Source organism: Haliotis rubra, unplaced genomic scaffold, assembly GCF_003918875.1.
Source record: "Haliotis rubra isolate DU_JTF1 unplaced genomic scaffold, ASM391887v1 Scf412, whole genome shotgun sequence".
NCBI lineage: Eukaryota > Metazoa > Mollusca > Gastropoda > Lepetellida > Haliotidae > Haliotis > Haliotis rubra.
Genome location: NW_025767094.1, coordinates 893,120 through 998,131, shown reverse-complemented (window position 1 = coordinate 998,131; position 105,012 = coordinate 893,120). Strand labels below are relative to the sequence as shown.

Genomic DNA, 105,012 nt, shown 5'->3' with positions numbered 1-105,012 from the left:
TACATCCACAGTTGTATCTTGACTTGAATACAGACAAGAGAGGAAGAATGAATTTGGATCATGAGACGTGCTACTTGATTCCTTGCATGTGCCTGGTGCTTGTTGGACAAAGATGACTAGCACTAGCATATGCTGGGGGTTACACGGCAACACTCCTCCTATTTCCTCTGAAGACAGCAAGAAGACCTTTGGAATTCTCAACAAGGAAATGGGCCTGTATGCATCCCGCATCTGTTTTGTGCATGCTTGGATTAAAGGCTAGCACTAACACATGCTGGAGGTTTATAGGGTCACTTTTCAAGTCAACCTTTCTGAGCATTCCAGTAAAAGAAGATCGAATCCATGACTGCTTGACTTCCCCTTGCGTCTGTTCTGTGCTGGTATATAAAGCACAACTAGCACTAGCACATGCTGGGGGGAAGTTAGCAGGCAATTCAACTCTGTCAAGCTCCATCGTGCTTCAATACATTTGTTAGAAACCGAGGTCAAGTCACTGGTATTTGACAAGTGCTTGCAAAAGTTGTGGCTAGCACTATCAAATGCTGGGGATTTTCCACCGTACTTTCTTCAAAGGGGTTTGTGCGTAGTTTATCATTTGAAATATTGAAGAAGGTGTCCATTCCTCCTGGTATCTGCTTAGTGTTGGCCGATGGAGAAGCTAGCACTAGCAAATGCTAGAAGGAATGATCACCCCGAAGCAGCCTTTGTTTTCCAGATGTCGTCATCCACTGAACACGACTTGAATCAAGTCATCTACCCGAAGAAGAGAAAATAGTATGTTTTGCAGACTGCTGTGACCAAAACCACTATGGATTGAATGTGTGCTTAGTATTTCATTGTTGACTCCACTGGACACTAATCCTTCGCCATCATGCTAAGATAATAGATCAATCAAGAGCTTTTGTCAGGCGATCATCTTGTTGTCGGACACCACTCAATGTGCAGTGACATGTGCAGCTTATTGCCGTGTCAGCGTCTCCTCTCTGTCATGAGAGTGTGCTATATTATGAGAATGTATTTGCTACATCCACAGTTGTATCTTGACTTGAATACAGACAAGAGAGGAAGAATGAATTTGGATCATGAGACGTGCTACTTGATTCCTTGCATGTGCCTGGTGCTTGTTGGACAAAGATGACTAGCACTAGCATATGCTTGGGGTTACACGGCAACACTCCTCCTATTTCCTCTGAAGACAGCAAGAAGACCTTTGGAATTCTCAGCAAGGAAAATGGGCCTGTATGCATCCCGCATCTGTTTTGTGCATGCTTGGATTAAAGGCTAGCACTAGCACATGCTGGAGGTTTATAGGGTCACTTTTCAAGTCAACCTTTCTGAGCATTCCAGTAAAAGAAGATCGAATCCATGACTGCTTGACTTCCCCTTGCGTCTGTTCTGTGCTGGTATATAAACCACAACTAGCACTAGCACATGCTGGGGGAAGTTAGCAGGCAATTCAACTCTGTCAAGCTCCATCGTGCTTCAATACATTTGTTAGAAACCGAGGTCAAGTCACTGGTATTTGACAAGTGCTTGCAAAAGTTGTGGCTAGCACTATCAAATGCTGGGGATTTTCCACCGTACTTTCTTCAAAGGGGTTTGTGCGTAGTTTATCATTTGAAATATTGAAGAAGGTGTCCATTCCGCCTGGTATCTGCTTAGTGTTGGCCGATGGAGAAGCTAGCACTAACAAATGCTAGAAGGAATGATCACCCCGAAGCAGCCTATGTTGTCATCCACTGAACACGACTTGAATAAGTCATCTACCCGGAAGAGAAAATTGTATGTTTTGCAGACTGCTGTGACCAAAAACCACCATGGATTGAATGTGTGCTTAGTATTTCATTGTTGACTCCACTGGACACTAATCCTTCGCCATCATGCTAAGATAATAGATCAATCAAGAGCTTTTGTCAGGCGATCATCTTGTTGTCGGACACCACTCAATGTGCAGTGACATGTGCAGCTTATTGCCGTGTCAGCGTCTCCTCTCTGTCATGAGAGTGTGCTATATTATGAGAATGTATTTGCTACATCCACAGTTGTATCTTGACTTGAATACAGACAAGAGAGGAAGAATGAATTTGGATCATGAGACGTGCTACTTGATTCCTTGCATGTGCCTGGTGCTTGTTGGACAAAGATGACTAGCACTAGCATATGCTGGGGGTTACACGGCAACACTCCTCCTATTTCCTCTGAAGACAGCAAGAAGACCTTTGGAATTCTCAGCAAGGAAATGGGCCTGTATGCATCCCGCATCTGTTTTGTGCATGCTTGGATTAAAGGCTAGCACTAGCACATGCTGGAGGTTTATAGGGTCACTTTTCAAGTCAACCTTTCTGAGCATTCCAGTAAAAGAAGATCGAATCCATGACTGCTTGACTTCCCCTTGCGTCTGTTCTGTGCTGGTATATAAAGCACAACTAGCACTAGCACATGCTGGGGGAAGTTAGCAGGCAATTCAACTCTGTCAAGCTCCATCGTGCTTCAATACATTTGTTAGAAACCGAGGTCAAGTCACTGGTATTTGACAAGTGCTTGCAAAAGTTGTGGCTAGCACTATCAAATGCTGGGGATTTTCCACCGTACTTTCTTCAAAGGGGTTTGTGCGTAGTTTATCATTTGAAATATTGAAGAAGGTGTCCATTCCTCCTGGTATCTGCTTAGTGTTGGCCGATGGAGAAGCTAGCACTAGCAAATGCTAGAAGGAATGATCACCCCGAAGCAGCTTTGTTTTCCAGATGTCGTCATCCACTGAACACGACTTGAATCAAATATCTACCCCGAAGAGAAAATAGTATGTTTTGCAGACTGCTGTGACCAAAAACCACTATGGATTGAATGTGTGCTTAGTATTTCATTATTGAATCCAGTCGACACTAATCCTTCGCTATCTTGCTAAGATAACAAATCCAATCAAGAGCTTTTGTCAGGCGATCATCTTGTTGTCGGACATCACTCAATGTGCAGTGACACGTGCAGCTTATTGCTGTGTCAGCGTCTCCTCTCTGTCATGAGAGCGTGCTATATTATGAGAATGTATTTGCTACATCCACAGTTGTATCTTGACTTGAATACAGACAAGAGAGGAAGAATGAATTTCGATCAGGAGACGTGCTACTTGATTCCTTGCATGTGCCTGGTGCTTGTTGGAAAAAATATGACTAGCACTAACATATGCTAGGGGTTACTCGGCAACACTCCTCCTATTTCCTCTGAAGACAGCAAGAAGACCTTTGGAATTCTCAGCAAGGAAATGGGCCTGTATGCATCCCGCATCTGTTTTGTGCATGCTTGGATTAAAGGCTAGCACTAGCACATGCTGGAGGTTTATAGGGTCACTTTTCAAGTCAACCTTTCTGAGCATTCCAGTAAAAGAAGATCGAATCCATGACTGCTTGACTTCCCCTTGCGTCTGTTCTGTGCTGGTATATAAACCACAACTAGCACTAGCACATGCTGGGGGAAGTTAGCAGGCAATTCAACTCTGTCAAGCTCCATCGTGCTTCAATACATTTGTTAGAAACCGAGGTCAAGTCACTGGTATTTGACAAGTGCTTGCAAAAGTTGTGGCTAGCACTATCAAATGCTGGGGATTTTCAACCCTACTTTCTTCAAAGGGGTTTGTGCGTAGTTTATCATTTGAAATATTGAAGAAGGTGTCCATTCCTCCTGGTATCTGCTTAGTGTTGGCCGATGGAGAAGCTAGCACTAGCAAATGCTAGAAGGAATGATCACCCCGAAGCAGCCTTTGTTTTCCAGATGTCGTCATCCACTGAACACGACTTGAATCAAGTCATCTACCCCGAAGAGAAAATAGTATGTTTTGCAGACTGCTGTGACCAAAAAGCCACTATGGATTGAATGTGTGCTTAGTATTTCATTATTGAATCCAGTCGACACTAATCCTTCGCTATCTTGCTAAGATAACAAATCCAATCAAGAGCTTTTGTCAGGCGATCATCTTGTTGTCGGACACCACTCAATGTGCAGTGACACGTGCAGCTTATTGCTGTGTCAGCGTCTCCTCTCTGTCATGAGAGCGTGCTATATTATGAGAATGTATTTGCTACATCCACAGTTGTATCTTGACTTGAATACAGACAAGAGAGGAAGAATGAATTTCGATCAGGAGACGTGCTACTTGATTCCTTGCATGTGCCTGGTGCTTGTTGGACAACGATCACTAGCACTAGCATATGCTAGGGGTTACTCGGCAACACTCCTCCTATTTCCTCTGAAGACAGCAAGAAGACCTTTGGAATTCTCAGCAAGGAAATGGGCCTGTATGCATTCCGCATCTGTTTTGTGCATGCTTGGATTAAAGGCTAGCACTAGCACATGCTGGAGGTTTATAGGGTCACTTTTCAAGTCAACCTTTCTGAGCATTCCAGTAAAAGAAGATCGAATCCATGACTGCTTGACTTCCCCTTGCGTCTGTTCTGTGCTGGTATATAAACCACAACTAGCACTAGCACATGCTGGGGGAAGTTAGCAGGCAATTCAACTCTGTCAAGCTCCATCGTGCTTCAATACATTTGTTAGAAACCGAGGTCAAGTCACTGGTATTTGACAAGTGCTTGCAAAAAGTTGTGGCTAGCACTATCAAATGCTGGGGATTTTCCACCCTACTTTCTTCAAAGGGGTTTGTGAGTAGTTTATCATTTGAAATAGTGAAGGTGTCCATTCCTCCTGGTATCTGCTTAGTGTTGGCCGATGGAGAAGCTAGCACTAACAAATGCTAGAAGGAATCATTACCCCGAAGCAGCCTTTGTTTTCCAGATGTCGTCATCCACTGAACACGACTTGAATCAAGTCATCTACCCCGAAGAGAAAATAGTATGTTTTGCAGACTGCTGTGACCAAAAACCACTATGGATTGAATGTGTGCTTAGTATTTCATTGTTGACTCCACTGGACAGTAATCCTTCGCCATCATGCTAAGATATTAGATCCAATCAAGAGCTTTTGTCAGGCGATCATCTTGTTGTCGGACACCACTCAATGTGCAGTGACATGTGCAGCTTATTGCTGTGTCAGCGTCTCCTCTCTGTCATGAGAGTGTGCTATATTATGAGAATGTATTTGCTACATCCACAGTTGTATCTTGACTTGAATACAGACAAGAGAGGAAGAATGAATTTCGATCAGGAGACGTGCTACTTGATTCCTTGCATGTGCCTGGTGCTCGTTGGACAAAGATGACTAGCACTAGCATATGCTGGGGGTTACTCGGCAACACTCCTCCTATTTCCTCTGAAGACAGCAAGAAGACCTTTGGAATTCTCAGCAAGGAAATGGGCCTGTATGCATTCCGCATCTGTTTTGTGCATGCTTGGATTAAAGGCTAGCACTAGCACATGCTGGAGGTTTATAGGGTCACTTTTCAAGTCAACCTTTCTGAGCATTCCAGTAAAAGAAGATCGAATCCATGACTGCTTGACTTCCCCTTGCGTCTGTTCTGTGCTGGTATATAAACCACAACTAGCACTAGCACATGCTGGGGGAAGTTAGCAGGCAATTCAACTCTGTCAAGCTCCATCGTGCTTCAATACATTTGTTAGAAACCGAGGTCAAGTCACTGGTATTTGACAAGTGCTTGCAAAAGTTGGGGCTAGCACTAGCAAATGCTGGGGATTTTCAACCCTACTTTCTTCAAAGGGGTTTGTGCGTAGTTTATCATTTGAAATATTGAAGAAGGTGTCCATTCCTCCTGGTATCTGCTTAGTGTTGGCCGATGGAGAAGCTAGCACTAGCAAATGCTAGAAGGAATCATTACCCCGAAGCAGCCTTTGTTTTCCAGATGTCGTCATCCACTGAACACGACTTGAATCAAGTCATCTACCCCGAAGAGAAAACAGTATGTTTTGCAGACTGCTGTGACCAAAAACCACTATGGATTGAATGTGTGCTTAGTATTTCATTATTGAATCCAGTCGACACTAATCCTTCGCCATCTTGCTAAGATAACAAATCCAATCAAGAGCTTTTGTCAGGCGATCATCTTGTTGTCGGACACCACTCAATGTGCAGTGACACGTGCAGCTTATTGCTGTGTCAGTGTCTCCTCTCTGTCATGAGAGCGTGCTATATTATGAGAATGTATTTGCTACATCCACAGTTGTATCTTGACTTGAATACAGACAAGAGAGGAAGAATGAATTTCGATCAGGAGACGTGCTACTTGATTCCTTGCATGTGCCTGGTGCTTGTTGGAAAAAATATGACTAGCACTAACATATGCTAGGGGTTACTCGGCAACACTCCTCCTATTTCCTCTGAAGACAGCAAGAAGACCTTTGGAATTCTCAGCAAGGAAATGGGCCTGTATGCATTCCGCATCTGTTTTGTGCATGCTTGGATTAAAGGCTAGCACTAGCACATGCTGGAGGTTTATAGGGTCACTTTTCAAGTCAACCTTTCTGAGCATTCCAGTAAAAGAAGATCGAATCCATGACTGCTTGACTTCCCCTTGCGTCTGTTCTGTGCTGGTATATAAACCACAACTAGCACTAGCACATGCTGGGGGAAGTTAGCAGGCAATTCAACTCTGTCAAGCTCCATCGTGCTTCAATACATTTGTTAGAAACCGAGGTCAAGTCACTGGTATTTGACAAGTGCTTGCAAAAGTTGGGGCTAGCACTATCAAATGCTGGGGATTTTCAACCCTACTTTCTTCAAAGGGGTTTGTGCGTAGTTTATCATTTGAAATATTGAAGAAGGTGTCCATTCCTCCTGGTATCTGCTTAGTGTTGGCCGATGGAGAAGCTAGCACTAGCAAATGCTAGAAGGAATGATCACCCCGAAGCAGCCTTTGTTTTCCAGATGTCGTCATCCACTGAACACGACTTGAATCAAGTCATCTACCCCGAAGAGAAAATAGTATGTTTTGCAGACTGCTGTGACCAAAACCACTATGGATTGAATGTGTGCTTAGTATTTCATTATTGAATCCAGTCGACACTAATCCTTCGCTATCTTGCTAAGATAACAAATCCAATCAAGAGCTTTTGTCAGGCGATCATCTTGTTGTCGGACACCACTCAATGTGCAGTGACACGTGCAGCTTATTGCTGTGTCAGCGTCTCCTCTCTGTCATGAGAGCGTGCTATATTATGAGAATGTATTTGCTACATCCACAGTTGTATCTTGACTTGAATACAGACAAGAGAGGAAGAATGATGTTCGATCATGAGACGTGCTTCTTGATTCCTTGCATGTGCCTGGAGCTTGTTGGATAAAGATGACTAGCACTAGCATATGCTGGGGGTTACTCGGCAACATTCCTCCAATTTCATCTGACGGAGTCAGATCAATGAAGTAAAGGAACAATAAGGACAACATCGCCTTTACCGTTAAACATTTAATACACAACATTGTACCAAACCCACAATACGCGGAATACATGCTCTGAAATGTCAAGGGCAACTGAAAGTGGAATTTCAGGCGCAAACATAAAGGAGCGGAACTCCAGGTCAGGCTGTGGGCATTTCCTGACCGGCACTACAAATCCACCTTAGAATAACAGACTGACTAACGGTATAGGTGTAAACATACAATAGTTGTTGCGTGTTGATTGCCAGGCTGAATTGAAAGGGTTAACCTGGTATCAGTTCGTAAAACTAGGCGTGAGACCAACAAAAAAGAAATGTACTTTTATTAACACATTATTCTAAAATCGACACAGTTCAGCAATCAATACACATCACTACAAAGGTGCCACTATGGTAGAACAAAACAGAGTGGCAGAACACATTCAAAGGTAGTATAATGACCCGACGAAGAGACTCGGGGGACACACAATGTCATAAATGTCATAATATGAATTGTAGTCACTATGTACAGATATCTCGCTATTGCAATACCATGAGTGGTTGAAAGGTTCTGAACCCAACTATGATGCATTGCGTCGATGTATATGGTTGTTAATTTTCTTTCACTTATTTCCCTCCGATGTTCGAAAGCGTCTGGGGCGTTGGGGTCGCCTAACGGTTAAAGCGGTCGTTCGTGACTGTGGTCCAGGTGACGCTGATGTTCTATAGGTTGTCCCGTTATAGTTGCAATAGGATTAAATAAATTATTGCGGTTTAACAAGCATTCTCTGGGTCTTCGCTAGTTCATCTTAGTCAAACTGTTGTACGATAAGTCGTGCAAAAGAAAGTATACACATGAAAATTTTAATGACCAACAACATTGCAAACGTTATCGGCTGAAATGTTAACGTGATAGGCTGGAAACAGTCGCCGAAACACAGCTAAGGTAAGGCCCATAACACAACCCTGATACACGTTTGAAATACGAATATATATCGAATATACATTTCTCGTTTTTATTCATTTTTCCTCGGGGCGGTTGGGTAGCCTAGTGATTAAAGCGTTCGCTGAAGACCCGGGTTCGAATTCCCACATTGGTACAAAATGTGAAGCCCATTTGTGGTGTTCCCCGTCGTGATATTGCTGGAATATTGCTAAAAGCAGCGTACAACCATACCCACTCACTCACTCACTCGAAAGCGTCTTCCAAATATGCTCGAGTATCTGGAAACTACTGGCGCAGAAAACTTCTTGTTGATGTAAAACGCCTTTCTTGCCAGACAGTACTTTCTTCCAGTTAAGAAAGTGAAATTTCGACGGTGCAAAATCTGGTAAAGACTAGCTTTCAAGGAATGTGAAGCACTGTATGCCATGGTGGCAGGTTTGTGATCGGTGCTCTGTCCTGAAGAATAACACTCATTCAGTGGGTTTTACAAACAGTCCAGCGTGCACTATGCATGCCTCTTAGTCTGGCTCCCACGATTCAGCCACACCTTGTATTGCCTTTGATGGATCGGGTTGTTGCTGCATAAATCCCAACTCAATATTGGGTTCTCTTGAGCACTCACTATGATTGAGATCTGAAATCGACACATACATCGTTAAACTAAACGAAATCAATGGTGTTTTTCAGTAGCATCCATCATGCCTTATTCAAAGATTTGATAAAAACATCAATTAAATTGAGTGAAATATATTACAATCCGTCATAAAAAGTATGTGACACTTAGTTTTCTACAAATATATCGCAATTGAAAAATGTACAATGTTGCCCCAATTCAAATACTATATTCTCTTCGCTGTTCTCCTGTGACAAATGAAATCCACGGTCACATGCAATTATTTACGGGATGATGTGTAAGGTGATGAAATATGCTACAAGTCAGTTGTTCCGCATACAGCTTTGATCTCTTCTTTCTCCTCTGTATAAGATAGTTACATTGTCTGACATGGATAATGGTTATGTCTATTTGTCTCCTGGCACTTGAACCGATATCCATGTTATTAGCCGCTCCTGTGCCTACTTCAGAGTCAAACATTCAGATTGTCTGGATGCAGGTGTTATATTGTTCATTACTGTTAAACAACGCTGATCCTCCCGCTCATATTCACACCTGTATAAGGCTTCACTTTTACATGCTTTTCGCAAAAATGGTTGCGCAGTGTCCGGTCACAACGTTTGACGATTTATCATGGCTTCGCGTTTTAGCAAATCGGCAAACATCGCAACGAAATTTCGCATGTTTCTTCTTAGTTATTAGCTATTTTTGGTGCTTTGATATTCACTAAGCTGTCGTGACTTTATGCGAGTGCGAACTCATTTTTGGCCACTGACTGTACTAACCTGTTTCACCAAGAGAATACCTCCGAACAAACAAACCTAAGCATAGTTTCCGTTATCTTTAACATTTACGGTATATAAACTGAAAACCATAACCATATGATTCTATGTGACACACCTGTATTAATGAGAGGGACAGGTGTGGGAACACATCTTGGGTGGTTCTTCATCACTTTTCTCAACTTAAGGAACACCAAAGCTGCTACGCTTGCTGCTGACAAGACCGCAATCAACACTGCCACCGCCATTACTGTGTTGGCAGCATGGTTGGTTGGATCTAAAGAGAACGTTTTTCACTTTCAGATGCCTAATCAGGATATACATCTCCATTTCATTTGGAATACCAAGAACACTTTCTACATGAATAAGCTGTGTTTTCGATATAGAGCACTAACTTTCCAACTGCACCCACGTTAGATTTCAAATAATACAATTTGTTGCTATCACAGATGTTGAGTGAAGTGGCAGGCTTGATTCCCATTGACTGAGGAGGTCTCAGATAAAGGTTTGCTGAGTGCAGCGTAAAACTGAACTCACTCACTCAGATAAAGGCATTGAATATAGTTTGCTACTGGATGTGCCCAAAACTTGTATTTTATGTCTTACATCAAACCTGACTCCCGTGAACACACGTAGAGTGTGAAGCGCTGCTACTTATCAAGCACCTATGAAGTGGGCACCTCTACATCATTAAGCAGGCGCCGCTCAGTCAGACATGACGTGACAGTAGCTTATAAAATCGCCGAATGTCAAGTTCTCTGCGGCGCCTAAAACATGATATACACTTTCTTTCTTAGTCTGTCTTGTGTTCTCCCCAAAACATACTGTCACAACAATGAACATATTGGTAACCGCAAAATATGATTTTTACATCCTGTATTTGAACATTCTGGAAATCAGTCAGAATGGAGTGATTTCCATAATTGTTGTAAAATATGTTTTTAAGTAGGTAATTCGTCAGAGGCGATGTTCATGATGTCAGTCACTGGTATAGTATGCACTTCCTTATTGCACCTCCTGTCGAATCTCTTGTTTATGGTGACGGTGGAGTAGCCTGGTGGATAAAGCGTTGGTTCGTCACGTCGAAGACCCGGGTTCGATTCCCCAGATGGGTACAATGTGTGAAGGTCATTTTTGGTGTTCACCACCGTGATATTGCTTGAATATTGCTCAAAGCGGCGTAAAACCAAACTCACTCACTCATGTTTATGAAACCATCTATTATAGAGTTGGGCTTTGGAGACTGTTGACAACGCGAAGTCTAATCCTAAAGGGAATGAATTTATTAAGATGAAAATATACTTACGTTCAGTTGTTCCGTCATCTGTAATGGCTGTCGTCGGAACGACTCGGGGACTGTGTGTTGTAGTCTTCCTCGGTGTGGTTTCAACTAAAATATAGAGCAAAACTTTAGAAACCGCAATGTTTACTGCCATGTGTTTTAATGCTAGAAACAAACCAATGCGTGTGTCTAAACTTATGTATGTGTGCGCTTGTGTGCGTGCGTGTGTGCGTGTCTGTGTGTGTGTGTGTGTAGTGGGTCGCATGCACCTTGGACAAGTGTTCACTGTTAAATTGCTGTGATGCATGCTTCCGTGTTTGCCTTATCATCCAGGGACTAGATTTTCGAAGCTCTCTTTGCTTTAATAGTCCAAAGTTAATGTATGACAATTACGACTATCTTAACGCAAAGAGAGCTTCGAAAATCTAGGCCCTGGGGAATTAACATGGCAGAATGGGTACCTGGGCATAGATCCATACATTTCTTCAGCGTCCCATGCACTTCCGCCTGATGACAGAGCTCTGCACAACTTCGACATCCGCCCCATTCAACGTCGTAGTAGTAATCAGTATGGCAGGCTGAGGGATCAGAAGTGACAACTGATAAGAGTTGTGATTAGCCTTGTGTAGCGCGAAGGGTGATAAATCATCAGCGAGTGATGGTCTACTATGGGAAATATACAAACTCTATTGTGAATAACAGCAATGTACATATTTATCATCCAAAACTGTGTTCCACAGGAGATATCGCTTGTGTGAGATCAAACGATATCTCCTAGGAGATATCGTTTTGACAGTAGATTTTGTACAATGCCCTGACAATGCTATGACGTCATGTACTTGATGACGTCACAATGCTATGAAATCGCTGCACTGCAAGTCTAATGCAGTACCATGTTCAGATGTACATTTTTCATTGAAAATTAATGAAGAGTGATTTTGGATGAAGAATAGAATCTTAACCTCGTGTCTTCTGATATCAAATATATACTCATGCCAATAATGTTGTCACCCCCTTCAATTTTTTTAATTGGTGAGGGGTGGGAATGCTGGTGTGAGGTGTGTGTGGGGTTGGGGTGGGGAGGGGAGGGGTGACAACCATTCTTGGCATGAGTTTATCAACACTCGTTGATAAAAGTAAAAATATCCTCGGCAAGCCTCGGATATTTGTAACTTTATCAACTCGTGTTGATATAATTGATATCAGAAGACACTTGGGTGAGATTCTCTATATATCCAGTAAACTATATATTCCATACAGAATTAGTTGCCAGTGTACACCAAAACAGGAGGTAGCTTGACTGTCGACAAAGGGTGATAACCCTTAGTGTTTTTTTAAGTGATCACGTTATTGAATCTCGATGACAAACTTTTTGCTAAAGCTCTTCAAAATCGTATCAGGCTTGCAACAGATTATCTAGACTACCCGAAGAAGGCAGACTGTTTTGTTTAAAACATTATTACTCATAAAAATATAAGATTTTTAATGGATTTCATTCAAATTTATGATGAAAGAGCATACGTTAAGTTTTGTTTTTTTTATTTTGAAAAGGCATTCGATTCGGAAGGACATCAGTTTATCCATTTTGCTTTTGAATCAGTTTGGATTTCAAGATTACTTCATCAACCTTTTACTTGTATGCCTCAAAGAGACGACTTTATGTGTAAGAGACGATAAGCCAGCTATCCATTATTGTCATAATTAGTGAGCGAAGCAATGGCGCCCATTGTGTCCACAAATATTTATATTATGTTTCGAGTTAATAAACACTAGGTTTCGTAGCTTAGGTGAGATAGAAGATATCGTATTGCAAATAACAAAGAAACCAAAGGTGTCTATTGCCCTGACGATTCTGCACCGATTCTTAAAACAGCACAACATGCTTTTAAAACAATTGCATATTTGTCACTAAATCGGTTAACATTAACTTGAATGATAATAACTCAACACATGATGTTCAGGGGTTTAACGAAGGTTTGTTAAACAAACATGATATTATTGAGTATGGCAGTAACATTAACTCAAAAGTAGACATTTTGTCGAAATATTAGATAACTGGAGACTTCGGAAAGAAATATGTATAAACGAAGAGGATCACATTTATTCCAGTCAAAGAAAGTGCATCATTAATCCTCAGTGGCAAGATTCAAGTATAATTAGTGTAAGCTAACTTCTCAACATCGAGAAAATATTTTGTCAAAAACGAACTAGATGCAAAATAAAATGTAGAGAGTACAAAAGGGAACTACGTACCATGGTGTAATTAATGCCTTTAGATATAAATTATTCATTCATATTTGCCTAAGTTGAAAGACTTTCCTAAGATAAATGGTCCTCCTGTTAATGAAATTCAAGTAAATCGAGGTTTTCATTTAACTTGTTTTTGTTTAATTTGATGCAAATCAGTGTTGTAAAGTCTTTTCCAGAAGTTCTTAAATCTAAATGGTACCGGTTATGAAGTTGCCATTTGACAATAAGTTCCAGCAATTGCATTTCAAGATAATTCGTAACATAATGCCTCGTAAATGAACATTTGTTCAAAATCAACAGTAAAGATTACACTTATTATGATAAATGTAATACATTTAAAATCCTGTCCTAAAGTACTACCTTTCTAGTAAAACTGTTACAATGGCATCAAAACGCTTTTACTGTTCATTTACGCCAGAGTTACAGAGAAATGAGGCTACTTGGAACTCATATTACACTTTATAACAGTGCTTAGGAAATGAGTCTCAACTTTGTCTTCACTATTGATAAATACTATGTTTATAATGTATTTAAGTTTAACTAAATTGATAATCAGTTCAAAGTATTTGAAAATAGAAACTTGAAAAGCGGAAATGTGATATTTAGCACTATAGAAAGTGCTTAATGTACAGCACAGAGCGGCTCCCTATTCTGAAGGGGCAATGTGGACAGACAGGTACAGTCGTGGTTAACGGAATGTATGTGTATGATGGATGACAGCGAATGGAAGGTACTAGTGTCACGGTTTTAAAGAAAACAGATCCTTCGTCCACGTGGAAGACACCTTTCTCTCTATATCTGTGTGTCTGTAGGAACTATATCCATTTGGGGTCGCAACTTTACAAGACAAAATCACGAAAATGATTATAATATTATACACAGAGATGAAACTATTTTCTACGTTGACGATAGTATCATAAATGAAAAAGTAACTTCGCAAGTTCACAAGACAAAATCACGAGTATGATTAATAATAGTATACACAGAGATGAAAGTATCCTCTACGTTGACGATAGTATCATCAATGAAGAAGTAAAGTTGATATAGTTTGGTTGTTGTTTACAGCCGCATCCGGCAATATTCCAGCTAAATGCCAGGGGTCTAAAAATAATCGAGTCTGGACCAGACAATCCAGTGAGCATCGTTCTACGCATTTGGGATACGATTGCATGTGTCAATCAAGTCAGCGAGCCTGACCACCCGATCCCGTTAGTCGCCTCTTATGTCAAGCATAGGTTGAAGAAGCAAGTATCATCTGCGTAGATGCTATTGAATACGACTATGGCACCAATACGCTTCCATACAGTTCAGCTACAGATGCTCATAGAAATTATACTTGACAAAATGTATAACGACACTTCTGGTGGAACATTATTCAGTCCCATTTCGATTTTTTAATACTATGTTTAATACTATTATTATGTATTATAATCATTCTGAATTGAAGAATTACAAGGCTGGCCTTATAATAATCATTGTCAAAGAAGGACTAAATTGCTTTAACATATCCTAAAACATTCCGTTTGAGCTATAGATCCATTGCTATTCCTGTCCCTACTGATACATCTGTACGTGCTGTTGTACTGGCTAACTGCATAAGATACGTCGTTGGGAAAGCATCATCGCTTGTAGTTAAAAGAAGCAAAACCTTCACGATCCTTTTGTCAGAATTGGGTTTACCCTGGCCGGTTGGACACACAGCTAGGGTGCTGCAACATAGCCTTCTCTCACTGCAAGCTCCAAATCCTCGTTCCGCTTCAATCAGGCTGTTTGCTTCTTAACACAGCGCGAGATCCGTTTGACCTACATTTTTGTGACATCATATGTAGCAAACAATATCCATTCGTCACCACTCGCCCCTTTCCGTAAATCGCTATTCGGCTTGTCACGGAATAACACGAGTTGGTCACGAATGAAACAAGATCATGTCAAAGTCAGGTCAAAGCATCGATCAGACACACATGATGTTTAATGCACAAACAACTTGATCGGACAACACAAATACGGTGCACATTTACAGTATGTTCGCCACTAACTCAAACCTCAATCCTCTTTGATATGCAGAACTAATTATACCAACATAATTCAAAATGGCGGGCGGAAATCTAAGCATGATTACCGCTTCAGATAATTAATTGAAGATATAAGCCTCTATTGTCCAAAGTTGACGAGTAAATTGGGTCCTGAAACGTGTACACAGCTAAAACCCTACAATAAATGGCAAATACATTAAGGTTGTACCAAAAAGGAAAAATAACAAAAAGAAAATTCACAAAACAGGATTTGCAGTGACAAAACACCTCATGCACGCAGCATAGGCGGTTCATTACAACCAATCAATCATCGAAAATATTTGGTTAGCGTCATTATTCAAATTTTCCTGGATATGTTTGTTAATGCACAAAAAATAGGGTAGAAAACGTTTAGTTCTTATACATTTTTTAACTAATTGCACAAAATGCATTTGCAAATGTCACATCTTAAAAGGATGACTTGTATGTTAGGAACATAAATTTTCTTGAGTTTTTAAAATAAATTCAGTCATGACTTGGAACGAGCTGGAAGTGCTTATGAAATGTAACAGACAAAACCAACCTTGTAAAAAATATTGTTAATGCAAACAAATGTTCCAAAATTGTTAGTGTTTGATTATGAGAAAACATCGATTGCTTGGTCGTTTAGTCATTGCGACCAATATTCGATTATTTCAATTAATCGGACCACCACTATTTTTTACTTAATTTTATTCTTCCAGCTCTAAATACTAAGCTTTACTCTCAGTCTTACCTACAGTAATAATAACACTGCATGCTCACAACACTCTTTGCTCCAGCCCCCGGCCATTTCAATTTGTACACTGATAGGCTAAGCTGGCCACAGTTTAACTACAATGTTAAAGATTTTAACTCAGTTGCTCTCTCTTACTTCAGAAGGAAATATTAATAGCCATAGGATTTCTTTTCTTATTTTCATATGTTTCATGTTTGCAAATTTACATAGGAATGTCAACATAACCAACCACACAGATTGTGATTTGTTATATGTTATAGGCACCTACAAGGGATTACTTTTGGGAGACTCAGGATATCCATGCAAGTCCTACTTGATAACACCTTTCCTAACCACATCATCCCATTCTGAAGAGAAATATAACAGAAGTCACAGTAGAACCAGAGTTTTGATTGAGCAGAGTTTTGGAATTTTGAAAAGGAGATTTTCTTGTTTACATAGTGGATTAAGGACAACACCTCAAAATGCCTGCAAAATAGTAACTGCTTGCGTAATTCTACATAATATTGGCATTGACAGAAAAGATATAATAGATGTTGAACAGGTTGATATTGAGACAAATGAAAATGTCAGTGTCCATATAGCTGATGACTGGACTGGTAACAATGTTCGAAAACACTTGTGTCAGCAGTGTTTTAGTTAGATATTCCATTACAGCTTAAACAATATATCTCATGAGAACATTCTGTGTTTAACTTATTTGGTCAAGTAATGAATAGAAATGTACATTATCAGAAAAAAACTTAAAGGTCACATGCAACGTAAAACACAACTTTGCAGATTTTGATACCTTTCGGTATGGACTTACCGAAACAAATCGTCAAAAATGCAAATTCAACTTATAAAGTTGAAAAATAACGCGATGAAAAAAAACGCGCGAAATCGGAGTTCAAACGTTTCACTAATTTTCCCCAGACTTTTCTGGGGAAAACGGGTTTCAACAGCTGGGCTGCGCTCATAGCACGTGCGCAGTGAAATAGGTTCGCGCAACTGGGAAGCGGGTTGTCCGGTGAATACTCGGTGAAGGCTTTGGTGTGAGCTATTTTTCTAATGTTTTGTTGATATCTCACAGGCGCGAGCTTTTTATATGTTATGACAGTAAATAAACTGTTTATATAATTTCACCACACGTTCTTCTTACCGAGTCACTTTCTCAGTTCGATACTTAAAAGCAATGTCATTATTTAGCGTTGACAGAATTTCTAACTGTGATATAGATATGTCGTTGTCACAGACAAAACTCAATGTCTTGTTTTATTGACATCTGTGTGTCTGCCTGCCTGTCTGCTAATGACAATATTCAATACACAGCTGCTATCACTGACCACATGCAATTTGAACTTAACACCAATCAGGCTATACACCATAAACATAATGCATTGATTTATGGCCCGAGTTCGGTCTCTGTCACATTATGTAATTACACAGACAGGCAGGTGTGATAGTTGAACACATGACATGTTATGATGTCTGTTGATTGCAAAATGTTATACACAAAAAATGAGCATGTATTTACAAAACCCAACATCTCTACATATACACACACAATAAGCCGTGAGGGCATATGCAAATGAACCAGCCGTTACATTTGAGTGCACACCCACCCGCTCTGACTGGGTTCGCTATCCCGGCTGCTTCGTTTCTTGGGAAGTAAACCGAAGTACACAATATTGCACTTTTGATTTGCGATTCTACGCTTATAATTTTGTTTATATGTTTTTTCATAACCAGCAATGTATATTATATGTCACGAATAAGTGATAATTGTGTTTTAATTATGTTTGATTTTTAGGTTGCATGTGACCTTTAAGACAGATTATCTCCCTTGATTAACAATTACGTGTCTGAATATTAGTCATTTTTAGCAAGATGACTACATTAAAACATCATTCTATGCAGTAAAGAGAAAATTTCATCCATAAAGTTGTATGTTTCATTTTTGGCACCCATAACAATTATTCTTCACTAATACGGTTCTGTTTTCTTAGTATTTCCATTTCTAATTTCAGCTTTTCCTGTTCTAATTTAATCAATGCTACCTTTGCCTTGAAAAATTCTGCTTCTTCTTTTAATTTAACAATTTCACATTTAAATTTGGATTCCTCTGCCTGTAAGGTTAGTATTTCCTGGTTGCAGCTTTAGCTTCTTTTTTGGAGGAACATTGGAATTGTAAGTGGCATTTGATGTTGCAGTTGTAGCTGTAGATGCAGTTGCAGTTGCAGTTGCAGTAGGAGTAGCAGTAGTAGTAGTGGTAACAGTGGTTGATTTTGGAGTTCCAGCAGTGATAGTTGGGATCTGCAGTATTCCGTCCTCCATGACAAGGAAATTTATTGCACTTTGAAGAACTGTAATATAAATAATTGTCAACAGTTATTATTGTAAAGAATTGCTATAGAATAGCATATCAGTTATGCCAGATTATAATCATATAAATCACAATATAAATTTAGAAATGAGACAATAAGTCAAATATAATTTTTTTTTATGTAAATAGTCATCTGTTTGTCAGATAATACAGTAGTTATTGGGAGATGAATAGTCCAATTTTCTTATTATTGCAATGTCTGATTGGTCAGTATGTCATGGTTAAAGAGACAATTATCTTTCAGTACATTAACATGTAATGGTACTATAAAAATGTGTCCCACATTTGACAGTATATTTTAATGGATAAAGTATAAGAATGGTATATAAGTGTGGACAAACCATGCTCATTAGTATCAGTGAAGTCCATGGACACACTTGGTTCTTCCTCCGAAACACAAGGAATTACATCAAAATCTGAAAATACATTCATGAGGAAAGTGAAACAGTATTTTTGAATGCACTTATCTGGGGTAGAGGTGTGCTGTGCTATTCATTGCCAGCGTTATGAGCATACCTTACGTGGAGTTTGGAGCTACATATAAATGCACATATGTGCAATTAGTTAAAAAATGTATAAGAACTACACGTTTTCTACCCTATTTTTTGTGCATTAACAAACATATCCAGGAAAATTTGAATAATGACGCTAACCAAATATTTTCGATGATTGATTGGTTGTAATGAACCAATCATCAGTTAAGAGATTCTAACCAATTCCCAACACTATTAGGAAACATAACTAAGCTTCTACCATTTTATCATATAAAACATACCAAGAGTCTAACAGGTGTTCTTTTTGTTAAATATAGTAAGTAAATGGAAACGATGTCTTACATGATACATAAGTTTCATGAATCGATATGTAACCTGATACCCATGTCATGATGCATCGATGTATCAATGTGTCCTGGCATCCCAAGTCATACACCTTACTACTTCATATGATATACCTAATATTGTACCTCATCTTCAGTAAAGAGCTATGTTCATATATAAAACCACAATTAATATTTTGTTTGAAAAAAACTCTTCAAGAGTTTTTAAATAAACTGTATTCTTCAAACAGTGTCATTTGGTATTTTGTTTGTTTATACAGTGGAAGTTATGTTATTACAGTTGCTCTATGAAGTTATACCATTTTCAAACGCAATGCTGATTCTGCTGTCTCTGAAGATGCGACTGTCATGGACACTCCCTGGCCACTTTGCAACACAGTTGATGAATTTGTATCTCGCATCACATATCATCTGAAAAGTGATTGAAATACTATGTCAGCGTAATATAACAATTATTATTTGAAATCAATAGGTCATTGGTCTTGACAGTTTTGGATTTACATTTGAGCATAAAAGTGACGGAGTTTAGTTTTATGCCAGCGCTTTTTAGCAATATTCCAGCAATATCATGGCAGGGGACAACAGAATTGGGCTTCACACATTGTACCCATGTGGTGAGGAATAGGGCAAAATTCAAATGTGACTTAAGAAGAATTGATATGGTGATAATCTACATTTTGGTGGTAACAGCGTAGGTAATGAAATATGTTTTTTTTAATGCTGAAAGTAATTTCATGCATTGTACGTGAGAAAGTGGTGATTAGTAAACATAAACATATTACCTGAACATTGTGTGAATGAAAGCCTTTCCTGTTCAAATAGTCTGCTTCATTCACCGATGGTGCCATTAAACGGATGAATGTTCCATCCACACATCCCAGAACATTGGGGAATCCTGAAAAGTACATTTTCCATAATTCACATTTTTTTGGTAGATTCATATATTATACAATTATTATATAGACATTATTGTATCATTAAGTTTTGGGTGTGTGTTTTTTTAAAAAGTACATCAAGGAATATTTCTGGTTCTTTTAAAGTTTATAAAAAATATATTTTTATCATATCGTATGGGATATGTCTCTAAAGTTTAATTTTTTCCCCATTTGCAATATCGTTATGTCAGTGGGTCTTACGGGGATTTTTCATACGAGTCTCTTCATTTATGCATGATTACATCTCGGTTCATTAGAACTAGAATTGACAAGATTGAGAGTAGCCCCCCTTTATTTGACCTCGAATGAGCTTTGCTACGAAAGGAAGGTAAAAGCAATCAAATACACTCACCTGCAATTTGAAAGAACTGTTTCTTGGTCATGTCGGCATCTTGTCCGCTTGGCATACGTACGAAATGCCGGAGATGTTCAATGAGACAAGAGCATACATCCCTGACTGACCGAAACACAGATGAGGTGGAGATGGTCGCATACGTATCGGCGATTAATGAATAAAAAGACCCAGTGGCCAAGAAACGCAGAGTGACTAGAATTTGCGTTAAGACAGGTAGTGGGTTGCTTCGGTTTGAGCACCGTTTGAGTTTCCCGCAAACAAGTGAAACAATAAATAAAATACTCTCAGCACGGAAACGGAACCGCAGAAAGAGCTCATCTTGTGACATAACCTCGAGAGGGTTCTGTCTGTCAACTAATGATCTACTCAAAGTGGATTTACGTTTCGCTCTACGGCGTCTACGTCTATTTATCAGCGCCATTTTGTGATCAACAAAAAAACTTAAGTCACCTCCCTACCAAACTCAAACTGTCAACTCAGACTTAAGTTTGTTTCGAGAAATCGGGGCCAGGTGTGTACGCTGGAAGTTGAACGTACAACTCACAACTCACTTTCGCTTTTTAAATTATCTAACCGATTAAACTTGGCAACACAATAATATATCGTTGCAGAGGTACTCTGAAAGAGGTAGAAGGAGTTCTTGCATATATTTTTGAAGGTTTCAGACCTGTCAATTTGTCTGTATGTTTTCCCTCCAAATCTGAGTCGCACTGCGAACAAACTTTCGCGGCTTTCTTTGTTGACACTGGCAAGCTCGGTTGTATCACAGGTCCTCGTGTCTTTGCGAGGATTAAAGATGTTAAACACGCATAAAACATTTGAGATGACCCCCGACTCGAAATGCTTCACAGTACAATACATTATGACATAATGTATTGTGCTGTCTAGCATTTCGAGTCAGGGGTCATCTCAAAACAATATTTTTTTTTAAATCTTTAATCTTCGCAAAGACACGAGGGCCTGTGTATCTGATTGGCTACTATGAGAATGCGGAGCCAGCAAAGGGAGGTAATTAAAATCATGGGCCGTAGATGCATCCAGGGTATATTGGAGATTTATCGGAACGTATACCCTGGAGATTATCGAGGAATGGTCACCGGAGTGTTCACGAACATAGGCGGCACTCGCGGGTAAACGGTGGCAGCTCCAAGTGGGACGCCTATATGGTGTATCCAGCTGAGCTTCGAGGGTACACTTTGGCAGCCCCAAACGGTGATACGCTAGTCACTCACCGGTGGCAACCAAAAACGACGATAAGCAAGCCACTACACCATAAACCCATTGGTACCCTGGGTAGACTATATTGTCAGTGGCGGGAAATTCCCATGACGAGTTGCGGTTTGTGTCATTGCTTTGTACGATCGGCGACAAGTTCAGGACCTCCTTTCACAAAACACTAAGGTGATCATAAGTCTCTAAGGTAACCTATAAGTGCAATGTTAAAGATTGGGAGTTAGGTTAACCTCAGTAAAGGACAATATCGAAGGCACTTTAGTGGCAATTAAGTTAGTGGTTTTTCACAAGTTATATGTCTAAAACTAAAACCGTCTTGTCAATATTAATTAAATAACAACAGCTAATTATTGATTATGATGGCCATCAGTACTGTCAGCACGCTCCGGCACAGCGATGACTTACATAACATCACTGCCACAGGCTAATTTGCATATCACGTGACCCGACTTTTCTCTTGTTTGTAATCAAACGCGCATATTCATAATAAGAAGAGACTGGACTCACGAAAGCTTTTCGGTGCTCTCTTCATAATGTTTTACATTGTTACATATATATTCTTCCACAACTACGACAGTTAGGTCTATGACAGTACATATTTAGATATCAAACTGGCTGCATCGTTTGCTCTCCGTCGGCTTCGATGACAGCACGTGGAGCCGTACAACCTACGTAAACAAAGGATCGCTACGCAAATCGAAATAGTGAAACTAAACCATTCTATTAAAGATGTTTAGTTAGGTGTGTAGACTCGTCAAAAATAAGAGAGTGAAAGAAATCTGTACATTATATTGAATGGACATTGCAAGATGTGACGAATCGTCACATTTTTCTGGCCTGTGGCAGAGATACTATGCTGGCTTGACGCATGGAGCTCTGGGTAGGAGAGTGTACTGTCAGTTGCAGGTTAGCTGCGTGTAATTAGACACCCAACAGCTAATGAAGCAGAGAAAGATGTTCCCGATGTCATTTTTGAGCTGATATCGTAGTTGTTAAGATTAATCGTTTCTAAAATCTAGGCTCTGGGAGATAGACTTCGTCGGGTCATGAATGTAGGCTATATTTATACAGTGATGGTATGGTGTCTGCTAACCTTGTGGCCTACAGCCGAGACAGTCGCCTCCGCGTGTGCACGGTTCGGAGCAAGGTTGACAACTCTGTGTACTGCTGTCAAAGTATTCACTGGGGCTGCACGAATCACTGCCATGGCCCGCGCACACATACAAGCAGAAACACAATCCAGAATAACTTAAATCCCTGACGCAACGACACATTATATACTGCGCAGTTTGTTTGTAAACATGACCTACTATTCGTGTGGTTACGGAAAGGGGCGAGCGGTGACGAATGGACCGAATGTGGTTGGTGCTACTAGTCATACGACGATCTCGAACATTCATTTTTTTGACTGGTTGGTTCATCATCACCGCCCCTGGCCATAAATTATGAACGGTCCCTTATTGTTTAACGCTGCACTCAGCAATATTCCAACCATATGGCGGCGTTCTGTAAATAATCGAATCTGGACCAGGCATTCAGTCGAACATTGAGACTCAATCGAGAAACAGCGGCCTGAAGTTAGCAGTGGGTTTGTTATTCGTTATTCGTTTTTCAAATAACGAATAACGTGCTAGCAGCAGGTTCGTTATTCGTTATTCGTTTTCGAAAAACGAATAACGTGCTAACTGTTACAGCGGGTTCGTTATTCAAAGGCTATACATGAAACATCTACAGTGGTGTTGTCATATACACTGATCAATACCCATGTAATGAAATACAGCAGGTTCATTTTACAGGTGTACTACTTGTGCAAGAGCTGTTCAGTTATTCAGCACTCATGAATAACGAAAAGCTAACCAGCACCGGTTTCGTTATTCAGTTTATGCCCATCACATGTCTATCAAATACACAGTACAACCAGAAATTATTGAGAATTTAAAGATTGTAATTTTTTTATATTTTTTCACGCATTACTCACGTAGTAAATGTGAATATTTGTGAACATAACAGGTGAACAGTTAGTATTTTGACAAGTCACCATGGGCAGCAATGCAGGCTTCAATGCGGCGGGGCATACTACTGATCAAAGAAGTTAGAAAATCGTGGTCCATGCTGTCCCAATATCGGACCGCCTCTTCTTTCATTTCAGCAATATTTGTCAGATTTTTCTTATTGACACTTTCCTTCATAAGTCCCCAAACATTTTCTATTGGATTTAGGTCAGGGCTATAGCTTAGCCAATCTAATAATGTCCTATTTTGGGTCCGAAACCAGGTCTGTGAATGCTTTGAACGATGTTTTTGGTCGTTGTCATGCTGGACAATCCAAATATTTCCATAGAACACGTGAGCAGATGGAAGTAAATGTCCCTCGAGAATATATGTGTACCGCTCACTGTTCATATGCCCTTCAAATACACAGAGGGGCGTTGCCCCTGACACAGATATGCCACCCCACACGTTAAATTTCGGACTGTATTATGCTTTGGGCGCTGATACAAAGGTTTTTCAGTTTGTTTGGTCCAGAATTTCAGTGTATTAGGAAACAGCCACACAGATCTTTCATCTGAGAAAATCACATTGTCCCAGTTAAAATTTCTATGCTGTATGCACCAGTTCTACCTTCGCTCCTTTTGTTCAGGTTTCATGATCGGTGATGGAATTCATCGACTTTTCTGCCAACCCATTGCATGCAGCTCAGTTCTAATTGTCTCCTTACAGACAGCCACAGTTCCTCTATCAATCATATCCAGCCTTAAGTTTTCTAAACTCCTTCGTTTGTTTTTAGAAACATGAATACCAAGCCGCCTCCTGTCACCGACAGTCAATATTCTGGGCTTACCTGCGCCTCCCTGGTGCTCAATGGTATATCCATTTGCAATATTTTTCAAAACACGATAAACAGTGGACAAAGGGATGCCTGTTCTACTTGAAATCACTTTAGCTGATCTGATGTCCTTGTTTATAATACTCTAAAATCAACTTGCTCATCTCTAAATCATCCATACTGAGCATCTCTGAAAATGTCGTCTGCTAGCAAGTTAACAAAGGGGGATAACTCTTCACAAACTAATGAAAATGGATTAACGGAGTTGTTCTCTCTTGAATGAAACCATGCACTTGATAGCTGGTCAAGGTTGTTTATACTAGAAATCCAATTAAATATATTCCTAAAATTCTCAATAATTTCTGGTCATACTATATACACTGGCCCAAAAAGGAAACGCATAGGTGAAAATCCAGTGTTATCAGTGATGCTTTAATAACTTAAATTACACAAAAAGTAATGATAATAGAGCAATAAATATTCACACATGTGGGACATGTGTATCCAAAGACATACAGTCATTCACAGTGGTATTGAGAGTTACTGTTTTTGATGGCACGGTCACAAAGTCAGTATCTGGTGTGACCACCACGAGCCTCAATCACTGCTCTGCAACGCCTGGGCATAGACTGTATAAGACGTCAGATCCGCCGTTGTGGGATTCTTCTCCACTCATCCTGCAACGCATCGACAAGCTGTTGACGTGTCTGTGGTTGCGGCTGTCGGCGTCGTACACGTTGATCCAAGTGGTCCCACAAATGTTCAATTGGGTTAAGATCCGGAGATTTTGAAGGCCATGGAAGAACTGTAATGTTGTTGATGGCAAGGAAATCTGTTGTAATGCGTGCTGTATGCGATCTTGCGTTGTCATGCTGGAAAATTTCTCTTCTAGCGTCAATTACGGGAATAACATGACGTACCAGGATTTCATCACGATAGCGCACAGCATTCAAATTCCCTTGGACATGCACCAGCTCTGTTCTGTCATTCACAGATATGTTTGCCCACATCATTACACCTACGCCGCCGTGTCTGTCGACCTCACGAACACACTGTCGAGCATATCTTTCATTTCGACGTCTGTAAATCCGCATCCTGCCATCATGTCGATACAGCATAAACCGCGACTCGTCGCTGAACCAGATCCTCCACCAGTTCCAGAGGGTCCATGGCCGAACGTTCCAGCTCCATTGAAGACGTGCACGACGATGGTGGTGTCGCAGAACAGGTCCTGTATGTGGTCGCATCGGTCGGATTCCATGCTCTCTTAGGCGATTCCTGATGGTTTGTGAAGAGACTCGACACAGCCCAGGAACATTGTCGGCGGTGTACGCTGCAGTGACGGTCCGATTTCGCAGATGAAACACCCGGATGAAGCGGTCTTGCGCTGGAGTTGTCACCCGTGGTCTCCCACTCCTAGGACGATCTCTGGTCGAGTTGTGCTGCGTGTAGCGCTGCCAGAGACGGGAAATCGCAACTGATGACTTGTTTTCTCCAGCTTCCAAGTGTCCAATGGCTCTGTTTCTGCTTTCTTCGTTTAGTCGTGGCATCTTGAGGGTCGCATATACAGAATTTCGGAGAATGAATCGCAACAGGACTGCTGGCTTTTTATACCCATCAGTATCAAGATTCAGATCCCGTATTTGCACGCGCATCATGCTTTCAGATTTTTCTACATGCAGATTATACGGGGATTTTTTCAAGGTGCTGTGTTTTGGCGAATAATCACCAAAGGTTGTGTTTGCGTGTGTTGGATAATTGTATGGGCTATATTCACACTTAATATTAACATTGACAGTCATTCCATGCCATATTTTTCGAACAATCTACTTTGAAGATCAGAATTCAGCTATGCGTTTCTTTTTTGGGCCAGTGTATTACAAATATAACATACCGTAATTCCAGCAGGTCCGTGTTTCGTTATTCAAAACCGAATAACGAACCCGCTGCTAGCAAGTTATTCGCTATTCAACATTAGTCCGAGTCTGAATAACGAACCCGCTGCTTGTTAGTGTCGTTGTTGTTGAATGAATGTTGGTGCTGAATAACTAAACAGTAGCTGGGATATAGACTATCTTATATTAGATAGATCTGATGGACATATAGTGAATAACGAACCTGCTGCTGGCACGTTATTCGTTATTCGCTGCTAACTTCAGGTTGCCTCGAGAAACACACCTTTGAATATTGCGAAAATTGTATATTCAACATGTTTGAACTTTTATTTATCCGCTCATTGCCTTAACTGTGATCTGTAGTAATTTTTTCTTTGCATATACAGCTTAATGAGAAAACCAAACGTAACTGTGTGAATTATAAGGTTTGGTTATTATTGTTTTATTGTGTGTTTGTTTGTGCGTTCGTTCGTTCGTTTGTGGGTATGAAAAGCAATCACCATTGTCCATTCCCTGGCATCCACTACATAATACAACACTCTTTGATCGTGCAAGTAAACCTGCTGCATTGCGCGTTGTCATTGATGTAATTGTTTGATGGGCATTTTAGAAGTGGTTAGTCAATAATAATGCATATGACTTTATGGACAACACTTTGCTTGAAAACGGTGTAAGGTCTACACCAAACGTCGGTACACCTACAGAATACCGGATACCTACCAGCAATATTGTTTAGTGTTACGTCACAAAACCCACACGTTAACCCTAACCCAAAACCTAAACCTAACCCTAAACCTTACCCAAACCCTAACCCTAACCAAAAGTAAACTCGGAAGGTATCCGGTATTCTGTAATCTTACCCATACGTCACTCTATGAAATAAACAAGAAGCTGTAACCCATAGAGTCGTTTGCTTTATTATTGTATGCTTTATACCTGTTCGTCCGTCTGTTAACTTTGCATTTCTTTCTTGAACCGGATGAATGGATGACCAAATAGCACTTAACAGTTGAATATCAACATTTGTGACTAATGTGATCCGACCGTGCTTGGCCTATATCACGTATTATTAGATCTTTGATGAAAGGCTTCTAAAATCCCAATCACATAGTGTCTTTCTTAATTGAATTCCTCCTTCGAAATGATTCTCCTGCCAAGGTTTGAGAAAGTCATCAACCCTAAACAGTGATTTTGTGATGCCCTGAGCGTGCATGGCCTGCCATCTTCAGCACATGTGATTGTATGTGTTGGGGTGTATTCCGTAGCGAAGTACATATAGCTGTATCACGATAAGTGTTATCATATGATATGACATTTAATCCTGTCCGTGTAGTATATCCAACCAACACCGTCATCAGTAGAACTTTGATCGTATCGTCACTGATAAAACCACTCTCGTGGACAACGTAAATATACAATACACCAGTTGTCTTCGCAAGCTCTCCATCACAGAAAAAAACCAAAGGACCAAAGGCAAACATTCCTCTGCGACATAATGTGAAAAAGTGGTTACATTGTGATGGAACTGCGTGGACAAGTACTATCGATATTCCTGCTGCTGGTGTACCTATTCGCCAAGCAGACTGAAGCTATAACCCGCCCTACAGCTATAAAGCTGGAGAACAATGGATATACCAAGGTTTTGTTTGCTATACACCAAGACGTCACAGAGAGTCAACAGCTGCTGGACGCTATCAAGGTGATGTCATGAATAATGTCACTGTTTTATGACCTAACATGGATAGTATTACCCTTCCGATTAGTTCAGTGTTGTTTACCGAACTGTTTCGTATATTTTTCATATACAGTTGCATTAGACAAGGATGTGTTCCATGGATATATTATACCTGAGCTAGTAATTTAATGTATTGATGCGAAGGTCATAAGTCAGTATTTTAAGGTTACCATGCTCCTTACAGTTTTCATCCTGTCTTAAGGTAGAGGTGGGGTAGCCTAGTGGTTAAACAGTTGGCTCGTCACGCCAAAGACCCGGGTTTGATTCCCCTACATGGGTACAATGTGTGAAACCCATTTATCCCCCGTCGTGATATTGCTGGAATATTGCGTAAAACCAAACTCACTCACTACAAAGAATAACTATGGTCTGTTTCAGTCATTGTATCGCATTGCTTATTCAGAATACGGAACATGAACAATAATCACCGGTGACAAGTGGTTATGAGTGACTGTGGCTCAGTATAGTCCCTTTACAACAATGTTTAACGAACTTGCTCGGTCTCAAAAGTGAACGCGTTTTGTTAGCATGTATTAAATCTTAAAACTTAAACATATTGGGATGGTACAGCATATGGTTCTCTAATTATTGTCTAGGTTCTCTTGAATAATCATGTTAGTTACATCTGAATTGAGCTAATGTGTCATCCGACAACTATTTGTCTGTTTAGACATGAAGCTGTCGTTATAGATAAAGTTACGTTTATCTGATAGCGATAAACATAAAAGTGACAACGCATATCTTTCATAGTTTGTGTTAAGTAAAGATACCCTGTGTGAAAGTCATTACGGTATAAATTATCCGTATACAATACTATTTGAGTTTCACGACTTAACTCCAGAGCACTGTTTACCTGCGAACTTATGAACTTGTTAACCAGCATGATACTCATTTAATCTCTGCACCTCTAATCCATATTTGAGAATAGGGTGTATTTTTGCATCCGAAAAAAATAATAAAAACGTCACTTTGTAAGAAACACGGTCGACCGTCTTCAAAACCGACAAGAACTCTCCTGGCTGGTGTTGCGGATCAACTGATATGTTGAGAAAAATCTCAATTTAATCTTTAACTGAACGGGATTATAAGATATGTATTTAAGCCATTACTTATCAATGTTCTATTTGGTATATACATATTCATTCCTTGATTCCTTTTTCCCCGGATTTTTATACAGTTAACCGGGAAATTTTAGTTGGATTGGGATTAACCGTTAGTTCCGATGTTAAAGTTCAACTGATTTTGCATCATTGCCTATTAAAATATCATCTGCCAAGGGACGAAGAAATAACTTAATGGTTGACCATATACTCAATGTTCCTGCATCTTTTATCCGAACAATATGTTTGTTATAAAGAAAGAGAAAAGACATGGATTTCAAATGCATCCTTGACGAACACAAATATTACAAATCTGTCAGACAGAAAATCCAGGTTACAGTGACTACCATTTTCATAAATACCACGTAACATTCTCCTCGCCTTTCTCACCCTCGCCTTTTGGTATTGAAACTCTCACAGCACATCAGTTAAATTCAGTAAACACATCAGTAAAGTCAATACGCGTAAGGTAGAATGTCCCAACCTTTGTGTGAATATACTTAGCTGTTTTTGAATGCAGTATGAATATGTCATCCACCGTCGAATACATTCGATTTCCTCAAAAACATTTCTGGACACAGATACCAGAGTTATGTAATGGAGAAGTCATGAAAATCTGTTGGTTACGGAAAAGAATCTACTACCGGAATCAGTAAATTGGGTTTTTTTTCTCTTAAACATGTTCTTGCATATATACAATATATCTGTTGTTTTGCATAATGGTCTACTGTGGCGTCCGCCCTATTTGTATTAAAGGAATGTACAGAATGACAAGTGAATTCCAAGTTCAGAATCAGCAAGCCTATTTAGCTTGTCGTCATCTTACTGCTTTAACACACGGTAATCATTTGGATCATTTGCTGCACTGATTTAAAAATCAATCATTATTCCGATCGACAGTCTTCTGGAGACTATCAATGTTCAAACACACAAATGAAAAGTACTTCTTGATATGGAATCAGCATGTTGGCGAACTTCAGACGTAAGAAGATATGTTACGGATGACCTATGCGATGTCAGATCTATATTACAATTTAAAAACAATTTAAAACAATTCTTAATAGAGAGTCAAGGATAAATGCTAGGCTGAAGCACTGTCGGTTTGTTTCTGTGGGCTTTGGTTGCTCGCCACTAACATTTCAGCAATACTGTCCGCACCAGCACTTACGCAGTACTGTCTTCACTATCACTTAAGCAATACTGTCACCACAAGCACTTCATCAATACTGTCACCACCAGCACTTCATCACTACTGTCACTACCAGCACTTCAGCAATACTGTCAGCACTAGCACTTCATCCATACAGTCAGCACTAGCACTTCAGCAATACTGTCTTCAATTGCACTTCAGCAATGCTGGCACCATTAGCACTTCTTTAATACTGTCACCACAGAACTTCAGCAATACTGTCAGCACCTCAGCAATACTGTCTTCACTAGCACTTCAGCAATGCTGCCACCACCAGCGCTTCAGCAATACTGTAAGCTATAGCTATTCAGCAATACTGTCAGTATCAGCACTTCAGCAATACTGTAACCACCAGCACTTTATCAATACTGTCACTACCAGCAATTCAGCAATACTGTCAGTACCAGGACTTCATCCATACTGTCACTACCATCACTTCATCAATACTGTCAGCACTAGCACTTCAGCAAACTGTCTTCACTAGCACTTCAGCAATACTAGCACCATTAGCACTTCTTTAATACTGTCACCACAGAACTTCAGCAATACTGTCAGCACCAGCACTTCATCAATAATGTCACCACCAGCACTTCATCAATAATGTCACCACCATCATTTCAGCAATACTGTCTTCACTAGCACTTCAGCAATACTGTCACCAACAGCACTTCATCATTACTGTCACCAACAGCACTTAATCAATGCCGTCAGCACTGCTGTAAGTATTTGTCTTTGCTTGCCAACACTAGTGGGTGTCAGCAGAGATTTGTAACATTCTCCCCAACCAAGGGACACGCAGTGAAATACTATTCAAAGCGGTGTCATGCCAAACTCACTCACCCCACCAGTAAGTCATGCACTGACTTTGATCACCCCAGTGCTTCAACACAGTCACATCAATAATTCACGTTTGGTTTCTGTCATATAGTGATGTACTGATATATTTCTTACCTACATGCCATTGACGTTTTATTATTTTGGTAGGACATGATAACGAAGTCATCAGCCTTCATGTACACGGCAACACGAAAACGCGCGTACTTCAAAGAGGTTACCATCCTTGTGCCGTCGACATGGACGGGAAGCTACAGCGACGCCACATCCGAAGTGTACACAAACGCCGACGTTGTTGTCGAGAAGGCCAACAGTCGGTACGGCAGCGACCCCTACAGCCGGACGTACAGTGGGTGTGGCAGGGCCGGCATCAGGGTATACTTAACGGAGTCATTCATGACGAGCTCGTCAGCAATCAGACAATATGGACCAAGAGGTGAGTGAGTACTATTTTACGCCGCTTCTAGCAATATTCCCGCACTATCACGGTGGGGGGACAACTGAAATGGGCTTCACTCGTTCTACTTATGTGGGAAATAGATCCCGGGTCTTAGGTATGACGAGTGAAAGCATTAACCACTACTCTTTCGCTGCTTTCAACACTATTCCAGCAATATCAAACAACAAATATCGATTTTGAACATTTTACCCGGGAAAAACAAGCCATTAATACCGGTTATATAGGTATATATAACATGAAGAAATATGCCTTTTGCTATATGAATCCTCTCGTTTTACTGGGGTTAACAAACCTATAACCAAATACGTATTTCGTGATTTAAGAGCACATAGAGGATTAATAATTCTCTGCCGATGTCTATATGTTTTATGGCATTACTCGTGCACTATTAGGTCGGGGACAACAAGAATATTTTTATACAAAGCACCCAAGTTGCGAATCGAATTCTGGATGGGTCGAGCGTCAACACTTAACGTCATGGCGACCCAGCCATTTATGCAGGAAGTCACTCTTGACTGACTGACTGAGTTTGGTTTTACGCCGTTTTTAGCAATATTCCAGCAACATCACGGCGGGGACACCAGAAATGGGCTTCACACATTGTACCCATGTGGGGATTCGAACCCGGGTCTTCGGCGTGACGAGCCAACGCTTTAACCATTAGGCTACCCCACCGCCCCAGTCACTCTTGAACACTCGATTGGATTAAAGTTCAATACCCATCATTTCCACAGACTTTTGTATTTCATTAGGGTTTTTTTTCTTCACATTACCATCCACCATTTCATTTCCATGGTTACAGAAAAGGTTCTCACTCACGAATGGGCGCACTTCCGGTGGGGTGTGTTTGACGAGTATCCACAGCTAGGAGAGCAGAAGTTCTATTTCTCCCCGTCGACTGGTCAGATGGAGGCGGTGCGTTGCAACATCGAGATCTACGGTCAGATATATATACGATATCCCAATGGCACACTTTTCTTCTGTCGCGACCTTGACCCTCACACTGGGCGATTCCCCGATGACTGCGCTTACAGACCGGATTATCACAGAACTAAAAGTGTGTCCTCAATCATGGATAGAGTGTTCATCCGTTCGGTAAGAGTTTGTAGTTATCTTGAATCACGGGCTGTTTATTATTATTATTTCCACATTATGATGTGGAAAGAAAGCAAAACGTGTTAAGAGTTGTAAAGTATGAACGTCAATTGTATAAGCTCATACAAAATATATGTTTTCTTCACCTTCTTCACTTCGCGTTCAATGCATGAGGTCAATATAAACTAGTATGACACGGGCTGTTTTAATCTAACTGTAAATTACATTATTGAAGCTTCTGCATTGAGGTTACCGTGACCTGAGTATCACTCCGCGCAAGGGACGTATCACTCACATGTATATGTGAGTTTGCATTCATCAATCAATTAAGTGCCAGGGTAAGATCACGAAAGCAGGATAGAGTAATATTTGACACAAAAGTACTTCCATTCAATAAATATAATTATCATATATCTATGAATAATATGGACCATTTTGCACATACAATACAGGGCCCCGTTTCACAAAGCTCTCGTAGGCCTTAGATCTCGTAACACCTACGATATATCTTACGATACCACGCTAAGGGCGTTTCACGAAGGTATCGTAAGTCTACGAGAGTTTCGTGAAACGCCCATAAAATCGTAAGATTGTGCTACGAGAAAAGTTACGAGATCTTAGGCCTACGAGAGCTTTGTGAAACGGGGCCCTTGCTGTCGACACATGTCGACATTGACCACCCGGGCTGAATATGCATATCAGCCGTTTTGCCGTACTAAACTGGTACGGAATGAATACACGCAAGCGCTCGAAACTTCAACAGACGGAGCCTAGTTTATTTTAGAGTTACGTCCCTTGATGTGGTATATGATAACAAGGTTATGAGGGCCCTCGGGCTGATAAGGTAGTCTCGGGCTGATATGACTGGCGAAGGGAAAACTGTCATGTAATAACCTCATAGTATGTCCTTGAATCATTTTGTGAAGAATAAGTATGTGCCTTAGAGGTCTCTTACCCGATATGACACAATGATATGACAAGGAAGGATAACAATATATGGATGAACAATTTCTTTATTGCTGTGAGGTTGTTCATCCATATATTGTTATCCTTCCTTACTGTCCCTACTTCTAAATGCCTCTCAAAGAAGATATGACACAACGTGACACAAATGTTCGGACTGATTTTTAAAGATTCGCCATCTTGCAGTCAATGTTAGTACCACCACTTACACAGCGGCCATGTCTTGCGATTAACATTGAAAGAGTGGGTGAATGACTTCGAGTATACGAGTAGGGCTGGGACGGGTACTCCGGTACTCGAATCCGGGTCGGGTACAGCTGGAATCGAGTCCTATTTCTAGGAAGCTAGTACCCGGAAAAGGAGAGAACTCTGTGATGGCAAGGGCAGACAATAACTTGTCTTTTTCATTATTGACGTAACACACATTTGCATCAATGGCATTGTCCGATTAATGGAGGTTTTTATTAACGACTGTAATATATCTGAGCATGAGCAGTGAGAAGTCAAGTTACAGTAACAGCGACAATGGTGTTACTCTCTATATTGGTTAAACCAGGGATAATCTACAACACATATAGTCCCCCTGGTTAAACCAGGGATAATCTACAACACATATAGTCTCCCTGGTTAAACCAGGGATAATCTACAACACATATAGTCCCCCTGGTTAAACCAGGGATAATCTACAACACATATAGTCTCCCTGGTTAGACAGACGTAAAATAAATAGCCTATGTTCAGTTTCAGTGTCTTATTGACATCATTTCAAGTTTTTCTATAAAAATCTCTGTTAACTCGTGATTGGATATTCAGAAAGTGGACAGAAGCGCTTTATTCCTTACATTTACGGGTACTCGATTCCGATTCGGGTAAGTACATGCGGGTACTCGATTCCATTTTTTCCTACCCGTCCCAGCCCTATATAGGAGGTTTCGAAATATGTCTTACATGTTACGTGTGGTTTTCCCCTGAGGAATACAACTGAATGTGAATCTGTTAAACAAGTAGAAAAGTCTCCTTTGAGTACAAAAATATGGCTTTATACTTCCCAAGTAGCTGTGAATTTTAATCGAGTACACACTGTACCATTGACAGTGGTGACCAAGGTTACGCTTTTTGAGCGTTCGCGAGCATTGATATAAAAATCAACATTATTGCAATGTATTATTGATTTCGAACAAATGATCAATGCCATTTAACTCTTGAGTAACCAAGCAAACAGCTAATCTCCGAGGATGATATGTCCCTGATGACTACCCAACTGTTATAAATGCAGATCGTGGACTTCTGTGACGATGACCAAAGTAACACAGCCAAGGTCCACAACAGAGAGGCCCCCAACAAACACAACCGGATGTGTGGTCAACGCAGCACGTGGGCGGTCATCTCGGAGACAGAAGATTTCAAGGGGGGTAAAAATTCCCCTAGAGACGGGATAGATACCACGCCCACCATTACGATTGTTAAAGCAACCACAAAGAGACGTGTGGCGCTTGTGTTGGACACGTCAGGGAGCATGCTGGTAATGTCTCAAACTACACTACCGTGCAAAAGAAAGTATACACCTATGTTTGATGGTGGTTAAAAATGAGTGAGTTTAGTTTTACGCCGCTTTTAACAATATTCCAGCAATATCACGGCGGCGGACACCAGAAATGGACTGCAGACTTTGTACTTATTAATATGGGAATCGAACCCGGGTCTTTGGCGTGACAAGCGAACGCTTTAACCACAAGACTTCCCCATCGCCCCTTTCGGTCGAAGCAAAATGGATGTCGTTTAGGTTTGATCGAGAGTTCGTAAAATGTACACATATATACTATCCATTGTTATATATGGACTATCCGTGTTGCCGGAAAATATGTATGTAATTGGGTGAGAAGTTTCCATTCACGGGCCAATCACCAGGCTAACCCAACGTCCCGTTAAATGTGAATAGAAACGTGAAAGGTATATTCGATAGAGATGTATTTCAAGGGCGTATCATAGTTGTTTTAGTCTTTAACTTAACTGTGTTTACAGCCTATCACGTTAACATTTCAGCCGATAATGTTTGCAATATTAGGGGTCATTCCAATTTTCATGTGTATACTTTCTTTTGCCCAACTTATCGTACTATATTTTGACTAAGACGTACTAGTAAAGAGCCAGAGAATGCTTGTTAAACCGAAATTGAACCATATTGCAACTATATCGTGACGGCCTATGGAACATCATAGCCAAACGAACCAGTGATTGACAGCATGAACAACATCAGCGCCCTCTGCACACGATGACATGCACCCAAAACAGCAACCGAGACTGACCACCCGAATTTCTGTAATAGGCTTTTACTAATTCAACATCTGAATCACTTCATGTGTATATTGAGTCTTAAACAAGTGTGGCTGCGTTAGATAAGCTTAACCCAAAGATCCGGGTTAGAATTGGTCCTCAGTAACCTCTGCCTGTCGTAAGAGGCAACTAACGGGATCGGGTGGTCAGGCTCGGTGACTTGGTTGACACTGGTCATCGTATCCCAGTTGTGTAGATTGATGCTCATGACGTTGATCACTGGATTGTCTGGTCCAGACTCGGTTATGTACAGACCACTGTCATATGGCAGGAATATTGCTGAGTGCGGCGTAAACCTAAAAATTCACTCACTCACCTAGATAAGCTTACACCTATCGGCCTAAAACAAAATAGTTACATAAGCTACGTTAATATTAATAACGTGCTAAATATACAGTCTCACTTTGACGTGATGTGAATGCTTATAGCTATCCGCCGATTGCTTACACTGTAACAAGGTGGATGCTGCAACACGCTATCAACAGCACGTGCTACTGTATTCATGTCATGTCTAATATGGAAGACACCAAGGAGTGTCATGATGTTGTTTATATAGAATGGCTATGACTGTAGTTCTCAACTTCGCCTGTAGTTCTTAACGTTTGGGAGACTGGACAAACGGGGCGTGTACCCTGTGTGAGGAAAACTCGTCCGTCCTACTAACGTATATGTGTGAGATTGCTAGGCATTTTCATCCTCACACAGAGAGATATCCGTTTCGCCGTACGTCAAGAAGGAGACGTTGATATGTCGTATAAATATAAGCTGATATATGAGTCATTACAAGGTAGCAAGCTCTACCAAGATTTGTATTGGAAAAAGAGATTGGTTAGTTGGTTGGTTGTTATGCCGCACCCAGCAATATTCCAGCTATATGGCGGCGGTCTGTAAACAATCCAGTCTGGACCAGACAATACAGTGATCAACAGCATGAGCATCGATCTACGCAATTGGGATACGATGACGTGTCACCCGACCACCCTGACCACCCGATCCCGTTAGTCGCCTCTTCCGACAAGCAATGATTCCTGGAGACCAATTCTGACCCTGATCTTCACAGGTTTAGACATATTGGACATCACGGGTTTGAAAATCAGAGTGAATTCAACGTTGCTTGGAGCAGTATTTCATTATCATCACAACGTGTCAGCGTGACCTGCATAACAAACTGTCTTATTTGCGCTATAGGGTCTCTTTGTCTGGGTAACGTTACATCCGAGGGTAGTATGACAGCTCTGTGAGCATACATATATATATGTGTGATTATAGCTCCATAAACACAATTTACACAATTGTGCTAATAAACCAAGAATCATAATTAGGTCAAATTTGTGATTACTGGTATGAGACACTGGTACACAACATAATTGATACACAGCTGCCAACTGCGGCGCTTCAGGCGTCTGAAGCTGGACATGTGTTTTCTATACTAAATGATTGATAGATTTGTTAATGAAATCTACTGAGAGAAACAAATAAAGGAACACAAGAAAAGTCAAGCGTTCCTTTAATATTGTGCAGTTTTCATCACCAGCTTTAAATAGCGCTGTGGAAGGAAATCTGAGAATAAATAAGGAACACTGCCATGAAGTGGTGTTCCCTTATTTGTTGCCCTCAGTATACGTTTGTACTTTTTTCAAATTATATATTTTGTTCTCAAAGAATGAGGACAAGATTACCCGACTACGGCAGACGGCCTCCAATTTCATCATGAACGGCGTTGACAGTGACGCTGACGTCGGCATAGTCTCCTTCAGCAGCAGAGCTGACATCATCAGCCCCATGACGCCGATACTGAACAGCACCGCAAGACAAGACCTGAAACGTTCCCTACCACGGTCTGCCCTTGGGGGCACCAGCATCGGTATGGGGGTCAGGACAGCGCTTGAGGTAAGCTATGTTGTGTTGTCATTTACAATAGTTAATCCATTTCTCAGAATGTTCTTTTTTAGTATTATTAACACATATTATATATATAATGTTTGTATTTCCTATTTCAAGCAGAAAACAGTTGGCATAATTTTGTCTCAATCACTAAACACATCCACTTGGGGATGAATGTTCTTTCAGTTTAAATATGCATATCGTATTTCCAATGTACTATCATAAATTCGGTACAGTATGTGAGTCCCGTTCTCCGTATTGTAATGTAGTGGTTGGATGGGTGGATAAATGGGCTGGTAGAATCAGTTGTAAATAAACTGTGTTTTCTTTCAATGCATCTAAAGATATGTTGAAGATGATAAAAACATCAGGTTCAATTTCAAAGTTCATTGCCTGGTTTGCTGTAAATTACAACGATAGAGCAAAGTTGAGGAAGGACCGTTTGCTAGGGACATCAATATGTTGTGACTGTAATAGAATATAGACTGTAGTCGCGTTGAACAGTTTCCCAGATACCACCATAAATCGATTTCAAGTCAATCTCAGCCGTTGAGGTATCTCCTTTGTTCATCAGCTACAAATACCTGGTAAAGTATACTGTTACTCTTATGTTGTGTAAGTTCAAAATACGTAGATTCCTTTAGCTTGCTGTCTGTCCATTTTGTGAACTGTACCCCTGTTAGATGCTGAAGGAAAACGGCGAGAACGCCAGTGGGTCTGCTATAGTGGTGTTGACTGACGGTGTTGAGACGGTGCCCCCCTTCCTGAAGGACGTCCTACCGGAAGTCAAGCAGGCGGGTGCAATTGTCAGTATCATGGCATTCAGCTCCAACCCCGATGACAACTTCGCCAGCTCTGCAACAGACACAGGTAATAGTTTTAGTGATATGAACTTGATTTTGCCAAAGGCATGAACGGTTTAGTCTCACTGGACTGATTATTCAAGAACACGTCCATATGTTTGAGAAACCATAATGGGGAGTTCTAGCTGAGCGTTATGTCCGCAGGGGGCCTGTTCTACTATGACAGCAACCAGGCTGGTTCCACTTCTCTCGGCGACGCCCTGTTTGACATCTACACCATCTTCAGGCATGACAGAAGGGACAACGCGGTCCAGGTAACATTTTCGTTTTGAGTTGAAGGGATGTATTTTAAACTCAACCCGAACATAAAAGGAAATATTAATAATTTGGAAATGTTTAACTACAGGTATGTTCTGGAGCTAGTGATAATTGGCTCAATCAGTCTAAGAATAACCTCACATCGATGTGTAGTGAACATAGTACATATACAGTTTCAACCATTTACAGTTGCTGAGCAAGGCCGCAGGTTTGAAAAAAGGCGGTAATATGTCTGGTGAGGTTAATGTTGACGTTGACATCGGCAGAGACACACATTTCTTAATGACGTACTTACAAAGTGAACCTGACGTCACCATTACGTCACCAACTGGGAGGATATACAACAAACTATATCCCGAGTACTCGTGTGATCAAGAATTCAAGACTATAAAAGTAGCCATTCCTGAAATTGCAGAGGTAAGCTAAATGACAATAATGCTTGTTTATTATCATTAAATTATCAGTAGCTGTTATCGCTGACTCATTTATCTCGAATCTCAACTCCCGCTTCTGTTAACATCTTCGCTCTCGTTAGTCAACTGTTCTCATCTTGGATCTAAGTTCGAGATACCCAGCAAAGATACAACTTACATGGATGATTTAGGTTAAACTATGAACTCCGGAGGGAGGTGAGAATAATAACGTCTGTTGGGAAACGCGTACGGCTATGGACAAGTGAATATATCCATATTTTACTGCCTCGTAATGCTGCCATGTGGATTTGACCAGTAAAGGTAAGACAACGTAGGCAATCACAATTAGTGAAAGAATCGAGTCATCTGTACTTTTAATACCCAAGTCATTGCTTAATACTGGTTGTTTCATGAAAATATTGGAAGGATAATGTTGATAAAGGTTTTGGTAGTTTCGGGCTTCTCGATGAATGTCTAAGTCAATGTCTGACAGTCTACCTGGCCCACGTTTGATCACGGACGTGCTGTAATGACAGCCCTGCTATTGCTCCTAAAGCCAGGCCTCTGATTGTCGACGCCATTGAGTTGCCTAGTGGTCTCGTGTCAAAGCACATCTTCACAGCAATTCATTTCAAATCCTGAACAAAGTCTTCAAAGTGTACCTAATGGCCATACTAAACCAACATCTTTGAAGCGTGAATCTGATGCTTGAACCGATTTAGGTAATTTTGTTTAATTCTGAATTCGGTCTAGTGTAAACTTGTATCAGTTTCCCAACTGTTGATTGCGTACCAGCAAAAGTACATAAGGAGTCGAATTTGAATTGTGATGGCGTCACACCCGTTCATCCATTCACATCCTTTTTAGTGTTGGGAATTGGTTAAAATCTCATAATTGATGATGGGTTCATTACAACCGATCAATCATCGAAAATAATTGGTTAGCGTCATTTATGAAATTTTCCTGTTAGCACAAAAACATTGGGAATTGTTTTGTAGTTCTTTGGTTGTTTTTTCCGCAAATTTCACATCTTCAAAGGATTACTAGTATGTTAGGAATATAAATTTCTTGGGCTCTTTAAGATAAATTCAATCATGACTTGGACCGAGTTTGTAGTACTCATGGAATGTAACAGACAAAACCAACCTTGTGAAAAAAATTGTTAATGCAAAAGGTGTTCCAGAATTGTTTGTATTCGATTATGAGAAAACATGATCGATTGCTTGGTCGTTTAGTCACTGCGACCAATCTTCGATTATTTCAATTAATCGGACCACCACTAATCCTTTTCCCAGAGTGGTCGGTGGAAGTACTCGATTATCAGCAGAGACTCCGACTATCAGAAGGTTTCCATCATGGTGGTGTCCAGACCAGTCGACCCCAAGAGGACCCCCATCAGAGTGGACACGTCCATTATGTCCAGCAACACCAGCTGGCCAACACAGGTTATCTTGTACGCTGACGTGAAGAAATCTGTACATCCTGTAACTGGACTGAGAGTACAGGCAGTTGTTAATAGGCCTTTCGCAAAGCCTTACGTTGTGCAGCTTCTTGACAATGGCGCAGGTAGAGGTTATATTTTGTTTTATTAAATTAGGCATTTGATATAGTTATTCACTGTAATCGGATTATCTGCTATGAAATCGTACTAGTATGAAATCGAATACGTCTAGTTTACCTTACCCGCGACACCGTGGGGATTCCGAGTTGAAACAGATCCCCGGGAAACTTTGATGATGCAAAATACTGATTTTAGTGGTCAGGTGACATGGTTCACAGAGTGTCATGGTATGCTGAATGTGTAGGCGGTGGCTCACAATATCACTTCTCTATATCCTTATAGCGAAAACTAAATTACGTTATGAATAAATACATATCAATATTTATGTCACCCCCTTGCATTCCAGGTGCTGATATCACCAAAGACGATGGAGTATATTCACGATATTTTACCAAGTTTTCCGGAAACGGTCGATACAGTGTTCGTATAGAAGTAAGCGGAAAGGGCACCGTCAAAACATACCAGCATCCTTCCAACACAGATGGCCATGGCTTTCTCCTGGAGGATGACATTCACCCAGGCTAGTACACTACTACATAACATGCTGAATGGCATCAGATAAGATATGCTAGGGGGGAAATGGTGTTCACTTGCAAAATGCATTATCAGCCATTACAAGAAACATAAGTAAATCTGAAGATATAGGCCATATGAATTGTCCTCATTCAACAAACAACTCCAGCTGAAGGAGGACCCTTTCTTGTCTTTTGTGTACATTTGATATTCACAATGTTTTTTTTCACTTTCAAAACTTGTACAGTAAGATAATCAGATATTGTGCCTTAGCATGAGTACAGAACAACATATCTAAAGCAGAATATCGTAAATCGTGCCCTGTTCTTGCTAGTATGGCGATAGACGATGTTTTGTATTCTTCAGAACCCATCGTTCGGAGGTCAGTGTTCTTGTACCCTATGCCCTCGCACGTAAATCGGGTAACACCTGGAGGAGCATTTGTTATCAGCCATCCCAACCTAACCAAATCCTTTATGCCATTCGACGCTGCAATGCTGAAGCGTGATGACCTTGCTCCCGTCAGGATCACTGACCTCAAGGTCATGAAGACGTCACACCGAGAAGGCACTGTTGTGTTGTCGTGGACGGCGCCGGGAGATGACATCGACTACTATACAGGTATGTGTGATCGAGAATGTAAGTGCCATTTGTTCACTGTAAACAAATGTTGAAATGCGTTTCTTGTTTGTGGTTAGGACTAAAGAGATATTCCGGTATAAGCTATACTAGTATTGCTACTTCAGCGAGGAGATAAGTTAATGTATTATTATTCTAGAACAACTTGATTAAAACTTGTTGACACAGTCATCGCTCCCGATATTAGATCGTCTGCGAACATGCTTTTTTTACGTAGAATTGAGGTCATAATGAATATTAGAATTAATGTATTAGATTCAATACACGGCACTTTTCACAATGGGGCAATTACACTTGACTGGGCAGACACACAATGCGATTATAAATATTTTTGACAGATATATGACACTGTTACTGGACATTCATTCAGAGTTACTGACATCACTCTTGACCCTTCAGGTCTGACGAGCCCAGCTAAACAGAATTACATATGCTGAATTCAGTTACTCATTTTTTGCATCTTCGTGTAATTTTTGTAGAGGAACCTATAATGTGAATCATTCTTAGGATGTGTTTTTATATTGTCGAACTGTTTTCTATTTAATTTCAGCCCAGCGTTACCAGATCTTTTTTGCTCCAAATGCTGACGACATGATCAACAACCATGCGACCGTCAGTTTAGTCTCCCAAAAGGAAGTTCTGTTTGGAGATCTAGGAAACCCCAAACCTGCTGGTTCCCCTGAAGTGTTCAAACTCAAAATGGACGTGCCGCCTCTGACTAATGTGACCTTTGTGTTCTCCATCAGGGCAATTGATGACGTTGGAAATTTTGGGGATAATTCTAACTATGCCACAACTGCTTTTGGGTTTGTACCAGACTACACAGATCCAGACTACGTACCTCCAGACATGGTCAAATCGAATCCGACTGGGCCCTCCAGCAGCCAAAAACTGGTTATTTCAGGCCTTGTTGGGTGTTTTGCAGCGCTCTTATTGTTGGTAATAATAGTGTCGCTGGTGTTGTTCAAGTGTGGACGAAAACAGAACTATGCTGATGAGAAAAGACTGAAAGGTGGATTGGTATAGAATTCCTCATTTAAAAATCGGTCATCTTTTGTGACTTGTCAATCCCCATTATAGTGAATGAAAATGTTGGGGATCGTGAATGTTTGGAGGAGGGAGATATTTTTTTGCTGCGAACGATCATGAGCAAACAATATTTTTGAAAAAGACTATGATCAAATAATTCATGATATCTGACTTTCTATATTCAGTATATTATTGCAGCAGCATTCCCAAACTAATGATTATAAATGAAAATTCGATTGTTCACAACCCCTTTGGACACACACACGCACGCACGTACTCGCACACAAACATACGCGCGCACATCGAGGTGGCCGAGATGAAGGGTCCCATCTATTTTAATGCTACCGACAGAGCACCTGGTGTCAGAGATCCATAATTTACATAATGTTCATTAATATTCTGCCTTCAACACCGAATGGAATCTGTTTAAGCCGATAATTGTTTAGGTTATGTATGTATATATCACATCAGACGTCGCAGGGGTTAACTGAATTGATTAAGTTTCATTGTTACCAACAGCGTGGGCTAATTTGTCTTTTTACGCCAGTGTGGACAGTATCGCAACTATAACATGCCTGCATGTGGACAGTGCTCGTTTTCAGAAAAATAAACTGTTATCATCTGTTGCCTAAACGTTGATGTGTTTATCAATAGTTGCTCCATTGATCCAAATTTTGTTTGAAGGTCGAAAATAATGCTAGTGGCTTATCAGCCATATAACTGACGGCCAGGGATGTTTCCGGTCCCAGAATCTCAATAGGGTACATAGTAGTTAATTATGAGTGGGTACCTGCTCATGTTTTAGGTTTTTTAACTGTTTGTTTTTTGGCATTACAACCGCATGATACCCATATATGAGAGTGAGGTGAAATTGGGTTTAACGTCGTACTTGAGAATATTTCGCTCATATGACGACGTGCATGCGTGTGTACGTGTATGTGCGGCTGCTTGTACTAGCCCAGACTGAAGCTGGTTTTATAGTGCTAGCCCACTGAGATACCACGCCGCAGTGAAGCATGAATACCCCACTCAGACACATTATACTGACTCCGAGCCGACCAGTCCTTGTTGTACCCATTAATGCCGAGCGCCAGGCGGGGACTAACAAGTACCATATTTTAACGTCTTTTGGTATGACACGGTCGGGGATTGAACCCGCGACCTTCCGCTCTAACCACTACACCACGGAGGCGGTCCTATATATGAAGCCTTTACTTGATGAAGTAAGTGTTTTTACGCCACATTCAGCAATATTCCAGCAATTGGCTTCATACATCGAACCTGGGTCTTCGGCATGAGGAACAAACGCTTTAACAGCTTGGCTTGGCCAACACTGTTTATTATTCAAGTGGGGCGGTGGTGTAGCCTAGTAGTTAAAGAACCAATAAACTTTGTTTTTTTGTTACTCATTTAACCATTACATATGAAAGATTTGTGGTTAGTCTTATGCGGAACACCAAATTTATTCTTTAAAAACTTGTGGTTAATTAATACCGAGCGATTAAAAGTGGCCAAAAAGTCGCCTGCTTCCCTCTCGCCCGCCAACGAAACCACAGACAGGTTACGTAACTCTGTCGCCAGAGCACTGCAGTGACGTCATATGAGGAACGATTTTCAGTTAGTTGTATAGAAAATGTGTAGCACGCTCATCATTTTGATGATTTCTCGACATCAACGACGACATGCCGAATCGTTGCTTTGTCGTCAATTGCTCCTAGGGGTCGGGCGATTGTGTCCCCATGCACAGATTTCCACAGGATCCCGCAGTTCGTGCTAAATGGGTTATGTTTGTGAGTGCGAAGCGAGCGTTGTGGAAGCCTGAAACGATATCTTACTTGTGTTCAGATCGCTTCATGGAAGTTAAAGAATCAAAACTACTTACTAGTTGTAGTAAAATATGCATATGATTGATGACCATAAAGATTTTCTATGACACAACTTGTAACATAACGATTTCTTCCTCGGAAGTGAGGTTGTGGTCGAAGTAACAATAATATTGTAAGTAGTATTATATGACATTCCACCTCGCTGCCACGAGAGAAATTGTTATGATATACGCTATGTCATGCAAAATCCTATTGGCCATCAATAAAATACATATTTTACTACCAGTAGAAAGTAGTTTTGATTTTGTAACTCGGTGAAAACAAACCTAAATACCATATATCCTCAGACTGGCGGATGTTCCCGACAGGGCGCCGCCATTTTTAAAAATAAAAAAATCTGTTATAATTAATGAGATTATAGTTTGTTTTCATCAAGTTAGAAAATCAAGACTACTTTCTACTCGTAGTTAAATATGTATTGGAATCATAACCAAACGGATTTTGCATGACACAACTTATAACATAACGATTTCTTCCACGGAAGCGAGGTGGGGGTCGAAGTCACAATACTGCGCGATAAATTTCTTGCTACATTCCCATGGTTAACGTCCACTCACCAGTATGTAGATACTAGTCAATGTGCGTCTTTATATTAGGTCTTATAATCCTAATTAGTTTATTATCACACTTGTATGCATTTTGAAACTAAATAAAAAGCAGACGATCTGCTGATACTTATAGTGAATTTATAACAGAACTGTAATATCTAGACATTTTATAGTTTAAACAGATTAAAGTTATAGGAACAATATCAGGCCATTACCTTGTTCGAGGAATGTATCCATCAATATCCACAAAACTGTTCCAAATGATGTGTCTTTTAACAGTTTAATATACGAAAAAGTGATAATCTTTTCAGGTATTGGTGTATAGTCTCATTGGTCACCCAAGATAGCACACCTGGCAACTAATTGCATAATGTCCGCCTTTCTTTAAAAACAGTAATTTAGTTAGCCAATAATGGGCAATCAATCAATGTATTGCCGGTTAATCCTTTGAAAGAAGGACGTTGTTTTTACGCAGACACCGACACGACAGTGTATTCAGTATAGATTAGTAAATCTACATACATAAACACTACCTTTTGACAATTCCGCTGTGTAAGATAAAAGTAATTAATCAATCAGCGTGTTATCGGTTAATCCTTTGATCGATGTTTATAATGTTGAATATTTACTCCAGACACAAGAAATGCCAAATGGGAACCTTTGTCGGAGGTAATCTAAGTGTGTTACCACTAATTATACCTGTTATAAATTCATTAACTGACCATCAAGTGAATGATGACAAATAACATGTAGGTTTATACCACCTAACACGGGTTACAACAAGGGAGTATTAATTGCTGTATTGCATGTGAAAACTTATGGGCCGACACTGTTTTGAGAATACAAACAGATTTTTACATGACATGATTAAATATCGAGGTAAAAAACACAGAAATGGGATCAATTTGGATCAGTCATTATACAAATAGGGCCTAACGACACCAATCGATTTTGACAGAATCGTCTATGAAAACAAGTTGTAACTCGGAAACTAGGTAAAGCAGGAGACAAAATTAAATGACAGTAGATTGTGAGAACATATAGCTTTCATTTTCCACAACAATTGTCACGATTTCAGGTTTATACAAGCCTGTAAACAAGATAATTTAACCCCTAAAATGTAGATGAATTCTGCATCGGCCCTCAAAGCTATTCCTCATATGACGTCACAGAGGCGCGCCGCTCTGATTGGTTGAAATTTCGTTCGCGGGTGAGAATTGTGCGCTGTTGTCAAAAAGGTCGATTTAAGTCAATTAAAGGTCGAAATGAGTAGTTTTAATGACGGGGTTTCATTTATAACGATGCCAGTTAGTGATTTATGTATTTATACCCCCTAGGGTTTATGTGACCTTTAAAAAGCGTCCACTATCCACGCAGAAGACCCGTGTTCGATTCCCCACAAGGGCACATTGTGTGAAGCCCATTTCTGATGTCCCCCGCCGTGGTATTGCTGGAATATCGCTAAAAGCGGCGTAAAACCATACTCACTCACTTATGGTTCAGCCACCTAATCATTCCTGTCTTATTGTATGTGTATGGCCAGCGGGGTAATGGTCGAGAGAGACATTTGCACTTACATAGCGATGTCCATGTACAGTACTAGCCCACATTGTAGCATGATGCCATTGGCGGGTGTGTGTGTGTGTGTGTGTGTGTCCCCCCCCCCTTCTTTTTTTCAAAATGACTTTGATCACATTGAAGTTCGAACCCCCTGAACCCCCTCCTTTCAAAATTCCTGGATCCGCCCATGGATGCAAGTTAAACGGTAGCATGTATAATGACTAGCCGACTAGTACCATATCGACGTAATCCATAGACTAGGGAGATGATAGTATGGATTCTACACGATTAGGTACACATCTGGACGGTTGACCTCTCAGCTGTCACCTGGTTGGTTAAACATCATGTGTCACGATAGCTGGAAACAGGGACCCATGAACATAGTGCATATCGACAAGATAACGTTACTCATGGGATATACAGTTACGAACAGTAAAACTCTTCAAAAGAATACATAACCTGGTATTCACATTACATGTGGTGAATCGTTCGTCCTATCACGAACGCTTAATAATAAGATATTTCATACATTCGTGGTCAAATGCCCCTTCAACTCAAAAATTCAAATGAAGCATATCCAACAGGAACAATATAGAGGATGGCCTTCCACTAAATTTCATCTGCTTTTTAACATTGGTCTCAGTGCTTACTCCCGAATCACAACTACTAAAGCAAATCTAAATATCGTGAGAAAATGGAGGGATTAGAAGAGAAATTACTGAAAGAATATCGGCATTAATAAATTGTATACCGAATTTACGTACACCATTTTACCTTTCAAGGGACCGTTCATAATTTATTGCTTGGGGTGGGGGTTTGATGATGATATTAAGGGGTCACCCATTTTGTTCTGGGAGCTGGGGGTGTCATCAATTTTGTACACATGTACTAGGGGGTCAGCACATTTTGTACATAAAATATGTTTAAAATTATGCTTAGAATTTATGGGAAGGGGGCGTCATTGATTTTGTACATGACATGCAGGGGGTGTCACTTATTTTGTACATATATTTAGGGGTGGGGGGTCATTCACATTGTACATGCTTCTCCATAAAAATAATCATCAGCCCCTAGCCATAAGTTATGAACGGTCCCTAAACGTTGAATCGGATACCAAATACAATTTTAATTGCGTTTCGCATACCATAATGCTTAGTCCCGAAAACTTTTCAAAATTCAAAAGCGGTTCGCACCCAATGGACCTACTGTAGTAATGCAGTGCACTGAATTGATAACAAGCAGTTTAAGTCCGTGATAACATCCCGATAATACGATCTTAAATCTTGCACACAATACATCAAGCCCATCATAAAACAATTACGATCGGGGCAGAAAGTTGTAACGAAGGCGCCCACACTCTGTATTCCGTTGTGTGGAAGCGTATTCACCAGCTGTGATACTGGTGGGTAGACAGACTAACCAGTAATGCTGATACGTGACAGCTGCCTACCTACTGCATATATCATGGCAACATGTGGTCAGACAGCTCTAGGTCACACAGCCTTGAATCATCACCACCACTTCTACTAGCAGGTAGAGCCATTTATTACTGGCAGGACTTCAGTCGCGTTTATGCTCCCCACCACTTCATCCAATACACTTTGATTTTAATTAATGTCTTTACATACAACAGGGAGTCTTTACATACAACAGGGAGTCTATATATACAACAGGGAGTCTTTACATACAACAGGGAGTCTTTACATACAACAGGGAGTCCTTACATACAACAGGGAGTCCTTACATACAACAGGGAGTCTTTACATACAACAGGGAGTCTTTACATACAACAGGGAGTCTATATATACAACAGGGAGTCTTTACATACAACAGGGAGTCCTTACATACAACAGGGAGTCCTTACATACAACAGGGAGTCTTTACATACAACAGGGAGTCTTTACATACAACAGGGAGTCTTTACATACAACAGGGCGTCTTTACATACAACAGGGAGTCTTTACATACAACAGGGAGTCCTTACATACAACAGGGAGACTATATATACAACAGGGAGTCCTTACATACAACAGGGAGACTATATATATAACAGGGAGTCTTTACATACAACAGGGAGTCCTTACATACATCAGGGAGACCATATATATAACAGGGAGTCTTTACATACAACAGGGAGTCCTTACATACATCAGGGAGACTATATATAGAACAGGGAGTCTTTACATACAACAGGGAGTCTTTACATACAACAGGGAGTCCTTACATACATCAGGGAGTCCTTACATACAACAGGGAGACTATATATATAACAGGGAGTCTTTACATACAACAGGGAGTCCTTACATACATCAGGGAGACTATATATATATAACAGGGAGTCTTTACATACAACAGGGAGTCCTTACATACATCAGGGAGACTATATATATAACAGGGAGTCTTTACATACAACAGGGAGTCTTTACATACAACAGGGAGTCCTTACATACATCAGGGAGTCCTTACATACAACAGGGAGACTATATATATAACAGGGAGTCTTTACATACAACAGGGAGTCCTTACATACAACAGGGAGTCTTTACATACAACAGGGAGTCCTTACATACAACAGGGAGTCTTTACATACAACAGGGAGTCTTTACATACAACAGGGAGACCTATATATACAACAGGGAGTCCTTACATACAACAGGGAGTCTATATATACAACAGGGAGTCTATATATACAACCTTTACAGTCTTCACATTTAACTTTCCCCAGAGGTGACGTAGTTTAATGCTTGCACTGTTTGATGTACAACTGTTAACAGTCACTATGCATATTTTCAGAACATAACACTATAACTAGCTTCACAGAGTCTTGTAATTAATCAAACACAGTGACCTCTTTAGGTTTACATTTCACATATTTTACACATGCATTATTGCATCATAAATTGAATAAAGGAATATGATACACAAACAGTCATCTGAATATATAGTTGTTCACTACATGAAAATAGCATCTTGAGTATGTAGCTGCAAACATGAGTGAGTGATTCATGTTTTATGCCCCTCTAATCTAACAATATGATAGCCCGGGACAACAATAATAGGTTTCAACTATCTTCTGCATGAACAGTGAATGCTGTAACCGCTAGGCTACCCCAGCAACTCAATAACAACTAGGGGTGTCACGAATACACCAATCTCACGATACGATACGTATCACGATTCTAAGGTCACGATACGATACGTATCGCGATACATAATTTTCGCGCCTTTTCATAGCATTACCTTACCGGCAACGTAGACGCGCTCGCTGATTGGTCCATCAAAATAGTCTAGCCAATCACAAAAGCTGTTAGTTTCCAACCTATTTTTTAAGTAAAGCTAGCTACATCTATTTATCAGAGCGGTCTCGTATAATTTTACTATCAAGACTTTGAAGGAGACGGATATAGCATAAAAAATTGAATCGATAAAGTTTTAAAATAGGAATCGATACAAGCAAGCATGTATCGCGTATCGTATCGTCAGTAAAAATGTATCGATGCATCGATACAACGATATCAATGAGGTCAAACTTCATGATGTCAATCACTGGATTGTCTGGTATGGAACTGATTATTTAGAGACTAAATATTTCATTATCTTTTTAAGTTCCTCTTTAGAAACATGCACTGATCGTGACCACTGTCTCAGATGACAATTGTTAAATGACATAAAAAATCTTCAGAAATGAAATTGTTCTGGAGTGATGTCATTCTGATCTTAGGTCAAAATAAGATTCAAATGAAATCATCCATGCACTTCAGTTGATGTAAAAACATATTCATGCATATACAATTTCTATGAACATGGTTATTTCTAAACCATGGGTTGGTTCCTGCCACATGAAATAGTGTGTGTACATCTCAAAACTGGGTCAGCTATTCTTTAAATACTACTTGTCAATTGTTTTTCAGGACTATTTCTTAAAAAGTGCATTCTCCAAATTTGTCAGTGCTGTAAGTAATATTCCTTATCACCAGGATAGCTTTTTTGACCTTCATTAGCATTTAAACACATGCAGTTATTTCCTTTAATAAATAATCACAATACTTTTTTCTTCTATTTCAAGTTGTCAGGACTGTAATGATGTCACAATATTGTCCACCCATAGAGAAAAATAACATACTTCAAATAACGTTTAATAGCTTTATTTTTCTTATTTGGAAATATTAATTCATTTAATCTTTCATTAAACTATCAGAACATAATGAATATATTTCATAACATGTTCAAAGAAAAACAGAACAAATGTAAAAGTTATTGCTATCAGCAGTAACACAAAGGCCCCTTCACACTTGAGCAAGAATAAGCATCCAATTATGCACAAAAGTCACACCTCCTTTCAGTTATATCACCATGTGGACTATGGAATGTCAGTTTCTTCCTTGTTATCATCACCTAAACTGTCTGCAAAAAAAAAGTATACACCTGAAAATTGCAGCAGACATAAAAATCACTTGTTATCAAAATTTTGATAGGCTGCAAACAGTCATAATAACACTGAAAATGGTGTATATTTTTTTTTTCCCTGTAGTTTATCCTCTCACTGAACACATTTTTGGATTTTGGTTTTGGAACTGTCGTACAGATGGAAATATAAAATGGTATCTGCACATTCAGTATATACTGTATTTCCTCTAATATACGCCTGGACATCAACGTTACGTCAACTTTAGGAACCATTCCTTAATAGATAGATTTAGGATCAAGGGAGAATACATTTTTAATAAAACGTACTCGGCGCTTATTAGAGACTCGGCACTCTTTAGAGGCCAAGGGCTTATTTCTTAAACCGCTGCTTTATCCCCGGCCCTTATTATAGACCGGGCGCTTATTAGAGGAAATATGGTACACATGTCATTGTAATGCTTATTATAATTACACATGAAAATACTGTAACAATTGAAAATCATACAACATGTACTTCAAAGACACTTTATTAGTTTGTATCATATACTAAAGTATTTAAACATTGTGTGCCTCTGTGTGTGTTTGTGTGCATGTGCCTGCATGTCAAAGTGTGTCTGAATGCATTCCTTCGCACCACACATAAAAAGCAAAGGCAGGTATCTTTGTCATGGAGTGCTTGCTAAAGAAATACTCTTTCAGAGCAACAAAACAAGTTAACAAGAACATATCCCAAAACAAAAGACAACATACTACCAGAGATTTGCAAGGCATATATACATGTAAGTAAATACTGTATATGGACATATATATATATATCTACCTGGCAAGAGATACAAAACAAATAGAATGTGTTAATATCAACATCTTGTATATTGGATTTCATCTGAACAAATATGGAACTATGGTATACAAAAGAAACAAGAAAAGTAAATACTTCATGATCTGACAATAATTTACACTACGGGCTACAGTAAATCAAAGTAAATGGAGTAAACTAGACACTAATATTTAAGATACACACATAAACTCGATAAAGGTATCCCTAAATGATTGTCAAGTAAAGTATGAGGAACTTAAGCAAGTAATGAAACATATACAGACTTATGCATAAGGAACAGGGTGAAGACTTCCCAATACTGTAATATAAAGCCTTTCATAAATGTGAGGAATTGGATAAATGTCACTGATGTTGTAGGACATAAACATCAAGAACTGGATAAGTTATATAACTTACTAAGCCTGACTTAACACAACGAACTTAATAAGTTATGTCACTTATTAAGCATGACTGAAACAAAAGGAACTTGATCAGTAAACTATACAAGCTTCTAAAAATTTGCACTGCTCACTACATACTAACATGACATCTCATATTTAATGACAAGTAGGAAAGTAGTATTTTCTGACTTGCTGATATTAGGTAGAATATAAGGCACTTGCCTCCAGCAATCTGTATAATGTTACCATATATATTTTGTTAAGGCATGTGTGTGCAATGGGAATGTTTTTCACCAACATATCGTCATTTGTGGGTTACTCCTTGCGAGGAATTCCTCCATAACAAGCTATACAACATTATATTATTTCATCTTTACAAGAACATAATGTTATACTCAGCTAAATGTCATTTATTCTAAATCATTGTTATTGTCCACAAGTTTTTAAACTGAGATATAAGTGATAAAGAAATATGGGACACCATCAGCTCTGGCTATGTCAAAATAGCACGAAGCTCAATATAACTGTTACGTTGAGAAACTCGAACAACACATACTGTAATAAAAGATTATTTACAACTTTGCTAGCTGAAAATACTTCCCACAACCTCTTACATACACAACAATGGAGCTGAAATATTTTGATACACATAATCTTAAGTAATCATAACATAAAATATCACAAATCATATATAATTGCACGTAAAATAACACAACTAAATGTCATGTGATACAAGTAGCCAGTAAACAGAAAAGGTAAATACCATCAATTAATACTGACCATACAAATCTGAAAGTAACATTTCTCCTGTATAATGTACATACAAAACATCTTTCACCCACTTAGAGTTTTGATAGGAACTGATCAGAAACACCAGTAAAAAGAATAAATAGATATGTGAGATTCCAAACAAGTTATAAAGAATTAAAAGAAATGTATTTTCTAGATAAACAGTGTGTACTAGCTGATGTTTTATATATGTTTCAAAAGTGACGAAAGAATGCATACATTATCCACCTACTTCCAATGAATTATTGACCAAAAGCAAATAACTCTGACAAATGGCAATTATACAATATATTTCTTTACCCATAATATTACAAAAGTAAGACCAAAACAACCTGATGCAAAAGTTGTTTCATCAGAAAAAAATATGTTTCGGATTATATGAAAATACTGTTTGCTTTAAGCTGCAGTTAATTAATTTTTATTCATATCAGTAATATTTGATGAGAATGTAAATATACTGAGAGAAATAAATAAAGGATCACAGGAATATGCAAGCATTCCTTTATTATTTTCCAGTTTTCATCGCCACAGCGCCATTCAAAGCTGGTGATGAAAACTGGAATATAATAAAGGAAAGCTTGGATATTCCTGTGATCCTTTATTTGTTTCTCTCAGTATATATAACTGTTTGTCAGCACCAAAACACATACATATATAGTTGGGTAGTATGAGAACAGAACATTATATTTCTGCACCAAAATATAGATATTGTATGTAAAAAGTAAATAATTGAGCTGTCACAAACTGCACTGTGGTACATGGCATCAACACAACCATCATTCTCCATGACATAAAAATCATACTCTAACCAATCATTAAAATGATTTTCAGGCAGCCCCAGTCCCATACAACCAATAACATGTATAACAAAATTATCTTTATTACTCACCCGTTGAAGATATCACTGTTTAATAATTTTACAATGTTATTACACATTGTGTCACCTCTGTCACAATAGTATTAGACCTTGCTTGACTCGCAGAAAGCTGAGGGTCATCAATCTTGTTGAATTCTTAGAAAGAAGTACTTTGCTCGATATTATTTTGCAAATGTTGTGTGAGTAATAAATAAAATACTAAACTATGTCCCGTGTAATACCGTATTTATGAAACTCATGAATGGTACTGGTATCTAACTCACTTTCGCTCGTTAGATACCAAACCATTCACTCATTTCATAAATATGGTATTACACGGGACATCGTTTAGTATGCTCTATGTTGGACATAGGTTTGACAATAAACACATGCCCAGGAACAGATCCCATTCTGATCCACAGTGAGGCTGTGGATAATGCTCCATGTTAATACAGATGTAGGAAAGCATTGCTCTATGATGAAAGTTGTAGTTGCATACAGTTTAACATTAATATGCACATCCAAAACATGTAGCAACCTTTTCAATAACCATGTTCATAAGAATTCATTATTCATATAAAAATACATATGATGGATCAGTCTGTAAATATTTTTATACAATATAACATAATAATGATGCCTCTTTTGTTATCAACATGTTGTTTTGAAAAGAAATAAAACGAACTTGAAATGATTACCTTTCGATTGTCAACCAAAGCACTATAATGCATCATGTTGTGTTTAATGTGTCTAGTAAACTACGGTAACCATGAACTTTGTTTACTAATGAGACAGAGAGCACAGATGAGAGAAAATGGCAATCACAAACTGAAATTAGTATTGTTGAAATTCTGACCTCCTCAATTTCCTTAACATTCACATGAGACAATGATCTGATGCCATCACTGCAAGATTCATATACACAGAGAACACAAGTGTAATACATTAAAGTCAATAGTCACAGTGTAATGTGACACCTATCAATAATTCTTACAAATATTAACACCTCCAGGTCCTGATGTTGTGCTACTGCCTGGGACCATCATGAAAACTAACAGATGGAGAGAGAATACAGTGAGCAACATCAGCATTATGAGTTTGTCACAACCAGTTCACTTAACTTATTTCACAAACTATGATGCCTCGAGGAGAAGTGCAGTAGTGATAATGCATGTAATGACCTTAAAACATGTGATGCCACATAATGCTGCATAAAGTTTCTGTAACATGACAGCCTTGTTTCAAGGTTTCAACTTCAAGGTTATTCTGTTACCATGGTTACATTGGCATGATTAGTTTTAGGACTGCCATCAGTGCGAGTCATGTACAGGAAACTAGTTCCAATGCTGGCATGGAGAATGCAAATCATAAAGGTCATAATAGTAGACCTACACACTTAATGAGCTTCAAACACACCCTGTACCAGTTTCTCTCAAGCTGATCATAATGTAACTATCATTAACATGGCACACATTCAAGACAGCTCCCTCCCCTTCTCCAGTGGCTGCTCAAAAACAATTAAGGGTGAAGTTCTGTCCAGTGGTGAATGATTATATCATGTATATACTGGCAAACAACACATTGGTCATGTCAGATGGAAGTGATTGTATTCTACTAAATAAGAACTGAAATCCTGACCAATGGTGAATGATTATATCATGTAACATATACATACTCATTACTGGCAAACCACACAAGGTCATGTCAGCAGGAAGTGACTGTATTCTACTAAACAAGAACTGAAATCCTGACCAATGGTAAATGATCGTGTACTGTTGGCATGGGCCGTGCATGGAATGATGTTTAAGTGTCATGGAGATATCAAAACACATAAAACAATTCGCTACATTAAAGTAGCAAAGACACATACAGCATGATAATACATTACAGAGGAAGGCCACTTTCATTATATAACACATAAAATATTCATGTAAAAATATCTGATTTACAACCAGCATTTGATATGGAGTGGTTGACATGTGGTTTCAACTTCCAAGTCAATGAAACATGGACATGGAGACTTTTGAAATATTACATTGAGACTTTTGAAAACTCTTCTATGAAACTGGTTATGGTTCACAATCTAAAACATTTGGTAGTTTCTCATGATGGGGTTCATGAGGAAAGAACCAGTACAGCTTGGATACAATCAAGTTGGAAGTACTAAAAATAAGAACCGTAGTCATCATGGTCATGGTAGTGATGTGAACAATATCAAACAATGCTAGTCAGAAAGGTCTGTGTACTTTTGTACTGTGTACTATTCAGAGCTCAAAGCTCATGAATATTGAAGCTTTACTCATGCGAAAATGGGATGTATGTCTATTTCTGAATGCCTTTGGTTGGAATGTCTCTTTTTCATGGATAACGCATAACATACTACATACATAGTGTTTTTCATGCATCATGCTCTGTGAACACGCTCTCTCACTGAAACCACTGCGTTCATTTCCACATTGGACTTCAACTAATTGAAAATTGTGAGCTCCCCAAACCACTTAAGATCAAGTCAGGCTTCAGGCATACGATCTGACTAAACACAAACACAAACAAGAGCATGCAGCATATTCAACCTAACGAGTGCCCAGGGACAGTAAATATTGGACTGTTGGGAAGCAGGTTCAGACAACAGCATACCCTTAGGGTCTCATGAATGCTGAAGTTTGACACCTGTTCACCCCAAGGAGAACATAATGTACTTTCTCTCAAATTGTCTGGCGATTTACAATAAATACAACGGTAAGAGGATAAATACAGAACTTAAAACCACACCATCAGCAAATGCCCTACCACATGTCATTTATGCTACCGGGGTAGGTATTGTTCCACTTTAGATTAAATAATATTCAAGCAATATCATGGTGGACCAAAAAATAGGCTTTGTTTTGCCCATGTGAGGATGATGGTCACAGGACTAAGTCTGTATTTTGGAACTGATCCAAGAGCACTAACTACGATGAATATGGTGAATCCGATTCCTAACATGATTAATACATCTAACACTGTCTATGTTTAACTTTCAATAAACACACATCTATTATTCTATGCCTGACAAGTTTCCATATTACGTACACACAATGACTACCTGTTGATTCCAAACCACCACACATCCTCAAATATCATGGACATTCCTTTCAAACAAGACACTCACCATGTACAAGCCCTTGCCCTCAATCAATCAAATAGGTCCATGCCCTTCGCAATGTACTAGAGGAACAACAACATATATGAGATATATAATTCCTCACCAAAACATGGCATCACCACCAAGCAACATTAACATAAATACCCACCAAGATTACTGACACACTACTGGCAATAACATTATTTCTAAGACAAATTTACAAATAAATAGCCTTGTTTGAAACTGGAATTCCAATCACTTTCAGTCATATTTCCTTTCCATACAAATAACAGAGATTCAATATATTTTAGCTGGTTTTTGGAAAGATATAACATGTATAGTACTTAACAAACACATGTATAAGCATACAAATCCAACCAATAAAATAGGCTATTCCAGTCTTGAAACATGTTATATATGTTCCAGTTGTCTCTCAAACATCAGTATTTTGTCATGTTGCATTAGTCTGCATGAGTTCACCTGTCAAACGTAAGTCACAAGCCCTTGGTACCAATTGACAGGATGATCTTACCTTTCACATCAAAGACTATCTCAACATGTTCAAAAAGAATTATGGCACATGGGTTTAAATGATATTAATGAACCATGCTTTCATTTTCAGTTTAACAGTATGATGCAATATATCTTGCAAATTCTCTCTTTCAAAATGAACTGACACGACTCCAACTATATACATCCATGAAATAGTTACGATGACTACAATCAAAATCAAATACATAAATACATACATAAAATACAAAACAACTGCTAAATGATCGTGATAATAATACCAGATCTTTTACTGGTCCTTGAGAGCCATTTCGAGCCAGTCATCAGCATCTCCATCAGAATCATCCATATCATCTGATCGGAGAAGACGCACATACTTGATTTTCTCCTTCTTTGGAAGACACAGAGAGATGACCAGGTACACCAATGCCCAAATCCCAGTAAGGACACTTCCTGTCCAATACAGCACAGACGTACCAAACAAATCATACAATATGCCTGAAAACACACTTCCAGCAGAAAAGCCAACACCAAAGTATACGGACGATAGGATGGATCGGATACTTCTGTCAACAGCAGGACCAACATTGAAATCTTCATAGCTGAGAATAGCGTACCACATAGCAGTATGAGTGAATGCATGCAATAGTTCAGCTGGGAGTACTGCCCAAGGCACCATCAAAAAGGAATAATATAGTGTACGGACAGTCATTGCCAGGAGGGAAAGTGTCACAACTCCAGCATTTCCTATTTTATTCACCAACTTGCTGCTGAACATGAGCATTGGGATTTCAACAAAGGCACCAATGGTGACACAGAGTCCCATGTTCACCTCCTTTCCTCCACGGTCCTGGATGAGCCAAAACAGGTAGTTGTGAACTGAGGCATAGGTAGCTCCCATGATGAGCAGAGTGACCACATAAAGGAAACCACGGCAGTCACAGCAGATTATTTGCAGTCCTCTCACAACCTTACTCTTGGTTCTCTTCTTTTCAGGAGGTGGCACCGGGTAGAAAAAGGCGATCAAGAATGTCAGTCCCATGAAGACACCAAACACATAAAAATGGATGAGAAAATGATGGAGCTTGTATGGAAGCAAACAATCAGAGTAATCCACAGCTAAGGTCACAATGAGCGGGAAAAGTGTGAATGCAATTGAGCCTGATAATCTCTGTTTCCCATACTTCTCCAGATCATCAACTCTGTCCAGGAAATCAAACCAAGAATCATCAGCCACTTTTTCGATAGGAGAACACATGAACTCACCTAGCATCACAACCACAAGGACAATGAGGAACATCTCCATCTTCCTCTCCTCGATCTCAGTAACTAGATTCGTCATCTTGCCCTTGAAAGAGTTCCATGTGTCATGGATGTCTCTTGTGTGCCTGTTTCCTCCTCTGTGGCTGGTCCTTCCTTCAGAATTCATCAATTTTGGCCAAAGATCATCAAACACAGCCTGAGATAACCCTGTGTCAGGGTACTGTGTGGTAATCAATAAGAACACCTCCTTAGACGTGAGTTTATTGTCCTTAATGTCCTTGATAGTGTATCCTATCTGTTGCAACAGTTGTTTTATAAGGCCAATGATGTCTGCATCTGTATCGTTAACTGGCTTGTGCAGGTTAGATGCAGATGAAACAGTAGTTGATGGCTCTTTCACTTTGACAGTGGTAGATGGTGAAGAAGTTGTCGATGAGATTTTTGTTGTTGTGGTCTGTTTTGTTGTAGAAGCTGTTTCAGTTGTAGTTCTAATAGTTGTAGCTACACTGGTTCCTCCTTCACCCAAAACAGATGCAGTAGTTAGTTTATCAGCTAATGACTGATCCTTCACAGCATTTTGAAGATGCTTACTAACTGGTGGCTGTGTTGTCAAGGTGGTATTGAGATATGACTTACTAGTGTTTCCAACATGTCCATCCCTGGGTGTCTGACATATAGCTTCTGCATTTTTCAGATGACTGAACACAAATGAAAGTGAGAGATATGTTGCTGCCATAATGAACAACGAGAACATGAGAACAGTTCTCCTTTTGTTGTAAGCTATTGCACACTTGGACCATAACGGTGCCCACACAAACCCAGTTGCAGTCTTAGCAGCCATTATGATGCCTGTTTCTGTAGCAGACAGGCCGATGAGACGGCAAAAGATTGTCAGAAAGGGTATGAGCGATGCCTTTGCAGCTGCAAAACAGAAGTGGAACATGTTGCACACCAGAACAGATCTTGTCAAGTTGACAGTCTCCATCTTTGTTTTTGATTAGACACTTCCGAAGTGTGAGGTATTCGTGGTTTAGGTACGTCTGGTTTCGAAAATGAAGAATATTACCTGAAAGTAAAAAAGAAACTGATATTTAGAAACAAATGTTATGTATTAATGTTACATGTTTGTGATACACCACCCCTAGTTTGATTCACTCATTTTCAACAACTTCAATAACTTCTGAATCTGCAAACGTTTTACTCTTAAAATGAAGATCAAGGATCAACAGTCACCTCATAGTTTTGATGAAAACCAAACATCTGAACAGGAAAGAAGAAACTGGCCACTACCAACTATCACACAGACACTAAAATGCTTGGTTCATAATTCATAACCATATCTCGTTGCGAATAATTATTCCAGTTCTATTCGATGACTCATCCTCAGTATGTAGTTAAACAGCTATTCTACAATATATGCAAGAAAAGCTTACAGAGAAGGAAAGGAATGCAAATACGGAGGCATTTTGTTTGGTCAGAAATCATAGACTAGTGACTATGGTGGGACAAGCAGTAGATCTGCTTGGTAAAATTCTGTCTATGATCTTATACTTCAAAATGCCTGTTATCAGTCACTAACGCCAACAAAAACGTTTCAATGCGCAAACCGAAACAACAGTCGTACTACCAAATAAAAACACCCAAACAACACCAGAGGGAGGTACGGAAGGATTGTCCGATAAAATGGCAACAGAATTTGCCAAGTAAATGTGTACAAACCGAATATTTCAAGTCTACTTCTGTACCGCTACCTGTTGATTCGCAAGTTAACAGATGTGGAAATGTCGTAAAAGGATTAAATACATTTTAGAAAATAACGTCGAACGAAATTCAATTACTTGTACCTGTTTCAATCATAACATTACTTACTTATCGCTCTGTGACACATATAGAGACCACATATGGGAAATATCCGTTTACGACTGTTGTGTTTACAACATTTCTGAACGGTTTACGATCACCTACAACCAAGCTCCAACACAGTGTTTTTCAATGCTACCACGTTGCACTCTCCTTATGAAACAACCCCCGTCGCAGGAAACGACGCATCTCTGTTAGGAGCTTGTGTGCCAGCGTGTAATAACTTGCAATGGCCGATTCGTCATCTGCAACTGAGAATTCCAAGGTACAACAGGCACCTGACAGCAAGTCGACTGACGTGCCAACCATGGAAAGAAGTGCAGAGGTCCCCGAAAAAGCAAAATCGAAAGGTTTCCTCGACCGACTTGATGAAAGTTCACGATATGCTGAAAGGAAATTTCAAGGCGTAAGGGTCCATTTATTTTCTTCTGCTTATGTGATCGGTTTCAATGTTTGGGTATCTTGTTGCCATATCTACAGGTGTTGCATTTCTCTGTTCTTCTTCATGTTATGTATCTTAAAGAGCTAGGAATCCATCTCATTTGTAGTTTACATTATCTCGCCCGGTGTATATGATGTGTTGATGCACCAGGAAATGGTCAATAGATTATTTGAGCTGGTCATTGAGGACATCCCCACAATGTGTTGCGATTGTCGACGTTTTGCGGTTCAGGATCTTTGAACTTTTATTATTTTCTTCATTTTTATTTTATTAACTTTAGTCCAACATTGAATTGTAATTATTATGTAATGTGTGATCTGGGTGACTTGAAACATTCAGCTTCAAACAGGTAAGAAGTCATAGCCAGATCAAGGATGTACGGCATGAATAGCAAACACATTAACCATGAGATCACACCAGCAGCAGAATTAGCTTCAAATCAAATTCCAAATTGATGGGATGAATAATCTTACACATAATTTTCTAAGTATGTTCAAACATAAATCAGATTACCAAATATAAATTAACAGATGTTCCTCCAAAAGCATGATAATTTAGTAGTTATTCATGATTAACAGTAATTAAGTCAGATGTTTCTTTAACATGTTTTAGTTTCAAATGTATGACTATTCATTAGGTATTTAATTAGTGACAGGTTAAAACATACTGACCAGATAAGGGATCATTGACTGGACATACACCATGCACACTGTGTGAGTAACAACATGGACAGATAACACCAGACATAAACATTAATACTACAATCAAAATGATAACTTTAAATCATAGTCATAGTCATCTGTTAATGACATGCCACAAATATATGACATTTTCAGCAGTGATCCGTCTGTACCAAAATCAACCACTGCCATGGTGTAGTGGTTAGAGCATCTGTCCCGGAGAGAAGGTTGCGGGTTCAATCAATGGTAATTGTTGGTCCCTGTCTGGCGCTCAGCATTAATTGGTACACCAAGGACTGGTTGGCTCGGAGTCAGTATAAATTATAATGTGTCTGAGTGGGGTATTCATGCTTAACTGTGGCATGATATCTCCATGAGCTAGCACTATAAAACCAGCTTAAGTCTGGGGTAGCACAAGCAGCCACACATACACACGCAAGTATTTAGTCATATGAGCGAAATATTCTTAAGTGCAACATTCACATGATTAACATGATTAAACCCTATTTCATCTCACCTCACCTGTACCAAAATCATATATTTAAGTCCTCTGGCATTTGAAATTGATTTAATTAATAATTGATTCATTCTTTTTTCATTGTAATAATTCATTTTCATAATGAAAAAACTCAATACCCTTGGTATATATTTATAATCATTATAAGGAATCCAAACTCTCTTTACATGCTAAAGGTTTCAACCATGGTGCTGTTCAACATTTTTGAGCATGTGTTTTAAAAATGTCATTGAAAAGATTTGCTATTTTATTGATGAAGAATTACAACATGCAAAAGAAAGATACAGAGAAAACATGCTCCAGATATGTGATAGTCATATTCTCACATGGATAGATGTTGAAGTTGCTACACTGTCGCATATTGCTACTCTTCAGGGCTTCATGTCCCCCATGCTGGCAGAACTAGAGAGGAATGTGGCCAAAAGTAATGAAGTCCTGGATAGAATCAGCCAGTAAGTATACCATGATTTGAGGCTTTATGTCCTGAGTGGCAGAATGTTATTTTGTGTACTGGGCAGTCAGAGGGCTTGTTGTGTTGATTTTACTCAGACATTTAGTGTTACAGTATATTGAAATCTTAGTGATTTTTTAACACCAAATATCGGCATATGAGCAGGTCCAGATATGAAAATGAAATGCAATGTAATTCATATGAGAGAATCTTCCAGTTCATATTCCCTCCCAATGTACACTTATCAGAAGGGTACACATAGTCTGTGGTCTAGACTACTAGTTGTCCAACTTCCATTTTTGAAGAGTGAGTGAGTTAAGATTTTAAGTCACATCGGCAATATTTCAGCCATATCGTGACCATTTTTGAAGAAGCCACAGTGGCTGAGTGGGTTAGGCAGCTGACTTTGAGTGTTGATGAATAAGTGCCTGACTGAGTGTGTGAGTTCGAATCTTGGATGGGACTCAATCGAACAATAGTACTAGAATACTTTTACTGAGAAAGTGTAATCCCAAAATAACGTGTTAATTTGACCCCTTCCTAAATGGCATTGTGTATTAAAAACTTAAAAGTTCATGAATGTTTTATTCTAGTGATCACAAATAATGAATTAAATTCATGAAGGGATGTGGTTCGATTGAATACGAGAGTAAATTGTAACAGCCTTAGTCAAGTACTGACACTAGTTACCATGCAGACAAAATGTCAGTGTACACAATGAAGTTTCTGTGAACATCTTGAATGAGCAGTGAAAAGGGGGATTATTATAAATAATAAACTCAAATCAAATCTTTTAGCCACTTATGTGTACACATTAACAAACTATTTGTACCAGGGGGCGGTGGTTAAAGGGTTCACTTGTCACACCCAAGGCCCAGGTTCGAATCCCCACATGTGCACAATGTGTAAAGCCCATTTCTGGTGTCCCCCGCAGTGATATTGCTGGAATAATGCTAAAAGCGGCATAAAAACCCAACTCACTGACTCACTATTTGTACCAGGCTCATAGGGTTACTGTGTATCAAATGCTTAAAACTACAACATATTTGACATATGCAATAACTTTGGTAAATAGCTTCGGTAAATATGAGTCTCATTAGTTCACCTTACATTCGAGACTTGCCTAAGTACATTCAAGACTTGATTAAGTCTATTACCTGATTTAGATAGTGTGTTCAACCCCCCCAGGCTAGTTTCAACACAATTATTTAATGATGCTGTAAGCCTGAAGGTCTTACTTGCTGTTGATCTGACTCACACAAAGACTTGCTATCAGTTCTTTCTTCATCCTGAGGCAGTATTGGCCACAAGTTGTTACCATGTGGTGATAGAGACTTTGATAATGTCACATCTTGCTGCAAGTCAATATGGTTGCTGTCGAAATAATACAAGATTGAGTAATCCTTTCATAATCATTATAATCTTGAAGAAGATACTTCCAAATTGCAAAGACCAATTAAGATTTGCTCCAAATATTAACCTGATTGGTTTGTATTAGACTTGGACAAGGACATAAAACATTATCGCATAACTTCTGTTTGAGTTCTGGGCTTGGGGGGTTGCAGGTGGTTGTTAAGTAAATAGATCATTCAGAAACACAGAGTAAGAAATTATTGGCAAAAGTGTAAAACATTAATAGTTTGTTTTGTGGAAAATACTCAGACTGTCTCCATTTTTGTACTAATAGTATTAATGAATAGATTATTGGATGGAGCTCAGTAAACAGTTAGTTGGATATAGCCAGTCTCTTCCCTTCCCTGTAGCTCAAATGGATTCTCCCAAGTATGCAAGAGAGAGTCTGGGACATTGCTATAGGGTATGAATGTTACATGTCATGCGGTTCATTACATAGCAAGCATTTTGATATGATATGTTCATACCTATCATCATTATATCTAGTCTTTAAATATAAATTGTTCATGTTTTTCCTGAAAAATCATGATGACTTAAAAATTCACTGTATTATAACCATATCAACATGAAAAGAGAATGCCACAAATTTTGTTATGATATCTCTTGCTCCATGAACGTATTTAAAACGTATGTTGTTGTGTAGGATTTAGGGACCAGTCATTTTTATGGGGAGTTTGGAAGGGGTGGGAGAAGATCAGAGGGGGAAAGGAGACGGTCACCCTCAATATAGGACAGTCTCAGTGAGAGGGTCATAAAAAATAATACGCATGAGTTGGGAGGGTCATCTAAAATTGTATTTTTATTAATGAAATAATGAGTGCATATTTCGTTTTTAAGGAGAATCATGAAAAACTGTACAATGACATGGGGATGGCGTTCTAAAGTAGGACAATAGAGAAGGGTCTTAATCTTCAGTACAGTCCACCCCTGTAATTAATAACCAGTGCTACTTCAGCTAGTATTTCCAAGAAAATCAGGTTTGGTTTTTAAGACTGAAATATTTTCAGAAACGAGACTTACATGAATTCGTAGATATGAATGTTTGTTGAGGTGTTGATAACCCCCTATTCAGCCTGATACAATACATTGCCATTTGCTGCTTCAATTTTATCAAATTGTATACCGGTATACCACTCATCTATCTTTGGTCGTCAATCTGGAGTTATCTGTCACTCACTTTCCTTCTCACTGGTAATTGCAATGTGCTGTGTTAGATGAGTATTCTAATAAGATCAATATTCAGTTTCTACACAGGTTCAGTTATGAAAAAGTATATCTTTTCTTTTTCAAGTTGTCACATATCACAAATTCTGTTCGTAAAGTATTTTATTATTGTCATTCAAAAAGCTTTCTGATTGTAATAATCATTGTTATGATATTCAGCCTGAGGTGTGTTATTTCAGAAAGATGGACGAAGATCGTCAGGAGAGGATCAAGTCCAGGCTGACATCTCACATTCCAGAGGCGATGAAGGGAGGGTAGGTCATGTCTTCAGTTTATGCAGGAAAGGTAATGGCTACTGCTTTACAGATGTCATTATCTGATTTATGGGAGCGTTTAATGGAAGAGTCCACAGACCAGGCTAGTCTGGTTGTGCAGGATGAGTTGCATGTATCCTCTATTGCTGTTCAACCCCCCCCCTGAAGATCTGGTTTAGCAGGGATGGCAATTTTCTGCGGATCTGCTGAGTTCCGCCGATTTTGTTTCAAATTTATCAATTCTGTGAATCGTCTAAATCTGTTGAATCCCCCTCAACCCCCCAATTTGATGACATAATATTAAGTTTTCAGCTGAAAATTGATTTTCCTGTTGCCATCCCTGGTTTAGAATCCCATGCTTGTCGTAAGAGGCAGCTAACGGGAGTGGGTGTTCAGGCTCGCTGACTTGTTTGATGCATGTCATTGTATCGAAATTGCAAAGATCGATGCTCATACTGTTGATCACTGGATTGTTTACAGACTTGATTATTTACAGACTGCTGTCATATAGCTGTAATATTGCTGAGTGCGGCATTAAACAACAAACAAAATACATTGCTGCAAATCTTCCACCCCTGCTGTCTTATGCAGTGGTCATGATTATTTTGTTTTGTGGTACAATGGATTTAAGTGGTTGATCTTATAGGACTTATTTATTGTGTTTACAGCTTGTTGCAGTTTTGGTGCATTGTTTTATACCATTAACCAGTATACCAGTTATTTTAGTATTGAAGTTTCAAACATTTTGAATTATTAGAATTTATCTTCAATTTCCTGCTTTGTTCAGTGGACAGAAAATAGAAGATATTTTAAAAGCAGTTGAAGAACTGATCCTGTATGGAGATTCGGAGACAGCGAAAGACAGGTGAGTCACGATTGGGCCAGAGTTGTGTGGGGAGTAGTATCTGGTTGATTTGGTATACATATACAGGGGCATCAGAGATCACTGAAACCATGAAAACTGGAAGTATGTGTTTGGTCTCATGTGTTCATGGTCTGCACAATTGTTACCTGTGCCCTTTTGTACTTCCAAGTTGTACTTCACCTTGTCAGCAGTGATCATTTCCACTTGGAATTAGTTCTATGTACAAACTAGTGTAAGCTATCCTTTATGAAAAATTGCACAAGAGAAGAATAGTACAAAGGACTTGCTAAGTACAGGTAGAGACATTCTTTGATAACTGTACCTATAGTTTGGCATGAAATGCATGTGGACCCGGGTTTTTTTAAATATCTCTTCATCAAATGACCCAATCGATCTCAAACTGTGCAAGTGGATGTTTTGTCAGACAACCTAATCACATTGTAAATCACCTATTTTATGCATTTGTATTAAAGAATCTGTCTATGTAACTGTCAACAAAATAAACAGCAGAACGCAGACGGCTTGCAGAGGGAGGGAGCCAATGACCTGTAACAGCGGCAGTGGTGGGTCATAAAGGTCAACGTTCATCAATGTAGGTCAGCTATGCTGATGACCCTGATGTCAAAAGAATCTAACTTTGGATGCCTACCTTTTGTACAAGGTTTTGTTTATTGGTTGTTGGTTTATTTTTCACAATTTTTAGCACGATGTTCTTTTTCATGCCAAGAGCAAATGTTGTACGTTTCATGTAATCCGACACCTTATAAATCGGTTTGCTACGTTTGCTCTCTATTTAAAAAAAATTCAACACATTTCTAATTAAACGTTTAGCATCATCTGAATAAGCTTTCATGATGACAGCTAGAAGTAGTCAATGTGAATGATCCAAACGGTCTATCACTGTGCAGTGCACAGGTAACTATCATGAACTGCATGTGCATTTACCTTTATGACCCACCACTGCCGCTGTTACAGGTCATTGGCTCCCTCCCTCTGCAAGCCGTCTGCGTTCTGCTGTATATTTTGTTGACAGTTACATAGACAGATTCTTTAATACAAATGCATAAAATCGGTGATTTACAATGTGATTAGGTTGTCTGACAAAACATCCACTTGCACAGTTTGAGATCGATTGGGTCATTTGATGAAGAGATATTTACAAAAAACGGGTCCACATGCATTTCATGCCAAACTATAGTGATCTACAACATATTAATGCTATATTTTGAAGTGAAGTTTCATAAAATCCCAATGATACAGACACAAAGCAAAGTTTCATAAAATCACTGAATTGTTCATGCCTTATTTTTGTTGGTTGTGTGGTCTACAGTGTCAGCAGTTATACACTGTTACTTTTACATCATTAACATTTGTGCTGTTTATAGAACACCATCAAGGATATTTCTGTTATATTATAACTGCTGTAGTGGATGGATGGATGTGTCATGTCATGTCATGTGGATTCGCTTGTCTAGGGAGGTGCTTCTACAGAAGCTGGACGATCATGGTCAGGTGGCGGTCATGGCCCACAGCTTGGCTGCGTATGTGTCAACACTGGACGAGGAACATTTGAAGAAGTTCACGGCTAGGATTACTTCAGACTGTCAGCTCTGGCTGTCCAGACTCTTCAGGTAGAGACACAGTCAAGCAGGGTCCAGTCGATGACTTATAATGATTGACTGATGCGTGTATAGACTTGCAGTTGCTGTAGCCCTAAGGCTGATTTGTGCAAGTAGCTAAGTAGTTGAAACTATTCATTTTTCGTATTGGAATGTTTCCTGTCAATTTGAATTTCTGTCTTTGATGATATATTCAAGTACTTATGTAAAAGCACTGAAGCAATAATAAATCTTCATGAAAAAGTGGTTTTAAAATATAGCTATAGTTTGTGAAGTCTGTATATGTCATGTGTAGTCTTTTGACTATTGGAACTGTTATAAAATGTTTGAACATAGCAAATATTTCATTTTTGAAAATATAGATTAACGTTCTTATCTATTTGTCCTTACCCAAGTGTGTTTGTTAACTTTTTATCAGATTTGAAGATTCGTCTGTGGTTTACCATGAAGATCCACGAGACGGTCTTGTCAAGATATGTCGCCTGGCTCTTTATCAGAAATATCCCAAATATGCCACTGAGGGGTTCGAGGCTTTGTACTCTCGACCCCCTGTCATCTACATCAGTGCTGCATCTCGACCCGGGCTCGGACATTACCTGTGTCTACAGGTGAGACATTATTTTCAGAATTACCAAAATCAATAATCGCATGTCTTGGTACTAGTCTTGGGCAATGTGTGTCAGTCACCGGGTTGATTCTTGGCTGGCATTGTAGGAGGAGCTGATGTTTAGTGTTAAACATGGCTGGCTTTGGTTGGCAACTCTCAACATGGACTACATGTAGTTGGAAGCTAATGTTATAAGGCAAAGTGGAGATGATAAAGCATACAACTTTATGGTTAACACCTTGTTTATTGCACAGTTTTTAAGCTAAAAGTTCACTTACACTGAAACGTGTAAGTGAGCTTTTAGCTTAAAAACTGTGTAAGAATCTACACTGAAACGTTGCTCTGTGCAATAAACAAGAAGTAGTTATCCGTAAAGTTGTATGCTTTATTATTGACTCACTAACTTCTAGAATGCCGATCAAACAAAAAGTGGAGTTGCTTTAAGTAGAGGATAAATTGAAGAGTGAAATTTGTTTATGTACTGTTATACCAGTACAGATAGAGGTCTATGTTTTCTGGTACTCATGGTATTGGAGGTGAAACAATATGATGAGGCCATGATATGATATGTATTTTAAACCAATGTATCATGAGCCTCGTATTGCAATACGATGTTGTGTTGCCGTATCGTTACACCAGTACATAGTATCTATGCAGCCACTTCATGGTATCTGTGCAGTTACTAAACATTAAGTCCAGTTAGAAGATACAGTGAGGAGCCAAATGTGCACTGTCCCCAAATTGTCTGTTCTAAAACTGTCAGGAATGAAGGCCCCTTCTTATTTGTAATTTTCTTCCCTTATATTATCAATATCATGTTATTGATCCTTTTTGGAAGTAATGTTCAATGTTTTCTGCTGAAGAATATTACTTCAACTTGATTTTACAATTGTGGACATGTGTTTGAAAGTGATTTATGTTTAGCTAGTTATTTTGTTAATTTTGAACAAACTTTATGGATAACAACTTCTTGTATTTCTGTGTGTGACGTTTGATACAGAATCTCCTACCATTGTCAAGCAGGAATCAAGATTGAACATCCTTCTAAAATGCCACTCAAAGAAGTTGTTTTGTTAGTTGTATGGTGTCCTCAACACATTGTTTGGTTGGAAGTGTAAGGAATGAAGTCTGTGTGTTTCAGCTCGGCTTGCCCTTGTCGTGTATCTGTACAGTTCCGTGTAACACAATGTTTGGATCCAGCAGCAAGATGGTGAGTGGTGATGGGCTGCAAGTCGGTTTGATTACTTCAGTCTTTCTTTCTCCTGTTCTGTTGTCAAAAAAATGTAACATCACCTTATTCATAGAAGCGCAACTGTTGTAAAATTCATCAATTCTCAAGGAATCTGAATTTAACCACTTTAGACCTGAATTTAGGAATAGGTTCATGCTTATGCAGGTATTAATGATTCTGAATGGCTAGGGAAAATATCACTTGATTGTTTTCTGTCTTACAGCCACCCTATCGAGGGGCTCTAAGTGTCCAACTCCAAGAGACATAATGATTTGTTTGCGTTACAGGATGTTGCCATGTTGGAGAAGCTGATACAGGATGACATAGCAGCAGCCAAGACTCCAGTCCTCCTGGTGGCTTTTGCAGGTATGTGATGTCCAAGGTGTAGCTGCTGCTACACTGAATGACTGGAGTGTCGTTCATGGCTCCTGTACCTGGTACTTGCTGCTGCCATCAGATGTGAAAATATGTTCTTAAAAAATATGTATATCAGCGTTCAAATAGTTTCTAATAATCTCCAAATCTTACACATTTTGAACATTGTAATGGCTACTACTAGATATGTTGTTGTTATGATTATTGTGATGTTTTAAGAGATAACAAAATTATCATTGACATATGTTTGGTGGAAGATTTATGATGTGGAAACAATTGTAGTGGCCTTTTGAAATATGTTACCAATTTCTCATTATTTTAGGTACACCGGTGGTTGGTCATGTTGACAAACTTGGAAGACTTCAAGAAATATGTCAGGCAAACTCCATCTGGCTACATGTAGAAGGGTAGGTCTTTTTTTAAGAGCATATTGGTCATAGTGTTCAGGCATTGACTATAAGATGCTAATTTGAGTAATTTAAAGAACGCCCGATTCTTTCATATTTTTATGTTTGCCTGACACTTTATCTATAATAACTGGTAGCAGTATGGGTGACCCAGTCATCTAACTTGTCCTAGAATCTATGATCGTGGTTCAATTTGGCACCGTTTATGTTTCTATGTTGAAGAGCACCATGCCTGCATCACTTTGGGCAGTCACTGTGATATAACTGGAATACTGTTTACATGCAAATCACTCACTCACTCCAGTAAAATGAATGAAACTGGTGTTCTTGAAATTCATTTGAGTAATATGTAGAGTAAAGTTCATTGTTCAGAGTTACTGGTGAGGTAGATGAATTATACCTGTGCTGACTATTGACATTAGAATAGTGATTAATATGTTTATAATGTAACATCAAGACTTACAATGAATGGTGCCTGGGGCCCTTGACGTTTTACTGAGAAAGTGTAATCCCCAATGTAACATATGTTACCCTTGATGTTATATTTTACATCATGTTTATCCAAGATCCAATCAAAATAACAAGGGCACCTTCACTCATGTTTGAACACTAAATAGGGGATGATTTATTTGTAAAATGTAACTATTTTTCAGAAACAACTTGGCAACCCTGACCATGTTCTCAGTTCCTACCTCTATTCAATCTGCCAAGTCTGGAGACAGCCTCACCATTAATGTCAGCAACTGGCTGGGCATCCCAGCTCTTCCTCATGCAGTATCCTTACATAACATCAAGTCATGAGTCTTGTGCTGTCCTTTACAAACTGTTAATTTACAGGATGAACACAATATTGCTTTACCATCCCTCTATTTGATAATATTGCTTTGATATCATTGACGGAAGTGGTTACCCTTTCACTAAGTTGAGCTTTGTTTCTTCCTTAGCAAGGGATAATTAAACTCTTCTTAGTATATTTCTTAGAATCAAGGCTTTCGGCTTTGTTCATTGCTTTACAAAGAAATGAGCTGTGCATTTGTTATGACTGAAAAATCTTGCAAATTATTTAGCAGTTATTAAAGTATAATTCAACCAAATGTATTTATCATGTATGTAAAGTGCTGTGTGCTGTGTTTGGTCTATTTTCTTTAACCTTGCCCCAGACACTGTACAAATCAACAGACCCTACTCTTGACCATGCAGCTGGCCTCAACACATTCGTGTCAGAGCTCAAGCTGAGTTGCCTCCCTTTGTGGATCTGCCTGCAGAGTCTTGGCCATGATGGTATCGTAGCCAGGGTGAAGCATTCATGTGACTTGGTGAGTGAACATTCAACCGACATTTTTCACTTATTTGTTCAGCATTTATCTAATATTTAATCCTGTCTGTAAGCTCCAAATGTTTCTTTTTCACTCCACTCACTACAGATTGTATGCATTGTTTGTGTTGCTGCAGGTTTTCATGGTGTGTACATATTAATTTCCTATTTCTTGTCAACCCACTTCTTTGATATTTCAGGGCAAAACACTGACAGAGTTGTTAGGAGATGTACCTACAATAAAACATGTGGTGAGTAACGTGTGTGTCAGTTGTGTGTGTTATTGAAGGGAGTTAACTCCTGAAGGAATGAAATAGGGAATCACTTAGTATACTGGCTCAAGGGTACTTTAGAAAGCATCCCTTTAGGATTTGTAACATGAACATGATACAGGTTTGCAAACTTTCTGTCAAGTCAGAGACATGAAACAGATTTCCCATATGTAGGTATTATACTCATGATAATGCTGGAATGTGAACACCAATCAAGGACATCAGTATTGTACTTGTACCCAGAGTCATCATCATTCTTGATGAGAAACCTTACATGAAGAAAGCTCATGGAAATATTTCTAGAGATAACACATGGTAAAGCTGGAATATTGCCGAATGCAGCATTAAACAACAAACAAACAAAACAAAAAATAAACACAGGGCTGAGACAGAGAACCCCACCCACCTCATATTGTACAAAAAGTCGTAAAATGTAAAGTCATTAACAGAGACAAGATATCTGTCACAAACATTCTTACAGGTACTTATGTCCTGGGCAGTTGGATCGTACTCAAGTGCATTGTTTCATGGTTACTGTTGATAACAAAGTACATTGTATGTTAGGGTTGGACTGTTGTGCCTGAGAGTAAGTGTTGACACTGATGGTTATGTTTCAGGGTTTAGAAAAGAAGGAACCCAAGAAGACTGTCCGGTCGTTTGGGGATCTCATTAGTCAGGCTATCAGTGCACTGGTAAGATGTTCTTTATATGCAACTGGTGATACCCGTGAAGGTCCGTGTTAGAATGAACCTTCAGTAACCCATGCTTGTCGTAAGAGGCAACTAACAGGATCGGGTGGTCAGGCTCGCTGGCTTGGTTGACACATGCCATCGGTCCCAATTGCGCAGACCGATGTTGATGCTGTTGATCACTGGATTGTCTGGTCTAGACTCGATTATTTACAGACCGCCGCCATATAGCTGGAATATTGCTGAGTGTGGTGTAAAACTAAACTCACTCACTCACTCACTCACTCACCAACTGGTAATAGTGCTAGGTCTTACTGCTTTGATAGGAATACCATAATTCTTCTGTTTTATTAAATTGTAACAACCATGACGAGCTTGAGTCATGCTTGGCAACATGGTTGATAGCATGCCCTCATATTTAGAAATGTGGGTCATTGATCACCATATCGATCACTGGATTGTCAGGTCCAGATTAAATTATCTTCAGGCCACCATCATATAGCTGAAATATTACTGAATGTGTTATTAATCAAACAAATATGTTGTCAGTGTATGAAATAAGGCCCATCCGACCGCCTGAGATGCTAGCCAATTTACAGCTAGCCAGCCCGATGTTCTGGTAAAAATCATACATATTCCATACATCTAAGTAAATTCACCATATCTTGGTGTCTGGTCTGCCTATAACCATTTTGGACTGGTAACATTTTGAAGTTGAACATTTTGATATTTACAGCTAGCCAGCCCGATGTTCTGGTAAAAATCGTACATATTCCATACATCTGAGTAAATTCACCATATCTTGGTGTCTGGTCTGCCTATAACCATTTTGGACTGGACACATTTTGAAGTTGAACATTTTGATATTTACAGCTAGCCAGCCCGATGTTCTGGTAAAAATCGTACATATTCCATACATCTGAGTAAATTCACCATATCTTGGTGTCTGGTCTGGTTATATCCATTTTGGACTGGTAACATTTTGAAGTTACCACCCCTGATGTCAGGCTGGGTGTTTGGCTTATTTCATGCACTGAAGTTGTGTACTTTTTGTATGATTAGAAAATTGTCCATATTGAAAAGGAGTATATTGAATAATTTTAGTCATTTGCTTAAGATGGCATTTTTAGTTATAATGTAGTCCTTTAATGTATGGGTACATTCATGTTTGTTATTTCAGGTTGTGTTTGAGATAGTTACCCCTACCATCGTGTTTCGCTATTGTGAAGACTCCACTACTCCAGGTAGGGTGTTTGTCAGATCTGCTTTACCATTTGGTGCCCAGTTACTCAGACACATTTACAGCAGACAGAACACACTGTATTTCTTTTCACAAAAGTACTGGAAAGGAACAATTAACAAGAGGAAAGGCTGTGAAATTTGATAAAGTGACATGCCTTGTGTACGAGGGGCTATCAAAACGTTTTCAATCTAAAATACTTCTGATATGCGCATGATAAAAATAACTGTATGACATTGATGAATGGTTTATATTATTGACATGCACATGTCGTTAGTTTCCGGTGAGTACTGAGTCCCATGGTGTACTCATACTACTGTCAATCACTCTTCAATGTGCTTTGCCCGGTGGCCCTGGAGGACCAAAAACTTTATGGCTGCTCTGTACTCAAGCTTATCCATTTTTGCCGTTTCAATAGGGGTACATGTGATTAGATATCACATGATATATATGTATGTCTCCAGGAACGGTTGTGGCCCATAATATTGTGCGAGATTGATATATATATGTATGTATCTGTCCAGGAACTGTTGTGGCTCTACTATTGGGCGAGATTGATATATATATGTATGTATCTGTCCAGGAACTGTTGTGGCCCTACTATTGGGCGAGATTGATATATATATATATATATGTATCTCTCCAGGAACTGTTGTGGTCCTACTATTGTGCGAGATTGATATATATATGTATGTATCTCTCCAGGAACGGTTGTGGCCCTACTATTGTCTTGAGATTGATTTATATATATATGTCTCCAGGAACTGTTGTGGCCCCTACTATTGTGAGATTGAGATTGATATATATATGTATGTCTCCAGGAACGAGATTGTTGTGGCCCCCTACTATTGTGAGAGATTGATATATATGTATATGTATCTCTCCAGGAACGGTTGTGGCCCCCTACTATTGTGCGAGATTGATATATATGTATGTCTCCAGGAACTGTTGTGGCCCCTACTATTGTGAGAGATTGATATATATGTATATGTCTCCAGGAACTGTTGTGGCCCCCTACTATTGTGCGAGATTGATGTGTATGTCTCCAGGAACTGTTGTGGCCCCTACTATTGTGAGAGATTGATATATATGTATATGTCTCCAGGAACTGTTGTGGCCCCTACTATTGTGAGAGATTGATATATATGTATATGTCTCCAGGAACTGTTGTGGCCCCTACTATTGTGAGAGATTGATATATATGTATATGTATGTCTCCAGGAACTGTTGTGGCCCCTACTATTGTGAGAGATTGATATATATGTATATGTATGTCTCCAGGAACTGTTGTGGCCCCTACTATTGTGAGATTGATATATATGTATATGTATGTCTCCAGGAACTGTTGTGGCCCCTACTATTGTGAGAGATTGATATATATGTATATGTATGTCTCCAGGAACTGTTGTGGCCCCTACTATTGTGAGAGATTGATATATATGTATATGTATGTCTCCAGGAACTGTTGTGGCCCCTACTATTGTGAGAGATTGATATATATGTATATGTATGTCTCCAGGAACTGTTGTGGCCCCTACTATTGTGAGAGATTGATATATATGTATATGTATGTCTCCAGGAACTGTTGTGGCCCCTACTATTGTGAGAGATTGATATATATGTATATGTATGTCTCCAGGAACTGTTGTGGCCCCTACTATTGTGAGAGATTGATATATATGTATATGTATGTCTCCAGGAACTGTTGTGGCCCCTACTATTGTGAGAGATTGATATATATGTATATGTATGTCTCCAGGAACTGTTGTGGCCCCTACTATTGTGAGAGATTGATATATATGTATATGTATGTCTCCAGGAACTGTTGTGGCCCCTACTATTGTGAGAGATTGATATATATGTATATGTATGTCTCCAGGAACTGTTGTGGCCCCTACTATTGTGAGAGATTGATATATATGTATATGTATGTCTCCAGGAACTGTTGTGGCCCCTACTATTGTGAGAGATTGATATATATGTATATGTATGTCTCCAGGAACTGTTGTGGCCCCTACTATTGTGAGAGATTGATATATATGTATATGTATCTCTCCAGGAACTGTTATGGCCCCTACTATTATGAGAGATTGATATATATGTATATGTATGTCTCCAGGAACTGTTGTGGCCCCTACTATTGTGAGAGATTGATATATAATATATGTATATGTATGCCTCCAGGAACTGTTGTGGCCCCCTACTCTGTGAATGGGGATGAGAAGCAGGAAGAGGATCAGGAGGCTGTGTACTATGACGCTCTCAACACATGGGTAGGTCACCAGCAGCGGTAACATCAAGTGATGGAATAACTGTCCATAGTGACAAATTGTGTGAGCTCTGAATCTCTTTAGCAAAGGACTTACAGAGGACAGGTGTCCCAGATGTGGTTGAACATTCATTAAAATTATTAAAGTCAGTGTTTCAACGGTGGAAGTTTTCTCAACGTCGTAAACTTAATCCCTCATATGATCCCACTATATTAACCCTGTTAACTTTTTTTTTTCATAAATTCCTTATGAGTGGTATAAGAAACTTTACATGTGTGATAAAACCAACCACACTGTATTACAAGAAATGAAGGTTGACGTAGCTTGTTAATGCAATTTGAGTAGGCATTGATATCAGCTCTGGGGGTTAGAATTAGTGTGTTGTCTGTTTGGCTACTGTCCTGTGACAATGTGTCCTCAGCAAGATACCGTTGTATAAGTTGCATATGGATACATTTTATATTTAATGTGATGGTAGATGAGAAAAGATCATGATACAGTATTTTACATATCACACCCCGAGCCAACCTTTGACACCTCAGTAAGATAATACGTGTAAGTCTTTGGATGTTCAAGTTAAGATATGTGACTGTTGGCTGTATTTCCCCAGCTTGCGGAGACGCTGCAGACTAGCTGCCCAAAGGTTCCAGTGCAGGCTGTAGAGGTGGACAAAGAGGGCGTGTGTATACGATATGCACCACTAGAGACAGCACAAGGTAGGCATACATTGATACAATGTTCAACAGGCAGTAGCCTCAACTACAGATTTATAATGTATAAAAGGTATCTCTGCTGTGGTCCTTTACTGGGGTTTTGTGCGGATTTTAGCAATACTATATTCATGACAAGGGACACCCATGTCGGGACTCAAAACTGGTCTTTAAGGAGTTAAATTGATTACCCCATGAAGATGATGAAATATTGATGATGATGATGATAAAGATGGTCATCATGATGATCAATTTGTACTGATGTAGTTTGTTTTCTTCCTGCATTGTTTGTATTTTCCTTGTTTTGTGTTTCAGGACGAGGCACATCAGAGGAGGATGTGAAACAGTTTGTAGTTTGTATGAAGGAAAATCTGGTAAGTTTGTTCTATGTTTACCAACATGTAATTGTGCATTGCCAAATCATGTTCCTCAGAAATTAAAACTGTTGAGAGGGCGGTGTGTTAGCCCAGTGCTTAAAGTGCTTGTTCGTCACGCCGAATACCCCTGTTCAATTCCCCACATGGGTACAATGTGTGAAGCCCATTTCTGGTGTCCCCTGCCGTGATATTGCTGGAATATTGCTAAAGGCGGTGTAAAACTGTTGAGATTGTCAGCATGTCTGGCCTTGAAATTTCACCATTTTCCCTAAATCTTCATGACTGTCTCCGGGGCAGTGGGGTAGCCTAGTGGTTAAAGCGTTCGCTCGTCACGGCGAAGACCCGGGTTCGATTCCCTACATGGGCAAAATGTGTGAAGCCCATTTCTGGTGTCCCCCGCCGGGATATTGTTGGAATATTGCTAAAAGCGGCGTAAAACTAGACTCACTCACTCATGACTGTCTCCTCCCTGTTCCAGTCCGTGTTAGATGCGACGTGTCTTCAGCGGAAGAGGTTCCGATCTATAGTGGCGTCTCATAGCAATCTTGCTCTGGTGGACATAGATAACTGGGCTGGTCTCGGGGCTGTCAGGTAGGTCTGCTGCTGAACCCCAATGGGATGGTGTGAACATCATCATCAGTGTATCAATCCTGGCCTGGACTACTATATGGTGCTGAGTAGGAGTACAAGTCCATTGTTGGTAGTCCTCATTGTGTAGTCACATTTAAGGATGATAATTATGAAAGGGTGGGCAAAATTTAGCTAGAATGTGGAGCTGAATGAAACTGACAGAAAATTGTCAATTCAAGCAGTACTAGCTTCAAACTTTGAGTAGAGAAATAAAGTTTACTCTGGTCCTGTAGGAGGTCTGAATTTTTCAGGGAATCATATAGTATGATTGGAGATATATTGATTCGGCACGATAATGGTCTAGCTTTAGACTTGTTTGTGTGGTATTTTATTTAGCACCATGAACACATCATTACTTCAGTTGTATTGATGCATGTTTTAACACAATATGCAACTTCCATACTGCAAATTTACAACTAACATGAGAGCATCAATGGGGAAAAATCTGTATTCGGTCTCTTGCAGTACATATACGATGACAATTCCACAGAACAAATTTTTAACATGAGACTTGTAAGTCCACTCAGCTATTTTAACATAACACTCTCAATTTAGAGAGCATAAAACATCGTAACTTGGTAAGTGTAGCTTTATCATTACAAGAAAACCCATTTTGGAAATTCAGTCTGTACAGTAATGTGTTACTGATATGAATAAGTGAAAGTTATATATTTTCAATCCTTTCAGGTTCATCCCAGAGATGTGGATCAACAAGATGGCTGACCTGCCCGACAATGGGAAGAATGAGGTTAACAATCTCAACAGTGAACTGGTCCATAAACTCAAGGCCATGGACACAGCATTCTCCACAGGTAAATGTTGTCTCATAGATCTAAGTTCCTGTTAAAAGCTGAACTATCAGCCAGACTGAGCCAGGATATTAATGGAACTAATTAACAACTTGACAACCTACTGTTATCAGATACTTAACTCTACAAAGCATTAAAACTAGTTATTTGTGAGGGTTATAAAAATGGATTGGGAAACTTGTAATACCAATCATTTTGTAATGACATTATGAAACTGGCCTCTGAGCAGGCCTTCCCTGACATTAAATAATGGTGAATGACTTGTCCCTTGCAGGCCACACAGATGATGACTCAGTGTGTGTGAGGTTTGGGCTCATCACGGAAAGCACTGACATAGAGGAGCTGGTCTCCCTCGTCTACACTACAGGCAAGGAGGTGGAAGAGTCATCTAAGGTAAACAACTCTTACTTTTAAGTGTAACATCATTAAGAGACCTATGCTGTTATTACTGGAAATGTAATCATATACTAGCTGTAAAGTCAAACAAATGTAAAGCTGCAGTATTCTTTCCATTTGTAACAATTATCTTCTCAGTGGGACAGTACTGGAGGATGCTTTGCTGACAAAGCATGTTCATGAAGGGTCAGTAAAATATAGCATAAGTTACCCCAAAAATCAATAATATTACAATTTACCCTGAAATAAACATGGAAATTCTTTTGTATTTTGCTAATGATGCCCTTTCTTTCACCATTTTTGTGCAATGTCAGAAATAATTGTTACTGAATAGATTTTCACTTTGTACATGCGAAAATGTGATGCAGTTAAAAAGGTACAAGAAAAGATCCTGTTATTTTCAAAATATCATACCTATATGTATATTAATGGTATTATTAACAGTATTATTATTTGGAAGTGTGAGACATTTTTAAGGGAAGATATATTTGACTGATGTATGTTCTGTGCCCATGTTCTCCACCTGGCTCTCTGTCCCCAGTTCCTGGAGCCTATCCACTCTTTAATCCATGTGTCTGATGTATGTTCTGTGCCCGTGTTCTCCACCTGGCTCTCTGTCCCCAGTTCCTGGAGCCTATCCACTCTTTAATCCATGTGTCTGATGTATGTTCTGTGCCCATGTTCTCCACCTGGCTCTCTGTCCCCAGTTCCTGGAGTCCATCCATTCTTTAATCCATATGACTGATGTATGTTCTGTGCCCATGTTCTCCACCTGGCTTCTCTGTCCCCAGTTCCTGGAGTCCATCCACTCTTTAATCCATGTGTCTGATGTATGTTCTGTGCCCGTGTTCTCCACCTGTCCCCAGTTCCTGGAGTCCATCCATTCTTTAATCCATATGACTGATGTATGTTCTGTGCCCATGTTCTCCACCTGGCTTCTCTGTCCCCAGTTCCTGGAGTCTATCCATTCTTTAATCCATGTGTCTGATGTATGTTCTGTGCCCATGTTCTCCACCTGGCTCTCTGTCCCCAGTTCCTGGAGTCCATCCACTCTTTAATCCATGTGTCTGATGTATGTTCTGTGCCCGTGTTCTCCACATGGCTCCAGTTCCTGGAGTCCATCCATTCTTTAATCCATGTGTCTGATGTATGTTCTGTGCCCATGTTCTCCACCTGGCTCTCTGTCCCCAGTTCCTGGAGTCTATCCATTCTTTAATCCATGTGTCTGATGTATGTTCTGTGCCCATGTTCTCCACCTGGCTCTCTGTCCCCAGTTCCTGGAGTCCATCCACTCTTTAATCCATGTGTCTGATGTATGTTCTGTGCCCGTGTTCTCCACATGGCTCCAGTTCCTGGAGTCCATCCATTCTTTAATCCATGTGTCTGATGTATGTTCTGTGCCCATGTTCTCCACCTGGCTCTCTGTCCCCAGTTCCTGGAGTCCATCCATTCTTTAATCCATGTGTCTGATGTATGTTCTGTGCCCATGTTCTCCACCTGGCTTCTCTGTCCCCAGTTCCTGGAGTCCATCCACTCTTTAATCCATGTGTCTGATGTATGTTCTGTGCCCATCAGTTCCTGGAGTCCATCCATTCTTTAATCCATATGACTGTATGTTCTGTGCCCTGTCCCCAGTTCCTGGAGTCCATCCATTCTTTAATCCATATGACTGATGTATGTTCTGTGCCCATGTTCTCCACCTGGCTCTCTGTCCCCAGTTCCTGGAGTCCATCCATTCTTTAATCCATGTGTCTGATGTATGTTCTGTGCCCATGTTCTCCACCTGGCTCTCTGTCCCCAGTTCCTGGAGTCCATCCATTCTTTAATCCATATGACTGATGTATGTTCTGTGCCCATGTTCTCCACCTGGCTCTCTGTCCCCAGTTCCTGGAGTCCATCCATTCTTTAATCCATGTGACTGATGTATGTTCTGTGCCCATGTTCTCCACCTGGCTCTCTGTCCCCAGTTCCTGGAGTCCATCCATTCTTTAATCCCTGATGTATGTTCTGTCTATCCATTCTTTTGCCCATGTTCTCCACCTGGCTCTCTGTCCCCAGTTCCTGGAGTCCATCCATTCTTTAATCCATGTGTCTGATGTATGTTCTGTGCCCATGTTCTCCACCTGGCTCTCTGTCCCCAGTTCCTGGAGTCCATCCATTCTTTAATCCATGTGTCTGATGTATGTTCTGTGATGTATGTTCCAGTTCCTGTTCTCCATTCAATCCATGTGTCTGATGTATGTTCTGTGCCCATGGCTCTCTGTCCCCAGTTCCTGGAGTCCATCCATTCTTTAATCCATGTGTCTGATGTATGTTCTGTGCCCATGTTCTCCACCTGGCTCTCTGTCCCCAGTTCCTGGAGTCCATCCATTCTTTAATCCATATGACTGATGTATGTTCTGTGCCCATGTTCTCCACCTGGCTCTCTGTCCCCAGTTCCTGGAGTCCATCCATTCTTTAATCCATGTGTCTGATGTATGTTCTGTGCCCATGTTCTCCACCTGGCTCTCTGTCCCCAGTTCCTGGAGTCCATCCATTCTTTAATCCATGTGTCTGATGTATGTTCTGTGCCCATGTTCTCCACCTGGCTCTCTGTCCCCAGTTCCTGGAGTCCATCCATTCTTTAATCCATGTGTCTGATGTATGTTCTGTGCCCATGTTCTCCACCTGGCTCTCTGTCCCCAGTTCCTGGAGTCCATCCATTCTTTAATCCATGTGTCTGATGTATGTTCTGCCCTGCCCATGTTCTCCACCTGGCTCTCTGTCCCCAGTTCCTGGAGTCCATCCATTCTTTAATCCATGTGTCTGATGTATGTTCTGTGCCCATGTTCTCCACCTGAGCTTTAATCCATGTGTCTCTGTTCTCCAGTTCCTGGAGTCCATCCATTCTTTAATCCATGTGTCTGATGTATGTTTTCTGCCCATGTTCTCCCCCTGGCTCTCTGTCCCCAGTTCCTGGAGTCCATCCATTCTTTAATCCATGTGTCTGATGTATGTTCTGTGCCCATGTTCTCCACCTGGCTCTCTGTCCCCAGTTCCTGGAGTCCATCCATTCTTTTAATCCATATGACTGATGTATGTTCTGTGCCCATGTTCTCCACCTGGCTCTCTGTCCCCAGTTCCTGGAGTCCATCCATTCTTTAATCCATGTGTCTGATGTATGTCTCTGTGCCCATGTTCTCCACCTGTCCCTCAGTTCCTGGAGTCCATCCATTCTTTAATCCATATGACTGATGTCTCTGTGCCCATGTTCTCCACCTGGCTTCTCTGTCCCCAGTTCCTGGAGTCCATCCATTCTTTAATCCATGTGTCTGATGTATGTTCTGTGCCCATGTTCTCCACCTGGCTCTCTGTCCCCAGTTCCTGGAGTCCATCCATTCTTTAATCCATGTGTCTGATGTATGTTCTGTGCCCATGTTCTCCACCTGGCTCTCTGTCCCCAGTTCCTGGAGTCCATCCATTCCCTAATCCATGTGTCTGATGTATGTTCTGTGCCCATGTTCTCCACCTGGCTCCAGTTCCTGGAGTCCATCCATTCTTTAATCCATGTGTCTGATGTATGTTCTCTGCCCATGTTCTCCCCCTGGCTCTCTGTCCCCAGTTCCTGGAGTCCATCCATTCTTTAATCCATGTGTCTGATGTATGTTCTGTGCCCATGTTCTCCACCTGGCTCTCTGTCCCCAGTTCCTGGAGTCCATCCATTCTTTAATCCATGTGTCTGATGTATGTTCTCTGCCCATGTTCTCCACCTGGCTCTCTGTCCCCAGTTCCTGGAGTCCATGTCGGAGATGATCATGAAGGGCATTGAGGAGGCTAGCAAGGAACTGCAGAAGGAGACAGAGGAGAAACTTGTACAAGAGGTAAGTACAGCACAAACATGGGGACTCCTGTAGCAGAAGTTAACACAGTACTACTCAAATGGATAAAGTATTATTTTTCTTGGAAAAGATCTGAAATTTGTGATCTTATGAGATGTAGGTTTAGCAATATTGGGTTAGAATTGATCCCCAGCAATGTATGCTGGTTGTATGAGGCAACATAATAGATTGGGTCAAACTGATGGCATGGATGGGTTCTTACCATGTCAATATCACTGGATTGTGTGGAGCAGACTCTATTATATAACGGACCCTTTCTCATCTGGAGTAGATAAATTCATTACATGGTTAAACTATATTTCATATAGTATTATCAGTGTTTTCAAATCAAAGTTGTTACAAAAATTTTAAATTGTTATTGGTTTACAATATTTTGTATTTTAAAAACTTGGAGGATATGTATTTCTTGTAGAATTAGAAAAGTAAGTGTTACACTGTGATATACAAATTTGAAAACTTTATTGTGTTTCATTTTAAATGTTTATGTACCCTGGTGGGTATTCCTTATATTTTCATACAGAAGACAAAACGTTACTGACTATGTAAACCAAGGAAACAGTTAGGAACAAAATCTAGATTTCAGTGTGAGATGATTAGCATTGTAATTATACATGATGATATTTCATTCTGCTGAGGGGGTAATAGTGCTGACTGTCATTTCTGTCATTTGTGTTGCCATTCATTAGGGTTCTCTCCTCCTAAAGAAACAACAAAAGGAAGAACCTTTAACCTGTCATCAGGTAAGGAGACAAGTCTAACCACTGGTGTCTCAGGTCGCTGGTTAGTTCCCCCACCTACGTCATCAACTGGTTGGTTGCCTGGCTCCTCCTAAAAGGACTGGTAGGCTCGGAGTCAGTAAAGGAAGAACCTTTAACCTGTCATCAGGTAAACCAGCTTAGTCTGGGCTACTCGTAATGTACCTAATTCTACCTTGTTTGAGTTGAATCTTGGAGACATGCCTCTTGTAGTGGTTCCTGGGTAAGACTGATTAGATCTTGGATGATCATACTTTGAACTTAGTAGACCGTCATGTGGCACCACAATTGGTCCCCACAACCTATGCTGGTGATAAGAAGCAGCATAATGGATTCATTCATCAGGATGAGTGACTTAGTTTACGTGTATGCTCATGATATCAGTCACTTGATTCTCCAGTCTATATTATCCAGCTCGATATTATTCGTAACACTGCTATAGTTACTGAGTCCAACAAACCCCAGTAGAAGGTCGCGTCAACTAACCATTTGAATTGACCAATGAGAACACAGCTTACCGAATCGCAAAAGTTAACATTCGCACATATCGTTTCAACTTTTGCCTCAAAAACGTTTGTACTCAAACAATTCTGAATGTTATTTTCCGCACAATCACTTCCGAGTGATGCATATGGAGGATGCCATTATTCACAACAGTAAGTCGCTGAAAATAACGTTTTGTCAATATTCCAGGATGTCATCTTGAGCAAAAATATATGCTAATAGTAGCCATGTCATCAGAAACCCCTAAGTGTATATACTGCAGGTCAAATATCTGTGTTTTATGAGATTTTCAATTGTTGAGAGATCAGTGTTAGCAACCAGGAAAGAGAATCCATTTTGTAAGTCCCCCCAACCATAAATAGTAGCCGTTGACTCATTGGCTAAATCCGTTTTGCCTCTTTGATTGGATGGTCATAGGTCGCTCAAAGGTTAGCTGATACAACCTTCTAGTTCTACTAGGTTTTGTTATACTCAGTGTAGCAGAGTAACGAATAATACTGAGCCTCAGTTTACTTAGACTGTGGATTCTCTGGCTCAGACACAGTTACGAACAGGTAGAATTTTATTGAGTGTAGTATTAAAAATAAACTCAATCACTCACTCACACACACTCATATGCATTACCTCATTCAGTATACTGAATACAATGCCTGTTATCTATTAGCATGACTACTTTGCTCATTCAGTATGCGGGATCATAGCTGATCAAGTCATCTAAGGCATTGCAATTTACAGAGTTGCGTCCCCTGATCACACCTGAAACCTATGATCATGCCAAAAAATCCTTGTTTACCTGTCGCACCATACCCCAGCTCATGGGTTTTGCCAAAATTGTAAATGTCTGAGATGTGCCTCACCAGAGCTTTCCTCCCAAATGAAGCCGACATGCCGTGATATAACTAGAATTACTCTTGAAAGCGGTGTTGAACCCAACCATTGCAAATCACAAAGAAGATAATCTTGGGAGTAGATGGAGGTCGGGAGTAAGCAGGGAGGAAATAGACATGGTTGTATTATGAAATGAAACGTAAGTGCTGTCATTTCTTCTAGTGATATAGGGGCGGTGGGGTAGCCAAGTGGTTAAAGTGGTTCGCTCTACACACCGAAGACCCAGGTTCAATTCCTCACATGGGTACAGTATGTGAAGCTCATTTCTGGTGTCCCTAGCAGTGATATTGCTGGAATATTGCTAAAGGCAGTGTTAAACCAAACTCACTCACTCTTCTAGTGATATGCTTGATCACAGACGGCAGCTCTTACCCTAGAAATGTGTAAAGTTATAGAATGTCATTGTTGAAAAGAAGTAAGACCAACACAGTTTGTTGTACCCATATTCACCTTTATTTCCATGTCTTAATGTTCATAATTCATTTGCTAACCCTAATCCTAAGATTAACTCACAACTAGCCTAGTAAATTGAAATCGGATATTTGATTGGAAGGGGATCCAAGGGCTAAGGATGGAGTTATCGGTAACTTACTCTAGCACAACTGACCCTAACAATCAAAGATGCAGTGGGATTTGTTAAGCCAGGGATGTAGGCTGCTGCCTGTGTCAGTGCTTAGAACTTTGCCCGGTAAACTGCAGTCTTAGCAGGATGAATAATATGACTGCTCCTTATCATAAAGCTTTGATATTTGTCGAACTCTGCCAACAGGTGGTCTTTAGGGCAATATTTATTACTTCTATTAGGTTTCTTAAAGATTTATAAAAAACGGTAATACATGTATCTCCCTTCCCAAACCTCCACATTCGTTAAACCTGTAATGTTTTTTCTCTAGATATTTAAGTAAGAGTTTGCATTTCAATCTTGATATCATTAACAATTGCCCTTACATGTGTCAACACATATATCATGATATTTTTATATAGTTATTTTGAATCATACTGAGCATTTGGGTGTGGACAAACACTCCAAGATGTTGACTTGACTCAGCAATACTTAACTTAAGAATGAAAAAAGTAGTTTCTTGTCCATGAACTATTTAGTGCTTTATATATCACATTAGACTGTAAATGTTGGTGTGATCATGTTCATATTGATCATTTTGTGATCCAACTTCTTCTCTGAAGTTTTAATGTTAAGTTTTCCAGACATGTTGGGGGGATGGGGTGGTGTTAGGTTAAGTTTATATTCAGTTTTGGTTTGCTTATTTATACTACAGTTATGGAAGTTAAAGTGAAATGGCTGTTTTCATTCTCTTAATTCATTTTCAGTAGTGTGAAAGGAACGACGATTATTTTCTAAATTGGGTACTTAATGGCATCAAACTAGCATGTCCTTTTTAACAAGTAGTTTGATGCGTTTACACATGAAGACGCTAGATATATTTCTTATACAATACCATTCTTATCATTATTAATATTTTTCATTTATCAACGTGATAAAAATACAAATATTGTGGTTACTATTGTGTGTTGGTATATGTGATATACACTGTTTACACTACTACATCTATATTGATGGACTAATGTACACGGTTCTTCCCTGAAACTGTCTAGTACAAACTGCTGCCCAAACCATCCTGAAACATTAGCAGACAAATGTGATTAGACAATGTAAACCTCAGAGTGTCGAAGTACTGAATTCCTGGCACGGGAGTTGGGATTCACTGATAACATGTAACACTAGTTGTGTAGACCCCTAGGGTCTCCTTGGTTCCATGTCTACCCCCGTCAGCCCTTGGGCCCCCACCACTCTCTCTGAGTATAGGGTAGCAGTGCTGGCAGGCATTGTTGCAGTCAGCAGTAACTGTATTAAGAGTGATCAGAAAAACAACATTATTTACACATTTAAAGGGGCAGGAACAAGTCTCACAATTATCTTTTTATGGTCTATGTATTGTCATCTAACTTTTGGTTTAAAAATGTTGTTATATGCTGCAATGCTGATATGAACTTGTTTGTCGAATAATTGTAATGTGTTATGTTTACCAAATTAAGTGTAGATGCTATTTTTAGCTGCCAAACATGTAGGGAATGCCCTGTGTATTTGCAAATTCCATTAAGTACTGTTGTCAAGAGCTGAAATGAAAAAAAGAAATAATAGAAAATATTTGAAGTCTGATCTTGGATCTTTGTTTTAAATCAAGTTCCAGGGTGAATATGTTGAACATGACAGTGGAAGTGCAGTGAATGTCAGTGGGTTCGCTACCCTTCGTTCTCTTACAGTTGGTTTGATCACCTGTGCCAGAAATAACCATTTAACCTGAAGGATATCCATATCAGTGTGGCCAGATATGCAATGTATGCCTTTCAACCAGGCCATAGTATTGCAATATGTGCTTCAGGGAGTGATGCTAAAACCGACTTGTGTAGAGAGGTGGTGTAGTCGGATCTCATCAGACATCAGGCACTGATAGAACATCCAAGAATGTAGTTCAGCCAGTTCCAGTTTCTACCTTCTTCAGATTTTCATATGTGGTGAAGACATTTTAATTACTGTCTTTGTTTCATGTGTTGCTTAATAGTGAACCTTATTTGCCCTGGAGCATGTTGAATATTGGTCGTCAAATATTCCATCATTGTCATCGTGGGCAGCGGCTAATGTGGGTCAACAACCTGGGATGATCAAATGTATTAGAGTGCTGGCTATTATCCTGCCTGGCTTGGATATATTCCATTTTGCATATTACATTTTAATAATGAATTCAAGTAGAACACTCCTTTTTAAAATGATCCGTGAATAATACAACATTCTAGTTATTGAGAATAAGTACCTGAATTTATGAAGGGATATGGTTAGATCTTCCGAATCAGGGATTGAGTTGTAACAGCCCTGGTAATTACTACTTTTTCATCAGGTGAGTGAGTGTGAGTGAGTTTAGTTTTACGCCGCTTTTAGCCAATACATCACAGTGGGGAACACCAGAAATGGGCTTCACACATTGTACGCATGTGGGCAATTGAACGAGTGAACACTTTTACCACTAGGCTACCCCACTGCCCCTTGTCAGGTTTTGCCTTACTAAGATCATCAGGTAACTGCTAGTCAGAACTTCAGTGATAAAGGAAAGCAGTGTGATTACAGACTTAGACATTTCTGAATGAGTGTGTATAGTTCCTGGGTTCGTTACAAGAAATACCACCTGTGGCATGGTGTACTGTACAGAATTTATCATCCAGAACATTGTTCCACTGGAGATATCTCTTAGGATATATCGTTTTGACAGTAGAGTTTGTACAATGCCCTGATGTCATCAATTACATGACTCACAATGCTAGAAAATCGAAAACCTGATGACGTCATAAACTTGATGATGTCACAATGCTATGACATCGCTGCACGGCAAGTCTAATGGCAGTACCGTGTTCAGAAATGTCCATTTTTCGTTGATGAAGTAATGAAGAGTGATTTTTTTATGATAAATATATACTCACCCTTGTGTATTCTGACATCAAATATAACACTCATTGATAAAGTAAAAATATCCTCTGCAAGCCTCTGATATTCGTAACATTATCAACTTGTGTTGATATAATTGATATCAGTTGACACTTGGGTGAGATTCTTTCTATGCATAACAGTCACTAATATTTAGTACAGACTTCTCAACTTCAAGTGAAAAGAGCTGATTATGAAACTAGCTTGATTCCAGTGAGGGGGCAGTGGGGTAGCCTAGTGGTTAAAGCATCCACTCGTCACACTGACAAACCCGGGTTCAATTCCCCACATAATATAGCCCATTTCTTTCTGGTGTCTGGTGACCTGCATCACTTCCTTCTACTGTAAGTGAGACAGATAACTGGAATACTGTCCGAAGTAGCATTAAACTCACTTCACTCACAGGGTAGTGATGATATTGGTTTCAAACTTTAAGAAGATATACCAAGTGCAGCACATGGCTCTAGTGACTTATGAGGTTGTCCTCATAATTTTTCTTAAAAGGGTACTGTTGGTATAAATTTGTTCGTTTTTTAAATTGGGGATTTGAAAATATTTCATACATCATTATCAGCACAACCTTCTCCTGGAAGACATTTCATTACAGGCAATTAATTCATAATGGCTCTTAGACCCTATCTAAATGTCACACTGAGACAACGGAAAGGTTGTAATCCCTAGGTTAATTCTTTCATCAGGGGCGGTGGTGTAGCATGTGGTTAAAGCGTTCAGTCAACACGTCGAAGCCCATTTCTGGTGACCCCCCGCTGTGATATTGCTGGAATATTACTAAAAGCAGCTTTATACCAAAGTCACTCACTCACTATTCTTTCATCATATTCCCTTGTTGCCCAATACAAAATTGTAAAATGCTTTCCTAGAGTTTTGCTATCACTACCAGAACTGCCAATGATTGACACATTTTACTAATCCCTATCACAGAAATTAGGTTTCAGCTGATCTGATTTCCAGGACATTTAATTACAACATGTGGGCATTCAATCCCTGGAATTGGAAACCTTGATGTTTACAGTTAGACACATGATTCTTATAATCAGAGCTCATATGCAAAATGTTCCCATAGGGACTGCGGAATTCACTTTGTTGTGTCCATCATGTAGCAACCATCAGTTTCATTATTGAGTTACCATGGCTGCACTTCAAGTCATATGACCTCAGCTTGCCTGAATCTGTCATATTTCATATTGCGTAAGTGGTGGTTGTGCAATAGCCATGAATCACTGGGCGACATATCAATACACTTTTTGTTGATTATTCATCATTTTGATAACTCTAAATTAATAGGAAAACAAACCTGCTAAATTTTTACATTTTAATATTAGTAATTTCAAGTTAAAAAGTAACTAAATGGACATTGTAACATTGTATTTGTTATGCTGTTTATAGATTATTAGCTTGTTTGTTCCAAAAATCAAACTATATATTTGATTTCGCAATCTGGGCTGTAATCATGTTAGTGTGCTTTTAAAATCTGAAGATGTTTGTTAATGTAATAGATCTCTGTGTTTTTACACAAATATCATGGTGGCCTCATGGATTTCTTTCTATTCCATCTAACTAATTTTCTCAAATGTTTACATAGATGTAAAAATGTTGTATAAAATATATTTATCATAGTTATTAGTTTCTCAATAATTTTAAATTTCATTGCGCTATTTGACATTTACTAAGACTTGGTTGACTTGATAATCGTAGTGCAAACATCTGAAATTTTAAGATCATATCTTGTTGACTCATGAGCAAATCATTCTATTTTAATCTTGCAGTGTATTTAAGGGGCGGTGGGGTAGTCTAGTGGTTAAAGCGTTGGCTCGTCACGCCGAAGATCTGGGTTCGAATCCCCACATGGGTACAATGTGTGAAGCCCATTTCTGGTGTCCCCCGCCGTGATATTGCTGGAATATTGCTAAAAGCGGTGTAAAACCAAACTCAGTCAGTCAGTCAGTGCAGTGTATTTAAACCCTTTCTTTGTATTTCTTATTTGTTGAAAAATGTTTCAGGACAAGTATCTTTATAAGTTCTTCAAATTTGTTTACATCATGGAATTTAGTACAATGGACAGCATGTTCAGAGTACACTTAACTGTTTTTATGTGGGTACACTTTGTATCATCCTGTTTGGGACAATGGTTAAGCAGTAGTATCCAGTGGAAGTCTTTAGTTAAGTTAAACTGTTCAATAGAACCTTAATTTTATGCCTACACATGCTCTGGACCACAAACATTTTCTGAGGTCTGTGTTCATGAAGGAATTACTTTTTTCACCATATCAGTGTATTGCTTTCACAAATGTCCTGTACCTGATTATAAAATCAATATTACAATCTCTCATTTCAAAATGGATCTCCTAATGCAATTATTGGTGATTGCGTGCCTAAGAGTGGTCACTGAAAGTAGGAGCAAGGCAGGAAGAACGGCCTGAAAATGTGCACGTCATTGCCGTAGTGTTTATAGTGCTAGAAGATTAGGTGGCACCCCTGCGGCGTAAATGGCAAAATTTACCGGTGATGTCTTCTACAAGATCTTCCTCCTTGGGGGCAGTGGCGTTTTCAGCAGATTTGGAATCTCTTGATTGAATTGTACAAAGTTTCAATCGCCTAGAAACAGATCCATTTCATAGGTGCTCTGAACTTTCCATCTTTGAAACGCCTAGAATGCATCGGCAAGCATATCAATTACTGTTATTTGTGGGAGATATTTCGGTGGACCAAAGTGATTTGAAGGAAATGACAGATAACTTACACCACTTTAAAGTAGGCATCCATATCCACCACCTAGTTTATGATGCCCTGGGATTTAACACTGTTTCAATTACATGCTTCACATAATCACGGGAAGTGACAATTCTTAGGGGCAAATAGCACAGCAGAGATTATGGGTAATTACTGAGAGTGAGAGTTTTGCTTCACAAGTTTTTGGGTTAAGTTGGTTTAAGTCAAGTAGTAAGCCAGACCTTTGTTAGTCTGACGCTATTTCAAGGAGTAGGAATATTACTCATATTCTGGAATATCCAAAGAATTTGTGGTAATTGAGATGAAAGATTTGGAGCAAAGGTTCCCTCTTGAGACACCTGGAACTACACGATGGTGGTTTAAACCTTCAGTCAGTTTCCTTGCTTGAGGGATATGTCAACCTACGTTTGAAGTCACCATTATTATGAACGATCAGAGTTGTGGTTCTTGATTTTCTGTAGGCTTTGTCAGTGCTATTTCTTCTTCATTGCCGTCGGTGGGGTAGCCTAGTAGTTAAAACGTTCGCTCGTCACGCTGAAGACCCAGATTCGATTCCCCACATGGGTACAAAGTGTAAAACCCATATCTGTTGTCCCCATTCATGATATTGCTGGAATATTGCTAAAAGCAGCGTAAAACCCAACTCACTCACTCTTCTCCATTGTCATACATCCTGACTAACATATCACACTGATCAGGGAATCTCTTGCCCCGTGTTATGTCTTATGAATATGAAATTATCTAACAAATCAGTTACATTTTCTATTCTTTTTAGTTTTTAGATGCTGGTTATAATTGATATTCAGCAATCCAGGGTTGTCATTAAGAGTGATTGCATATGTTGTAAGAGGCAAACAGGATTGATTCGTCAGACTCATTGACATCGTCGATGCATACCATCATGTCACACATGGATAGATCGATGCATACCATCATGTCACACATGGATAGATCGATGCATACCATCATGTCACACATGGATAGGTCGATGCATACCATCATGTCACACATGGATAGATCGATGCATACCATCATGTCACACATGGATAGATCGATGCATACCATCATGTCACACATGGATAGATCGATGCATACCATCATGTCACACATGGATAGATCGATGCATACCATCATGTCACACATGGATAGATCGATGCATACCATCATGTCACACATGGATAGAGCATACCATCGATGGATACCATCATACCATCATGTCACACATGGATAGATCGATGCATACCATCATGTCACACATGGATAGATCAATGCATACCATCATGTCACACATGGATAGATCAATGCATACCATCATGTCACACATGGATAGATCGATGCATACCATCATGTCACACATGGATAGATCGATGCATACCATCATGTCACACATGGATAGATCGATGCATACCATCATGTCACACATGGATAGATCAATGCATACCATCATGTCACACATGGATAGATCGATGCATACCATCATGTCACACATGGATAGATCGATGCACATGACATCAATCAGTATTGCCATGCCTTGATTACACAGAGACTGTTGTGATATAGTTTGCATCATATAGAGCACTGATCCAACATGCCTCTTACAACCTGCACGGTTTTAAGACAGATGTTTAGAGAACATATACAGGGGTGGAAATAACTTTAAAATTCCTAGTGTACTCCGGAACAGTGGCACATGTAAAATCACTTGCCCTGATAATTTTTCCACTATACCGGCCGTTTTCTTGTTGATTTTTTAAAATAAACAACAAAATTAACATTGGAAAGTCAACTGGACACTGGTACATTGTGATATACAAATTTGCTTGCCCGACAGAAAAATACACTGGACTCGGACGTCGGGCAATGGGTTATTTCCACCCCTGATATAATAGCAACTTTAGTTCACTGCAGTGTACTTAATAGCCACTTGGCGAGAGTTGTTTATCTTTCACCTTGATGGACGATCATTAGTAAACATACCAGTAAAAATTGAAATTTATATCCCACAAATTGCAAAATTAGGTATAATCATCTCATGTCTCTGCAGGGGCGGTGGGGTAGCCTAGTGGTTAAAGCGTTCGCTCGTCACGCCGTAGACCTGGGTTTGATTCTCCACATGGGTATAATGTGTGAAGCCCATTTCTTGTGTTCCCCGCCGTGATATTGCTGGAATATTGCTAAAAGCAGCGAAAACAAAACTCACTCGCACTCATGTTTCTGCAACAGTACTATCTCATTAGCAAGACAAGGAAGCATGGATTCCAATCCCCTAAACTTCATGTGTTCTCATCATATATATAGATAATCATACGAACTGGCACCAAAATACACCCTGCTGTGTCATTATCATGGTAGAAGGACCAACCCCGAATCTGTACAGAAATGACAAAATACCTAGCGAGTTTGTTGAATGTGAAATCATTTACTCTGCAACCAAACTGGGATATGTTGTCAAAAGTCTAAAGAAACTGGTAATTGGTATGGTTTACTATACATAATCACTTCAACTTTGTTCCAGGTAAGATATTGAGCACAGAGAACACATACAAGTACCACATGCAGATTCAGGAAGATGGTGCAGGGAATAATGCTGCACCTGCACGGTCACCGGGGGGAAGGATGCTCCCAAACCTGAAACTGTGACCATCAAGACAGCTGGGGAAGTGAAAGCTGAACTTATCAACCAATCTGCTGCCATGCAATCAGCTCAAACCAGCCAATCAGCTGCCAGTCAGCCAGCTCAACCAAGCCAGTCCAATCCTGCTCCTCAACAAGATTCGTCAGATGTAGGAATTGAAATTGGAAAAGAAGTAGGAGAAGAGAAACCAAGGTGAGCTCTTGAATGTGTAACGAAGATGTGGAATTAAAAAAGACGGATTGGCTGGCTATATAGTAGTTGGCTTGTTGTGTGTCATTTTATCCTGGTAGCATGGGATATTGCTTATGCTATCAACCATATGTATTCCTGGCCTGACACAATTAATTACAGGCCACAGTGATATAGCTAGGACATTGTTCAATTTTACTGCAGGAATAGTTTCTATTTACTTAACTTTTTACACCTACATTCTACTTTTTTTACCCCCCCTTGTTCCATGAACATTCTGTAAGCACTGGCCTTTGTACACCTACATTCCCACCCGTTCCAAGAACATTCTGTAGGCACTTAACCTTTTATGCCTACATTTCTGCTCCTTCCTGGACCATTGCCTATTCACACCTGGATCCCCCCTGTCCCTCCTCCACACCCCACCCCTTTCTCATCTCCACTTCCGGCAAGTCTCCTGCTAATGATTGTCAGCCAGCGACCTAACCCCTAGTATCTGCTCTATTCTCACACATTTGATGTTATGGGTTTGATTCATCACCTTATTGATTGCACTGTTTAGTTGTCAATCTAAGTAGTGGTCAATGAGAGATTAATGATCAACTAACACTCATTAGTGTTATTGGTAGCCAGAATTAGAAGCCTCTGAACACTGCCAGTATCTACTGATGACTACTAATCAACAAGAAGGTGAACTTAGGTCTTACTGGGACATGAATAGCTTAGTTACACTAACTGTCGGTACTTGTTGTAATTGCTCCCAGGAATAACTACATGATTGATGTAGATTGAGGAAGGCTTAAAGGATCTAGCCCAGTTTCAATAACGGCTAATGTGTTTTAAGGTTCTGTATTTTGAAGCACTGTATTCAGCTTGTTGGCGATGTTGTGTGAAACTCATATCAAGAAGTAGGCATGGATGGCCTAGTTGTCTAAGGCACATAATTCACTGTACAGAGTTGCATCCTTTCTGTCTACCAGGAACCTGATATTATATAATCCCATTTTCTGTTTGTTTATGTTCTTCTTTGTCAGTAGAGTACCTATTCTCATCAAGTTTGCTTAAACGCTTAACATCTTTCTAAGACCTGCATCATTTTTGTTTTTTCAAAGCCTTCATATTTTGATGCAACTAAAATACGTCTCAAAGCAGCTTAAACTTAATTCACCCATCCTCTGATATCAGTGTGATGAGGTATTAATTCAGTGGCAACATGAGAGCTTGTTTCTTGGTGAAACAGTGTGTAAAGTTAAGATGGCAAGAATGTTGACTTTGTCATGCTGTCAGCCACTGATTGGCCTGGTCTGGTCTGATTTCTTACAGATTTCTGGTCTGATTTCTGTGACATAGCTGTAATACTGCTGACAACAGCAGAAATCAACTTATACACATATAACAAAAGGCCAATGATCTTTCGCATTAAGCAGTCTATATTTGATGGACAGAGGAGAGAAAAGCAACATCACTACATCTATAAAAGTGTAGTATCTCAACCTTTCATACAGCTGCACTTTTCACCTAGTCCTAATTGTGCATTTGTGTCCTTGAAAGAGTAAAACACTCTGTAAGTTGCTGTTTTCACATCTTAGTAATAATAGTGTGTTTGTGTCCTTGAAAGAGTAAAACACTCTGTAAGATGCTGTTTTCACCTCTTAGTAATAATAGTGTGTTTGTGTCCTTGAAAGAGTAAAACACTCTGTAAGTTGCTGTTTTCACCTCTTAGTAATAATAGTGTGTTTGTGTCCTTGAAAGAGTAAAACACTCTGTAAGTTGCTGTTTTCACCCCTTAGTAATAAAAGTGTGTTTTTGTCATTGAAAGAGTAAAACACTGTGTAAGCTACATTTTTCTTCTTACAGCTCAGCTAGAGAGGCCAAGAGGTTACATTTTTCTTGTTACAGCTCAGCGGGAGAGGCCAAGGGTGCGATGGAGGAGAGCAAGTCATAGAGAAGCCTGGGAGGAACATCTCCTCCAGTCACACACTCCATCTGGGCTACTCCAGTATTGCTATGCATAATGACACACTAGGACTTAATGTACATAGATGTTCTCACTGTACTCTTCAGCTAGTGACACCAGCTTGGGGCATCCTGCTAGAAATCCAACACCAATATCTGGTCATCATATATGTTGGGAAGAAATACTTAAATCAGTGGAGTAATAACATGGTCATATCATAAGGGTAGATAATCTGGTCAATGTTTCTGACATATCTTTATTGATCCGTGGTTTAAATGAAAGGGTTCTTTCAGGGACAGTTTTGTATTCATATAGCTATATTTCTGAGACTATAGTGGGAGTGCAAGGATCTTAGATGAGGGAGGCAAGAACTTGGGGTGTTGCATGTGAAAGTTATGTGTTACTGAGAGTATTTTTATTCTCTATTTCAGTGTATATGTTTCATCGGTTTGTTTCTGTGAATTGCATCAAACAACTACTCTGCTTGTTATGTCATCTTATTGTTTGAATGGACATGGGGGTGTCAGTGGAAGTTGATGAACCCTTGTTGGGAAATGTGTGGGATTTCAAACATACATCCTGTTTATGGACGTAACATATGTTTGCCTGAATTTCATTATATGACATGGTTTTAACTGGGCTTTTATGGGCAGTGTTGATGAATCAAGTATCTTCACACATTCCTACATCAGATAGGAGCCAAATCATTAATTTTAACATGAACACCATGTGAAGGACATGTTGAATTTAGTTGGACATCATTAAGATGAGAAGTCGAGGTGTTAATGTAACAGTGCTAACTAGGAATTAAACCAATACCTGTAAATAAAGGCTTCAAATGATAATTTATTTTTCAGATTTATTTGTAAATATTATTTGGTGTAAATATCATTGGAACACCATATAACCATGTTATCATATAGTTTGTGTGGGAGTGATTTACTTACAGGTTACTAGCTTTGTTTAAGGCTTTGTGTACGTTCATCGGTTGTTAGGCTAAATGTTTGAAGGTCACCCTTCTGTTGCTGACCATGACCTCTTGTGATTGCAATAACCTTGGATTCTCATTGCTCATCCCACCTTTCCTCTGTATATGATTTGACAGTGTGATGTCAACTGATGCAAGACGTGTTGCTCTGTGATGCTGTATGTGGAGCCTCTGTGTGGTCATTGCTTTCTGTTGGAATATCACTTGATGATCGACAAACCCAGAACTTGGAGTACAGTCTATGAATTCTGAATCATTTTTTAGAAAAAACACCAAACTGATAAGAATCTTTTTACCTCAAGGTTATCTTGGCTACATTGACATCCTTGCTTTTCTCTTCTACTCACATTTCTGGTGTCCCCATCGGTGATATTGCTGGAATATCACGGCGTAAAATCCAACTCACTCACTCACTCTTTAACTCATTCCAGATGAAGTAAAAGGATGCTTTTTTGATCTGTGGATAGTTCTGAAAGAGCTTGGCGATGAATCTATGATATCTGAAGCCAACAGCAGGCATCAGCCATGTTAACACATAACTACTAAACATTCATGGATGTGAGGTACAATTCTTGCCTAGTTTCATTATCAATTCTGTTTCATCGTAGTCCCAAGAGGGCTTGAAAAAGAGATTATTGCAATGTATATGAACAAATATACATCACCATGATATCTTGCCGTAGGTAATCTATCAGAAATAAGCCTGACTAATCCTATACAGTAAGTTTAACATATGGTAGATAGATGATATCAATGTTTCTGTTTTTTCTCTGAATTATAGTTCCTTAATGTCTTTTCTATCCAGACAATTCTTATTACTGAACCTGAAACCCAATATCTTTGAGAAAACAGACACAATCATGTAGGTAGGTTGTGACGTGTCAGATTCTGACTAAAGATTGTGTCATTTGGAAGGTTTGAGTGTGAAGCTGATTTTTTATTGCAACCTTCCATATTCTCTGATAACAAACACCGATGTTTCTGTTGACAACACAACCATGTTCTATGACGACAGACTCCTGATTGTCTGACACCAGGGTGAGAGAGTAATAAGTGTGTTTGTTTGTTATATCTGGACAATCAACACAGCCAATCAACACCACTGTACTTTAGACATCAAGCTAATTTGTGTAGCAGGTTGTTGTTCCCAAGCAATCACTGCTTGCTTTGTATCGCTGTGTAGTTGGTACAGTTGATGCGAAATGAAACATGCCTGAACATATGTGGAATCAGTTAATGAAGTAACAGTGTTCTCCAAAGCAAAATGTCAAATGACTTTCAAACGGACCCTGATAACTTGAACTTCTACAACAATCTTTCAGCCTCGGTACTGTTAAGGATCATTTTCAAACATGATATCCAATATTTGTCAGGGTGATAATTATTTGGTGATCCATCATTTTTAGCTCTTGGTTTGGGAAACAATATCTGATCAAATATTGAATTATTGTGTCTAGGATACTTGAAGTGATGGATGATAGAGGACAAGTGTGACAGAGAATGCAAGGGCAGATAGGTAATGATCACGACATTGATGAGATATCCTTAGTGACTCATTACACTGTCCTGATATTTTAAAAAGAACTTTAAATACACCCAAGGTCATGCAGTAAGAACTCATTTATAGTAACCAGTTAAGGTCAGAATTATTTTGTGTCTGGAAATGAGATTATCTGAGCCAAGTCACAGGTGTAATCCCCTGAAACTCTCTTTCTTCCAGCTGATTAATTGCCATCCTTTGTTTTGGAGACCTGTAGGATTTATTTTATTTATTCCATACATTTCTCTCTCTCTAACTACTGACACTAATTCTTTTTGTGTTTCTGGATGGCTTGGACATTATACCAAAACACATTGGTCAGGTACTGGTTTTATGGGACCACAAGGGGCATTCTATTCTTAGTTAAACTCAGACTTGACATTTTTTATTGATTCTTCCAATTTAATACAACATTAAAAAAACTGCAGATTTAAATGTTTTTGTTTGAAATGGATTGATAGATAATGATACAAGAGACCTGAGATAGTTTTGGTGTGGTTTATCATAAATAAGCAGGTGCTTGTAACTAGATAACTGATCCTGGTTTTTTTCTGACTGGTTTGTCTAGATAGGATATTACATCACATCATAATCAACTACATTATAATCTGACAAAAATGTGTCTTAGAACTGATATTTTAAATTTAATTCACGATTTGCATATTGAAGGACAGCAGATTAATGAGTTTTCTAAGCATGTGTACTTCTTGTTTGTTCTGAAGACACTAGTATACAACATGTCGTTGTCCTCGGTGACAGTACAAGTTATGACACCATTAAAATCAACACCATGTGTCAATGTGAGCCTGAAAGGATTGGAACTAGTGTGTCAGGTTTTCTTTAACTATTGTTGACTTTCATAGGTTTAATATTCTCCTTGTTAATTTTCATGGCTCCCTTATATAGCACTTCAGTGGCAACAAGAAAGAATACTCACATCTTGTGAAACTTGTGCTGTGGACATGTGAGCTAGCAGAAGCAGGAATAACTTACCAACCAGCAGCGTAATGGACAAATGTGAAGGGTAGTTGATGCCACCTGATCTCAATAAGTCACCTGTGTGACACGTGACCTGGACACAAGCAGTTTCTTTTAAATTCAAAACAAGTATTGGTACCAATACCACTGGATGATAGTTTATGTACAGATGTCTGAAATGTAGTCTAAGTGTCTGGAATAATTGCTTCTGTCTTCATTTGAAGTCTTTTTAAATAAAGCTTTATGAAGGAGAAGATATTTCAAATTGTTTCAAAACATTGTTTTCAAGATCAGATTTTAAAATTAAGAGTTGTTAATCAACCTAACTTTATTTGTTAGATTTGATAAGCATGAACATACTTTCATTTCTTTATGATTTATTAATAAAACCTAAAAGAAATCTTTCTATATCGTGCTTAAATTATTGTTTGAGATGTTGAAGATTTTATAATCCAATATCTTAGATGCCTGTTAATTAGGTATTTGAATGTGATATTATTTATAACTACACAAAATCTTGTTTTCTGTAAATTCATATTTTAGTGAAATAATGTTAAAGCTACATTGTGTTGAAGCATTTACCCTGCTTGAACCGTGAAATGTGATTTAATTTATTGTTTCTTTTGTTATCCTTATATTTCACAGTTTTGTGTATTGTAAACTTTTTCATTTTTTCATATGAATGGTATACTTTTAAGTATTTGTTGGGACATTTGTATATATTTCTTGGTGGTCCAGATGCCATAGGGACAACATATTGAAACAAATGTGGACTTTAATGAATAAAACGGTAAAAAAGCTACTTATTAGCATTTGAGTTTTCTATAAACAAGGATTTCAGTCAACCAATGACTGTTGGAATGACATTGCCATGTCAACCAAAAGATGTCAGAGAAGGTAATTGTTGTTAACCTTCCTGCCATTGGACATTGAGGGAATAAAAGAACAAAAGCAAGGTCTGCTTGGAATCCATATACTCTGTCTGAGGTGAATATGCACCTTAGCTATGACACCCACAGCAGAAATCTGTTGCCGTCGCATGTGTCCGTTCATGGAGCAGTGAGGTTGACATCGGTTCTGTTCTGAGGAAGCTTAGGGGTGGTGTGGCTTCGATTGAGCACTCTCGACAGATGGGAAGGAGGGAAGAGTTCCAACAGCAGCTGCATCAAGTTGTGTCACCTCGTCGTTGTAGATGCTCGGCATAGTTGATGTTGGTTCATCCCGTGGTCACTTTCTCAGCCTGCTCACAAAACGGAGGCGGTGGACATCTTCTCATGGAGGATGGTAATGATCAGTCACATTCCGAACATAGTCGCTGACTGTAGTGCATTTGCCGTTGCACGTTGTTTTTGTACATCTCCAATGGGTACAAGTCTGATGCTGCTTGTTCTTGTAATACAGGTAACCCTGATAGAGCACCTGAATACTGCCTCATGAACTGGGGATATATTCTACTTGTTCAAGGCCTGCCATAATGGTGATCGGAAAGAGCAGTCACGGGTTAATAAGTACATTTGGATTAATTATAGTTACAACAGTTATTGCTAGATTTTTCAAACATGTAAACCTGAGTAGGTAAATATATTTCTCTTTCAAATGATCACAAAGTTACCTACACAAAGTGTTCATTTTTTAAAGCCATTTACCTGAGTAGGTTAATTACTTTATCTCCTGAGTTTCATTAAGTTACCTCCACAAGATTCAGTTGAATAGCTAATCCCTAATTAGCTGGGGTTAATCCATTCTATCAGATAGGGGAGCTAATTACCTACTCCACTGTTTCACAACTGGGAGTTCTCACAAATGGGAGTAGTCCCACACCACACATAGACATTATATACTTCTCACACTATGCTAAGGGTCACAAAAATTCACAACTTTACTTAACCGTAGATTTATAATTTGAAATTGTATCCATTTATACATGAGAAACCATAAAAATGGTTTTCATGGCACCAATCAACCATTTTGCAAATCATGGCACGGGTCATTGATAAATACACAACACCTGTCAATAGCAGGTATGGGATCCACCAGATGAAATGACATACTGAAAACTTTGATCCATGATTACAATAGGCTTAGATGTTTCAACCAAATTTGACCCCACATCATAGTTTTCTGTTGAATTAATGATTTGATCCTTAGCAAGGTGTGAGTAGTATATAATTGCAAAATATCTTGAACTCCATTTCACCTCATTTCTGAGTCACAATTTTGGTATCAAAGAGTTCTGACTGTTGATGGCACCGATGTTAACTATCCTCAACCTGATTCCGAACAAGAATCAAAGCATTTGACATCACAGCACACCCTCTCACCAACCACCCCGCTAGCACAGAAGGTAAAGACTGCACCAGCAGCAGAACATGTTACAGCCTCCTTGTTCATCATCATGAACAAAAGGCATCACCATGAACGCAGCATTTAATGTTTCACTTTTGTTGAAACTAAGAGGAGGCGAAGAGAAAAAGTCTGCTCCGCCACAACTAACCCCGCTAGCACAGAAGGTAAAGACTGCACCAGCAGCAGAACATGTTACAGCCTCCTTGTTCATCATCATGAACAAAAGGCACCACCATGAACGCAGCATTTAATGTTTCACTTTTGTTGAAACTAAGAGGAGGCGAAGAGAAAAGGTCTGCTCCGCCACAACGCACTAGTGCAAAGATCAGTCACTGAAATGGCTACAATTCACGAACTCCTTCAGAAACAACCTTGTTCCTATGATTTGGCTTCGTCAGACTTCCATCTGTTTCCAAACAGGGGGTGAACTCAAGCCTTATCCCATTTGCTTTGAAAGATGGTTTCCAAACGGCAGTGGGGCATGGGTACAATGTGTGAAGCCAATTTCTGGTGTCCCCCGCCGTGATATTGCTGGAATATTGCTAAAAGCGGCGTAAAACTAGTCTCACTCACGTACAAATATGGTAAACATCTAAGGCGGGTATCATTTCGTACTCTCCGCCAACGTCAACCTGACGTACCTGAAGTGTTCACAGCGGTCACTCACTCAACTGACAAAATGTTTTCATTTGCGGTGATGGTTTTCGTGAAAATGTTGTTTCATTTCATAGTGTCTTTTTGCCCTGTTAGTTTTTAAAATTGACAACATATATTCTTCTCCCACCGTTTACTACGAATCAGGCTGCTATACCTATGTCGACATGGACGACGCATTCAACACGATGACGCAAACAAGGTAAGACTGTGCCCCAAACGTTCTTGATATTCAAATCAAGTTTACATTCATACCCGTCTATGTACTTTAATACAGACCCGTGAAGATCCGGGGTAGAATAGGTCTTCAGCAACCCATGTGCTTGCCATAAAAAGGCGACTATCTTGTCGTAAGAGGCGACTAACGGGATCGGGTGGTCAGTTTCGCTGACTTGGTTGACACATGTCATCGGTTCCCAATTGCGCAGATCGATGCTCATGCTGTTGATCACTGGATTGTCTGGTCCAGACTCGATTATTTACAGACCGCCGCCATATAGCTGGAATATTGCTGAGTGCGGCGTAAAACTAAACTCACTCACTCACTCACTTTAATACAGCGGCGTATTTAGCTACACTGAAAGCTAAGTGCCCCAAATCCTCAATCCAGGAATAAAATGTGTCCACTTCACGTAGGGTTTCATTACGACGTCTAGATATAAACTAGATATGAACAGCAAATAGTGATATCCGATGATGCACACAGTGATCATTGCCTGTGGACGGGAAATAAGTCAAATATATATACTCAACAAAATTAGAAACCTAACACCCACATTATTGATAATATTTGTGAGGCGGTAATTGTTTTTAGCTTCTTGTTGCGAAATACACAATGCTATGCAGGCTGAACATGGTCTTTGCGACCGACGTGAATAAAAGCATGAAACACAAGAATCACGTGCAGCTAGTCACGTGGTCACCTTAGCGATCGTGCGTTGTTATGCAAGCACGCAGACATTGCTAAACAGGAAAACGCATCAGAATTGCAAGTTTATTCAAAAGGCGAGTATGCCGCGACTCTCAAAACGGCATACCCGTGAAGATCCGGGTTAGAATTGATCTTCTGTAACCCATGCCTGTCGCAAGAGACGACTAACGGGATCGGGTGGACAGGCTTTCGGACTTTGGTTGATACATGTCATCGTATCCCAATTGCGTAGATCGATGCTCATGCTGTTGATCACTGGATTGTCTGGTCCAGACTCGATTATTTACAGACCGCCGCCATATAGCTGGAATTTTGCCTAGTGCGGCGTAAAACTCAACACACTCACTCACTCAAGCCATGGATAGGCTTAACGCTGAACAATCGGTTGTAACACATCTACCTCTAACATGTT

The 105,012-nt window shown here is 39.5% G+C and overlaps 4 protein-coding genes and 2 long non-coding RNA genes across 10 annotated transcripts; 3 read left to right on the top strand and 3 right to left on the bottom strand.

Moving 5' to 3' along the window:
- Positions 1 to 7,351: 7,351 nt before the first annotated feature.
- On the bottom strand, positions 7,352 to 23,035 carry LOC124288122. Of its 4 annotated transcripts, XR_006901387.1 has the most exons (6): positions 22,799 to 23,035; positions 14,870 to 14,992; positions 11,401 to 11,517; positions 10,964 to 11,047; positions 9,776 to 9,934; positions 7,352 to 8,896 (listed from the first exon to the last, which is right to left on the bottom strand). XR_006901387.1 is itself a non-coding variant. In XM_046724688.1 (5 exons), exons 1-5 carry the CDS (start codon positions 22,977 to 22,979, stop codon positions 8,781 to 8,783), a joined length of 657 nt encoding a protein of 218 aa, XP_046580644.1. In that variant the 5' UTR covers positions 22,980 to 23,033; the 3' UTR covers positions 7,352 to 8,780. The 4 variants fall into 4 exon arrangements, 3 of the variants coding, with proteins under 3 accessions (XP_046580644.1, XP_046580646.1, XP_046580645.1); XM_046724688.1 differs by lacking the exon at positions 14,870 to 14,992 and having other exon boundaries at positions 22,799 to 23,033; XM_046724690.1 differs by lacking the exon at positions 22,799 to 23,035 and having other exon boundaries at positions 14,838 to 15,378.
- Positions 21,489 to 45,310, top strand: LOC124288127. Its single transcript, XR_006901389.1, has 3 exons — positions 21,489 to 21,883; positions 44,646 to 44,655; positions 45,300 to 45,310. It is a non-coding gene; the product is annotated as an uncharacterized LOC124288127 (long non-coding RNA).
- LOC124288120 (calcium-activated chloride channel regulator 1-like) lies at positions 27,815 to 43,922 on the top strand. Its single transcript, XM_046724685.1, has 12 exons — positions 27,815 to 28,125; positions 31,435 to 31,720; positions 32,547 to 32,839; positions 35,079 to 35,324; positions 37,799 to 38,026; positions 38,704 to 38,890; positions 39,028 to 39,137; positions 39,331 to 39,558; positions 40,850 to 41,120; positions 41,462 to 41,635; positions 41,995 to 42,249; positions 42,818 to 43,922. The coding sequence occupies exons 1-12, from the start codon at positions 27,946 to 27,948 to the stop codon at positions 43,291 to 43,293; spliced, it is 2,934 nt and encodes a 977-aa protein (XP_046580641.1). The 5' UTR covers positions 27,815 to 27,945; the 3' UTR covers positions 43,294 to 43,922.
- LOC124288125 lies at positions 44,269 to 50,536 on the bottom strand. Its single transcript, XR_006901388.1, has 3 exons — positions 50,417 to 50,536; positions 50,000 to 50,005; positions 44,269 to 44,279 (listed from the first exon to the last, which is right to left on the bottom strand). It is a non-coding gene; the product is annotated as an uncharacterized LOC124288125 (long non-coding RNA).
- Positions 50,537 to 54,262: 3,726 nt separating this feature from the next.
- LOC124288121 (major facilitator superfamily domain-containing protein 6-like) lies at positions 54,263 to 61,412 on the bottom strand. Of its 2 annotated transcripts, none has more exons than XM_046724687.1 (2): positions 61,327 to 61,412; positions 54,263 to 60,523 (listed from the first exon to the last, which is right to left on the bottom strand). In XM_046724687.1, exon 2 carries the CDS (start codon positions 60,440 to 60,442, stop codon positions 58,484 to 58,486), a length of 1,959 nt encoding a protein of 652 aa, XP_046580643.1. In that variant the 5' UTR covers positions 60,443 to 60,523; positions 61,327 to 61,412; the 3' UTR covers positions 54,263 to 58,483. The 2 variants fall into 2 exon arrangements, with proteins under 2 accessions (XP_046580643.1, XP_046580642.1); XM_046724686.1 differs by lacking the exon at positions 61,327 to 61,412 and adding an exon at positions 61,177 to 61,239.
- Positions 61,413 to 61,503: 91 nt separating this feature from the next.
- Positions 61,504 to 98,409, top strand: LOC124288124 (putative pyridoxal-dependent decarboxylase domain-containing protein 2). The gene is given in 26 exon segments (XM_046724691.1): positions 61,504 to 61,723; positions 63,332 to 63,408; positions 66,224 to 66,298; positions 67,086 to 67,163; positions 68,639 to 68,794; positions 69,201 to 69,390; positions 70,531 to 70,599; positions 70,908 to 70,986; positions 71,318 to 71,402; positions 72,056 to 72,176; positions 72,563 to 72,718; positions 72,918 to 72,968; positions 73,607 to 73,681; positions 74,859 to 74,922; positions 77,103 to 77,191; positions 77,799 to 77,904; positions 78,214 to 78,272; positions 78,754 to 78,866; positions 79,593 to 79,717; positions 79,989 to 80,107; positions 83,878 to 83,970; positions 84,306 to 84,342; positions 84,675 to 84,728; positions 94,898 to 94,987; positions 94,990 to 95,209; positions 97,106 to 98,409. Coding segments are annotated over 26 exon segments (2,604 nt in total). The 5' UTR covers positions 61,504 to 61,546; the 3' UTR covers positions 97,152 to 98,409.
- Positions 98,410 to 105,012: the final 6,603 nt, after the last annotated feature.

What these genes read in the sequence shown, in the direction of transcription:
- LOC124288122 (XM_046724688.1), bottom strand. Translation starts at nt 22,979, where the DNA reads ATGTGTCGTTGCGTCAGGGATTTAAGTTATTCTGGATTGTGTTTCTGC. An exon ending in TCTCGGCTGTAGGCCACAAG is followed by an intron (nt 11,518 to 22,798) that starts GTTAGCAGACAC and finishes CTGATCCCTCAG; the next exon opens with CCTGCCATACTGATTACTAC. An exon ending in ATGTATGGATCTATGCCCAG is followed by an intron (nt 11,048 to 11,400) that starts GTACCCATTCTG and finishes TCTATATTTTAG; the next exon opens with TTGAAACCACACCGAGGAAG.
- LOC124288120 (XM_046724685.1), top strand. Translation starts at nt 27,946, where the DNA reads ATGGAACTGCGTGGACAAGTACTATCGATATTCCTGCTGCTGGTGTAC. An exon ending in CAGCTCTGCAACAGACACAG is followed by an intron (nt 38,891 to 39,027) that starts GTAATAGTTTTA and finishes TTATGTCCGCAG; the next exon opens with GGGGCCTGTTCTACTATGAC. An exon ending in TGACATCGACTACTATACAG is followed by an intron (nt 42,250 to 42,817) that starts GTATGTGTGATC and finishes ATTTAATTTCAG; the next exon opens with CCCAGCGTTACCAGATCTTT.
- LOC124288121 (XM_046724687.1), bottom strand. Translation starts at nt 60,442, where the DNA reads ATGGAGACTGTCAACTTGACAAGATCTGTTCTGGTGTGCAACATGTTC.